The sequence below is a fragment of the Pantherophis guttatus genome, chromosome 1 (genome assembly GCF_059756535.1).
Source record: "Pantherophis guttatus breed Tessera chromosome 1, ASM5975653v1, whole genome shotgun sequence".
NCBI lineage: Eukaryota > Metazoa > Chordata > Lepidosauria > Squamata > Colubridae > Pantherophis > Pantherophis guttatus.
The window spans coordinates 312164181-312308359 of record NC_142063.1 but is presented as its reverse complement, the minus strand read 5'-3'; positions in this window follow the sequence as shown (position 1 = coordinate 312308359).

Below are 144179 nucleotides of genomic sequence, written 5' to 3'. Positions count from 1 at the left end.
TTCTCTTTCTCCCCCTATTATTGGCAAGAAGGAATGAATCTATTCCGGAGAATAATTGAAAAGGGACTGCTGTGGTAATTAAGGTTACAATCATACTTAACTGATAAAAAGATTGAGAAAGGTTGCTTTCTAACACTTTTTATTAACAGTGACATTAGAAAGTCACTGTTGGAATTTTCTGAGTAATGGAGCAATATGTCTGTTGCATATTTCTCTGTATGAGAGCCCTAATCAGGGTAAGTGCTTATATGCTGCGTTTCTGTGCACCTACTGTATGTAGAGGAAAGTGAGACAATATTGACAAAGGAATGCCAGAACCCTTAGCACAGGGGTGTCAAACTATTTCATTGAGGGTTGCATCGGGATTGTGTTTGACCTTGGGAGTGGGTGGCAGGGGTGAAATGTAAAATTTGTTACTACCGGTTCTGTGGGTGTGGCTTGGTGGGGGGGGTAATGTGACTGGGTGGGCATGGCCAACTTTTTTTTTTAATTTTAACTTTTCAAAGCATTTTTTCTGCAAATGCAAAAAAATGCTTTGAAAAGCCTCTGCTGATCAGGAACACAGCTGGGATTGTCAGAGCCTTTTCAAAGCATTTTTTTAAACCACCCCCTCCTCTGAAGAGGTTGCAGAAAAAAATGCTTTAAAAGTCTCTCTGATGATCAGGCAACTCAGCTGGGATCGTCAGAGAGACTTTTAAAGCATTTTTTTCTGCAACCTCTTGGGGGGGGGGGAAGACTCTGACGATCCCAGCTGTGTTGCCTGATTGTCAGAGCCTTTTCAAAGCATTTTTTAAACTACCTCTTCCCTGGAAGAGGTTGCAGAAAAAAATGCTTTGAAAAGCCTCTGAGATCCCAGCTGAGCCGTGCTATCATCAGAGGCTTTTTTTTTTATTTTTAAAAGCATTTTTTCAGCGGAAGAAGTTGTAGAAAAAATGCTTTTAAAAGTAAAAAAAAAAAAAAAGCCTCTGATGATCGTGCAGCTCAGCTAGGCATGGTGGTGTGTGTGTGTGTGTGCAGGGATTTTTGCTACCGGTTCTCCGAACCACCCGCCGCCATCGCTACCTGATCGGGCGATCCGGTCCGAACCGGGAGCATTTCACCCCTGGTGGGTGGGCTGGGCATCGCCAGGGTCGGCATGGCCAGCTCAACGTCACTCATGTTGTGGTGCCTGTGGTGGCCCAAGTGCTCTGTCAGCAAAAATAGGCTCCCGAGCTCTGTTTTGGCTGTGACAGCCTCCTGCAACCCTCTGCCAGCAAAAACGGAGTTCAGGAGAGCTGCCTGCAGCCCTCCTGAGCTCCATTTTTGCTGGCAGAGGCACCACGGGCCAGACCTTCACTGCTCCCAGGGCAGCTCCATGGGCCAGAGCTAAGTACCCTGCAGGCTGGATCTGGCCCCCGGGCCTTGAGTTTGATGCCCCTGCCTTAGCAGATAAAAGAAACATTCAGAGGTATCAATTTTCTTTATTATATTTATATATTTAGTCAAGATTAACTTTGAGCAGCATATAGTTTTAGAGGCTGTTTGTTTGTTTCTTTTAAAGGTTAAGCCTATTTCGAAGGTTTATATGTATGCCTTTCTTGCAGGAAACTATTTTGTTCATTTTCAGCAATGGTAGTTACCCAGACCATCTTGGGCTACAAAAAAAAGAAAAGAGATAAAAGAGGAAGTAGAGATTTGCCCATCTTTAAGTTATAAGATAGGTCTCTCCAGACAAAAATTTACCCATCCCTGCTGTAGGTGGAGGAGAGCAAAGGCAACAGAACTGAAAATTTGGCAATTACACCTTGAGAACTCTACTTCTAATTCTTTTGCCATTCTATAATATTTATGAACTGTGTCTTTTCACTGTGTCTTGGGATTCCTCTGGAATTTAACTTTTAATTTAATATTCCATTGCCTGGAGCATCCCTCCTCCTCCTCCTTTAAAAATACTTTTAGGATCTCTGTGGATTGACAGCATGTTTTTTAATCAACAGAAATAACTCAACTTAGTTCAATTTTCCACGTGTACATCCTTTGGAGTTTTGTTTCTTCAAAGCCTGGAAAAACTGGGTAAGAGAGGTGAGGTGGGGATAGTTTGTGCAATCTGGGGAGAATTTTAGCTAAGTAATACCCAATATTCAACTATTTAAAGGCTTGTTTAGAAAGTGATAGATATAAACATTTCAAAATAACTCATTAAGAGAGAACCTTGTTGCATTGTGCATCCACAATGCACTTTGAGAAAGCCGCTTTCTATTTAGCCACTTCCACAAAATGCAGATGGTTACTTAAGGTGGTGCTGGTGATGGGGGGGGGGGTGTATTTGCCGATGATCTGCAGAATGAGAACAAGGCTGTCGGCAGATGGCTTCCAGATATTATTCTGAAATATCTTATCCTGACAAATAACAACAGTATGTATAATTAGCACTCTGCAGATGGCATGCCGAATGATTCTCTTCCATCTTAACACACTTCTTTTCCTTACTGATAAAATAGGCTATTTTTAAAAGATAAGTTTTAAAATGCAGCCAGAAGCAATTCCAATAGGGAACAAGTCTACTTTATGCCTAGTTGCAATCCAGTTGAGGATTAAAAGATTTTGTGGGCTGGAGCTCATAATAGAGAAAGGATGAAATAGGAAATAGCACAAAGCAAATGGGAAGGGTAGGAGGAGAATACAAGAGAAACTAGTTAGAAGTTTACCAAAAGTTGGCCAGTAAAGAATATTTTCTGTCCTCTAACATTTTAAATTGATTTAAAATTTAACAATTTAACAATTTTAAATTGATTTTAAATTGAGTTGTTTTAATTTACGGCCAAAATATTTAATTATTTTAAACTGCTTTTAAATTTTGTATGTACTGTTTTTTACTTTGGCTGTTCACCGCCCTGAGTCCTATTTGGAGAAGGGTGGTATAGAAATAGGAACAAATAAATAAATAAATAAATAACATCAATTTGTAATGTGCATTATCCTTAGGATGAAACCCTTTAAATATGAACATACGTTTAATTATGAAAGTAAAGTCCTTAAGGAAACCTGTTCTAGTGTTACAATTTTTTCAGTGCCAAGTCAATACATTTTCATTTTCCTCTGCTTGATTCATAGTTTTATGGTGTATTTTACTGTTTGAATTTATTCTACTTTTATATTGCATAATCAGTTGTTGATGTTTTGCCCTTGTCCGTGTTTGAATTATGACCAATGTAGAAAGTATTAAAACACATGAATGGATAAATAAATATTGCCAGCATGTCTTGTATTGGCAGATTTCTCATCCTTGGATGTGTCAAATGCCCTTTTAAAACCATCTAGGCTGGAAGTAATTCCTTTTCTGCAGTTTGTGTTTCCAGATTTGGATCCCTTCCCCTCCTCCTTTTGGTTTTTTCTGTCCTCTGTCAATCATAATTGGAACGTTTTAGTCTTAATAGAGATAGAAAAAAATATTCTTGTGTCATTTCCCCCCCAAATACTGCCACAACAACACTTACCATGTTTTCCATTCCCCCTCAGATTTAATCCTCATATCCTTTTCGCATAGTGGTGGTATTTCTGAGCCCTATAATGTTCGCTTCCCAACTGCATTTTTCAATTATTCCGTAACCTCCTTGAGTTGAAGCAAAAGGAATTACATGCAATATAGCAAATATAACTTTCTGATTTGAGGAGGCACACAGAAGTTTGTTTACTCTTGAAGATTGTGAATGCAATTGTAAAAATATTCCAAAGAGTGCTTTGGAAAGAGTTTTAATACAAGCAAAGCATCCCCATGAAATGTTACTGCAGTTACATCATCTGGACATCTTGGTGAAGCTGTTTTGCAAGTTTTCCTTATCAGCTGTATGTGTGTGCATACACTCATCAATAAGCATACACTTCTGCTGGGATTGTTAGTGATGTGAAGCATCTGTGCATACACACAATGATACAGGCAACTGGGGAAAAACCAAAGTCACCATGCCAAACTTTTGAGAAAACTTGACAACTTCAAGAAAGGGTGCTTCATATGCACTACTATGTTCTGTGACATACCTCTTTGGATTGCATTACCAACTGGCACATGGTTTTTAAAAGGCTTATAATAGTCTATTTAAAAGTTGCTCGATTGTGAGATTGGCAGCATATAAATTTAATAATTAAACACCAGATCTAATCCCCTTTATCTAGGATCGCTGCATTTTATTCTAATAGAAAGTGAATTCAAGCAACTAATGATAAATATTAATAAAATAGATATCGTGTGCATAATGTATGCATGTCCAGTCCTTTTGGAGGATATGGTCATAGGAGTTAGGTACAGTGGCTGCTGGTTATCTTGAGGCTTGGCCAAGAAACACAGTTTCCTGACTCATGGATGTGGTCCATGAACACATACGGTACCTCAGGGACACCACCTTGTAAAAACAGCCTTTTCCAGGTCGAACAGTGTTTTATAATCCGTGATATCAGCAGGAGAGGCAAAATACTTTCCAGGAGAGGCAATTCTTTTCAGCTATTTATCATCAACTGAGTAAGTTTTGATAATAACTAATGTACATTGATGTGTGAGTTGAGCCTTGCCTTTTTAAAAATGCTTTGTATATTTCTATTTCCTATTTGGAAAAAAATATGAATCCCTTCTATACACACCAGATGGTGTGCAGCTTGTGAAGTTAAATTTATTTACATATACAAATTGTCAATTGCAGTAACTTTAGATATAAGGTTGTAGAAGAGAAAACCCAAAAGATTTAGGGATATTAATCTAAACTGTGCAAATAAAAAGATAAACACAATAAATGAGTTGAAGCTGATTGCATAATACTTTAACTACTGAATATGTTTTGATTTCTCATTTTGGATTCACATTCCTCAACAAAATACTTTTTTTACAGTGTTACTTTAAAAAACACACACATGCCTTTAAAATGAATCAGTTGAATCATGAATCATTCATGAATCAGAGTCCTTATCACCCTCTTGTATAGGGATCAAGAGGCTTCTACTTAAGCCCTCCATCTCAGCATGGTAGCAGTGATGTGGGCAAGATGAGGGGTGGGGAAGGCAACTAACACAATATTCTGCTCTGTTGTAATAGGACAGAGCATAGAACATAGAAAAATAAGGTTGGAAGAGAGCTTGGAGATCTTCCAGTCCAAACCCCTGCCCATGGCAGGAGATCCTATATCATTCTGGACAAATAGCTGTCCAGTCTATTCTTAAAAACTTCCAGTGATGGAGCACCCACAATTTCTGGAGGCAATCTATTCCACTGATTAATTTTTTTCACTGTCAGGAAATTTCTCCTTAGTTATGGGTTGGATCTCGCTTTAATGATTTCACCCATTACTTCGTGTCCTCCCTCCAGTTGCTGTGGAGAATAAGTTGATTTGCTCTTCTTTATGACAGCACCTCAAGTACTGGAAGACTGCTATAATATCATTCCTAGTCCTTTTATTTGTTAGAATAGATAATTTGTTCATCATATAGTTCAGCCTCCAGACCCCTTAACATCTTTTTTTTAAATATTATTTTTTATTATGCATTTTCCTTTATTATACATCATGTTTCCATTTTTGCAATGACAGTGTACTGTCTGTATCAGGGGTCCCCAATCTTTTGGACCTCAGGGACCACTAAATTCATAATTTTAAATCCCGGGGACCACTAATATGAGCTGCCTGATGACCGGCTGGGTGGGCATGGCTAGGTGGTCATGTGACTGGGTGGGGTGGCCAACTCAATGTCACTCACGTCGAGGGGTGCCTTGCGAGCCTGTACTCGCCCCTCCCCTCCCAACCACTCCTCCCCTGCCAGCCCGGGCTCCTTAGGGCCCCAACAGGAAGCAGTTGTTGGAACTAAGTAGCCACCATGAGAAAGAGTTGGCAAAACAGCTGGCTCAGTTCAAATTGGATCTGTCCGAGAAGGAGGCTCAGCAGAAGCACCTCACTGAGGACTATGACCATAGGCTTTCCAAGCAGAGGGAAGACCTGCAGGAGGTACCGGCACTTGGAGGTTCAGTGGGCTGAGATGGTCAGCCAGTTCCAGGCCATGATGCAGTCCCACTGGAACAAGGCCCGCCGGCTCTTCGCCACCAGCAGCACTTCCTCCAGCCTTCGCCCAAAGCCCCACACCAGGAGACTGAAGCAGACCCCAAGTCAGAATTTCTCTCCCCTCTCACCCACACGAAAAGACCCTGAAGGGAGTGATTCTCTGCAGCAACACAAATATTCATTGCACATATCCCCATTGTTTGAGGACCCCTGATTTAGTGCAATATAAAAAATGCAAATATTTTTTCTGTGGACCACCAACATTTTCTCATGGACCACCAGTGGTCCACGGACCACCAGTTGGTGACCACTGGTCTGTATCAAGTCTCTTTTAAGTATACATAGTATTATACATCCTGATTATAACCATTGTTCTCATAATTATACAATGTAGTCTCTTTTAAATATACATAATCTTATACATCTCCATTGTAACCGTTATCCTCATAGTTAAACCTTAACACTCTATACATTAACATCTTTGTTGCTCTTCTCTGCACTCTTTTTATATTACGATGATCAGAATTGGCTGCAGTATTCCAAGTATGGTTTCATGAATGCAGTATAAGCAGTACTGTCATTTAATGTGATCTTGAAATTATCCATCTGTTGATGCAACCTAGGGACTGCATTAGTTTTTTTGGCAGCTGTAGCACACTGCTGATTGATACTTCAGAGATGGTCTACCATCTAGATCTCTCAGTGTTGCAACTATTGAACCAGGTATCATTTATTCTATATTTGTGCATTTAGTTTTTCTTGCCTAAGTGTAGGATGTTACTTTTCTCACAACTTTGTTGGATAGGACCCAGTGTTCAAGAATCTTGAATTTATCTTCTAAGGTGTTAGCTATGCATCTTATGCTTGGTTTCATCTTAAAATTTTCTATCCCCTCCTCTAGATCATTTATGAAGATGTCAAAGAGTATTGGGACAGAATGTTGAGATACCCCACTGCATTCTCTCCATGTAGATATAGTTGCAATGTAGATGTAGAACCTCCAAGACAACTCCCATTAACATTGACAGGGTAAGCCACTAGATGTAGTTCCATTGAGGATTACCACTGAATGTGGTTGGTCAGCCAGTTGCGAATCCATCTATCTTACCAAGAAGTAGGCTGGAGTCTACTTTGTCAAATACCTTATTGAAATCTAAGTAAACTATGTCTAGTTTCCCTTATCCATTAATTTAGTCACTTTGATAAAGAAGGCCGAGAGCATTTTATTCTGCATTATTTATTTTCTACAGGGACATAGCCAAGAGTTTGGAGTAGTAGGTAGATAGCAGGAATCAGTCACACTGAATTCTGTCTATGTGCAATTATAGATTTTAGTAAAATAATAATTAATATTTCCTATGCACTTTGAGTCACAGACGGTTGTAGCACTTAGCCAAGCTTGACATCTGGGAAGAAAGCAATGTCAAACAGTTTTCATATTGTTGCCAAGTGTGCTGGTTAATTACCACAATAAAATTAAATAAGTAAATATTGTTGCCAAGAAACTTTAATGATATGTCCATGTCAATCATGTATTTGACAGATATTTCATTTATGAAGTATGTACATTAAAAGCACATTAAAGAAGTGTAACTTCAAATAGAAATAGGTATGTATCTGTATCTCTAGCTCTCTATCTGCTTTGATTGCTTCTGGGAATATATAGGTTTCTCTTTAGTTCCCCCTAAATTTTGGCTGGATTGACCAACATGCTAAACCTAGGACAAAAAAACCCCACAAGTACCTAACTGTGATTAAACAAATAAGTTTATTATAGCTGAACCTGATAATCTGGCTCATAGAATATGCTAAGATGATCTCTGGTTTCTCAAGCCAATTTTCTCCTCTGCTCACATTGCACAATAGCAATGGAGTTAGCAAACTTTGAAAGAATTGGTCTTCATTTTATGGCAAGAATGAATTTGGGCAGAAGCAATACTTAAATGAAGTTATCTGCAATTTGCTAATGGTGCCTCAGAAGTAAGAGCAAGTTTGAATATTTCTGCCAGCCATTTTTCCCCCTGCCTAAATAAGTGCAACGATAATATAACAAGAATTTTGTGACTTGAAACTTAGGAGGTAAGATAAACAAACAAGCAAACAAAAGTAGCTCTTTTTAATACAGATATAGATATATACACATTCCTTTAGATGGCCTGGAACATTACTGAAGCCCAGCTGAGGAGCTCATTAAATTTTATGGAGACTTACTCTAAAAGACTTTAAATTTAACAATTAAAAAGACACCAGGGAAGAAGGTAATGTTCCATTTTTGGGACATTAAACCTGTTGTTTATGTTTTACTTACTGGCTTCTCTGTGATTTCCACAATTATAGCCTAGGAATGAAAAGTTTCCTACCTTGCTGAGTGAGCAAATGATTTTTTAGTGGAAAAAAATCTTTTCTGAAGAATGGATAGCATAAAAAAAAAAAATCAAATGTAGTATCTCTCTGTGGTTAGAGACTGCTGTCCTCTCTGTAGTCTAATCTGATAGAACCAGAACAAAGAAGCAGTGCCAAGATTCCAGAGTAGTGTTTGTCACCCTTGACAGTTTGAAGATGTGTGGATTTCAATCCCCAGAATTTTCCAGCCAGCATGTTGCAGAGGAAAATATAGTTCAGCACCCTGGACAAGGTCTTGGAACACATTGTTCCAAATAAATAGAACTATAACAATTCCAGCTACTGTAGTGAGCCAATAGATGTAGAGCAGGGGTGTCAAACTCATGATGACATGTTGTCGTCATGTGATGTATTGCAACTTTTTCCCCCTTTGCTAAACCGGGGGGAGTGGGGGTGGGCGTGATGAGCACGTGACGCATCTGGCCTGCGGGCCACAAGTTTGACACCTTGATGTAGAGGATTGGGAAAGAGAACTGATGTTTGGAAAGGCTGAAATATTTCCAGTGTCAAGCAAGAAGTTAAAGAAGGTGCATCAAACCTTCAAATAAGTTTGGTGAACTTAACCCATCTCCTTTATCAAATAAAAAGAGCCTTGATAGTACAGTGGTCTATGCACCCTGTTATTAACACAGCTGTCTGCAATTTACTGCTGGTTCGAATCTCTCCAAGGCTCAAAGTTGACTCAGCCTTCCATCCTTTCTAAGGTAGGTGAAATGAGGACCCAGTTTGTGGGGGCAATAAGCTGACTTTGTATAAATATACAAAAGTATGAAGGCTATTGCTTAATGCATTGTAAGCCGCCCTGAGTCTCCGGAGAAGGGCGGCATATAAATCAATAATAATAATAATAATAATAATAATAATAATAATAATAATAATAATAATAATAATAAAAGAAACTCTGAAAATTACTCCATTTACTGGCATGATGTGACACTATTTCATCCCATTCCCTTCACCCCAAATTGTGGTCCTTTGGATGAAAATATTAACTATTTCTGCTTTAAAGAGATACTTTACCAGTTAGACACAATATCTGTGGTTTTTTCCCCCTGTTTCTCATGATGCATCCTGTTTGTTTTGGCAACTACTGCAGGTCCTGCATGAAATCCTAGAATGTGAAAATGCTCGTATCTCTGTTGCAAGTGGATTTCAGAGCTGCCATGGTTTTGATCCAGGTTTATGGTCCACTATGGTTTATGATTCAAAGACCCCTTGTTTGTGTTTTTGGTAGCCACACACATTTTCTATTGTGTGTGGCAGTATTTTTAATATTAAGCAAAAAACAAGAACCTGGGGGCATAACCTCAAACAGGGGGGAAGTTTAAAAGTTAATGTTAAAAAGTATTATTTCACAGAAGGAGTAGTGGAAGCTTGGAGCCAACTTCCAGTGGAAGTAGTGGATCAATCATCAGTAACTGAGTTTAAACATGCTTGGGATAAACACATGACCATCATCCAACAAAAAATATAAATAAATAAATACAAGTAATAATTAAAAATTAATAAAAACAATAATTAAAAAGAAAAAAACCCTCAAAGGGCAGACTTAATAGAGCACCAGGTCTTTTTCTGCCATCAGTTTTCTATGTTGTTATGTTTCATTGCTTCTAACCTCTGTATTCCTGATTCTCTGTGGACTATCTTTATATATCAGTGTTCAGGTTGCTGCTCAAAAGAGATATGACAACTACAAATATAATCAGTATTTAAGGTGGCCAGAGACATTTTGTTCCTGTGTAATTGGGGTAGGTCTATCTCTCCTGAAATATGGAGGCTGGGGCATTTAATGAATAAACACAGACTTGTCTAGCTAGCAAAACAATTTTCAGGGCCAGCTCTGTCTTAAAGGAAGATGAAGCAAACAGTCTAAAGTGCATCATAGGGAAAGACAATAGAGAAAGACTAGCATTTTCTTCATGAAAATTTTGTATTTATTTATTTATTTGTAAATATTGCCTTAGTTGACATAGGAATCACTTGGAATCTAATTTAGCTAACAAGCCATCTTTAGCTGGTACTTCTAGGAGCAAATGAATGTGTCTTCCTCGTTATTGTTGTAAGCACTTTCCAAATTCATATCTTTGTAAGTAAGATGGCAAAGAATTTTAAAATTTAAAAATCAGATCTGGAAGAAAAAAATATGGAAAGATTTGCCAATTTAATTAGATGACTCTGAGTGCTGGGTCCCACAACTCTGATTTTTAATCTCTGGATATTTAGCCCTGCTTGTGGCGATGAATTAAATTCTCATTTACTCTTTCATGGCATTCAGTATCTTTAATAGCTTCATGGCAGCCAAGTATAGTATATTACTGCTACTCTGGAAGTAATAAGTAACTCCAGTTAGTTTAGGTTAAAAAAAGAAAAGAAATGTGGATGAAAGCAAAATTCAAAGCAAAACTGCTCCTTTCTACTGACGCTACCATACCAAAATTTTTTAAAATAAAAATAAAAAAGCCAACTTTGGTAATGAGTAAAGGTGTATCTTTTCTAATTTATGTCTGCCTTGACTTTAACTTTCCTTCTGATCAGCTTAATGCTTTCTTTGCAAAATGCAGCAGAGATTCTAGCATCTCTTTCCTCTGTCTCCTGATTCACAGGCTTCTATTTGATGCTGTCTAGAGCAACTTTTTAGCTGATGGAGAAACATTACAGGGAAAAGGCAAAGGTAATAGAAGAGATAACTCCCCATCTCAGGTGGCAGGCTACTGTATAAAATGGAGTAATTCTCGTGGCAGGAAGGTGAACACATCAAACAATAATCCATGGCAGTATCACAGCTCTGCTTGATGTTTAAAGTCACCCCCACAGCGATGGCCTATTTTTTCCCCTCTACCAATCTAAAGTAGCAACCTGGGAAAATAAATGGTGGGACATTATTTTCACCCACCTCATCACAATTGATGATGACATTTTTGGAAGAAATGCCAGAAATCACATTGTTTTCCATGACCCTTGAATAGCTGGAAAGAAAAAGCTTTAAAGTAACTTAATATTTGGAGGTTGTAGGCCAGGAAAGTAGACCTCTTTCAGATTCTTTTGATTCAGCTTGGAAATGTTTAACAGGGAGATGTTTTACAGGGAGATGAGTAGTACAAGCTACACAAACTTTGTGGATTGTTGTGTGCACCTGAATTGCCAGAAGGCCTTTGAAAAGCTTCATAGAATTCTTAATTTGTTCAATGGTTGTTGGGCTGGTGGACTGGCTGGTTGGCTGGTTGTCTGTCTGTCTGTCTGTCTGTCTGTCTGTCTGTCTGTCTGTCTGTCTGAATCATACTGCTTCCTCCTATGACAGGTCTTTGAAAGTCAGTAGAATGAGAAAGACAGGCACAGAAAATATAGTAAGAGATATTGTCTTTTGCCATTGTCTCCTCTGAAACTATATAGCTGATTTCCCATAGAATGCTGCAAATTAAAAGACTCAGAAGTTTCAGTCTTCAGAAGGCTGGAAGTTTTAAATTATTCATAGAAAAGAACAAAATTAGACCAGCAAAAGTGGTAAAATCACCTCTTTTAATCAAGAGCCTACACCATAATCTGCCAAATAACCAGAATAATTGTTATTGTCATTGATTAGATTTTGAAGCTGCTGAAACATATAACACTTGCTGGTGTCTGGAAAATTATAAATATAAACATAAATTATCCATGCTATAATAGTAACAAATATAATAAAAATCCAACAGCGTAATTACAGCAATATACAGTAAATATTCCCATGGCATGGCATTTTGTCAACAAATTCAAAAGATCCTGTGTAATAGCACCACCTTAACTTATTGTCAGAAGACCAATATTTAATCTAGTTTACTAGGAAAGTTGTTCCTCAGTTCTGGGAATTCATCACAGAGAAATCTCAGTCAACTTTCATTTGCCTTCAGTCCCTCTGATTTCATGGTAATGGTGAGTTACAAGCATTTTTTTTCTTGAGATGTTACCATTGAGCAAATCAATTGTACTTGAAACAATTATGCTGAGCAGACTTTGGCATCAAATCCCATATAGATTTCTAGGTCAAAAACAGTACTTTTAAATTGCATCTGGTACCCTACTAACAGTCAATGCCGGGTTTGCAGCACATACTGTATGTAATCTGCTGAGGACATCTAGTTCTAATTAAATACAGGCTGCTACATTTTGAATGAGTTGCAGTTTGTGAATGGTCCTTAATGCAGTTCCACATTGCAGTCTTCCAATGAAGAGGTGACAATAGTATGATTTACTCTCACAATGTATTTCTGATTCAGTTGGACTGTAACTGAAACTGTCAAAAACAGATCATGCCAAACAAATCTTATTTCATTCTTTGACAAAATGACTAATAGCAATAGCTCTTAGATTTATATACTGCTTCATAGTGCTTTATAGCCCTCTTGATTTTTTTAACCTTAGAGGAAGAAACCATAGTTTTCATGAAGTCTCAAGGCATTGGTTCTCTCAGACTAGCATTATTCCCCATTGTCTTGCAGAATTAAGAATTAATAGTAACTCTGGAGGAGAAAGATTTATCATACAGAAAGGACATGATATGCACCTGATTAATCTCAGAATATTAAATATTAAATATCAAAATTGCTCCAAACCCAATTGTAGAAAACATGACTTCAGTAACAGAATTGTTAATGCCTGGAATGCACTACCAGACTCTGTGGTCTCATCCCAAAACCCCCAAAACTTTAACTTTAGACTGGCTACTATTGACCTCACCCCTTTCCTAAGAGGTCTGTAAGGAGCGTGCATAAGAGCACCAGTGTGCCTACCATCCCTGTCCTAATATTTCTGTTAATTGTATTCATTTTATATATTCAATTCATGCTTATACTTATATATATTATCTAATATGTACTTGACAAAATAAATAAAATAAATAAAAAATATTTCCCTGATCTTCACTGCTGATTACCAAAAGTCAAAATGGAAGATTCTAATATTTAATTTTCCTCTCACACAGTATCTAAATAGCAATAGTACTTAGATTTATATACTACTTCATAGTGCTTTACAACCCTCTCTACTCTAGTGAAAAGAAGGACTAGGGGAGATATGACAGCAGCATTCCAATATTTGAGGTGCTGCCACAGAGACGAGGGGACAAACTATTTTCCAAAGCACCAGAAGGTAAGACAAGAACCAATGGATGGAAACTAACCAGGGACAGAAGCAACCTAGAGCTAAGGAAAAATTTCCTAATGGTGAGAACAATCAATGAGTGGAATGGCTTGTCTTCAGAAGTTTGAGGGTCTCATCCCTGGAGGATTTAAAAAGAGACTGAATAGCCATTTGTTTGAAATGATATAGAGTCTCCTGCTCGTGCAGGGGGTTGGACTAGATGACAAATTCCCTTCCAACTCTGTTATTCTATTGTTCTACTGTTTTTAATGTTCTAACTGATATAGCAGCCAAAGCTAGCCAAAGTTCCTTTGGCCATTACCTCTACTTGTCCACTGGCAGTAGCTATAAGTTCAGGAAGACTCAAAGGTAAAGCCCTTCTCTCTCGGAGGCAGTGACATTCCCTAGAGAGAGAGCACTGAAGCTGCCAGAGAACCCTCATTCAAGACACATGTCAGCACTCCAAACTGAAACCTGACAACACATCAACTATGTCTTGCTTGGGTTCAATTTCATTCTATTTGTTCCCAGCAGGTGGGACTATTGCACAGGCATTGCTGCATGGTGGTGATGAGCATATCGATCATCAGCATTTCAACAGCATTTCAACCAGTTTTGAACTGATAAATAACTCCATTGTGGTTTCATGTAGATATTAAGGTGTGTTTCTCTCTCTGTGTGTGTAGGTGAACAACTGAAACTTTATGCATTCTACATCTAAGAAGATACCTTATATGGTCAATAATATGAAATATTGCCCAAACAACTAATACAATCAGAAAGGGTGCGTCAAATTCTGAGAAAAGTCATCAGTAGTGTGACCAAAATAATTTTATCCCATACTGAAGGCTAAATCTCAAAATAAAGGAGCCCAAATAATACACTTCTTCTAGAATGCTCTGAAGTTGACAACAGTCCCTAAAATGAAAGGTGAGAGATGGTACAGATCAATATTTGTTCAATACTACTGGATCAATACTAAGGAGGGTTTCTCCAATGTGGAAGTATACAATAGGTCTTATCTAGTGTATAGGAAATGTTCCCTCCTGCAATAAAATTTGATTACTCCCAAATGCATTTGACCACACCATTGACTGTCCTCTGCAAGATCTAGCTCAGGTGAAATGGTACATACTAGCAAGAATTCTATTCACTTGGAATTTAGAAACCAAATTGAATCCCAGTTAATATGACCAGATATTTCTCAGTTACTCCATAAGGACCTAGCTGATGAAGGCTCTATGAGCAATTTTTTTCAACAAAGTGCTGCATACAACATCCAGTTGGCAGCTGGAAGTGGGCTGGAATCTCCATAGCTAGCTTATTAGGAAAGAAAGGTAACACATCATTGCCACTGTTGATGATGGCCCCTGATAATCTGTTGGTGTATTAGAAAAGGAAAACTTGGTGAAAATATCATTTCATTTTTTTTGGTGCAGAATAGAGAATTCAAGAGATAATTTGTACTTAACTCTAGTTCCAAACTGAGACTTTGCATTTAATTTCTGGAGATGGCAGTCTATGAAATACACATCCTTTTAAAGACCCCTATATGCTTTTATGTATCTTAAGAAATATCCCCTCATGTTCTAGAAAGGCTGCATAACATACAACATTCCCAACTTTTAACATAAACCTTCATTAATGAATCATCCTCAGAGCCACTTCATGAATATTGTGCTTAGAATAATAACAAAGATTGCAGCCTTAAGCAGATTGACTACATAATAAATCCCTCTCGAATCAGAAGGACAGAGATTTGGAATCACCTTTCAGCATTCACCTTGAGGTGGGTTACACAGTGAGATGCATGGAAAAGGCCTTCATTTAATACTATTGGGTTTCAGAGCCTTACAGATTGTGGACTGCCACTTTTTTTGAATACAAATGAATAAATTTCAAATATAAGTGAAGAGTAGCTGGCAAAATCAGCTGACACTCCCCCCCCCTTTTTTTGGCAAAGGCTTTGAAAGTGGGAAAATGCAACAACTTTTGGAAGATCACAGGCATGCCTCATGCAGATTAATGTTCAAGGAACTGGCTGCTAGAGTGAAAAGTTCCAATTGTTCTTTGACCATCTTTTTTGCTTTGGGGGAATCCTCAATTCAAATTTTCTTTTAATCTTTTTGCCACCTGCTAAAATATTCTTTCCTGTGGGTTCAAACAACTAATTTCTTTCTGAGCATTTAAGAGATCTTACACAGCTGACAATACATGATAGAACAGACATCTTTTCACTTATGAAGCCTATGTCAGATATCTTAGATAGAGCTTTTTCAAATGTTGGCACCTAATTTAATTTTTATTGTGACTGTAGAAGAAAATACATGAGTTGTTAGATGAAGGATAAATTAAATGTAGTTTTTGTCCTAGCCTCACCTTTCTGGCATTGATCACAACTTGGAATATGGCTGTCAGTAAGCCATTTAAAACCCAAGTGCAACCACACGCTAAAAAAAAAACAAAAAGAAAGATTGCATCTCCATGCTTAGGATTTTAACAGATGTGGAAAAATTGTCATGTATAACAGAATGTATTTGCTGCCCATTTTGCCTCAGTATTACCATCTTGGGTTCTAGATGATTCCTCTGCTTCCAACAAGTTTTGAACAAGATTATGCAGATCTTAGCAAGAAAAACTTATCTGTTATTAGCATTAAACTTAGACAAGTGAATCTTGGATATGATTTATTGGGTCACCAACCAGGCTTGGCCACATCTCAGCATGAAACCACTCATTGGGTGGTTGTATGGGTAAAGAAATATGCCATCTTCTAAAGTGAAGGAGGAATTTTTGTGAGTGGAGTAGATAGTCCCTCCATTCTGATGGAAGTTATCCAGATTGTTAGCATTCCCCAACTCTGAGTAAAGATGCGGAAGCAAGCATTTTCCAAAGTTCTCTTTACTAGAATAGGTAAACTGGCACATCTGGGAAAACCCAAATCTGAAAGGTCCGAGTTCTCCCTCAGTAAATCAGAACCCCCAAAACCATCCCCTCACTCCTCAGTTGATCACATGCTCCAATCAACGTCCATCCCATTTCGACTCTGACTCACTCGACTCTCACTCACCATCTCTCACTCCTTCTCTAGATGCCGGATCGCCCTGACCTTGACTGACAGGAAGAATTCTATTATGTCTACAAACAACCCCTCTACTAAATCCCCCCTCCTACTTTCCCACACATGAGAAGGTGGCAGTATGGAAGCTTCTGGCCTAATATGGCTTCCAACGCTGACACAGATAGCAGGTTCATATATTAGAGACTACTGGAGTATGATTTGACAGCATGCAATATCTTGGTATCAAACTTGAATCAAGTAATGACTGCTGAAACGAGATAAACATCAGACTCAGCTATTCTCTGGGGATCTGTTGGTCATCTATGCAGTTCTTCATTTGTGAAAACTATGTTTTCAACACTCATTAATTCCTCATTGGCAAAGCTAGGGAATAACCTGTAAATATGTTAATAAAGCATTGTCAAACTAGAGTTGTACAGACAAAGTTCATAACCTTTTAGCAAAACTCTACTTCAAAACAAGAGCATAGGTCATCCATTAAATGGTAAATTTAGTTGAAAAATTATACTCTTTCATTTCTTAAAATTGTCCTAATGAATCACTCTGTATGTGCTCCTCTTTGGCCTCTGGGGAAAATAATAGGAATGTTCTTTAAGGGTTATATATGAACATGACTGAATGAATCCTTATGATATTATATCTCTGCTCCTACTCTTCTATAGCCAGCGAACATACCTATTTGAGTAAGCAATGTTTTCAGTCTTTCCAACCAAATCAAACAAATATGCAGCAGCAGACTACTGCAAAATGCAGATATTTGGTCTTCTTCCTCCTGTAAAAACTGTTTCCATCCAAGTCAAGAAATACACAATCAATTTAGAAAGGAAGGAAGGAACAATATATTTTCCTTACCATTTGGTTTTTTCATAATGGTCTAAATGTAGAGTCATGCTGGGAGTTGAGTACAGGGGGAAAACACACACACACACACACACACACACACACACACACACACACTCATTCATGCATGCATAAATATACACAAACAAACAAACAGGGATGTTTTAAAATAGTTTCAGTGTGTTCCCCATCACACTCAGGGGAAGAGGGAAGTAAGGAAAATAACAGTTTATGAAGTTTCTCTATGGTATTTCCACTCACCTCTAAAGGCTCATTAGATTGGGTCTATGTACCATATTTCCTTCCAAAAATTCTTTGCAGACATTCTTCATCCATGTAGAGTGTTGTTTAGCTTTAAAGATGGGACTAAATCTGTAACTTTTAGGTGATTCTCTTTGCATCTTGACCTATAAGCTAAAAATAAAACATACATTTCTCTCTTTTATGATGCTGATAGAGTTTCATGAAAGTCAAATACAAGTTTTATAATGTTTGTTTAATTTAAATCTAGGAGCTAGGGCAAATGATATCTTAGCTTTAGTCACAGTCTATAGTACATGGTAAGTTAGCTTGCACTTAAGAGTGATTAATGTTTCATACTACATAGGACAACTGGCAACACTGGGTAAAATACATTCACTAACCATCTTCAATTGTCAAATCATTTTTTATTTATTTACAGTATAATTTTACACATGTTACTATTTGTTTTTATATAACAATGCTCTAGAACGGATAAATAAAACTACTATTACATTAAAGTAAATTATATGTCATGCATGGAGACACTATGGCATTGTGTCAAGTGAAATGATGAACTATATTTAAAATTTTGCTGAGCTAATAACTAAATAGGTTTTCTCAAGATATATTGTAATAACTAGATTAGAGTAGCTGTTCAGATTTTTGAGGGCCAGAGATGTCTGCATGGAACATCAATAGCACCAAAATTATGGTCTCAGTTAGGCTATTTGAGTTTCACCCCTTTATAATCTGTATCACATGCATTGCAGGCTTGTAAAATGGGGTGGAACTTTGATTGCCCCAATTATGTTACCATTTTGACATTGCTGGTTCCCCCATGGATGCTTCTGCAGAGACATTAAAAAAGTCAAGAGGCCATCATGCTCCTTTTTATCTAAAGGTACATTAAAAAAGATGGGGCTTTGTTTGCATAAGCATGACTGCCATTTTGATACATAAAACCTATGGATACCCCTGGTTGTCACTGTTAATTGAAAATAAGTTCCCAGCAGGCATTGCAGGAAAAGTCAGTGAAATGATCCTTGAAATCCACTATGTACAAATAATATTGTGAAATGCACTCACTTACAGATTTACTCAGATTTATATACTGCTCCAATCCAACATGAACTTTGAGAAAATTTCTAGATCCTGTAGTTCAGGGGTGTCAAATTCATTTTAATTGAGGGCCGCATCAGGGTTGTGTTTGACCTCAGGGGCCAGGATGGGTGTGGTCAGGGTAGGCTTAGCCAGCTTGATGTCACTTGGGTCAGGGGCACCTGTGGTGAACCAAGTGCTCTGCCAGAGAAAAAGGTCTCCCAAGCTCCATTTTCATTTGCAACAGTGTCCTGCAACCCTCTGCCAATGAAAACAGAGCTCAAGAGGGCCACATGCAGCCCTTCTAAGCTCCATTTTAGCTAGCAAAGACCCCACAGGCCAGGGGTCGGTTCTACTTACCTTTACTACCGGTTCGCAACAGAATCTGCACATGTGCAGATCGTCCATTATGACATCTGGGCGGGTAGGCAGAGTCTCCCGCCGCTTTTACTATCGATTCGCAAGAACCGGACAGAACTGGGAGCAACCCACCACAGCCACAGGCCAGTCCTTTGCTGTTTCTAGGGTGGCCCGTGGGCCAGATCTAAGCACCCCACAGACTGGATCTGGTTAGTGAGCTTTGAGTTTGAAACCCCTGCCATAGCTGTAATCATTACCTTGTGAGATTAGGACAGCAGTCCAACCTCCAGTATGCAAAAGAGCATCTTCATCAATAGACATTCCAGGCAGATTTGAAGATAAAATTCCTTCTCTGTTCTTTGTTCCTGCTATTAGTTTTCAGAGCATTTCTACTTTGAGGATTCATCAAGGCATTATAGTTGTTAATAGAAGCAGATATACTGAACTGACTTATTCCATTTTAAAATACTTTAATCTAGCAATCATTTTTGTTTCCTTTTATTACTTGAGTACAAAAAACAAAGAGAAAGAAAAATAAACAAAGCAAAAACATAATAATGGAAAAATCCTCAAGGAAAAAAGCTACAAGCATATTCGACAGATATTCATGCACACATATTTTGTATAAAAAAATTACATAAGCATTTCATAAATAATGAATAGTAGCTGTATTCATTATAAACATCTATTGCTAATCTGTCAACAAGTGATTTGTTCCTAAACTGCTAATAACATTAACTCTGAAGACCACTGAATATGTTTTTTCCAAGACTGAAAAGCAAGTTTTTAGTCATAAATAGGAAACTGAGATTCTTTTATTTACAGATCACTTCATTTTACAATTTCATAGGACAATATATGAATAAAATAATTCCTGGGAAAAAAACCCCTTTCCTACTGTTTACACTCATTGTGACATTTTTATAAAGGGGAAAACAAGAAATGCTTGCACATTTCCTTATTTCTTTTTTCATAAAATTCCTTCCTTCCTTCCTTCCTTCCCCCTTGGAACACAACTCCTGGTGACTCACAATAAAACAAACCACAAAACTATTTAAAAAACAATAAAACAAAGATAAATAACTTGGTGCCTTAGCCATCCTCCTGGGGTGCTCCCAAAAACCATCTACAGTTTGGTTTGTTATATATTTTTCTATATCACTTTACTATAGGAAAAGAAGTGCTTATCAATGCCACATTCAAAAAGTGTGAACTGAATGAGTTACATCAATTACTTAAGCATATTATATGCATTTGATTAAAAGGAAATATGTATGGGGGGGAAAAAAGCAGCATTACTGCAAAGAGATGCATACACATACTTAACACATTTCCCCTCTTACATGTTCAACTGGCAATATCTCTTAAACTGGCACCAGTCACTCACAGTTCTTGGCAAATGTTGCTGAAGTCTCAGAAACATAAATGCAAATTTCTCCCATTTGCAATATTCATTTATAATATGAGTCAATCTTATTTTGCCATGAACTTTTTAATTAAAATCAGTCATATAATTAAATTGAAATGGATTTTGCATTGATTTTGCATCTGTTTATTGAACAGTCCTCAGACTATATGTCAAAAGCTGGTAATATGGCCACTCTTCTAACTAGATGACAAGAGCAAGTCTTTGACTGAAGTTCTTAATTGTAAACTGCTATTTGTAATTGTTAGTTTTTTAATGATATGTTTTTATTGTATGCTACCCAGAGTCATGTTCTGTGAGATGGGCAGCTACTGTATATAAATGTGATAAATAAAAAATAAATAAATCAGAGTTCTGAAGTCTTGGATGTTCACACAAAATCTGACTCCAAAACACGGAACTTTTTGGGAATTAAATTACAGACAAAGGGTCCTACTCAGATTAGGCCAGCAGAGGGAGACACAGTGTTAAAGCTTCCTCTCCCTCATTAGATTGTTTATGAGATTAAAATATGGCTACACTTTTTTTGTTTGTTTTTAAAAAGGTAGTTGGTCACAAGATCTTTGAAAGCTGGCCATTAGATCTTTCTGTGTTGGAAGTATAACCTATATTCATACATGTATCTGTGGTGCTGAAGAGGTAGAAGATCTCACTCATATATTATTTGATTGTTGTTTGTATAAGGGGGTGAGAGATAAGTACCTTGATCCACATATTAAACGTATGGCCCAGTAGGAGGCCCATATTAAAACAACATACCTCATGTATGGCCAGAATCTGAAAATTTAACTGAACTGAACTGAAAATTTATCTGAAACATTTAACACAGCACAATTTCTGACTTAAATGGTCCGACTGAGATAAGCATATGCGGGCCTGATTGGGGTAGATTGCAGGGGTGATACAGAAATATAATTTTATGTCATTTTATTCTATTTTACATGTTTATGTATTAAATTATTGTATTTTATCCTATAACTATTGCATTTTACTCTACTCTCATTTTAAATTGTTTGTTTAGAATTTTTTTGGTAATATGTGTTTGAACCTGTACGTTGATATGGCCTATAGGCTAATCTCTCTCTCTCTCCCTCTCCCTCTCCCTCTCCCTCCCTCCCTCCCCCCTCTCTCTCTGTCTCTCTCTCTCTCTGTCTCTCTCTCTGTCTCTCTCTCTCTCTCTCCCCTATCTATCATCTATATCTATCTATCTATCTATCTATCTATCTATCTATCTATCTATCTATCTATCTATCTATCTATCTATCTATCTATCTATCTATCTATCTATCTATCTATCATCTATCTATCTATCTATCTATCTATCTATCTATCTATCTATCTATCTATCTAATATTTCTAAAGTAACTGAGCTATCAGTGTCTTGGTCTTGGATCTTAGGATAATTCATTGAGAAAATAATTCCTGCAGTTCAAGGGTTCAGATAACCACCATGCATGGCTCAGGTAGGCCTTACTGATCTAGTGTCTGAGAACTGTTGGCGTGCAGTTCTTAGACTTTTGCCAAAATGTATGCTGACATAGAATTTTGATTGCTGCACTAGATCCAGCAGCTTTACAAAATGCAACAGCCTGATCATGGTGTAGGAAACATGCTTTTCTCTGAAAACATACAATTTAAAAATATTAGAAGCCAATCTTGCAATTCTTGGAATAAGAAGTGGGAGTGACCTTTTATCACATTCTTGCCAATGAGGTATATGTACTTTGTAAAATAATTATGACCCAAGCTAAAGGAAACTGCCTCAATACTCCCGACACTCTCATGTTACACCCCTCCTGCGGGACCTGCATTGGCTACCAGTTGCCCGGTGCGTTCCCACAGGGAGGGCCTCCTTGGGGTGCCGATGGCCAGACAATGTCGGCTGGCGACCCCTAGGGAGCGGGCCTTCTTTGTGGGTGCACCTACCCTGCGGAATCAGCTCCCCCTGGGGCTCCAGGTGGCCCCTGACCTTCGCTCTTTCCGCTGTGGCCTTAAAACTGGCTATTTCGCCTGGCCGGCTTGGACTGAAGGGGTTTTAGAGGGGATTTTAATGGTTTTATAGTTTTATAGTTTTATTGGGTATTTTTAAAAAGAAGGATTGGACTGTATGTGTTTTATTGTTGTGAGCCGCCCTGAGTCCTTTTGGAGATAGGGCGGCATATAAATCCAAAAAATAAATAAATAAATAAATAAATAAATAAATAAATAAATACATACATACATACATACATACATACATACATACATACATACATACATACATACTAACTTTCTTGCATCATCATCATCATCATTATCATCATCACCACCATCATTTTCCTCAGTAAAATGAAAAATCTATACCTCTACACTCAACCCCAACTTGCTTTGTATGCCCTGCCTATAAGATTAGGCTAAAAAGGAATTGCATTATTTGAAATCTGGCCTGCATATTGTAGAAACCAAGTTATAATCTGAAGACGTGTGAACTAAGACATTGAATTAAATCATAATATGGTTAGTTTGTTGGGGACTGGAACACCATATGAACACGCTAGTTATATTTTGCTAACCTGAGTTTTGAAATTTAGCATGTTCCATGTTAAACAGGGCTTGCTCCCGGGCATCTCTGTGCAGAATTCCAGTCATCTTGAATAGAAATTGCCTTGAAAAGAACTAAATTTTTAATATATGCCCTGCAGCATAGACAGAGCTGCTATCAGTTCTAAAGACTCTCCCTTTTATCCTCATTGCAACCTTGTGAAATGTGTGAAGTGAAGAACTACTACACACTGACACTACAGAGAACTTCATGGCTGAGTGGTCATTTGAACTCAGTTCCTTTGTTTTCGGAGCCTGGTTCCTTCAGGCCCCGACTCAACCCTTCCAAGACCGAGTGGCTGTGGCTTCCGGCATCCCGATATAGCCAGTTGGTGCCATCGCTGGCTATTGGGGGCGAATTACTGGCCCCCATGGAGAGGGCTCGCAACTTAGGCGTCCTCCTGGATGCACGGCTGTCTTTAGAAGAGCACATGACAGCCGTGGCCAGGAGGGCTTTTTATCAGGTTTGCCTGATACACCAGTTGCGCCCCTTTCTGGATCGGGACTCCCTACGCATGGTCACTCAAGCACTCGTCACTTCCTGCCTGGACTACTGCAATGCTCTCTACATGGGGCTCCCCTTGGGGTGCACCCGGAGGCTGCAGTTAGTCCAGAATGCGGCCGCGCGGGGGATTATGGGAGCAACGGGGCGCTCACATATGACTCCTCTCCTGCGCGAGCTGCACTGGCTTCCTGTGGTCTTCCGGGTGCGCTTCAAGGTGTTGGTGACCACCTTTAAAGCGCTCCATGGCTTAGGGCCGGGGTATCTGCGAGACCGCCTTCTGCCGCCAATAGCCTCCCACCAACCGGTTCGCTCGCACAGAGAGGGCCTCCTCAGGGTGCCGTCGGCCAAACAGTGCCGGCTGGCAACCCCCAGGGGGAGAGCCTTCTCTGTGGCAGCACCTGCCCCCTGGAATGATCTACACCCTGAGATACGCACGATATCAGACCTCCGGACTTTTCGTCGGGCCCTGAAAACATACCTATTCCATCTAGCCGGGCTGGCTTGATCCCATCCTCTCAGTTTTTAATTGAATTCGGTTTTAATTGGGTTGTTTTAAATCTTGGGCCGAAATTATTTAATTGTTTTTTAAACTGTTTTTAAATTTTATATGCAATGTTTTATCTCGGCTGTACACCGCCCTGAGTCCCGCAGGAGAAGGGCAGTATAGAAATTAAATAAATAAATAAATATTGGATGCTGACTTGGCCCCTCACTCTAACTTTATTGCTGATATTTTAAAAATAGGATGAAGGGTTAAAAAAACCCCAACAACTCTAGTGCCTGTGGGATTAGTCTGTATGCTTGCCTTAAGCTTTTTTTATTATTTTTTTTTAATAGCCGAGCTATATGCTTAATCTGAATTGAATGAGTGAACCATTTGCTTCCACTGCAGTAATCTTTTGGATCATTATCCCCTGGGCAAACTGGTAATGAAACAGGAGTGAGGGAAACCTGCTCTGTGCTTTCTTTTTTTGCACTGTGTAACCATCTGCATTCTTGCCAGGAACTGTCCATAGTTTGTTCAGTCGCTGTCTTATAATGCTTTTGTTGGAAAATAACAAGCTATTCTAGGATGAGCCCAAAGAGGAAATGAACCAAACAAATAGTTACAGTTATATTCTTTTCTTTGGGTAAAACTAGAAAAGATTTAAGGACAATCAATATTTCTGGCTTACAGTTTTAACAGTTTCTCCTGCTAGGAAAGGGCTTATTAACTTTAAATTCTGAAATACATTGAAGGGCCTTTATATTTGAGCCTTTCAGACAATGAAGGGCCACTGTGTGTGGCCTCCTGCTTTGACCCACGGATGGTGAACAATAGCAGTAAGATATCCTGAGCAATTCTGTGATGGTCATTTTAATTTCCTGTCATGCTCTCAACATAAAACTGTTTTGTGGCATTGTGAGTAATTGAAGTGATAGGACTTGGCCACTTTGATAATATTTCTTTTTACTGCTTTGTTTGTTTGTTTGACCAACCCTGTATAGCAAGGGTGTCAAACTGGTGGCCCGCAGGCCGGATGCGTCACATGTAGGCCATCCCCACCTCCTCTCCGCAAAGGCAAAAAAATCACGATACGTCATGATACATCACGTGACATGATCGAGTTTGAACACATGCTGTATGGCATTCTAGTCATAATCAATACTGAGTGGAAAAAGTTTCCCTTGAGTTGAGTTTGACTCCTGGTGACATTATGGACATGTAGTTTCTTGTAGACTTATGTAGATCTGGGATGCAAAAATCTGAGCAATATTAGTTGGGACCAGAGCTATAAAAGATTCCCTTTTTGTTGCTCTCTATCTGTCTCTATCTAGTTGCAAAAATCTGTCTGGATTTTTGCAACTAGATCTAGAATCCTTTTTCCTTGGCAACAATGTGGTAATAATCTGCCACTGTCCTCTTCTGGGAAGTTTTTTTTTTTTTAACAATGCAACAGAAGAAATTATATAGAGGGATTGTTTGTCAGTCAGCAGCATAACTCTTCAAATAAAGATTTGAAATGATGAGAGAAACTTCAAAAAGTAAAGATCAAGTATGAAAATGGGATAGATCTAGTTTGGAGCTCTGAGGAACAACATTTGGGGGAGGGGTAAAAATACAGTTGGGAGAGGCAAGTGTGCATTGGTGCAATATGCTGTCAACTCTTTCATTTTAAGCTCTCCTTCTTTCTCCCTCTTTGTCACATGACCGATAGCAGAGAAGAGTAGAGCGGAGCAGAGCAGAGGCAATCTGCTTTGCACTTTTCAGTGCATAAGAAATTTCAAATGTTTCTTTTAGCCACCACTATAGCCTTTCCTGATAAGGGCATTAGAAAGAATTCCAGAATTTATGCTCTGCTTGCTTTCCTTAACTTGCTCAAATTTAGTCTATAGCTTTGGGATTTTTTTTACAAGTACTAACCAGGCCTGACCCTGATTAGTCTTTTTGAGATAAACCAAGGTCATCTCAATATTATCTGCTTTATCTTGTTGTGATGGGACTGCTGGGGTAAATGGCAGTTTTGCACTGTGGTGGAATGTCAAAGTCCACCAACTGTCTGAGTATATTATGAACTTCTACTTTCCTGGCCTTTCTAAACTCTGGCTATTTTTAGTCAACTACTAGGAAATATCAGCCTTCAAGGAATAGTACTCCCTTTGCTACTGGGTCAGTTAGATTCAGTGATGGGTTGCCCCCAGTTCGGACCGGTTTGCAAGAACTGGTAGTAAAACCGACGGGAGGCTCTGCCCACCACCCCAGATGTCGTCATCAGTGATCTGTGCATGCACAGAAGCTTCTGTGCATGCGCAGAAGCAAGGCGCACACGCGAGTGAAACAAGGCGCGCATGTTGCAATATTTTCAGGATCAGACTCAATAAGATTAGCAAGAGTTAAAGATTTAACTATATATTCTTTTATTTACATTAGGCATTCTATATTCACTGAATATTCACAGATAGAAGCAAGGGAAAGGGTGTAGGTAGCTCCTTATATATACAATGGGTGGAGCTATATGTGGGAGTGGTGAATTATGAATACATTAAGAAGTGAAGAATAAGTTAACCCCTGATACCCTGTCTGTACACTATTTACACATTAGAGAATAAGGCATTTACATCTGACAAATCCCCCTCTAAATGCCGATTCGTTATACAACACCAGTTACACTCAGATTCAGGACAATACAAAACATACAACTTAGAGGTTAAATATTTATGCTGTTTAGAAGGTAAAGGCTTTGTCAATATATCAGCTAATTGTTCTGAAGTGTCGCAATGCACTGCTTTAATAAATCCATCCTGAGATAATTGTCTCACATGTTTAAATTTTATATCTATATGTCTGGACCTTTGTCCAATGGCATCAGATCTAGATATTTCAATGGCTGCTTTATTGTCTTCATGCATAACAAAGGGCAGATCAGGTTTTTTCCAGACATCTGAAATTAAATCATTAAACCATACAAGGTTATTTGCGGCTTTGGATAAACAAACATATTCCGCTTCTGTCGTTGAAGTAGCCACTAGTTCTTGTTTACCAGTGTACCAGTAAACTGGACAGTCATTTAAGAGAAATACATAACCAGATGTACTTTTTCTGCATGAGGTGTCTCCAGCCCAATCTGCATCTGCATAACACGTAAGCTTTGGTTCTTTAATATCATTAGGCTCTAACATTAAACAAAAATCTAGTGTACTTTTTAGATATCTTAAAATTCTTTTAACAGCTTCCCAGTGGTACATTGTTGGTTTGCTGACATGCCTAGATAATAAATTGAGTGGTAAAGCGATATCTGGTCTAGTCCAATTAGATATGTAAAGGAGTGAACCTATGATTGATCTATAGAATGTATTGTCCTTGAACTCGGGAGAAGATTCATCAGAATTTCTTAGAAAGTCAGTTTGCATAGGGGTATCACAAGGTTTGGCATTGTTTAAGTTGCATTTATTTAAAAGTTCTATGATCTTATCTCTCTGGGTAAGTTTGAATCCCCTTTTTGTCTTATTAATTTGGACACCAAGGTATTTGTTTACCTTGCCTAAAGATTTCAATGAGAAATGCTCATTTAGTTTAGTTACAAAAGTTTCTCTTCTTTCTTTATGTTTTCCTATGTATAAAATGTCATCCACATAAATCAATACAAATTCAATGTAATCATCACTCCTCTTGACAAAGAAACAATTATCAGCAGTGGTAGCGTTGAAGTCCATGGTCTTAAGTACTTTTACTAAACAATCATACCACCGTTTACCAGATTGTTTTAGCCCGTATAAACTCTTGTTTAACAACCAAGTCTCATTTCTGTTTGTGTATTGACTATGAGGTGCTCTCACGTATATTTCTTTATCTAATTTTGCGTGTAGATACGCAGTCTGTATGTCATATTGGAATACATCAAGATTGAGTGCTGATGCTACCACTAGAGCTGTTTTGACACTCTCTGTTCTTACAGTGGGGGAATACGTGTCAGTATAGTCCTCCGGATATTTCTGTGCATAACCCTGTGCAACTAATCTAGCTTTGTATAGAGTATTTCCTCCCTCTAAATTCTTAATTTTATATATCCATCTGGTACCAATAATTGTCTTATCTTTAGGTGCAGTTGCAGGTGTAAATACATTTAGTCCTTGTAAACTTTCCATCTCTTTCTTCATTGCTAATTCCCATTTTTCCTTTTCTTCGTGAGGAAGTTTTAACACTTCCTCGTATGTATTGGGTGTTGTTGGTTCACCATTCATGTGCATTACATAATCCTTGTATTTATTTGGCATTTGATTTCTGGTGTTTCTAATGATTTTTTCGGGTTTACTATCGTTATCATGCAAATATCTTGCTTCCTTTTTTGTTAGTGTGTCTGTCTTTATTTTGAGTTGGCTATTTGTCCAAGTTTTGGTTTTGTTTTTATATTTGTTGATATTTTGCTTTTCTATAGTCCCTTTCTCATGAGATTTTGTATCTTCATGTTTATTTGGGAATATCTCATTAAGATGTAATTTAGACCAGTTAGCTTGTTCATGGAACACAGCTGTTCTGGAGACTATAAATTTGTTGTTACTATCAATGAATCTGTATCCTTTAGTGCCAGTCTCATATCCCATAAATCTGAGTCTCCTGGACACATTTTCTCCCTTTCTTCTTAATTGTTTAGGTATGTGTACGTCTGCTGTGACTCCAAATATATGCATGTGTGCTAATTTTGGTTTTCTATTATACATCACTTCATATGGTGTCTTATTTACAATGCTGGACCATGTTCTATTTTGTGTGTAATTTGAATAATGTAAGGCTTCTGACCAGAATTGTTTGCTTAAGCCATCATCTTCCAATGTGCATCTAATCATGGTTTGTAATGTGGAATTTTTTCTCTCTGCAATCCCGTTTTGGAACGCAGAAAATGGACTAGATGTGTAATGTAACATTCCTTTGTCTTTTAACCATTGTGAGAATTCTTTAGACATGAATTCGCATCCTCTGTCTGTCATAATTTGTTTTATTTTGATGTTGTGTTGTGTTTCTATGCGTTTGTAAAATTCTTTAAATTTTTGAAATGTTTCATCTTTGTGTTTTAATGTATAAACAAATCCATAGCGGCTATAATCGTCCACTATTGTCAGGAAGTAACGTTTCCTATAAGTGATTGATGGAGTTAATGGACCAACTAAGTCCATGTGTACTAAATCAAAAATTTTGTTAGTTGATCTGGTAGATTTTCTTGGCCTGGGACTAGTTTTTAGTTTTGTAGATTTACATACTGAGCATTCCAGATAATTTTCACAATTTTTTATTTTAACACCTTCTGCGTGTTCAGTCATTTTTTGCACTACAGGAAAACTGGCATGTCCTAACTTCCTATGCAATATGTGAGCACACTCATCATGAATTGGTTTACCTATCTTTGGCTTCTTATCTTTGTGTGCATCTGTGTGATCATGAGATATTTTACATTCATCATTGTCACTGTTGCTAACATTCTCATCATCTATTTCAATACAATCTTCCATATTTGAATCAATGTTATGTAACCATTTTTCTTTTGTTATCAGATAAGGTAGTCCTCCTTTAGTCACCACAGTGCCTACATTTATTTTATTCTTTTCCAAAGTTGCCTTTCCTTTTGAAAAGACAATGTTAATGTCAGAATCTCTGCTTAGTTTTATGGCACTTAATATGTTATGAGGTATTTCAGGTATTAGTAATACCCCCTCTATTTTTCCTAGACCAGGCAAGGTTACATTTCCTCTACCTAATACTTGAACCTTTTCTTGGTTAGCTACCTTAATTACAAATTTATCTTCTGCAAATGAAGACAATATACTTTTGTTATTAGTGGTGTGATTAGTTGCTCCAGAATCAATAAGCCAATTATTGTTCTCACTTTGTTGTGTGTTAGTGTTGTCTTGTTTATTTAATCCATTCAGTGAACCAGACTTTCTATCCTTTGAATTGTCTCTGCCCCCTCTATTCTCTCTGTGATTTGGTGGGCTCCTATATCTATACCTTTCTATGGAAGGCTGTCTATAATCGTATTTGTTTCTGTATTCTGATCTATATCTTTCTTTTAAGAATTTTGGGCAATCTCTTCTATTGTGTTCCCTGGATCCACAATTATGACATTTAAATGTTCCACTATATTTTTCTTGGAAAGCTACTTTCCTATATGGTTTATGTTCTGTGTGATTGTTAGAACGATTCCTTCTAGAATTATCTTCTGTTATCAATTTGTTAGATAGACTTTCTATGGATAAATACCCTAGATTGATTGTGTCTAAATGTGACATAAAATTGTCCCATGATGGATCAAGTGAGTTGATAATAACACTTTTCATTGTTTGGTCTGAAATCACCTCCCCCCTCAAATGCAGTTCAGCTCTTATTTTGTTCAAAGATATTAAATGTTCACTTATGGAAACCCCTGGTTTTATCCTAGATGAAAAGAAGTCTTTAGATATCCTTGTGGTGGTAGCTACACTGTCACTGTGAAACAAATTAAACATGCATTGAATAATTTCTGAAACAGTCAAATTTGGCTTAATGCTGTGATACATTGCAGGAGACACACTAGATATTATTAAGAAAAAAGCTCTATGGTGTAAACAATCTATTTTTAGTGTCCAAGGTCTTTTTGGGGGACTAGTGATAAAAAACAGTAAGTTTTCCTTCATAAAGACAACCTGGAGCTGTTGATACCATTCTTGTAAATTAATGCCATCAACCCTTAGTTTTGGGAAGTCATTGGGTAAATTTCCGACATTATTGGGTCCATTACTTACAACCTGAGGTAGTCCGTGGTCTCGTAAATGCAGAAAATTGCAAAACGGCGTGGGGATGCTCGCTACGAGTCTGCATGATCTTCTCTCCAGTTCATGTCTTCCCGGATCGTCAGCGTAGTTTCGCGCATGCGCGTTGCTCATTTCTTCTTCGGCGTCGTCGTGGAAGGTTCTCCTCATTGCGGCTTGCTCGCTCTGCTCTTCTTCAGATGAGTCGGTCTCTGGTTCGACTTTGGGGGTTCTGACGACGGTGGCTGTTCTTCCTCTTCTATTGAGAGCGTTGGTGCTTGCTTCGGTCTGCGGCGTAGGGCGGTATCGGCAGGGCTCTCTGGGTTCTGGCGTCAGCGCTCTAGTAGTCAGGATGGGAGCGGGCAGGTCTTGAGGCATTGGCTTGCTCGCTCGCTTTTTTGGTATCTTTTTAGTAATTTTCAGTTTTGGCCCAAATGCAGCAAAGAGCGTTTTCATCGCTGATTTTATTTGGTGTTTTGTTGGATCTTCCTCACTTTCTGGTTCTGATTCTTCTGAGGTGTTTGAATCTTCCTTTTCGTTTTCGTTGTCTGATAACATTTTTCACGCCAGAAATTTTGAATTGAGCTTGCTGATTGGTTCTGCTTCGTTCATCTTGGAGGCCGGTTGAAACCAAGATGGCCGCCATTCAAATTTTCGCGCGGGATCATCGTTTTTCTTCTTTGTAATGATTTTCTCCGCAGTCATATCACTCACTATTTTTGGATCTTTAGGTTTTTCATTGGTGATGTTTTTCTCTCTCGCTGCTCCGCTGTTCTTCAGCATATCTTGGAGGTTCGCGATGAGGCTTTCATCATTCTTCTGGCTTTTTAATAGTTTTAATATCTCTGACCTGAGTTCGTTATTTTCTATTTCGATTTCCTCCTGGTCATCAATTATTTCTTCGTCTTCAGTGGTGTATTCTTCGGATTCTCTCGAAATTGCATTCGTGGATTCGTTGATTATTTCTTGTTCCGTTTCCATTTCTTTGCTGTAGGCCCTGGTGTTGGGCCTATCTTTCTTAGACATTTTAAAGTTTTTTATTGAGTCAATTAACCATCCTCTGCTACCAGTTTGTTGCAATATTTTCAGGATCAGACTCAATAAGATTAGCAAGAGTTAAAGATTTAACTATATATTCTTTTATTTACATTAGGCATTCTATATTCACTGAATATTCACAGATAGAAGCAAGGGAAAGGGTGTAGGTAGCTCCTTATATATACAATGGGTGGAGCTATATGTGGGAGTGGTGAATTATGAATACATTAAGAAGTGAAGAATAAGTTAACCCCTGATACCCTGTCTGTACACTATTTACACATTAGAGAATAAGGCATTTACATCTGACAGTGCATGCGATCCCATTGCGAACCGGTAGTAAAGGTAAGTAGAACCCACCCCTGGTTAGATTGCTTTTTGTCTAAGTCACTCTCCTTAGGGATTGACATTGGCTTCCATATGAATTTCCACCAGACAGAACCCCCATTAAAGAACTTTCTGTGTGGTTGTTTTCCAAAAGTAGGTTATCTAGTATTTCCTGCTTTTTGCCTACTCTAGTATACATTAATACAATTCCTGGTATACATCATTCCCATGGAAAGGTTTCTATGAGTCTAAAGAAATATTTGCATGAATATCTTCAGGTAGCTTCTCCAAACTAGGATCCTCTTAACACATTAGACTATAATTACCACCACCTTCTGTGTCATGAAGAATGGGAGTTGTAGCCCATAATGTTTGAAGGTTATCCATTTTGGTGATGATTGATATAAGAACTGGACTTAAGGATGCCCAGATGCTTCATTCCACATCTGTTGACTATTGTCCCTTTCCTTTGTCTAATGGACATTAGGAGATACAACAGATTATTTACACTGAGGAACCCTGTTTGTAGAAGGTGCTTTCAAAAACAGTAATTGTTTGATTGGGTTTGGCCATTTTATTCCACAGAGGTGCAGCCTTGCCAGAATTCCAGTGTGCAACTGCATTTAGAAGTGAAACTTGGCTGTAAGAAGCCAGGTTTGGCTAAATTGTGAAAGGGAGTATTGGAGAAAAAGTAACCATTCATTCTGTGTCTCTCACCTTCCCTCCCTTCTTTAAATAAATTTGTTGAAATGTGATAAATAACAGTAATAGTAGGTTTCAGTCTAAATGAGACCAAAAAAATATTTCATTTCCTGAGCAAATGGAGTATCTATTTCAGCTAACTTTGCTAGAAACCTGTGTGCTTCTTGCTCATTTCAATCTGTTTTTGAATTGTCTCAGCAGTTCAGGAGACATTCCTATTCCCAAGGGAAGGTCATTTTCTAAACTGTCATCTTTAAGCGTTCTTGTGATCACAGCCTGCTAGAGCTGAAAAGGAGTTTGACAATACGCAAATCTGCAATGATTTGACAGGTGGTGTCTTCTCTTGCAAATGGGGCACCTGAGCACAAATCCTTGTACATCATATCAATTATGAAGGACATCTGTGCATATTACTTATCACATTTTACTTTAAAATACATTGAATCAATGACAAGGAGTGGATAGGATCATACTTTCATCAACAGGCTTTCAAGATTCTGCTATAATATATTACTATAATAAAGCAACATTTCTGTAATCTCTGCATTGTCTCTTGAACTGGCTTGTCTTGAAGGGCTAATACCAGTCTTGAAAATCTCTCCAGGTTTCTCTCTGTCTCTCTAATTTTAACAAAATAAAGACAGTTATGACTTTTCTTCTTACACTTCTTTCAACTTTTGGATTATGGAATCACTTCTCCAAGCCTCTCCTTAATGGTTCATTCATATTAAGGTAATTTCTCCACCACTGGAGGACTTCAAGAAAAAATTGGACAGCCATTTGTCCAAGATGCTATAAGGTCTCCTGCCATGGGCAGAGTTTGGAGGAGTAGACCTCCAAGGTCCTTTCCAGCCCTATGATTCTATGATTCTAAATTCTTTTATAGCTTCTGAGAGACTAAGGAGGATCAAATTGGATGTATCAACTCCAACCTAGACCCACAAAAACCATTTATAAGTATGATCAATGTTACCTTGGTTCTATAACCAAGCTTAAATATACAGTTTCTTTCAGGGACCTCTGAGGTTAGCTTCAAGCTAACCACTATCAACAACCTTCCCTAAAAAGAGGAGTTTGAAGACAAAATAAAAATTGTGCCAATCTGCTGGATCCAGTGATGCCTTCATGAAGAGAGGGCACAGAGCTAGGGAAACTAGGCCTTCCCTCAAAGAAACATTGAATCTAAAACACAGGAGGCTGAACTCACAATCTGGAGGACCTTGTCCATTTCAACAGTCTCATCTGTTTCCAGACAAGTAAGCTAGATCATGCCTCAGTGAACTTCATAGAACTTGAACAGTTGGAGTCTGAGTGATTTTATCTGACAGTTGCCTAGAATAATTCTCATAACACCTCTGTAAATATTCACCCAGTTCCTCCTTACCCATGAGGGATTGGTCACTTTTAACATGACCTCTAGCTAAATCTCAATGGATGTGAAAACAGAAAGGCTTGAAATTCTGGGCTTGGACAACCTAGAACTACGCCACCTTCGGTCTGATCTAAGCACCGTACACAAAATTATCTACTACAACATCCTACCTGTCAATGACTACTTCAGCTTCAACCGCAATAATACAAGAGCAAACAATAGATATAAACTCAAGGTAAACAGCTCCAAACTTGATTGCAGAAAATATGACTTCAGCAACAGAGTGGTCAATGCCTGGAATGCACTACCTGACTCCGTGGTTTCTTCCCCCAAACCCCCAAAACTTTAACCTTAAACTGTCTACTGTTGACCTCACCTCATTCCTAAGAGGTCTGTAAGGGGCATGAATAAGAGCACCAGCGTGTCTACCGTCCCTGTCCTACTGTCCCCATTTATTTGTACCCATTTCCTGTGTTCATATCCATGTTTATACTTATATCTGTTATCTTGTACATGTTTGACCAAACAAACAAACAAACAGACAGACAGACAGACAGACAGACAGACAGACAGACAGATAGATATTTACAATTTTCTGTCCTTATCACCAGAAAGTAATAATTAAGACCCATGCTCACATGGGTTTACTCTTAGCTTTCCTCCAGTGGTACTCCAGGCATCTCTTATGTCTTTTCATCACCTGGAATTCCAGGTTAGGCAAAATGGAAAGAGCAAGAAAAATGGCTGCTGTGCAGCATGGTTAATCCTATGGCAGCTACAGGACAAAGATCAGTCATCCCTTCATCCCTCAGTTCAGCTCCTGCTCTCCCTTTTTGACATTTCTGAGCATCTGTGTCCTCTGGCACAGGATGTCCTGTGATCGCCTCCTTTCACAGCCAATTTGGAATGAACACCTAGCCACCATTGCTGTTGCTTCTACCTGGACAAAGAACAAGACTGCTGCAGACAGCACTTTGCTTAACCAACTCCTCAGTTGGTAGCTCAGGGCTAAACTGTGGAGTCCTTGGTATTTTATGAGCTTGGTTGAAGGCTTGCAAACATTTAGTTATCAGACCAGACATCTTCAGTGCTAGAAGAGAGTTTATATACTATGTATATAAACAAAGAGCAAACATTATTCCTTTTTACCATTGAAGATAGTCTGGTAACAACTGGTTAACTGGTTATGGGAGCAACGTGGAGCTCCCATGTAACACCTCTCCTGCGCGAGCTGCACTGGCTCCCGGTGGTCTTCCGGGTGCGCTTCAAGGTTCTGGTTACCACCTTTAAAGCGCTCCATGGCTTAGGACCTGGTTACTTACAGGACCGCCTACTACCATCAATAGCCTCCCACCGACCAGTACGCTCCCACAGAGAGGGGCTCCTCCAGGTGCCATTGGCTAAACAATGTCGGCTGTCGTCCCCTAGGGGGAGAGCCTTCTCTGTGGGGGCACCGACGATCTGGAATGAGCTCCCTCCAGAGATACAGAGGATTCCGGACCTGCGCACCTTCCGCCGCGAGCTGAAGACGCTGTTATTTCATCAAGCTGGCCTCGCCTAAATCTTCTCCCTTTTAAGTGTAAATTTTAAATTTTTACTGTATTTTAAAATATGGGTATTTTAAATTATGGGTATTAATTCAGCCAAATTTATTTAATTCATTTTATTCGATTTTAAATTTTGTATATCTATGTGTTTTATTTCATGGCTGTGCACCGCCCTGAGTCCTTCGGGAGTAGGGCGGTATAGAAATTCAATAAAACAAACAAACAATAAAACAAACTCAGAGAACACCAATTACTCCACAAAGGTAAATACGTTGGTGTGTCCCCCTCCCCTCCCCGAGATAACTATGTGAGTTGCTTAATCTACAACTGGGTTATTGCCTTGCATCATTTTTTCTATTGTATTGCAATTACAATAGTTTACCAAAGTGAGAGTCAGACAAATTAATTTTCTACAAAGGTAGCTATGATAGGGCTATATAGCAAGCAGAAAAAAAGAGAAAAATGAGGGTGACTGTTATTACTGTGTTTATAGTTGCCTGTCAGTATTGATCATTACCTACTCTCAATAGAAGTATGACTTCCATTTCCTTTACTCACCTTGGATTAAGGAATGTTCCCACAATGCATTTTTCTCTGCCAAAACAATCTAAATTACATAAGATTGTGTTCAAACCTTAAAATATATCTTTTCAACTGATAAAGGGGTTGTATAACAAAAGCATCAAATTGTGCAAAACGAATAGAATGGGATGTGCAAAATTCCACCTGAAAACATTTTAGCTAATAGCTAAAAGATGAATTACACAGGAGACTAAATTATGTATACAAATCCTTTTTTCAGGGTTATTGTGTCTGGAATTATTGATTGATTGATTGATTGATTTGTATCTCGCCTTTGTTATTTTTATAAATAACCCAAGGTGGCAAACATCTCCAACACAACATTCCTCCTCCTATTTTCCCCACAACAACAACCCTGTAAGGTGAGTTGGGTTGAGACAGAGTGATTGGCCCAAGGTCACCCAGCTGGCTAATTCATGGTGTCCTGCTTTCTACCTGCTTCCTTACTACTAGACCAAACTGACTCTTGTTTTTGCCTCTTTAGAAAGGAGGTGTCTAATGAGCCTGTCTATTGTTGTGAGGACATGGCATAGTAATGAAAAATGTAAAGAAATAGGACATAAATTTGAATTCTTAGCTTTGAATAAAATATGTGTTGTTCATGAGATTTTATGTAAGAAGATTATAGTTCCATATAAGAAAAAAAATTAATTTTTGTGAGCTATACAAATTAATAAGGAGACAAAATATAATTTCCAATTTATACTTTTGCTGAAGTCTCAAGAAATGTTGAGACTAAAGGTCTGTGGGATAACAAATATGTTTTTGTTAATTTGAATTTTTTTTGAGTAGTGTATATGTTCTGGATAAGAAAGAAAGAATAAAAAAAGAAGCAAAGGAAAGAAAGGTAGAGGTACAGATGGATAGATACATACAGAGATAGAGATTATATATATATATATATATATATATATATATATATATATATATATATATATATATATATATATATATATATATATATATATATATATATATGTAGGTCTTTGGTTATTCGGGTCTTCTCCCACGTAAAATTGGAAGTGTCTTGGCGACGTTTCGACGAAGTCTCATTCGTCATCTTCAGGCTGGTGTTCTCGGGTTCGTGCTTCCAGGAGCAATGTGAGATCGCAGCTGTCTCTTCCTTTTAACTGCTAGTGGGGGTGTGAGCTGATTGGGTGGGAACTTGGCTGTGTTCTGATTGGATGGAGGTGTGTTCTGATTGGTTAGGGGCTTGGCTGTGCTCTGATTGGATGGGGGGTTGGTTGTGCTCTGATTGGCTGGGGGTGTGTTCTGTTTGGGTGGGGGCTTGGTTGTGCTCAGCTTAGTCTGAGTTGCAGGGGGATTTGAGCTGGTGAGCTGCGTTGTTGTTGTTTGGCTTCGTGTTTGTGGCCGTGCGAGCTCTTCATGGTGGGTGTCAGTCTGCTTCATGTATGGATTGGAGGGGTTTAAAGTGGCTAATGATGCAGCTGCGGTCTGGCTTCTGGTCCTTGGTCGTGGCTCATTATCAGTGTGGGTTTGAGTCTGCTTTCTGCGTGGATGTGTGGTGGTGACATCCTGTGTGGCTCTCGTGAGTGTGGGTCTGGTGTCATTCGTTGTGTTAGGGACTCGTTTGTCAATAAGGGCAGGTTTCCAAATGGCTGGTAGGCGGGAGGTATCGTCTCATTTGTTCATGCTGTGTGGGCGTTTTTCTATCTCGATGGCTTCTCTGATTATTCTGTTGTTAAAGTGTTCGAAGCCAAGAACACCAGCCTGAAGATGATGAATGAGACTTCGTCGAAACGTCGCCAAGACACTTCCAATTTTACATGGGAGAAGACCCGAATAACCAAAGACCTACATACAAACACCCGCGAAAACCTGAGAAAAAACACACACACACACATATATATATATATATGTAGGTCTTTGGTTATTCGGGTCTTCTCCCACGTAAAATTGGAAGTGTCAAGACACTTCCAATTTTACGTGGGAGAAGACCCGAATAACCAAAGACCTACATACAAACACCCGTGAAAACCTGAGAAAACACCCACTTCTCAGATATTCCCCCTGTAAAGGTATAGTGGGTGTGGCTCACCGACGAAGCCTTATAAGGCAGAAATAGCTATCTGAGTCTCCCAGAGAGCAACACAGAGTTGCAGTTTGTCAACAGAAAAAAAGCCCTGAAGCTTGTGAATGAGATTTCACACAACCAGAGCTGCAAAACAACTTAGTTTACGTAGGTAAAACCTGGCTAGAAAGAATATGCACATAAAAGCCTACGAAAAAGAAAAAGACACATTATACCTTTACAGGGGGAATATCTGAGAAGTGGGTGTGGCTCACCGACGAAGCCTTATAAGGCAGAAATAGCTATCTGAGTCTCCCAGAGAGCAACACAGAGTTGCAGTTTGTCAACAGAAAAAAAGCCCTGAAGCTTGTGAATGAGATTTCACACAACCAGAGCTGCAAAACAACTTAGTTTACGTAGGTAAAACCTGGCTAGAAAGAATATGCACATAAAAGCCTACGAAAAAGAAAAAGACACATTATACCTTTACAGGGGGAATATCTGAGAAGTGGGTGTGGCTCACCGATGAAGCCTTATAAGGCAGAAATAGCTATCTGAGTCTCCCAGAGAGCAACACAGAGTTGCAGTTTGTCAACAGAAAAAAAGCCCTGAAGCTTGTGAATGAGATTTCACACAACCAGAGCTGCAAAACAACTTAGTTTACGTAGGTAAAACCTGGCTAGAAAGAATATGCACATAAAAGCCTACGAAAAAGAAAAAGACACATTATACCTTTACAGGGGGAATATCTGAGAAGTGGGTGTGGCTCACCGACGAAGCCTTATAAGGCAGAAATAGCTATCTGAGTCTCCCAGAGAGCAACACAGAGTTGCAGTTTGTCAACAGAAAAAAAGCCCTGAAGCTTGTGAATGAGATTTCACACAACCAGAGCTGATAGATATTTAGATTATAGAAAGAAGGGAAAGGTAGAAGGGAAAGGTTGAAGGGAAGTGGAGGATGAGGTGGGAATCTCTGCCACTTACTGACAAGAGAACATTCTAGGTTCAGTTTCTGTCATACTTTTTTAAAAAGGAATGAGATGAAAGACCTCAGACTAAAATCTGGAAGTCACCAGTAGATAAAGCAATCAACACCACTCTGTCAAAGTATTTGGACCATTTTTTAAAAAAGCAAATTTGGCGGCTGGGATAAGAAAAAAATACACAAAAAATGTGGAATGGTTAGTGGGAAAGATTTTTGTTTTTTGCCCATGAAAGCCTAGCAAGTTCTGTATGCTTTTCTTAAATAGTTTATATATTAATAAAGTGATGGGCATTATTGTTTGAGAATCTTCACCTCTTCAACTGTGGTAGAAGAAAGAACAATGAAATATTTTCCCCAAACATTGTGCTTCATTAATCCAATCTTCTCTGAAAAAAGATATATTTCTACCAGGCAATTCTGATGAACATGATGAAGAAGTAGAACTCAAGTGTAAATTTGAGAAAAATATAGCAAGGGATTACCTATTGCCCATGAGTGAATTCAAATCTTCAGAGATTTAGATTCAATTACCTATATGATCTTTTCTGAATTTGTGATTCTATTACTGTATCTTCACCAGAACTTTATACTAATGTTTTCTGCTGAACATTCCTACATTTATTGAAATCCTTTGCCTTGAATTCTAGACTAGTTTTTGACCATTTTCTTACCTATTGCCTTTCCTAAAAGAGTTAAGTGCTGGTTTCTGATGCCTTAACTAATGTATTTCTATCATGTGTCTGCAACATATTTCTGTGATGCATATTATTTACTAGCCACATATTATTTTGCAATCTATACACTATAGTGATGACACACCTCTGTAGACAGACCTGCCAGATTGTATAGATATGCTTGCAATCTATGTACCAAAGATCTTTCTGCAATGTATTCCCTTATCTGCACACTTTTCAACATTTCTTTCAGTCATGATAAAATATATATTGGAAAAATGTTCCATTCTGTGTATTTCAATAGTTCTCTGTCTGTTACCTCTGCAAACTCAATGTTAGAGTTTCTTTCCCACTATTTATATGGTTGCAGTTATTTTATTTCCAAATAAAGAATGATAATGTTTTCATACTAGCATCTTAATAACTCATAAGCATATTTATTGTTATAAATTATTACATGTTATATTATTTTTTATAATATAATTATAAATAAATATAAATATAATTATAATATATTATTTTATATAAACTGAATGCCTGGTCAAGACATGGAGGATTCTTGTTTTCAGATAATAATAGATCCATAAGCTTTTAACTCCATATGTGAAATGTTACACTGTTTGATAGAGTTGGCCTTTCTTTCCTAAACAATTTCTTTCCATTCCTCTAAACAAAAAAAATCATATCTGGATTACCATGAATTCATGTAGGCTGATTTTCGTATGAATTGAAAACTGATTTATTTTAAACACAACTGCTGTTTTAGACATACAGACTCATGAATAAAGACAGAATTAATTAATAAATATTCTGAAGTTATAGTTGAGTCTTTTGTCCTAGCAATAGGTAAGGAAGTGACCTTACCTATTGTATGTGGCACACTACTGGGAGTATGCATTTTTTAAAATTTGATTTATATGCCGCCCTTCTCTGGAGACTCAGGATGGCTTACAATGCATTAAGCATTTACTACTTAAAGAAAGACCTGGAAAGCTCTGCAAAAGAAGTCTAGTTCTGCAAAAGGGATTGGTCATTTTGTTCCAATGCAACCCTTCAGTGTGGATATGTATGTGTTCAGGCTGATGTCTTAATTTTTGTAAATACCTAAGTGATAACAGCATTTCTAAAATGTATATCAAAGTTTTATCATGGTTATGTCTTCTTTCACAGGGATGAAGGTACAAATGCTTTGGTCATACATTGACATTCACGTCTATTACTTATTATACAATATAATAAGAGAGAGGGAGAGAGAGGACATCAACATACTCTTTTTCATAATAAATATACATCTATAGTACCTTGAATACATACACCAATTAATAAAGGTAAAGGTTCCCCTCGCACATATGTGCTAGTCGTTCCCGACTCTAGGGGGCGGTGCTCATCTCCGTTTCAAAGCCGAAGAGCCAGTGCAGTTCGAAGATGTCTCCGTGGTCATGTGGCTGGCATGACTAAATGCCAAAGGCGCACAGAACACTGTTACCTTCCCACCAAAGGTGGTCCCTATTTTTCTACTTGCATTTTTTATGTGCTTTCGAACTGCTAGGTTGGCAGAAGCTGGGACAAGTAACAGGAGCTCACCCCATTACGCGGCACTAGGGATTCAAACTGCTGAAATGCTGACCTTTCGATCGTAAAGCTCAGGGTCTTAGCCATTGAGCCACCGCATCTCCTACATTAATTAATAAATCAGTATAAATTAACACACTATTATACACCTTCATTAATCTTATTATATAAGATTAATTATCACCACAAAGGTGTGCAATATTATATAAGTAAGCATAGGAGCTTTTCTATCATGCTTGGCTTATGTTAGGATTTTGCAGAAATGCAAGGATCAGCAAAATAGGACAGATGCTTGCTTAGCAATCAGTGTTCAAAATAGCTCTTTGTTAAACCACCATACTAAACACTTGCATAAAGTTACATAGAGTTCAAGTTAGCAAAATAAGCTCCGAATAACCCCCAAACAGGAATTAAATCTAGGTGTTACTGTATTTCAAAGATGGCTACACAGGGGCTTCACTGGAAACTAAGTGGTGGTATAATTGGATGTGAAAAAAGAGGTCTTGCATTCATTAACTTTTACTTTGCTTTTTCTTTAGACACTGTAGCAGAGCAGATAATTTTTATTTGGAATAGACATGATAAGATCACAGATAAGCTACAGATAGTTAATAAAGTATTAGGTATGACCTAAGCGTAGCTCATAAAATTATCTGCTACAGTGTCCTACCTGTCTATGACTACTTCAGCTTCAACCACAACAATACACGGTATGGTAAACCTCACCAAACTCAATTGCAGAAAATATGACTTCAGCAACAGAGTGGTCAATGCCTGGAATGTACTACCTGATTCTGTGGTTTCATCCCCAAATCCCCAAAATTTTAACCTAAGACTGGCTACTGTCCCTGTCCTAATGCTTCCTCTATTTGTATCTATTTTATGTATCCAATCCATGCTTATATTTATTACCTAATACGTTCTTGACAAAATAAATAAATAAATAAACTTAACAACTCTTTTAACATTCCTATTTTGAGTGCTGCACCGATTACCAGCTGAACTTCAGGTGCAATTCAATGTACTGGTTGTCATCTTTAAAATCTTACATACCTTGGGACTTGGCTGTATCATTGTCTCTGTATCACTGCTTACTCCCAATGGGTTCTGTCTATCCAATGAAATGACTTTTTGGGTCCCAGCTCTTAGGGAATATTAGGAGTGAGTAACCCTTTTCTCTGGAACAATATTTCTTCTGAGATTTGGATCTGAGGGAATTGTATTGATTGCTTCTGCAGTGGAAGTGTTGTTTGGGGGTTACTGATTGTTCCTCAGTGTCAGAAGTAATTGATTATATTTTATTGTTATACATTTTAATTCATTATTCAGTATGAAGGCTATTGCTTAATGCATTGTAAGCCGCCCTGAGTCTCCGGAGAAGGGTGGCATATAAATCAAATTAAAAAAAATATATTATTGAATTTAGGAATGAAAGTCATTGCAGAGTCAGCTGTGACTTACATGTACTGTTCCATGATCTGCACACTGAAAGAATAGAAAATAGATCTTGAAAAGAAGGTCAGCTGTGACATATTTGCAAGGATTTAAACAGTGTTCTCGTGCTTCTCCCAGTTCCTGCTCTCCCTTAGTCTTTAGAAAGCTTAAGATACCCAGTATTTTCAGTTTTTCTTCATTGGGCTTCGTTTCTACTTTCTTGATAATTCTTGTGAACCTATTTAGAGGATTTAAGAAGGATTTCAGGAACTGGACATAATACATGTAGTAGGATATAGCCTATGGAGAATAAAATGGAACTAACACCTTTAATGATTTGTAAATGATACTTCTGTTGAGGCAGCGGTTTCCATAGCCATATCACACTGCTGACTCACATTCAGTGGAATAATATCTGAACATTCCAAGAATTTCACATGGTTTCACATGCTTAAATTCTGAAGATTTCATATCTGTATTTAAATAGCACATCTTAAATATTAAAAAACCTTTCACCGGAATGGAGGAGATGTAAAATTTTCCTTGTATTAATTTATATGGTTTAACTTATCTAAGAAACCAAGTTAATAAGTTCTAAAATGTTTGCAGAATTTGTGGAAAACTAGATAATCTGGTTCATTTGGTTTCCCAGAAGAAAATGTGAAAGTAGAGTTTTGATTAGACAGATCATCTCTGAACAACAGCAAAAAAACCCACAAAACAAAACAAAACAAAACAAAACAAAACAAAACAGATCACATGCTGTAATTTAGGACTTGAACTAATGCAACATTTGCTATTAACTTAAAGTAATACTTTGCTGCATCTTTTGTACTATGCAAATTGTATTTTTAAAGAAGTTTGTTCTTTTATGCATTCTTTGATTGATTGCATCACATAAATGGGAGGGGGGAGGAGGTGCCATCCTAACTTATAATGTACTATTGATGAATCCATATAGTTCAATTTCAGCTTCCTGATAAATCTCTTTTTATAGCTTTTAATGTTGCTAGTGCTCCCCCCAACAATAATTTTAATATAGTTTAGACTTTATTTAGTATTTTTTCTTTAGTGCTGAATGTCTATGTATTAAATGCCTATAACAAGAGAGCTGGTTGCTTACTTCAAATCACTGTGCAAAATTTACTCACTTATGGCACCTTTGTTTTTCCACTTCCCTGATCTACAATTACCTTGGGAAATAATCATTCCGGATCTAATTTTCTGCTTAAAAAAATAAGCAATTCACAAATGTTCATTGATTTAGAACTCTTCCTTCTCTTTTACTTTATTTTTTCTTATTTTTTTATAGCTATGGTGGTGCAGTGGTAAGAATGCAATACTGCGAGCTAAGTCACTGCTCATTCCAGGAGTTTGATTCTCAATTTTGATTTATATACCGCTTCACAGTGCTTTACAGCTCTTTTTAAGCGGTTTGGAGAGTCATCATATTGTCCACAATAATCTGGGGCCTCATTTTACCCATCTTGGAAGGATGGAAGATTGAGTCAACCTTGAGCCACTCAGAATCGAACTCTTGGAGTGATCAGTGAGTTAGTCCTGCAATCCTGCATTCTAGCCACTGTGCCACAACAACTCTTAAAATGTACCAATATATGCAAATAGGCAGGGACCTATGGAAAGATTTGAAATAAACAGTACATTGCCATATTTGTTTGTTTTGTAATAAATGAAGAGTTTTATTAGAGTAGAATTATGTAAGAATGTCAGGGTTAGATATTAAACTGTGCTGATAGTTAAAAAGGATTACATATGTTTAATAAAATATGAATAACTCCATAATGCTTTCAACAGCTGATGATATTGATGATATTGAGATGAGATCCCTGCTCCAGCATGCAATGACAGCAAGACAATTCAGCCAGTGGCAGAGTAGGAAAGCCAATGTCAATGGTAAAAGGGTAAGAGGTCAAGTTCATCAGATGGGAAAATTGATAGAAATTACAGTTTATATTGTATAAGTGCCCTTTGCTAGTATTATATGAACGTTGATATAGAAAGTATTGTTATTAATAAACATTATCTGCAAAAATTATAATTAATATTTAACAACTGAGCATAATCATGTAAAAGTTATTTTCACTTTCTTATTTTCTATTTTCCATGCCTTTTTAAAAGTTACAGTAGCATTGTAAGTCACAAAATGTCACAAAGGGAATTCGTTTGCTTAAACTAAGTGAGGATTATTGATTCGGCCCCCCTCATCCAGTGAAATATACTCACTGCTTCTAGGTTTTTCTTGATTTTTTCTTCTCAGCAGCAACCCCAATTGTGTATTTTTTTTTCAGATGTTATGATTTGCAAGTAAATTACAGCAGGATATCCTTGCAATGTATATATAATTGATTATAATCCCTGCTATCCGAAACTTATTGCTAAAAAAGTTTCTGGCAGCACAAAATGAAAACCAGGCATATGTATCATGGTTCTTCATCTATGTACATGTAGGAAAATTGAATAGAGGTGTTCAAAATGCTAACTGGGAAAAGTTATGTTGTTATCATTATCCCTGAAGTTTTTCTCTTGGTTTTCCCCACTTGTGCCACCTTTGAAACATATTTTATATACCATGTTTTCCCAAAAATAAGACCTTGTCTTATATTTTTTTTAACCCTGAAATAAGCGCTTGGCCTTATTTTTGGGGAGGTCTTATTATTTTGGGGCCCATGGAGCAAGATGGGGCTCCTCTTGCCATCTGATTTCTAGCTCTGCGTTTAAATATTTTCAGGGAGGGCTTATTTTTGGGGGGAGGCGCATGCGCTCAAAAGCCCAATTGGGCTTATTATCAGGGGATGTCTTATTTTCAGGGAAACAGGGTATCAGAATGTATTGATTTATGGATGAATAAATAAATACATGAAATACTGCAAATATGCTTATTTATGGAATAAATAATTATATAACTAAAACTGATACAGTATCAAATTTCTTCCTGTCAAACAAAGAGAACTGGGTTTGTTCATAAGCTGCTTTTCAAATTACAGTTGGTCTTCAGCTGAACAACACACTTTTGGTCAAGTTAACAATCAAACATAGTCAAATATTTGCCCGATATTTTAAAATATTAATTTATGGTAAAAATCATATTGTTTGGAAAGTTTTAGAGAACGATATGTCTCAAGAATTTTCAAGAATTCTGCCATGCCCTTAAAACCTTCTTTTTCCAGCAAGCCGGGCTGGCCTAACACTTTTTAAAATGTTTTTAATTGTCTGTTATTGTTTTTAATCATGGGGCCAAATTTATATATATCTTTTTAATTGTATTTTAATGTTTGTAGTTTATGTTTTTACTTGGCTGTTCACCGCCCTGAGTCCTCAGGGAGAAGGGCGGTATACAAATTTAATAAATAAATAAATAAATAAATAAATAAATAAATAAATAAATAAATAAATAAATAAATAAATGAGAACTATACAGCTCTGATAGAAATGTTATCACTAGCAGGGCCAATGCAAGATATAGTTTAAATATAATGCAGTTAAAAGGCTATTCTTTATAGGAAGGTCATTCATCATTTCGGGGAAGAGAATATAGTTTTTCACTAGTCAATCAACATGAATGTTAATTGAATCAATTATTATCTAAGATGCTTACTGAATTCACTCCTTGTAAGTTGCTACATGAATTGTTCAGAAACTTCACACACTATTTTAATATTTTAGTAATATAACACAGTTCTCAGTGGTAATGGCAACATTCTTTCCCAGATTTAAATAGATATTAGTATACACATTTCAATATATATAGAGAAAAGTTTTTTAAAAATATAGATGAATGCAGAAATGGAATAGCATTCTTGGATTTATGGTAAATGCCTATAAAATGACATGGACTGAAAACAGCTTTGCTGATCCTACTGGTGGCCCAAATGTATCTCAATCATTTCAAAGTCCTACATAGAAGGCCTGCATACGAACTTCTTAGAATATAGACACTTGGATTTTCTTACTGTGTTCAGAGAATGCAATATCTTGCCTAGCCTATTTTAGTACATGCCACCTTATCACCCATGGCTTAATAAAAAACAGCTTTCTCTTACAGCCTGTGAATCTACTTCAGCATCCCACATCATGCAAGGCTGATCGCTATGCTTTTGTTATTCAGCTAGCTGCCTCGGCTGTCACATTGTGAAAACCCTTCAGTAACTGCTCGCATATATTGGAGTCACCCTGAGCCACTGAATAAGAAATTACCCACAAAATGCTGCAGAGATGCTAAAAGTATCCATATCAGTTCAAGGAAACAGCCACGAGTCTAAGCTATGAAACTATATGGGGAGGGGACAGGTTGGAAGAGATGTAATCAATTGATAGTAAAAAGAAAAGGAAACAAATAAATTATTATTTCCCAAATTGGATTTATTTACTGGTTAAGGGAAGAAGCATGAATATTCCTGGGAACCATTTTCAAAACCCCTCTTAATACCACTTTATGTATTTTTGCATCAGAGCCATGATGGTGCAGTGGTTAGAATGCAGTACTGCAGTCTAATTCTGCTGACTGCTGACTGCTGGCTGCCAGCAGATCAGCAGTTCGCTTCTCACCGGCTCAAGGTTGACTCAGCCTTCATCCTTTCGAGGTCAGTAAAATGAGGACCCAAATCATTGGGGGCAATATGCTGACTCTAAACTGCTTAGAGAAGGCTGTAAGCACAGTGAAGCGGTATATAAGTCTAAGTCCTATTGCTATATGAGAAGGAGGAATGACTACCTGTTACATTAATATGTCACATCAGTAACAAAGGTTAGGAGAAGTTAGATCATGTAAACTGGATATCTCTTTGTTTTGTAGAAAATATCTTGTGAATCTCCATCTTAAACACATGTTTCTTTTCCTTTCTTTTATATAAAATAGTTTTTTCAAGTTTACAGTTCATGGATTATGATAAAGCACACAAACCTATTCAATCTGCATATAGGAGCTAGTACTTTACAAATTTTAGTTGGTTTACAAAGTGGGTCATCAAACCAGGTTCTCTATATAGTATGCTATCTAACTTCCATCTAACTGTGATCTGAGCAAGCCAGAGTTACTTGTCTTTGAACAAGTAACTCTGGTTACTTGGAGGTGAAGTAAGTGGAATACTGCTGTTTATTGTACTCTAAGCATGAAGGCAATATCTCTGTACCACACATAGAAATGGGGAGGGGAGGGAGGTGGAGTGTGTGAGTCTGAAACTCCTTGAAGCACACCCTAAAATATTAAATTATGGTAGGATTAAATCTATATAAACATACATTCTGTGTCTTTTACTTGCATACATGCACTTATACATTCAATATATTTTATTTAATGCCATTGTTCCAGGCTATTGAACTACTATTTTAGGCAGAATAAAGAAAATTGTTTTCTTGTGTTGCAATTAAGAAAGGCTAAATTGGATTAAAAGGCTGAGATTTTGAAACTGAGTGAGGAAATCTTTGTAATTCTTTTACACTGGGTGGAAATCTCCCTCTCTACATTTGAGTACCCATTCATTAATTGCAAAAGTAGGGAAGGAACAACTATTTTAATAGTTGAGGTTGAATTTTGAATCTAGAAAGATGAAATCCTTTATTTATACATTTCACTAAGTAGTTTGACTATGGTTTGTTAATTAACACACAATTAGATGTATCTGCCCAAATAACCCATAAATCATGCTTTATGGATCATAGTGGCTGAGTTTACCAAACATTCAATGAGAAGTCAACCACGCTATGGCTCCTCTCCATCTTCCCTGTCAGGTCAGACCCATGGGTGGCAGACCACAAATGTTGTAGTAATGCCACCAATCAGTTTATTTCATGGTCAATTATTTTCTGGCATGTGGTTCTGAGGCACTACAGCTTGGTGACTGGAGAGGTGAAGGTGCAGCTGTAAAGCTGGTGATTCTTTCTGCTCCGGTGGTAGAATGGCCATAATGATGGCATGGCTTCGGGTTCAGGACAGGATTACTTGTGTGACTGCCTTCTCCAATTTTGGTTGTGTGTTAGCTGTGCCTGTTCCTGGATAGGAGGGCCTTGCTCATTGGAACTTATGCCCCTGTGACCTTTGCAATGAACTGAACTGGACTATTGCAATGAACTGAAAAGCATTCAGAAGCTTTGACTGATGGAGAATGTGGCAGCATGGGTACTAAGTGCTTCTGGGTATAATTAAAGGTTTTGGTTGACACCTTAAAAAACTAATTTACTTGAGGGATTGTCTCTAATGAAACATGTACATGAAATCAGAAAGTAGCCTGGACCATGTAGGGTTTTAAAGATCAAAATTAGCACCTTAAATTGTACCTGAAAGCAAACTGGCAGCCAATGCAACTCACAAAACAGAGATGTAATGTGTGCCATCCAAGCAGCAGACCAGTGGTGGGTTCCTCCCGGTTCCACAGGGTCCGCTGAGTCTTCGGAGAGGGGCGGCATATAAATTTAATTAATTAAATTAAATTCCTCCCGATTCCGCCAAGCCTGTAGCGGTGACGATATTCTGCCGGTTCTGCCCCCCCGCTCCCCCACCCTCCCACCCCCGTGTTATTCTTACCTTTTATTTGGCCCCACCCCCGATCTATTGCTGCCGCCTGAGTCCCAGCTGATCTGCTAGAAGGAAAAAATCTGTTTAAACTCTTGCCGCGTGGCTTCAAAGGGCCGCCCTACAGCTGATCAGTGTTAAAAGGCAGTGTGGTGGTAGACCGGTGCCTCCAAAAACAAATGAGTAGACAGATGCCTGCAAAAATAAATGGGTAGACCAGTGCCTCCAAAAAAAAAAAAAATGAGTAGACCAGTGCCTGCAAAAATAAATGGGTAGACCAGTGCCTCCCCCCAAAAAATGAGTACACTGGTACCTGCAAAAATAAATGGGTAGACCGGTGCCTCCAAAAACAAATGAGTAGACCGGTGCCTCCAAAAACAAATGAGTAGACTGGTACAGCTCTGCAAGCAGTTAAAAGCCTGGTAGACCAGTACCTCTGCTAAATCCTAAAGAATTGTCACATGACCATCAAGCCACACCCACAAAATAAGCTACGCCCACAGAACCGCTTGTAAAAAAATTTAGAACCCACCCCTGCAGCAGACATACTGTAACTGTCATATACCAAATTAGGCTAGTAATTTGGGTTTATGTTGCTTGGTCACTGTGTATTTTAACTTTTGTAATGTTTGCAATTGTTTTTATTTTATTTTAACTCTGTTCACCAGCTAGAGTCACTTGTTGAGATGGGCAGACATATTGATCAAATCAAATACTATCCATCACTTTCTTTCCTTCAGTGGTCATTCACAAACACCTTTTCAAAATAATAATTCTTCTTCTAACTTGCAGATTCGCTATAAGACTCCTATTCCACATTCTTTCAGCTGGCCTTTCCCACATAAGCTCTTCTTTAAGAGACTTTGACTCTATGATTTCAAGATAGTTTAACATAAACTAAGGTTAAAAATCATTTGCAAAAAAACAAAAAACAACCCTCCCCTTCACAGCATTTATGGACAGAAAAAAATCAAATAGATGATGTGTTAAAATTTCCCAAAGAAAGGAGAAAACCTTTAATAATTTCTCAAAGGAAGGATTCCTCTTTATCACCGGCAGTAGCCCAGTTAGTTAAAAGCAAAGCAAAACAGAAGTGTTTCTTCTTTATGTCTTCTCTTGGGATTTAATAGCACTATTGGAAGCCAGGGAAGTTGTAAACTGCTGGAGATAGAATTGGGCAATTAAAAAGAATAGTCATCATATTCATTCTGTTCCACCTTATAACAAGATGCAAGTAAACCTTACTCCTTATTATACAAAGTGTACTTTTTCTTTGGACTGAATAGTAAAGGAAAAAATTAACAGTAGAATTTCTGTGGTTAGATTACTGTTGTGGAAGAGAAAACTCCCAAGGTGACCCTAACACCATCTGTGCCTGATAGAGTAAGGCACTGAGAAATGTGAAATCTAGGGTGGAGTTGCTTTAGGGAAACTTTAGATCAGTGTTTCTCAAAGTTGGCAGCTTTAAGATGTGTGTCTAGGGAATTCTGGGAGTTGAAGTCCACATATCTTAATGATGCCAAGTTTGAGAAACAGTGCTTTAGATGCTCTGGAGGCTTCCACAGCTGTGCTTGCCAATTCAAGCAAGATTTAGCTTTGTGGACAAGACTATTCATGGGCATTTTTCTCTGCAATAAAATGCCTTTCCCTTCACTGCAAACCAAACACAGCAGAATCAAGAGAAGCAGTGTTTTTTGTCATTTAGTTGTGTTCAAAATTTCATGAACCCAAATTGTCTGTCTGGTGAAATCTTGCCCCTCTGGTCACAACAAAAATAATGTTCTAGGAAACCTTCTTTTCAAACCTTCTTCCAGAGCAATATTAGTTGAAATACACTGAGCACATCATGAATTTCAGTGAGCACTTTTTTTTCCAGTTTTGCCATGCCTCTAAGAGTTTCTTGGAAGCTCTGACCATCTAAGACCAGCAATCTCTGTGGTTTTCAGCATTGTACCCCAAAGCTTAGTGTTAAGATTTCTAGTTTGCAGTTTCATCAGTTGCCAAACGTTATTCAGTCTTGATATATGTCATTTGTTGGATATTCTTCTGGTGGCTTAATCTAAAATCTCTTCCAGAATTATGAATCTGGAAAGGTTGAAGAGGAAAAACATGATGAGATCAAATTCAATCTAGATATTAGTATGTATCTGTGAGTGTTATGTAATTATACATTCTTAAACTCACTTCCTTTGAAACTTAGAAAAATAATTGGAAAACCCCATGCAATGAAGGCTCTGTGGCACAAGATCGAGAACTTTTGAAATACATGAGGATGGTCCTTTCTGCATTTCTGAAACATTCCGTGTGCATAAGTTATTGTGTAATATTGATCTGTTTCTAGCACAGCATCCTTTTTTTTCTCCTGTATTTACCTGAATGAAGATGACTTTCAATTCCTTCATAATTTGACAACTCTGAAGGAAGAGAAATGTTTTGAAACTTGTCATGTTTTTCTTCCAGTGGCAGCTGCTGCCATATGAACTGGAGGCAGTTGTCCTCTGGGAAGCAAAACATTCAAGGTGGTTGTGATGGGGAGAAATAAACAGGGGATCTGACATCTCTGCTTTGTTTTCAGCTGCCAGGTCTTTTTTTTTTAATGTGCATTTTAAGGAAGCAATCCAGTATTGAATTTTTTTCTGCCAGTGCTAGTATAGGTTGGCCAAAGTTTTGGTTGTCCCAAAGAAATAACCAATGTTTTACTATGTACAGTGAGTATCAATATCAATATCAATATAAACATGTATTGCTCTTGGTCAAAAATTCAAATTCTTTGAAGCAATGATGTTATACATGTAGAAAAGTAGTACATAATAACAGTCTCAGAATTCATATGAATATTTTATTCCCCCCTCCTCTACTATATCTTAAATAAAGGCTCTTTTTATCTGTTAAAATACCAAACCTGAGCAAGAAGCAGTTTATCAATTTCCAGTTTATCAATTAATGTAGCATTGTAGCAAGTGACACTGCAATATATTTTCTGGAAAATTATCTCAGAACTGTTTCCCCCTTCATTCTTATTTGACTCTGGCACTGCTATTAAGGGGCTTAGGACAAAAAGGCCAGTTCTCTAATATCCTGTCTGTATAAATATTCTATCTAATACAATATTTATTTAAAAAAAAATACAGTATTTTATACATTTCAACTGTTCTGCTTGAATTTTTTTTCCTCCTCACATTTATGTTTGGTAGAATGTCAGTCCTTTGAGGTTGTTCATATCAGGGAACAGACTCCATAAGTTAGAACTAAACTTTATTGAGATAAGTCATATTAACACAATCTTGCAAGTGTGATTATGTTTTTCCACCCTTCCCGCTTATAATCCAAGAGTCAGGAAGGAGCTAATATGAGTCTCTTCCTAAAATGATCTCCTTTTTCAGGGTTCAAGAAATGTTTCTGGCCCCTTTGGCTTCCCAACAACTTCTGAATATTCCCCTCAAGACTATCTCCATGGCTCTCTGCACAGAATGAATTACAATATTTTGTTAATTTAATTTTAGGGTTATTGTTCCCTCTCCTATGTCCAAGATTAAATGTGTTTATTTAAATTAAAATGCAATAAAATCAAACCTGCTAGGCCCTTTGCTGACTTGTTTAAGCAGGTGGTATGAACACAAGCATTCTGTTTCATTCATAGCAGCTGCCAAAGCAGGTGGTATAGACAACCTGAGGGCTCAGTGCCATACTTAGCTTGAGTGCCCTTTCTTTGGACCCTGTAATTTTCTCCAATTATTTGTTAAAAAATATTAGGATCATTTTAGAAATGCTAAAATAGGGCACCACTATTTCCCAACCCCAACCAAATCTAAGCTATGTTCAATTTTGTGATGTAATTTCACTCGGCATACATCATTATCCTCTCTGCTAGGTCCCTCAGTATCTTAAATAGTGCTCAACATGACTCGCAACCAATGAAAAGACTGCTCACCTCAGTACCAAAGCAGGATTGTAATTGCAGACTGAAACTAAATATGACACAATCATACCTTATAATGCAATAAGGTAACTGGAAAAGGAACATGATTTTTGAATTAGGTGAAGTGAACCCAGTGGCTCCTGGAGACATGCCACTATGTGTCCAGATTTTGCTCAGAGCTTCAAGGAGATTGAAACTAGAGTGAAACACCATTTGCAATTCTGAATTGCTCATTGCTTGCCATGGAGCTGAAGCTCTCAATAACAAGAAGGCCTGTACTGATACATCCTTAACAACCCAGCAAATATATCTGGATTGGCAGATTGCATAATAAAGATTTCCCTCAACTGAATGCAATGTCATCCTAATTCTGATTCTAAAGCATCAAGTCTGCCTTGTATTGAACAAAGACAGCCTTTAGGTGGTATCCATAGCAACCACCTTTTGAAGAGCTAAGGATTGAGAACCAGTGTCCACCTGGTGACAGATCCTCATTCTACAGAAGACCAAGCAGGCAGGTGCGCTGTCACAAAGCAGCTCAGCCGGTTTCCCCTGCCAATCACTTTGACGTTCACATAATTACAAAGGAAATGGTTCTGCTGCTTCACAATGCAAATAGGAAACTATGGTATTCACACTGAATGCCAAAAGTCTAACCTTATATACATATTCTCTCAAAATGCTAGTTTTTCCAGCAGACAATCTCTCTCAACTTTCTATTTTGCTGATCTATATAGAGTTATCATGTTTTAGATACTAGATTCTAGTGGAGAGAAGCAAGCTTAATATAGAATTTCTATTAATGCATTAACCTCATCACTCAATTCCTACTCAGAATATATAGAATTGTCTAATTTTTGCTGCTAAGGCTTATTGATTTAATGAACAATGCTTGCAGATTCAAAGTTCTCATATTTAATCCTTTAAAAATATACTGCTTATCCCTAACCTTGATTTGCTGCCATAAGATTGTGTGACAATTTACTGTATGTTATAATCAGCCATTAGTACCCATATTCCAGTGTATTTGGTTGGTCTATATAATGCAGTTATATTCAGAATGGCATTATTATGAATGTTGATATTTAAAACTATATCTGGTTTAACGCCATTGTAATTTTCTTTAAATCAATGAATATAAATTTGGTGTCTCTCTATAGAATATTTCTTCAAATAAAGGTAAGAGAAATGCTTCAACAAGATTAGGAATAAAATAGTTCATTATGCAGCAGGTCATTATTTTAGGCCTAGTCCACTTTTTAATCATAGGAAAAAATTAAGGGCATACGCCCCGTTATCTAATTTTTCTGAAAAGTGTTAAGAAGCTGCAATTAAAAAGCCTCTTGCTGGCATAGAAATATTGACCAAATTCCCCATATGCACAGAATGTATACCTGTTTTTGCAAGTCTTGGAAAGAAAATTGTGGCATTAAAATTCATTGCAGAATTGTTAGGATTTGGAACTGGAGATTTTTGAAAAAGAGGTGAAACAGATGTTGCACATCAATTTATCTCATCTGATTATTGGAAAAACCTCAGTGGTGACATTGAGTGAGACCTGTTTTTACTCTAATCTGCCTTCACAATTACATCATATGATGTCAATATAAAGACAAATCAGAGAGATGGCTGATCTTGAATGCAGTTTATTACAGTTCTTATTCTGACAAGTTCAGGACAGGAAATAGTATATTGAACAAAGGAATCATGCAGTTAGATGTTTGAGAGATTCACTTTAGTTACATAATAACTAAATAGACGACCTCTTGGAATAATGTGGGGATTTGAAACATGGGATTTTGCAAATCTTAATATTGAATCCAATGTTTGTTTTAAAAATATAATATATTAAAATATATTTCTCAAACAAATAATGGTACTATTTTCAAAACTTATTTTGTTATTTTATAGGGAATAAAAACAAGACACAATGAGGAAACAAGATGCAGTGAATGCATATGAAAATGAAAAAAAAAGGGAATTAACAAAATAAAGTATGATTCATACTTTATTGAATGATTCATTCACTCAAAATGGTTGAGCCCCTCATGTTTCCATCCATAATGGACTTAACCCATTATGCATCAACCCAATCTCAACATCTTCTAATAGCAAATTAAAATTGAACCATTCTTAATTCTATCTAGGACCCTTAGAGCAGAATTTGTGGGGCCAAAATGGATTTAATAATAAAACATAGTGTGCACACTCCATTTTGATTAACTTAATTATCAGTAGGCATATGGTGGGATAGGTTGCTTATTGCAAGAGCTGCATATATGACTAAGAAGCTTATGTCAAAATGTGTTCTTCTACCATGTGCTTGGAATACAGAGAAATGAATTCCTATTGGTGCTAATGGATATTTTTCTTTATTGTGATATAGCCATAGCTGAGAAGCAATTAATAGCCTGATTTTGCTGATAAGGAAAGATATATCCCCCACAATACATGCTTATAAATATATTATGAATCTAATTCAGATAAATAACTGCATGCTATATATTTTCAAAATCTTTTTTCTCTTAGCTTTCAGCAGCTGCCCCATCTCAGCATCCTATTTTCTCTTAAGAGTTGTTAGCTTCTGAACAGAATGGAGGAAAGTCATATCATGAATCACTTGCTTTTTTCTTTCAATAAACAGTGCAATTTATTCACAGAGATAATACAATTCATGCTTTGGGTGCTGAAGATTCTAAATTTAGCTCTTGGCATCTTCCACTAAAAGGATCACAGCTATTAGTGATGTGATGTCAAACTTTGAAGTTTGTTGTCAATCAGCAGATAATGCTTGTTTTCAATAGTCCAAATGACTGATTATAAGTAGGAGTAAATCAGTTTTCCATCAGTCCTATTTTAATTTTTTTTGTTTGTTTTCTAAAATGAGGTTTACTATATTGTACTAGAGTCACAATATAGTTTTTGAAAATTTCAGTTGATTAATTTAATAGACCATGATTTGAAAGCCCCCTTGGATTTCTCTATCCTGAGCAGTTTGTGATTGGATACTTTAAAAATTGAAATGAAGTAAATGGATCAATAAAATCCATAAGTCAGCTAAATGGGATGACTCATCCTCCAGCAATCTCTTGCTTATAATTTACCAGCTATCTTCAAAAATATTTTCTAAGCTGCAGTAAGAAATGCTGGCATTTGTAAGCAGGACTTATAATTTCAATCTGTCCACTACAAAGAGAAAGTATTTCATTATTTAAATTGAATTACAGTTCCCCTCCTGCCTTCAGTGCTATGTTATTAGTTCTTCTTACACAGAAGTACAAGTCATAGGATTCCTGATAACATTTTTGAAAATGTCATTTCAGCCAAAGGGATAAAGACAGACCAACTTGAATATTCAAGCATTTTTCACATAGATTTGAGTCACTGAAATGACATTCTTGCAGCTCATCTACTTTATTAAGGGAAAGTAGTGTATGGATTGCAATTAGACACATATTTTAAAATTAAAAAAAAGAATAATGTTTTTAAGCCCTCAAGATCTGTACCAAAATAATGTCATGGGGAAGAATATAAAATCTGTACCACAATGTCTTAATAATGGATTTCATGGAAATTATAATAATTTAATGACTTTATTATCTTGCGTGTCAATATAAATGTCAATGAGAGAAGAGAAAGAAAATAAAATAGATTAGAAATATCTTGACTCTTTTTCCATTTAAAATATTATTATCTGAAATTCTATGAGGACTGGGTGGCTTAATTTAAATAATAATTTAGTGGTAAGGCTGAAATTATACATGTTGAGTATATATGTACACCTTGATATATCTTAATGGTTTTGAGGAAAGCTGTAGGTTAAAAAATATTGGACGGCCAGTATAATGATTTATGAAATAGAATGAAACTAATGAGAAATTTCCTGACAGTGAGAATAATTAACAGTTTGCCTTTAGAAGTTGTAGGTGCCCCATAGCTAGAAATTTTAAAGAAGAGATCAGAGCCATTTGTCTGAAATTGTATAGGGTCTCCCTGCTTGAGCAGGGGGTGGGACTAGACCCTCTAAGATCCCTTCAACTCTGTTAATCTGTGAATAAAATATTTTACTTCCTTTATTGGTAATATCCATGATGACTATCAAAAAAGAATAATAATTCATCAGGAAGAGTGCATTATGTCCTTTCTCATCTTTTTTTTTTTTTTTGTATTGGCCATTTCACACTGTATATTTGATATTTAAAATGTACTTAAAAGGAAAAGTGCACCTGTTAAGCATCAAATTTAACAGGTTTGCTATCTTTAGGGAACAACCCAGGTTTTTTTCCTCCGGAATAATATAAAATAAAATTGTCCTATCCCATTTTCTTTTAAAGTAATTACCTAGTATGTTATAGATTGGCTTAAGGGGCAATGAATAAATGTGTTATTTTTCTTCTGCGTTCTAGTGATGAATCACAGTCACACTGACAAATTTACACTATGGAATCTTCTGTGGTTAGAGAAGGCTAAGTATGCTATATATAAGCATTAAACCTGATCTAAAAAAAAAATTAGAGTGGTAACATTATTCCTGCATAGCATTTCAAATTGTAGATATGAATTTGGATTTCCCCTTTCTTAGAAAAAAGTTGTATCTAGGAAAATAAAATGGAAGGAAGAATGATATGGGATAAACCTTCTCACTGGATAATTATGGACATTTAAAATTTTTGTTTTGAAAAACTGGGAATATTCATGATGTGATCACCTCATCATGTGTGAATTATTTTTGGCATGATCTTCTTAATGATGACTCTGGTTTTGACCAACAATGGTTTTATAGGGTGTCAGCTTTGCTCTGAAGATCCTGGAAAATGAATGCATAACTTGTGAAATGCAAAGTTGGAACTTTACTACTGAACTGCAGTATCATTTTTTCCCACTACTTCTATTGCTAATTAATATTTGTGGTACAGCAAATAATGTAGCTTTTGACATAAACATCTGTCTCCTTGCATTTGCTGCAAACTAAAATTCTCATGCATAAATTTTATTGATTCAATGCACTTCCTGCAAAATTTCTTCTATTTCCCCAAATAGAAGTGAACATATTAAAAGTATCTTTTTCATATTTTATCTTATGCTTTATCATGTGTCACAAGAACTCATCATATATGTTTGGGAATTTCCAACCACTCATTAGTATAGCAGAATATGCATTTGGCAATATCATACATATTAAAGCAGTTGTATACCTAAGGAGTCATCATGGCTAGAGAAGAGCTGTTTCATTTGTTCATAAGAGATGTATGATAGTTCAAAGAGTAAATTTATGAATAATGGTTATTATATTAGTACTATAATAGTACCCCATTTTGAAGAAGCCGGTCCATAAAATTGAATTCAAGATTCCCTTCATCTATCTCTATTGTTAAATACACCTTTCTAACTCATGTTCACTTTGCTGTAAGTTTTCTAAATAATGTTATTGCAATTAACATATGATAGGAGTGGGCAGGAATGTGTAGTAAATTTTATACCCAAGCAATTCAAGTAGGAAACTTGGAGAAACTTATATTGCAAATCCTGGAGCATTTCTGTAAATCATATTGAGTTTCCTCTGCTATTTGCAAAGAAAGCAATAGAGGCCTATATAGACCAATTATATGATTCTTTTTTTTTTTTAAAAAATATGTTTTTTATTTTATTTTTGTATATACATCAACATCAATACATGAACACGATGGCATCTGGGTATCTTTCATTTTGATACAAATAACAATACTAATATCAATAATATTTGTTACATCAATTGAGCATACATACTCCTAGTATTAATACTCCTATTTGTATTAAGATATAAATCTTCATTATTTAATTATTCAATATTTCAATGTTTCATTCTAATGAAACATAATTCTAATAACATTGTTTAAGCATGCATAATAATACTATCTTTCAACTTCTAATCTTTCCATTTAATTTTTTAATTTATTCTATTTAATCTTACTAATCCTAGTATAATACACATATTGTATTAAAATCTAATTCCATTACTTCATCCTGACAACAATCACCATATTATTTAAACATACATATTAAATCCATCTTTCAACTTCTAATCTCCCATCTATTTATTACTTTTATAATATGTATATCTTTATTTCTACTTCTATTCTAACTTTTAATCAGGCCCCCATTATATTAAAGAAAGAAGAAAAAAAATCCCCAAGAAATAATATTTCTTTTCTATCCATCATCTCTTGCCCATTTTAATATTTCAATTCTTATTTGTTTTTTTTTTGGCATATCTCCCATACTCCTTTCTTGGATCTTTGTCTCTATCTACCTCTGCATTTTTACTGTTTAGTCTAAGGGTATCTCTTTTTCAATGGTATCTTCCCATTCCATTTTTAAATCTCTTAAGATACTTTTCTCCTGATTTGTTTCATTAATCATTATGATCTTTATTATCTTCTCTTCTTGTTTTGCTTGTTGATTTCTCTGTTTTGCCTTTTCCTCCATTGTTTCCGCTGCCTCCTCCCTCTCCTGGGTATCTTGGTCTTTATTCATTGTCTCTTGTAGAATATTTTCTATTTTCCCATCTATGCTTTGTATTAAATTGTTTATCTCCCTAAAGTTCTTTAGGGAGTCTTTAATGCTTTTGAACATCAACAATATTTCTTTTGAACTTCCACTCATTCCCCCCATATGGAGCATATCGCCTTATCTTAATAAGGTCCACTTTTACTCAATAGTTCAACAACCATATGTTGAGCCTGATGTTGCTCCTCAAAAAATGCTACAGTCACAGTTCTTTTATATTCCAGGGTTATTCAATCAGACATTCAGGTAGTCCAGGAAAATCTCCAAATATCTCCTTATGTCCCCTCTATAAGTTTAATAGCATTGAAAAATTGCTTTACTTAGGTATCTTCCTTGTTCTCACCATTGAACTTCCCATAGTCATATGGTAGATAAGTATAGAACAGTAAATATCACCACAGTTCTCCAGTTGTTTATTTTTCTAATCAAGAATTTTCCCAGGGTTGTAGAGTATGGTATATTTTCCTTCATCAGTAGATGGTAGTTTCAGCTTAGGCTTCAGCATTGTCTCAGTTCTAAAAGCTATTAAATCCAATTTAAATTCAGTTTATAAGAGCAAAGTCAATTATTAAAGTAGATAGATCCAGGATTATGAAATGCCTTTCCAAAATAATGCCTACTGAATTCAATTTTCTGTGCTTTGAAATTTTTAACTTTTCTTCTTTTAGTTCCTTTCTTTTGGGTCTGTAGTTTTTCTCTATGTGATTATTCGCCACTTTAACAAATAGTTAAGAGTCTCTTTCAGATTTTACCCCCCCCCTTTTTTTAAGGTTAAGTTTTGAGTAAAAAAGGAATAATCTCACCAAATTCCATTCACTGTTCATTTACACTGCTCCTGTGCTCTCTTTGTTGCCTCGGCTGTCCCAGCTTCACAGCAGCCATTTTTGGCTGCCTCTTCTCCTCGTCATGAAGGAGAGGGAAAGAAAATCCTGGAACAAGCAGGAGAGATTGTGACTCTCCGACCTGCAGGGCGCCCATCTTTTCTTCACCACCTGTCCAGGGTGGCTTTAGATCCTTTCGGAGCCTTCTAACATGGGGAACTCAGCGTGGGAGCGTGGAGACCCGCTCCTCATGTCCGATATTGTGTGACATCAGCTGGAAGTCCACCAATGATATGATTCTGATAGTGTCTTACATACCAATTGTTTAGACAAAGTTTGGGTAAGTGAATTGTTTGTAGAAGGACCTCTGTAAAAACCCTCCCCGGAGGCTGATTTATCTTTGCATGCTGATTCGGAAGATGATATGGAGGAGGAGGAAGCTGTCACGAGCTATGTGCCGGAGGGACCGTCTTCACTGGTGAGTCAGCAAGAACTGACAGTTGCTGACGTGCCTATGGACCTGTTGTGGCTCCGTTACCTGAGCCTGTGTCATCGGCAGGAGAGGACTCCGAGAGTGAAGGAGAGGAGTTGGCAAGGCCTCCCTCTCCAGGACCCTCCTCTCTGGCAATGCCTTTGGTGTCCGCCGAAGGGCAAGAGATAGGGCCAGGGCCAAGCATGTCCATGCAGCCACAGGTGGACAGTGATGAGGGTAATGAGTCTTGGCTGGATCCTCGGCAGCGTCGCAGAGATAAGCGCGCGCAACAGAAGAAAAGGTGTGCCAGAGATTAGGTTGAGTCACTGGACCACACCTCACAGGGTATAAAAGGAGGTGAGGTGGCCATTCAGACTCTGTGATGGACAAAACTAACTACTATCGAGTCACATTGCATCTTTGGAAACAACATTATCGGCCTTGGATTTATTTTACAAACTGGACAATTCTTGACTGTGGGTATTTTGTTTATTGAGTAAAGTTCTTGGCAAGCAGCTACTGGGTTGCTGCCAAGCATCTTATCGGAAGAATTGGTTGTCTGCCAGTTTATTTAACCCCCGGCTGTCTGTTTGTGTGCGTGTGTGGGATGGGGACAGAACAGGACCCCAGCCAAATTGAGGAGGAAACAGAGGCCAGTAACGATGAGGGGGAGCCCTTATTGGATGCAAGAGAGAGACCTAGGAGACATTGTAGAGAACAGCTATTGCCACATCCCAAGAGATGTGGTCAAGAGACATAGGGCCACACCCTACAAAGTATAAAAGGGGTGTGACTGGGCTGGAAAGGCGTGGTGAACAATTTGTTGGTGTTTTGGATGCAGTGGAGTTACAACTGTTAGTTTGGAGTTTTTGACAAGAGTCTGCATTCCTGCATTAGCCTGCTGGCTGTCTGCCAAGACCTTTGGAACATTGCCAAGTAACTATTGGACTGATATACGCTTTGGAAGAGAACTATTTATTAAATAGTCTCTCTAGCCTGCGTTTGTTACTGCCGGTCTATTTGAGCCTCTGCAAGGCCACTCATGGGAAGGGACAGAACAGTTTAATGATATTGATAATATTGGTGCTGTGAAAGGAGAAGCAGTGAACCCAGAAATTTTGGCTGCTCCATCACCACCAGATGAATCTGTATCTGTTTGTGAAATGCAAGTCTTAGGTCCAGTATTCTTCAACATCTTCATAAAAGATTAGATGAGTGGATAGAAGGGGAACTCATCAAATTGACAGACAGCACAAGCTGGAGGGACTAGCTAACAATTTAGAATGTAGGCTCAAGCTCCAGAAGGAGGACATATTGAAACAAACAGGCCACAAGAAGGATTCTTATTGTTGACTTAATGTTTAGGAAGAGATTAGATCTATTATCTGAATTTCTTTGAAATAATTTGCTATTTATTTTTCATGCATTCTGATCTATGGTTTTCTAAAGTCTGATACTATATATTAATTGAGTTGTTTTGCTTATCTCCTCCATCTTAAAGATAGATCAGGATGGAAGACAAAAATGAAAAATGAAAATGATCTGAAGTATGAATAAACTTCAGTAGGAATAATACCGTTTTAAACTCTTGCTAGTTATGGAGGTATATCTTATTCATCTCCTTGATTAAGCTTGCAAATAATCATGTGGTGTTTCCATGGATGCTGAAAATGATACAATAAACTCAATATTCACACCTGAATGTAGAACCTGAGGAACCTGGAAAACTAGATGCAAAATATGAAATTGCTTTTCATCATGAGGAGTTGTGAAACACTTTCAAGAAATAGTTGTGAGCAAAATATATTGCTTGTTCATTTTGTTATTCTCTCATTCTGTTTGCTTCTGTTTGATTTTTTTAAAAAGTTAATTTTCATTGCTTACATATAAATATTTCCTATACAATTAAATGCTTAATGTGGGATCAAAAAGATTAAGATCTTTCAAAACAGCTTCAGCTCTCTACTGAAAAAGACTCCCACTGTTTATAATGGAATTTGGATAAGGCTAAAAGGGAAAATACTTTTTTAAAATTTCTCTAAAAGTAATTACTGTATTTTTTGATGTATAAGACACATTTCCCACCCCCCAAAAGTGGGTGAAAATGTTGGTGAGTCTTTCCTTAAGAAGCTGGATAACATCAACAGTGCATACTATTTATACATGATTGTTTATAAGTTTATTGCTAGCGGATTATATATGGTAGTTTGTTTTCCAACCCTTAACTGTTCTTGTTTATCTAGTTCTGGTTCTTACTTTCTCAGGTGTTGGTTAATAGGCTTATGATGAAGAAGGAATAATTAAGGAAGAAGCCAAAACCCATTCAAAGGGCAATTGAGGAAGAAATAATGATCCAGTCAAGGCTAAATAGACAAGCTACCATAAAAACATCAAGCAAATGTTACTTCCCTTGCATTGATTATGTTACTTAGCCTGGTAGTGAATCATCTCTAAGAAGAAAAAGAAAACTCTGAGAATGCCAAGAACCAAACTATCCTATTAAAAGCTACCTAAATAGAATTGCTACTAGCTTCCAAGAGGATGGGCAGCAAAGGTTTATCTTCCAGGCTGGGATTTTACTTGGGTTTTAATAGTCCTTATTAATTATTGGCCTATTATTTGGCAAATTGTGTGGTTCTAACTTGCGGTTTGATTTCTGATTCCTGCCTCCTGTTTAAGAGCGGCATATAAATAACTCTGAATAACAAGATTCACAGAAGTAGTATGCTGTCTCTGAGATTATGGCAATTGCTTGGAGATATACTTCATTACTGTTAGATATCACGCCTCACCATTCGTGGGAAGTGAGGTGCAATCATACTTTATTCATTAGGTGTTGTGCCTTATGATTCTTGATGAATGTATCTTTTATTTTATGTACACTTAGAGCATATGCACCAAGACAAATTTCTTCTGTGTCCAATCACACTTGGCCAATAAAGAATCCTATCCTATCCTATCCTATCCTATCCTATCCTATCCTATCCTATCCTATCCTATTCACCATGTCACCATGTAACAGGTACTTCCTCACTTGATTATGCAAATTTATTTCTTCTATACGGGTGCAAATTAAGTTGAATACATTTTGTGAATATATAGTTAGCTGAAATATTCCACATATTTGCTTGCCTTGGCTTAACTGAGAAGTGTTATCACACCCCTTTTCTTGATAGAACGGTTTGTCTGATATTCACATGGGAATTTGGAGAATAAACAAAAAATCATTTTGCTATACTTAGGCCCACAAAGATTTGGAGGGCTTTCCTTCCTTTAAGGAAACCTGGAAACATGTACGCTCTTTATTCATGTCACCATTTAGTGGACAAGGCAGCGTTTTGATTGTTGCAGCTGTTGCTTTTTCAGTTGGCACTGAACCTCTCAGCTCCTTGGCAATCACTTTATGAATTAACTGTATTGTTAACATAGAAAAGACTGGAATCACAATTATTTCTGCAGCTGGTGTTTCATTAGAAATGGTATCCTTTTTCAATAAAATCTCAATAAGCATTTGAATGGTTATTTGAAAATGCCAATAAAAAGTATATATATATATCATTATTTTACCATTTTTCCTTTTCTTTAAAGGACTCTAATAGAACTAAAGACTTATATTAAGTCAACGTTTTGATTAACAGTGTGTCCAGAGTGAAAATGACTTATTCGAGAATATTATCAAAATGTGACCCATCGACCTAAGTTTGAATCCTGAAAGAAAGGTGGTGGAAAATATTATCCAGTCATGATACTGAAGGCATTGTATGTAAATTAGTATACATTCCGATGGTATATAAATGATAAACCAATATTCATTCCTTTGATTTTTTCTTATGCAGTTGTAGCTCTTTATATTTTTGCCTGTTGAAATATTGTTAATTTCTGTCCATTATTCCAGCTTGCCAAAAACCTCCTCAATCTTAATACCATTTTCTAAGATGTTTGCTATCCTCCTTTGTCATTTTTCAAATTTGATAACCACATTTTCTTATCATCTTTTCTCATCCAAGTCATTTTTAATTACACGAGACAGCACAGAATCTATAATGGACGTCCGTAGTATGCCATTCAACACTTCTCTGCAGCTTGATTTGAAAGCATTGATGTACATTGAAAATGATTGTTCAATTAAATCTATGTTTAACTAATGGTATTAAAATCTCCCCCACATTTTGTAACCTTCTATACAAATCTCAGCAGCTTTATCAACCACTTTGTTGAAATCAAGAAGTCCACCACATTCCTATGGTCAATTAAACTGATCATGCTATCAAAAAAAAAAAAAAAAATCAAGATTGATTTAACCATGTTTATTTTTTAATGAACTCGTTGTTTCCTGCCAAAAAAATGCTTTCTTTTCTAAGCACACCTCAACCAACTGTTTAATAAGTTGTTCCAGTGATTTGCCCAGTAACAATGTCAGTCCAATTGGTCTGCAGTTAAGATGTTTCCTTTTCCTTTTCCTTTCTTCTTCTCCAGCACCCATGTCCTTGTGTCCTCCATACTTTTTCAAAAATCACAGAAATGAATTCTAAGATGACATCTGTAAACTTCTTCAAGATTCTACATTGTACTTATTCTGAGTGTAGAGACTTAAACTCATTCATAATAGCTAGGCATTCTCTAGCTATATATTTTTTCTGCTTTAGCTTTCCAGTCCCTCCATTTGTAAGTTGTTTTGATTAGGTCTATTTAATAGCATATTCAGCACTTTTTTAATATACAGGGATGAGATACAAAGCATGATCGCAAGAAAGATCTTTGGACTACTAAGCACCAAGCAAAATTGCTTACATATGCACAACCTGAAAGTAAAAATCTTGAATGTCTGTGAGAGTAATTTTTCTCTCCTAATACATATGGAAAACACTGGATATAATAGAGATTTGCAAATCTGGAGAAAGTGCTGTATGATACCTGAAGGCTGAAAGAAAATGTAGCAATATCTGTGTTAATAGAAGATGGATAGAGAAATCCCTGTTGCAAAGTCTCTTCATCATTGACTTGTTCTACTTTTGTGGCTTCAGGTTCAGGTTCAAACCACAATGGAAACACACACTGAAATTAAAGGATAAGGAAAGCTCAAAGTATTTTAAGGTATGGGACAAGTGGTATGATTGGATTAAGCGAAAAGAAAGTGGATAAGGATATATGTAGTAAAGCATATAGATAATATTAATGAGTACTAAATTTTACTTTTCTTTAATACTGAATTTTAAATTGAGAACTGATAATTGAGAGTGTATTTCCATGCTTACTTTATATAAATACCAACAATGACTTCACTATCAGGAAAATGAATATGGGACTAGGTTAAGAAATATATAATGGGTAGATAAGAAGAATATATATAGATATGTAAAAGAATAGAAATGAAATGTCAAATATATGATATGATCTATGTATATGAATATCTTATTATGGTTTTAATTGTTTTTATAATTATTTGATAATTTAATAAAGTTTGTTTAAAAAAAAAGGAAACACAGTGAGTTATGTTTGAACATGATTTTCATATCCTTTGGTACAAGAAATGATGCTTGAAAATTTTGTTTTCTCTGAATTTATAATAGTACCTGATATTAATTTTCCAATTTAATATATGGAGGACTACAATTAACCTTGGTTTTCATACATTTGTAACTTTGTCATACAGTTTTCAGTTTAACAAAATAATTGAAATGCACACTGGTACATCACAGATGATACTGATCCAGATAGTATGAAATTTATCCTGTTAATAACTTATTGCTCTGGTCCACATTGTATGTGTTGCAAGAACCTTTATAACAAGAGAAAATGAAGATATATATCTGCATTGAATTATTGAATGGTTCTCATACACCTAGTTTGTCAATGCTCTAGATGAAACTAGTGAATGGAAAAGGCAAGTAAGTATATTTTGGTTAAACATTAGGAAAGGTTGCCTCCAAGAAAAAGAAAATGTTATCTAAATGTGGATCAGACTGCTTCAGAAAGTAGTGGGAATGGTTCTTGGAGCTATTAAAATAGGCAGACTGATTAAATAGATTGATCAATGTCTTCATTATGGTTCCTACTTTATCTAATGGGATTGGGTATGATAAAATTTTCACATCAAATATCTTTTGTTTTATTTTGTGTTGAACTTCTTATATGACTCTGGTGCCTTAGAATTCTGATGTTCTCTAAGGCACTTTCAGAAATCCTAGCCTGGATTTCATAGGACCTTAAATATACTTAAATATATATAAATAAATATATTTTATTTATTAAATTTATTTAAATGTTATAAATTTATTAAATAAATAAATTTTATACATTAAATATACATGCTCAAACCCCCACAGCTTCAACCTTAAACTGTCTACCGTGGACCTCACCCCATTCCTAAGAGGTCCGTAAAGGGGACGTGCATAAGTGCACCAGCGTGCCTACTATCCATGTTCTACTGTCTCCATTTATTTGTACGCATTTCCTATGTTCATGTTCATGTCCATATTTATACTTATACCTGTTATCTTGTACATGTTTGACAAACTAAATAAAATAAAATCAATCAATCCACAGCACAGTCCATTTCACTCTGAGCCATTGTGTGGCTCAAGGACAAAAAGGAACTTGTTAAATGTGGCCCCCTGCCACTTTGTAGGTGTGGCAATTCCGTTCATCACTTGTCCAAGAAGTGTTCAGGGTTTCCCCCCTTTCTTATATTCTAGAAATGTCTACTGGTCTACAACAGTGGCTGGGAGCATTGGATTGCTTGCAGTAAAATCCCCTCACTTTTCAGCCATTTTATTTCCTGAAAAGTAAGTTCCTTTTGTTCTTTTTCCAGCTGTGACTGTTCTCCAGCTCTATATTTTCAGTCTTTCCACTTGCTCCTTTCTCTTCTATTTCTGGATTTCTATCTCCATTCTTTTAAACTCTTTATTTGACCTGAATTTCCCTTTAAGTCAAGTGAGACAATCGATCCCATCACATTGGCTGCCCTGGCATTGGAGTCCATCTCAAAATCTGACCTGTTGTTCCCTGAAATATTTTCTTCTGGAGATTACTAATACTTTGCAAACATCTAGCTATCTTGTGGAACCTAAAAGTTTGTGTCTGAAGGACTTTCTCTGTCTCTGTTAAAAAAAAAATTAAGGGAAAAAAAAGGTGCTGGGGGTAATGCTGATCTCTCCATCCTGAATAGTCTTTCATATATATCAGGCACCATATCTTTGAATTTTCTTTTCTAACAGAAATACAATTTCTTATTGCCCTGGGCTGCCCTGATACCCATTTTATCTTACGATTGCCATCATGTACCGATAATGTAATTAATATCCTTTCCAGATGACTCCTGAGTTTACATATCCAAGTTCTATCTTTTGCCTTAGAGTTGTGATTTGGTAATTACTGCTGATGCTACCTAACAGGTGCTTTACCTGGCATCTTCCCAGCTAAATCTAATGTGTGAGAAAGATCATCTGCTACGTTAGTTTATTTAGGGGAGTGGAGTGAAAGATAGAGAATGGATTAAATTCTATAATACCATCTCTTATTCTGTAGACATGTCTGGCTAAGAAAAACAGTTGCTTCCTCCTCTTCCCTTTTTTTGGGGGATGCAAACCTTGCTTTAAGTAGTCACAAGAAAAGTATTCAATGGCATATTGGGCAAAAATATAGACTTGTTAAAATTACAGACCACAAAGTAAAAGCATGTCCTATTGAAAAATGTTAAGGGAAATATATGGTTCTGGGCAGACCATGAGATGATGTTGGTGTGCTTTTAATATAGAGGCCAGGTGGCTGGAAAGAAAAGATGGCACTCATAACCTTGTATACAAAATATAAATATCAGAGACAAAATATTAGACTTTAAACATAGAAAGACTAGATAAAAATTAATATTACTTATTGTTTCTAGCTAAACATTTTAAAATCTATTTTCCTAGAATAGATTTCCTCTGTGTCAGTTTATCCAGGACTTCTCCTCCAAATCACTGAAGAGTTTAGTTAAGTTTAAAACTTCTCTTCTCAGATTTAATTCTCAATTTTTTTCTCTTTATTTCAAAAAGAAAATCAGTTTTTGTCTCTTATAAAAATGGAGGGTTTCTAAAGTAACCCAGCAGTGTTTCTGATCTCCAACCATATCTAAATTAGCCTGAATGTGTATTGAAGCTGCTAGTTATCAGTGAATGTGAGGTGGGAATTTGCTTGCCCATTCATTAGTGTGAATAATAAACTATACCTCACTGTAATCCAAAAGGTAAGAACCTGAAATAATCACAAATACTTCCAATACAGTTATTTCTTACTCCTTTCCACAGGTCTTTTTATAGTCTTTTGGAATATGACACTATCATACCTGTTTTTCTTTCCCATAAACAGGGTGGGTGACTTAAAAATGGAAGAGAAATGGATTTACAATTTAGCAGTTATCAATCATATGTTTGAAAAGATCTTTGAATCTTCTTTTTTTTATAGATTGGGACTGTATTGTATCATCATCATCACCATCATCATTTCCAAGGCAGCTACTAATAAAGTATATTAAAATATTTTTGTTAATGAAAAATGCAGTACAAAAAAAATGACAGATTAAACTGAAAAGAGAATTAACATACAATATTAGAACCATATGTAAAAATTAAAATATTAAAGATAATATCAAAATTTTAGAAATCATTCCAAATGCTTTCTGAAAATTGGGTCATTGGGACCAAACTTAATTCCAAAGGGAATATATTCTATAAGCACTCCAGAACTCAGAATAATGTAATTGTTAGATGGATAGGTATATTATAATTATTGGAACTGTTCAAAGATTTATTGGAATAGCTGTAATTTAAAAAGAATGTAGGTACAAAGATAAATGGATGATACCATTCTGGAGAGAAATATTTGTGTATGGGTGAGAATGGTAAATAGGCTGACTGAAGGTTAGAGGAAGGGATACAGGAATGATTATCTGATCAGAGAACATAAAAATGAGGATACAGTGTTGAATATAAAATTATATGTGATCGCAAGGTGAACACTTAAAGCAGTTTTTCATTAAAAACAAAACAAAGCAAGACAAAGCAAAACATAACAAAACAAAACTCTCAAAATTAAAAACAGCCTGGTTGAAAAGAACATCAATGTGGTTCTTATTTCATTATTTTCAGGTATGCAATGCTCTACTGAAACATAATGATGTTTTAGATGGCAAAGGAAATGAAGTGTTTCATAGACAGCAAAGGAGTTGTAACATTTCACAATTACACAATGGGTTCTGTGAAGTTCTGACATGCATTCTTTTATGCAATTGTACTTTGGTACTAAATGCATTCTTTGTTCCAAGCACCGATTATCTTGCTAGGAGCTATTCAAAGAAAAAAAAAAAAAAAGAAAAAAAGAGGGGGGAGAGTAATCCAGTTCAATATGGGTTGGCTCTCAGAGTGGTTACTAATATAGATAGGAGGTTGTCAGTTATTTGCAGGCTTTTAGGGTTTCCATGAGAAGGTAGAACCCAAGGCATATCAGCTCAGTCCACCATTAGGAAGAATCAGGCAGGTATCCTAAAGGAATTAGAACAATACAGTCTCCCATATATTTCCCAAGAACATCTGCTGCTCACAAATGTAGTATAAGATACGGACCCATGGCCAGTATGATTCAATTGCTATCCTAGTCAGCTTTTGCATGTGGCAAGACAAAAGTGGGCATCTTTATCCTTCATTTCAAGCACTGAATGTCTTGTGTGACTCTGAAGAAGAAAGTATAATTTACATTTATTCACCCATCTGTCCATCTCTTCTTGTAATTTTTTTTTGAAATTTTACATATTATATAAAAATTATGGCATATTATGTGATCATTTTAACGTAATATGTAAAATTTCACATCATTATTTTATCATCTTCAATCTTCAAACACCATTTCTCAAAATCAGTATTTCTAAAACTGCAATCATATACTCCAGTGAGTAAGTGATGTGATTTTCACATTTGTCTTCAAACTTGGAGCTTTAGGACTTTTGGACTTCAACTCCCAGAATTCTCCAGCCAGCTGTGCTGGCTGGAGAATTCTGGGAGTTGAAGTCCACAAGTCTTAAAGCTGCCAAATTTGAAGACCTCTGGTCTCCCTGATAGAGAACCTATAGGTCTCTATACATATTGTTGGAATTTACAAAGACAGAATTTCCTTAAACATTGCTAATAGAAATACTGTATTTAATGAAAAAGAACATTAATCTTAAGAATTCGGGCTCATGGTGTATCTCACTGTATACCAAATGAATTTTCAATTGTAATAATGAAGGGAGGACCAGTTCCCCAGGCTGGAGACCATGAGTTCTAATCATGCCTTAGGTGTAAAGCCAGTCATCTGACCTTGGGTCAGATGCTCGCTTTTAGCCTTGGAAGAAGAAAGCAAGGGCAAGCCATTTTTGAATAGTGATGCCAGGAAATTATAGGGAACTAGTCCAGGATGTTGCCAGGAATCAACACTGACTCAAAGATATATTAATAAACATAATAATACACAACATGAAGCCTTAAGAACATATCCCAAAGGTGCTTTTTCAAGAGGCAACTGGACTTTCTGATTTGTTTATTTTTGAAGATGTTTCATTTCTCATCCAAGAAGCTTCTGGAGAGCTGAAGAAGCTTCTTGGATGAGAAGCAAACAATTGACTGATGACTGAGAATCTCCATAGACAACATATGCATATAAAGCCAGAATAGTGAGGGTTTCTTCCCGCCTTCTTTGAAAGAGGCGGTGGTGAAGCCCCCCCTCAAGAAGCCTTCCATGGACCTGGCTATATTAGCCTTCCCTGGACCCGTCCAGTCTCCAACCTTCGCTTTGTTGCGAAGGTTGTTGAGAGTGTGGTGGCGCGACAACTTCCCCAGTACCTGGATGAAACTGACTATCTAGACCCATTCCAGTCGGGCTTCAGGCCGGGGTACAGCACGGAAACGGCATTGTCGCATTGGTTGATGATCTCTGGAGGGCTTGGGACAGGGGTTGTTCCTCTGTCCTAGTCCTATTGACCTCTCAGCGGCTTTTGATACCATCGAACATGATATCAAGCTGCGATGATTGGAGGGGTTGGGAGTGGGGGGCACCGTGTTGCGGTGGTTCTCCTCCTGCCTCTCTGACCGTACGCAGTTTGTGTTGGCAGGGGGACAGAGGTCGACCTCGAGGCACCTTGTTGTGGGGTGCCACAAGGGTCGATCCTCTCGCCCCTTCTGTTCAACATTTATGTGAAGCCGCTGGGCGAGATCATCTGTGGTTTCAGGGTGAGATTCCATCAGTATGCTGACAACACTCAGCTGTACATCTCCATCCCGGACCATCCCAATGATGCCCTTGATGTGATGTCCCGGTGCCTGGAAGCTGTGCGGATCTGGATGGGGAGGAACAGGCTCAGACTCAACCCTTCCAAGACTGAGTGGCTGTGGTTCCCGGCATCCTGGTATAGTCAGCTGGTGCCATCGCTGACTATTGGGGGTGAGATCTTGGCCCCCTCAGAGAGGGCTTGCAACTTGGGTGTTCTCCTGGATGCATGGCTGTCTTTGGAAGAGCATATGACGGCCGTGGCCAGGGGAGCTTTTTATCAGGTTTACCTGATACGCCAGTTGCGTCCCTTTCTGGACCGGGATGCCCTGCGCATGGTCATTCATGCCCTCGTCATGTCCCATCTGGACTACTGCAGTGCTCTCTACATGGGGCTCCCCTTGAAGAGCACTCGGAGGTTCCAACTGGTCCAGAATGCGGCCGCGTGGGTGATTATGGGGGTGACTTGTCTCACCCACATGACACCTCTCCTGCGTGAGCTGTACTGGCTCCCAGTGGTCTTCCAGGTGCGATTCAAGGTGTTGGTTACCACCTTCAAAGTGCTCCATGGCTTAGGACCAGGGTATTTACCAGACCGCCTTCTGCCATCAACAGCCTCCCACTGGCCAACTTGCTCCCACAGAGAGGAGCTCCTCAGGGTGCCGTCGGCCAAACAATGTTGGCTGGTGACACCCAGGGGGAGAGCCTTCTCTGTGGGGGCACCAGCCCTCTGGAATGTGCTGCCCCTAGATGTACGTATGATTCCTGACCTGCGCACCTTTAGCTGCGCCCTGAAGACCCTTTTATTTCAACAAGCCGGGCTGGCCTAACATGAATATGAATTTTAAATGGGTGTATGTTAGTTTTAATTTGTGGGCCAAATTTTTGTACTTCCAATTTTAATGGTTTTTTAAATTTTGTAAATTATATGTGTTTTAGTATGGCTGTACACTACCCTGAGTCCTTTGGGAGAAGGGCGGTATAGAAATCTAATAAAAGTCAAAGTCAAAGTCAAATAGTGAAAATTATCCCCTCTCTGCAAAGAAGCTGAAGAATCAGTGGACCAGCTAGTTAGCTGCTGCAAGAAGATTGCACAGACAGACTAAAAACAATGGCATAACAAAGTAACAACAATGGTGCATTGGACTATCTTCAAGATATACTGGTTGCCTGCAAGAAAGAACTGGTGGGACAACAAAATAGACAAAGTAATAGAAAATGAAGACGCTAAAGTGCTCTGGGACTTTATTACTCAAACAAACAAGTATATACCACATATCCTTCTATCAGGTTCGCCTGATCCGCCAGTTGCGTCCCTTTTTGGATTGGGACTCGTTACGCACGGTCACTCATGCCCTCATCACTTCCCGCCTGGACTACTGTACATGGGGCTCCCCTTGAGGAGCACCCGGAGGCTCCAACTGGTCCAGAATGCAGCTGTGTGGGTGGTTACGGGAGCGACATGGCGCTCCCATGTGACTCCCCTCCTGCACGAGCTGCACTGGCTCCTGGTGGTCTTCCGGGTGTGCTTCAAGGTCTTGGTTACCACCTTTAGAGCACTCTATGGCTTAGGACCAGGGTACCTACGAGACCGCCTTCTGCCACCAATAGCCTCTCACCGACCAGTACGCTCCCGTAGAGAGGGTCTTCTCAGAGTGCCGTCGGTCAAACAATGTCGACTGACAGCCCCCAGGGGGAGAGCCTTCTCTGTGGGGGCACCTGCCATCTGGAACGAGCTCCCCCCGGAGATACGGAGGATTATTCCAGCAGGCTGGTCTGGCCTAACCTCCCTTTTTAATTGTTTTTAAATTGGTTTTATAATTGGGGTGTTTTAAATCTGGCCAAAGTATTTAATGTATTTTAAATGGTTTTTAACATTTGTATTATGTATATTTTACTTTCTGGCTGTTCACCGCCCTGAGTCCTTCGGGAGTAGGGTGGTATATAAATTTAATTATAAATAAATAAATAAATAAAACCCCAGACCTAACAATTATTGATAAGAAAGAAATGTCTGGTTAGTGGATATTGCAGTACCTGAAGATTGCAGAATAGAAGAGAAAGAACTGGAGAAAATCAAAAAGTACAAAAATTTGCAAACAGAAGTAGAACAACTGTGGCAAAAGAAGGCAAAGATAGTAGCAATAGTAATAGATAACATGGGTACAATCCCAAAACATCAGGAGTTCCATTTGAACATCATCAGCATTGAAAAAATTATCATCAGCTTACATCCTGAGATAATACCTTTAACACCATCAAATAACATCTGCCTCTGTAGGTCCCTGGGAAATCTTGGATAAAAATGCTAAATCCTGTTTAAATATCTGGCTAACTGTGCAACCAACCATGAAAATAATGAAAGAAGAATGGATTACTTGAATTTCATTCTGAAATTTTATAGATGCATAAACAATGTACATGCCTATTTTGTCTAGCTATAGTTGTTTTGTGAACTTATTGTACTTTGATTATCCTAATGACCATACATTTTAATGGTATGTCATAGGACATAGCTTCTTAAATACAATCCCATATTTCATATTGGGGAACCATAATTAAATAAAGCTTAAATAATAGGTTATCATGATTATAGAAAAATAATTGCATTTTTATTAATTGAAACAGTATCTTGGTGTATGTATGCATTATTGTAAGGCTTTAACATCTCAGTACATTATGGCTGCTTACTGACTGTAACAATTATTTATTGATCCTAACTAGGACTGAAAGGTGATAAAGTTACCTAACCTCCTATGACCATCTCTCTGGCAGAAAGAAAATAGCCTACAATTAATAGCATTTCTCTTTCCATTATCAGCTATTCCTGGAACCTAATTACAGTCACACAAACTGAGATGGGGAAAAAGCTAACTGTCACCTGACACTTCCAAATAAGATTAATGCACAATATTTATGAGGTAGCTGCAATAAATAAGAAAATAAGGTTTCCGGAACAAGGTACAGGCATTCTTTCCAAGTTGTAAAGTGGTCCAAGTACAGTAATAAATCTTTAGTTTGTTAATCATTTTGTAAGTGATAAGGTGAACCACAATTTGGCCATGGAAAGTTGAGGAATTGGAAAAAATTCAATTAGTTCCTCACCAAGAAGGCCATGCCACATACTACATTATCCTGTCGGGGAGATGTCAGCTAATCAGTTTCCATCAGCAACCTAATCCTGAATGCAGAGGATCTGGCAAGGGAGGGGGAAGCTCATGCTCTACATAAAGAAGGTCCTAAGTTCAATTCTTTCCTGTGATTTTTAGTCAAAAGTGTTTGACTGAAATCTTCTAGAAAACCCCAAAAGAGATGACTGGGAGCTACACAAATCTCACTTGTTCTAGGCTTTAAGGCTGGTGACATGAAAGAAACATTAGTAGCGGTTACGTTGATGTAACTTTAGGGCAGCAATGCACCTCCCTTCCCCAAATTCTTCCCTACAAATTCTGCAAACAAATATTTTGTAAACGTTTTATGAACGTTTTGAATGTTCAGCTACAAAGGAAACCCTATTGTGTCAAACTAAAAGTCTATTTCTTCTATATTTCTGTTCATTTAGCTGTCAAGAAGATGGTTTTGGAAAGCCTGTTATGAGATAGGCAGCATTGATTGATTTTAATATCCACATTTATATCTACTGATTTTTCAGGAATAATCAATATCTGCTTGCATGACAAGTCTTTGACAAATGACAAAATCCCAATATCTGACAACTAAATTGGAAAAATAATCATTATCCAATTTTGTGCTAACTTCTTTCTCATTTATTCAAACAATTTGGAAATGTACTTTTCAAATAACATGAAGAAAGTTGAAGTTAAATACCCACACTGAAATTCAAATGTTGGATTCCAATATTCGGTTTAGATAGTGTTATTGCCTTTTGCTGCCATTCCAACTTGGAATTCATCAGGTATGTTGAAGTACAACTACCACCATTTGCAGCCAGCAATGGAATCACCAGGCTGAGACTAACTCCGTATAGACATTTGAAGTTATGAGCGAGCAGAATGTCACCTATAAATAAACTCTAAATGAACATTGTCTGTGCATCCCTATCATATTTGTTCAATTAAAACCTTACTTTGCCTTACATTTTAGCTCCCATAATTTATTGTGTGTAAAATTTACCACAATAATACATGCGGATAAAATTTCTCTCATAAATTTGTAATTTTGTATTTGTTAGTATCATATATAATGAAAATGACTTTTCTCTACCACCCTGAAATACAAAAAAAACTATGCTTATTAGTTTCTTAGATCGAATCTGGCACTCATGAATGCTGGCACACAAGTATTAACTTGAGCTTGAATCTTGGGGACTAAAGGGTACAGTCATACAATTTCCATAACAACAGGATAAAAGTTGCTTACCATTGCCTTCTCTGAGGTGTTTTTTTGATTCCCAGTGGACTCCAATCCATGCATTAACTAGACTGTATCTTGTCCCCCCCTCCCCCCCAGTCTAGACAAGATTAGGAAGGTGCTGAAGCAAAAAAGAAACTTGTACTCTGGGAGTGGCCCAAAACATAGCTTGTTATATCTGAGTAACCCCAGAGGAGGCTATTGATGGATTCTTCATAGATAAATTTCATAGATAAATTTTGTTTCGGGGCTGGCAACAATGGACCCATGCATCTCCTTCCTATGATGTAGAAGAGACACTGGCAGAGCCAGGGAGGGAGAGTCAAGAGAGGAATCAGTTTAGACTCTACATAGTCACAAAAGAATGAAGTCCAATCCCCTTTGAATACCCTTGAACCTTATCCAGCTTGTTCTAAGTTCAAACTATTAGTTTGAAAAGATTCCTGTTCAGGCTTGAGCAATAAATCAGTCATTTTGAACCCTTGTATGTGCACCTGGTTTTTTGTGCCTGACAGAGAACCAGTTTTGGTCTAGTAATTTCAATTTCCTTATTTCTCAATGTGGATTTTTTAATACACAGGCATTGCACTTTATATGATCACAAATTCCTAAACTAGGGATAATGTTCAATTTGTCTATGGAGTGTCCATAGGGTAAAGCCATCATTTACATGCTACCTGCAGATCTTATTAGACAACATCTGGTAACATCTTGCTTAGATCATGTAAATTAGTGCACAGGTTGAAAATAAAGTGTAAGATATTTGTCCTCTTATCTTTTGGCATGTCTATGATTGTTGTCTCTTTAGAAGGCTAGTGGAAGATCTGTTTATCCCTGGAAAAAATAAAAAAAGTAGGCTTACAATTTTCATAACCTACCTCTTTTTTTCTTTTCTTTTTTTGAAACTTAAGTGTTGCTTGGTTGTTTGGCATACTACTAGAAAAACTACAATTGTTTCAAAAATGTAAAAGAAAACTAACTGGGATTGAGTGAATGGGACAATGCTATTATTTTCTGATTCACTTCCAGGCACAATTAAAATGTTAATAAGGACTGCCTATCTGGTTTCTCAGTGCCATTTTCATGAGGTGAGAAGCGAGAAAGTAATTAGAAATTTTCTCAAGCAGAAGAATATTGGGACTGAACCACATTTATTATTTACAGAATGGCAAAATATAAACACCTTTCCTCGATTTTTGTTTGTAAACTCTATGGCCTATGGTATTCTAAGTCAGTGTCTCTCAGTTTTGACAACTTTCAAATGTATGGATTTCAACTCTGGCTGAGGAATTGTGGGAGTTGAACTCCACACTCTTTAAAGATTTTGAAATAGAGTCATAACACTTTGGAAGACATTCTGCTAAAAACTCTGTCTTTTGATCTTCAAGAGTTGGACACCCCATTGAGTTTTCCAGTGGTTACGAATTTGAATTAAACCTAGTATTACAGTAAAAAGTCTAGGAATCAGATGTGATTTTTATCATCCCCCACAGCCACTATTTTCTATTTACATCCTGCCTTCTTTTTAGCAGATCAAAGTTGTATACATGATGTGGGTCCCATCATTTTATACCCCAACAAGCTTATGAAGTAAGGTGGTTTCAAGTGACAATCCAAATTTACCAAGTGAGCTCTATGATTGATTTGGGACTTGAATCTGGCCATGCATTCAGGTCTACCACAATATCCTTTTACTGCGCTAGTGCTTATTTCTATAGTTGGTGACTAGCAATATGGCCTTCCCTTTAGACAATGAGTTCACTTTAGGATACCTTCTCTGGGAAGCCAAATAAAACAATGTTTTTTTATTTAAAGTTTACTTTTTTAGATCTATTGTTTCAAGTTTGATTTTTTGCTTACATTGCATGCTGGTCTGCAGATTTTGTTTTTGTTTTGTACTTATGGCTATACTCCTAAAATTTTATTTTTTATTATAAGCCACTCAAGGCATCCTTGAATGGAGAAAAAACAGCTATTTGAATAAATGAATAAATGGCTCATGGTAATATATCTCAGGAATCACATGCTGTATATTCTATCTATATGAATATGTAATGAGGCATATTTCTTCTGTCCAAAACCACCTTGTGGGCAACAGGGGAGAGAATTTTTTAAAAGCCACTGTAAGTCAGTTTTGTCAGAAGAAATGTTCACCGTTAATGAATTTTTCTTGTGTGTGTTAACACACTATTTTGCAATTGAATCCAAGTGTTTTATCTCCCCAAGAAAGCACACACCATCATCTTCTAAACAGATAGCAGCTAATCTACCTGTGATCAATTTTTCTCATTCAGCCATATTTTTTTCTCCCTGATTTTCATGTTACCATAGCAACAGCTGACTTCATATGGCCTGACTTAACCACCAAGGAAATATGAGCTATCTTATATGCCACGATCAGGCGAGTTTTGCAAACATAATGAAACAGTTGTTCCCAACCTTTATGACCTTAGAAGGGACAAGGACTTAAGAGCCCATGGACATGGACTTTTCTAGAGTGTACTAAAAAAATAATCCTGAGCAACGAGCAAGGGGAAGGGCTGGTACCTGCTATATCAAGGGGTTCTCAGAATAAAAACTAGCTTTGGAAAAGCTGGCTGTTAAAGGAAAACAGAAAATAAATCATATTTTTTCTTCAATTGAACAAATAAGTGTTATTTCACTGAAAGTATCAGTATTTATAAAGAACTAATGCAGACTATTGTATTTATATAGTACATCGCACATCTAAAAATAGATCATCCTGATAGACATTTCATATTTGTTGTAGAGGAAAATTTTGGTTCTCAAAATGAAATACTCATGGCTTTACAGTGGGATTGGAGCAGGCCCATTTTTGCAATTGGGATTGACTTGGAAGAATCTGAGAGGCAGAATGGGGCTTGATGCTTCGCCAGCTGCTTAAGATAGACTTTCACCCCTCAAAATCCTAAAAACTTTTAAATCCTCTTGTACATTTTGGGACAGTTGCTTTCAACAGACTATCAATATCTGATCTGGTGCTTTAGCTGACAGAAAATTTACCTGACTGATTTAGAAGACAGTTTAAAAATAGGACATGAGTGTGATGACCAGCACACCAAGTGGCTTTAAAAAAAAAAACACTATTGTGATCTCTTTCACATTGTAGCTCTATTAAGGCTGTACAAGGCCAGGTGCCTTAAAAGAATAGCAGAGAGGTAGTATATTAGCTTTTTGCTCAAGGTCTGAAGAATTTCTTCTGAAAGAAGGATTAACTTTAAACAAATGGATCAAGTCTCTATAACACAAAAATAGTTCACTTAAGGATGGGATTACAATATTTATATCATCCACCCTTTGTATCACTTGTTGTATTTTTAATCCAATGTATCAATTCATATAATTTTCTCGAGTCTAGTCAAAATGAAATTCAACAGTGAAAAAAGTAAGGTTCTATATTTAGGGAAGAAAAACAAAATGCACAGGTACTGTATATGTGGTACCTTGCTCAATAGTAGTAACTGTGAGAGGGCTCTTGGAGTCCTAGTGGACAACCATTTAGATACAGTATGAGCCAGCAGTATGCAGCAGCTGCCAAAAAAGCCAACATAATTCTGGGCTGCATAAACAGAGGGATAGAATCAAGATCATGTGAAGTGTTAATACCACTTTATAATGCCTTGGTAAGGCCACACTTGGAATACTGCATTCAGTTTTGGTTGCCATGATGTAAAAAAGATGTGGAGACTCTAGAAAGAGTGCAGAAAAGAGCAACAAAGATAATTAGGCGACTGGAGGCTAAAACATATGAAGAACGGTTACAGGAACTTGGTATGTCTAGTCTGATGAAGAGAAGGACTAGGGGAGACATGATAGCAGTGTTCCAATATCTCAGGGGTTGCCACAAAGAAGAGACAGTCAAAGCACCTGAGGGTAGAACAAGAAGCAATGGGTGGAAACTAATCAAGGAGAGAAGCAATTTAGAACTAAGGGGAAATTTCCTGATAGTTAGAACAAATAATAAGTGGAACAACTTGCCTGCGGAAGTTGTGAATGCCCCAATACTGGGAATTTTTAAGAAGATGTTGGATAACCATTTGTCTGAAGTGGTGTAGGGTTTCCTGCCTGAGTAAGGGGTTGGACTAGAAGACCTCCAAGGTCCCTTCCAACTCTGTTATTCTATTCTATTCTATTCTAAAAGTGCTATTAGAATATCTTTCTTTCCCACTCTTGATGTGGACATTTTGGATTGTCTTGTAATACCTTTTGATACACAACTCCCTTGATATATTGTGTGCAAGATTTATTATTTGAGAACCATCTGGTAGAACATATTAATGATCTCTTTTTTATAAACAGATGCTGTTTTGTCTCATTAATTTTGTACAATCCAATGGCTCTGTCATACAAATCTATCACAAACCTTTCAAATAATACCATAGATTGCCAGATATGTACTGAGTCTTCTACTGATGTCAAAAATGAAACTGTGATTTTGGGAAATATGTTCCATGCATATTAGAGAAACCTCTTCTTTTTCTGTCAAAGAATAAGATTATATGACATACAAGGAATCCACAACTGTGTTTGAAAGTATGATATGACCAAACGAAGTCTTAAGGTAGATGTGATGGCATGCCAATTTAGAGAAAACATTAGACAGGAGGCTGGGATTTTTGCTTTCAAGTAACCCAAGTAACTACCGTTATTGCCATTTCTCGTGAAACACTGGTCTGGAACAATGTTTTGTCTTTTCATATAGATTGCTGTTTAGGAAGTTTGAATATTTATGGAGTATCCAAAATCATAAACATTTATGATTCGTCTAAATAGTGAGGTTGGTGCAGTGTGTGTGCGGGTAACCCTCAATTTATGAACACAATTGAGCATAGTTGAGAAACCCACGTGACTGCTTTGCTTAATGACTACAGACCTGGCACTCCTGATTGTGGTTGTTAAGTTGTTATGCATTTCAGTCACAAATGATTGGTTATGTGCCAGCAAGTCACTGTTGACTCCTAGTAACCACATAGATAGATTTTCTCAGTGACAAGGTCACAAATTACTTGACAAAATTTTGAAAAGGTAGATGCCCAAGTATACTCTAGTTTAGGTATAAATTCAAGAGGTACAGTTTACATTACTGGTAATACAATTAAAAAAGTAAGAATTTCTCCTTCATGATGTTGTAATTTGCATTTTAAATAATGTCCAGAAATATTTTTGTTGACATTTCTTTGAATTGATCTAGGACAGTGCCCAAAAGAGAACTAAACTATACACTTAGGAATAAGGGAAGTTATTGTGCATTTAAATTTGGACATTTTTTTCCAAGTAGCAGCCAGTATCACTTAACTCCCAAAAAACCACATGGTATCTAGTATCTCCCTTTCTTGTTGTTAATTATGGGAATTGTCTTTGGTCATAAAATGGCCTTATTTGACAAATGACATGATTTACTAATGTTACTTACTGTTACTTGTCCTCTGTTACTTGTCAAATCTTTTTATTAAACAGAATTATTCTACTGGCTATATTCCACCATAATCTGATTCATAGGTGTTGGATGAAAAAGCACATTTTTTAAAAAAAATATCTGTTTTCTGGCTAATTTTATTGAGTGGACTCCTGCACTAGTTAAATTATCTCTATTTGGAATGTGCATCTATAATTCATCCTTATAAAGGGTTAATGGTTTTCCCACTGAGCATCTTTCCAGCAAATTATTCATCCCTGTCCATTCTGCCAGAGATGAAGGAGAAATATCTTGCAAATTTTATATAGATTCACTTGAACTGAATTTTGATTTCCAGTACCTGGGAGATCTTCAGTAATGATTATTCTCATAAATCCATGCTGGATTTTACTGAACTATTAGGTTATGCAAATATCTTCTTTATTTCTTCTTTCCATATATTTCATAACATTGACACAAAGATAGCACATCCTCCCTCCTGCATAATTAAAGTAACTGAGAATGTGGCTATTCGAATGCATTTGCTTTTTACAAGCTCTAAAAATGAAGGGCAGTTGTTTTATTCAAGATCAGTTTGATAGCTCATCAAAACCATCACTAGCTACTGTGATCACAAGCAACCCAAGGAACTTAAGTAGTTATTTTTTTCCCCCTTTATTTCCTATATTACATAAAATGGCAAGGATTGAAATTCGAGCTTTTTATATGAAAAGGAACTACAATATATCCCTTTAACAATGTACAATTTAGTTTTGTATCTCTTTGAAGAAATACAGCAATTCCCATATTGTTTCTTTGCATGAGATTTCATTCAACATGGCCTGCTTATCCAGGAGGGATTCCGTGATGGAGGTGATAAAATACCAAATCTACCTGCACAGAATTCTAGAGACCTGCCCCTTCCCACAAGTTTTTGTTTTGTTTCAATGCTATCTTCAATCAATTTAAGATGTTTTCCATAGTGCTCCTTCAATCTTTCTGTTTAACAAGCTATTCTGTGGGGTAAGTTAACCAAAGAAAATAAACCAATGTCACTTAGTGAACTCCCATGGCTGTCAGTAATCTTGAATCTAGAATTCCATAATTCTAATTCATTATTTAGCTACTATTTCACCCAGCACTCTACGAGATACTACATATTTTAGTAATGTATTATAAATGGAAAGCTGCTCTTTGGTTGCCTATCTACAGTTTTCTATTACCTACTGGCTAAATGTCTATAAATGTGTTAATATGTTTCTAATTTTTAAAAAAGAAGACTAAGTAACTGATTAGGAAAGGAAATTAAAATAGAGCTGCAGTTTTCTTGGCAAGATTTCAGAAGTGGTTTGCCATTGTCTGCTTCCTGAGGCGGAGAGAAAGTAACTAGTCACCCAGCTGGCTTTGTGCCTAAGCAGGACTAGAACTCACTCTCCTGTTTTCTAGCCTGTTGCCTTAACCATAACACTAAATTGACTCTTCAGTCTTATGCATGGTAACTTTAACTACTCTAGCTGTGCAAGTCAAGTAGTTAAAGTGTTTTCCCTGCAGGAAAAAAGGAAAGGAGCCAAAATCTGTAACTGATCTCTGTAAGGGATTCATTAATATGAAGTAGTATCTATCTGATAGCATTACAAATGTAGCATAATTTTAAAAAAAATGTGTGTATTTGCTTTGGACCTTATCTGTGAGACACACAGATTCTGCTCTGCTCTCTTTCTCATGTCCTTTGCAGTACAGTCCATTTTAATGAATAGAACCATTTACGAAAATGAATAGGAATGAAGAAATTTTTTTCTGTTAACCAACGTGATCAAGTATCAGTCTTATTATTGATGTTGAGAAGATGACATTATAATGAGCATTAACCAGTGGTGGGTTGCTCCTGGTTCTCTCCAGTTCTTGCGAACCAGTAGTAAAAGCGGTGGGAGGCTCTGCCCATCTGTCCTGACGTAATATTTGGTGATCTGCGCATGTGCACAAGTGAAAGAAGCACGCACGCGCACTCCCATTGTGAACCAGTAGTAAGGGTAAGTAGAAACCACCCCTGGCGTTAACCATTAGATGGCATTCAACTTAGTTGTACCTACTGTAGATACAGTTCCTATTACTCTTCCACTTTTATTGGGGGCAGATTGTAATATTTATTCTTAGCTTCCTGTCTGTTGTAATTTTAAAAAAAATACTTTAAGTTACAGGAGGTTCCAACTTTGCAAGATCCACTCTCATTTGCCATTCCCAGCACTGTATATTTAAAGTGGTAGGTCTGGAAATAAAGAACTTCTGCTTTGGGTAAGCATAATCAGTTTCAAACTGGATTAGATCAGTAGTCAGATACAGTAGAAAGCAGCTTGTATCAGCTGTACCAGTATTAAGAAACATTGGACAACTTTTCAAATTGATTGGGTAAGAAAGTACTCAATGGGGTGTCATTGTCATGGCTCCATCAGAGCCTGGATCTGAGGAGGAGGAGGAGATGGAGCCAGGGCCAACGAGAAGATAGCACGGCCTCTCTAGCCCTGGAGGAACAACCAGAGGAGCAGGATGAGGCATTCCCGGGTCCCCCGGGCCTTGGAAGGATTGCCAGCAATGGAGAGTGGGTGCATGATGACCGAGCGAGGGCGGAGAAGAGGGAAAAAGTAGACAGTGGAGCAGAGGAGTGACAGAGCTTCAGAGAAGAACAATTGCCTCCCCCTCCTGACCCTCGAGCACGGAGAATGGAGAGAAGGCAGGATCAGTGCAAGGTGAACTGACAACTCAGGAGGAGGGCATCCTACCCCTCATCACAAGACTCACCTGGGGAATAAAATTTAAAGAGATGCCGTGGAGAGGGGCGCTTGTTGGGAACAAGTTTTGCCTTTTTTCAGCTACACTTGCAGTTGCCGATATCTTTTTTAAAAAAATTGTTTTTTATTTTTTTAAACATAAAACATAAAATACATCGTTTTAGAGCAAGGGTTTGGTCCAGCATAAAATGAGTACAATTATTCACATTCCCTCAATCAATTTTGTTCCAAATTTTATCCATTTACATCTTTAAAAAAAAAAGAAAAAAATCTTATTCTAAACATTTATCATTCTACTATTACACCCAAAATTCTAAACAATAAACACTGTTCTAAATCTTTATCATTTTAACAATCAATATTTCATATATATTCCTCAATGCTAAGACCCATTACCTCAAATCTATATTTTACTTCTCTTAAATGACATCTAATATCCATAATCTTGACAAAAAGTATTTTCCTCCTCTCTTAAAGTCATTTCATAAACAATCAACATTTCCTTCTATAGTTTGTTACTTCCACAATACTTTATTTTATTTATTTCAAGTTTATTCTCATATTTTATTAAATCTAATGTTTAACTGGTTCATAGTTTAAATATCTATTTCCCAGCTGTATTTTCCAATACTCCTATCTGTATTTATTTAAACTGGTTCACAGTTTAGCTACTATTCTCCGGTAAAATCTCTTCCACTTCCTCCTAAATTTATTTTTTAGCTGGTTCGCATCTTAATCAGCTGCTTTCCAGCAATGCTTTCCTCCACTCCTTATCTTAATTATTTTAGCTGGTTCACAGTATAATTTTAACTGCACACCAACCTTCTCCTTAACTCCTCCTAAATCTATTATAAAACTGGTTCACAACTCAAGTAGTTGCCTTCCAGCAATGCTTTCCTCCACTCCTACCCCTATTTTTAATTGGTTCACAACTTTATTTCAATTGATCCCTAAGTATAGTCACCTCCACTCCTACCTTTTTATTTTTGGCTAGTTCACAGTTTTGCTTTAACTGTTGACCAGTGTATGCTTTCCTCCACTCCTAACTCAATATTTTGGCTGGTTCACAGCTTTGCTTTAACTGTTTTCCAGCCCATGCTTTCCTCCACTCCTAACTCTTATTTTTATTTTTAACTGGTTCCCAGTTTACTTTAACTGTTCTCCAGTATGATGCTTTCCTCCACTCCTACCTTATTTGTAAAAACTGGGTCACAGCTTTGCTTTCACTGATCTCCAGAGTCATGCTTTCCTCCACTCCTAAATTCATTTATTGAACTAATTCATAACATTTATCTGTTATTCAGTTGTTTAGCTCCAAATTGTTTTGGAATATGTTACCAATATTGTTTTCCAATTTATTCTCCTCCATATCTCTTACCAATTTAAGATAAAAGTATATTTCAATAAATATCTCCTATTCTCTCTTAAGTTTTCTCCCATTCCATGCTTATTTCTTATTTTCAATAGGAAACATTTTGAAACACTTTAAGATCAACTTTTTATGGTTCTTAATTAACAATACCTTTGAAAGTAAATATTTTCTTCCAGATTATTAAATCTGTAAGTAGTGCTAAATTTTAAATTCAAAATTTAAAAAGGCATTAGAACATCCAAAAATCATGTTTTTCTTCAATCATTTATGCTCTTATTTCTTAATCAAATTGTTTATATATTTATATGAAAATAATAATAGAAAAAAGGAGAAATAGCAATAATAATAATAATTACAATAAAAGAAATACAAAAAAAATAAGGCAACACTAAAAAAGAGAAAAAGAAAAAAGGAAGAGAGTAGAAATATAACAAAAGAAGTAAAATGGATTAAAAAAGAAAATAGAGAGGGGAAAAGAAACGAAGAGAAGGATACTACAAGAAAGAAATAGAGAGAGAGCATAGAGAAGAAAAAGAAAGAAAACAAAAAAAGTATCTTCTAGCATTATTCAATCACCCAGAAACCGTTACATTCATTTAAATCAAAATATATTTTGTTGTCTTGTTACATAATATATTCCATTATTCCTTTCTCCAGTCTGTCCAAGTATGTATCTTTTCCATTTCAATGTCATCAAAGTTATAAATTCTACAAAGTTGATTCTGAAGCTATTCCATATATGGTATCATCATGTCCTTCTTCTATTGCCACACCCTTCTTATTGCCTTTTTATTGCCATGTTTAGTAGTTCAGCTTTCATTGTTCCATTTAATTTCTTCTTTCTAATCTTCAATAAATCCTCCAGTGAACAGATTATGTATCCTAAATCAAATTCTCTGAGTCTTTTCCTCAAAATAGTCAAGTTTACATAACAAGCAACAAAGTTTCTCTTTTCAAGTAACAAGCAGCCTGGAATTTACACTTTCCCTTTTCAGCTGGCAACCATTTTATCCGTCTCCGTTTGTATTTTCTCTGCTTTTGAAGGCATAATTATTTCCCTTCTCCTTCCTCTCTTCCAAACATAGTCCAATCTCATTTATCCACCAAAAAGTAAAGAAAAAAAATATCCAGATCTGTAGTCAAACATTTCCAAAAAGTCAGTAATTTATGTTATCCACCAACAGGTCTTTTGTCTTTGTGCCCCAATAGTTCTCAGCCGCTGTTAAGGCTGGGGAAGACTAATTGCAATTCAGCGTTTGTGGGCAGTTCCTGCCAGGGTTGATGTCCACTCACCCGGCATACAAACTCCCAGCTCTGCTCTCCGCTCTCCGCTTCTCCACCTCTCCTCCTGCGCATTCTTGTATCCCAGTTGCCGCAGTCTCAGGGCAGCCGCCATGGCCACCGTTCTACCGCTGCCGGCACAGAGGGCAAGCCTCCAGCCCCGAGGAATCTGCCCATTCCTCTCATCTGTCCAAGGGTCCCTCTCTATCCCCCTGTCCCTACAGGACAGAGTAGGTCCAAAGACCTACCGGCTGGGGCTTAGCAGACGGGGTTTTGTGGGGCTCCGAAGAGCCTGCTAATTCCCCGTCTGTATCCCCACGGCGCCAACCGGAAGTCTTTTTTTTTAATTTGTCAAGCATATATAAGATAACAGATAAAAGTATAAACATAATTTGAATACATGAAAGGGATACGAGTAAAAAAGAACATTAAGACACGGATGGAAGGCACGCTGGTGCACTTATTCATGCCCCTTACAGACCTCTTAGGAATGAGGTGAGGTCAACAGTAGACAGTTTAAGGTTAAAGTTTTAGGGGTTTAGGAAAGAAACCACAGGGTCAGGTAGTGCATTCCAGGCATTGACCATTCTGTTACTGAAGTCGTATTTTCTGCAATCAAGTTTGGAGTGGTTTATCTTGAGTTTGTATCTATTATTTTGCCACTTTGCATAGCCTTGTTTTGCCTGAGTTCGATTTGCCTTGCTTTGCCTTGCCTGGTCATGGACTCACAGCAGCCAGGAACTAGTGGAGGTGCATGTGTGTTTTTGGAACAGTGCTCTTGGACTTACAGTGAACTGTGGGAACTTTGGGGGGAAAAGTTGGAGCAATAAAAGGGAGTTAAGCCTTTGTGCCCAGCCCCAGATCATCACAGTCATATTTTGTTTCATTCTTTGTAAATGCGTGGTGACTGATAACAGTCTATGCCACTACTACTTTCTTGTGTGATGCTAACTTTATCATTCATTGATAATTTCCATTAACAGAAACAAATTAGTTGGTAATGGTTCTGCTAGTACATTTCTTAATGTTTTCCTCCCCACTTCACACATTCCTATATATTTCAGTTCAAAACAATTCATGTAAGTCCTCTCCATCTATAATTCTAAATGAGTAATTATGCTAAGAAATATCGAGATTCCTGAGTTTTCCATCAAAAGTTATATCAATATTTTTGCAAGTTACATTGTATTATTGTTATATCAACATATTATTAAGACCTCCAAGCAGTGGTGGGATTCTACCGGTTTGGACTGGTTTGGGTGAACCGTTTGCTCCGACTTTCAGCTGCGAGCGAACCGGTTCTCTCTTTCTTTGAAGTGGCCCCACCTGCCCGCCTGTGTGTTATACTTACCTATATTTCTGCTTCCGAAGCCCAGCTGATCGGGGTGGCAGAGTGGATTGCCGCACCTCAGCTGTTTCCCTTGCTCTCAGCAATTCAGAAGTTCAATTTTCTGCAAAGTATGCACGTGCATGCAGAGCGTGTCTGGCATGTACACAATTGAAGAGAGAGCACATGCATGAAATGTGTGCTCAACGAACTGGTTGTTAAACTGGTATGATCCCACCACTGCCTCCAAGATCCCTTCCAACTCTCCTATTTTGTTATTGTTGGCTAAGATCCCTCACAGAAATAAGTGACTTTCAAACAGGCATTTATTATAAGAATACTTTGTAATAATTTTAGCCTCATTTGTCAGCAAGCATACATTTACAAGCTGCAGTACTAAAAAGAGTGGAATATTATCGTTCCCTGATCTCAATGTCTGGTATTTCCATTGATGTGATTCTCAAGGCTGAGAAGGAAGAAAACGTGTTGCCTCAACTTTGGAAATATAAAATTGGTTAGATAATAAACACAATAAAAATTGGCCAAGATGGACCAAAGGTTTGATTAGGTACATGTATGGAATATCTATTTATGTATGTATACCGCTTCTATTGGGGCGATGTTGTCATTATTAATGCATATTTCCACCTATTCCAGTTCTTCTTTTGCAGGCAACGACTGCAACATTGATCTAAATTGCTTTCCATTATTTGTTTCATGGAAAATTCCTCCAAATAAAATTTCAGGTAATTGGCTTGCAACAGTAGACTGCTGCTGGTATTTTGGATTTAATAAAGCCATTTTTGTAAGGGGGAAAAATTCTCACAAAACATATCAAAGATGACAGGCTGGCTATGGGAAATCTATGTCCTCAGCTACTTAAAAGCTTGTCAGAAACACTGACACATTAATTTAAATTTATTGTGCAAACAAAAATGTCTGATTTTTGCAGGGCAGAGGGAACATATGGCACAGCAGTTAGCACATGAATTTTTATATCATATTGACTGCTTGTGGGGTTCCTTCGCAAATCACCATTATGCAGATACAGTTTTGCCTCATTGCTTAACCATGGATAACATTTAAAGTACTCATGTCAATAACTCAAATTCTGCTCATGCTTTTTCCTTGCTATGTACCAGTTTTATGGGTTTTCTTGTTTATAAGAAATTAATAGATATAGTTGTCTCTCAAATTATAACACAGTTCAGGAACTGTTACAAATGGAGATTGTGATTCAGCAACAACCTTGGTTTACTTCAACTTTCTATGTTTATCTAGACAAAGATAGGAGGCAATTATACAGCCAATGCAATGAAATGTCCCACCAATTTTTCTAGGTACTTACTCCTCCTTCATATACCATAGAATATGAAGTTGCAAACAGTAGTACAAATCTAGTTCCTTCTCTTCATCTCTTGTTTCTCCACAGTCTATCTTCCAGTGTGCATGGGATAGAACTTTTCTTCCTGCTCACTGATCTAGCTATGATAGCAACATGCAACCAAAGTACAGATATAAGAAAAAAAAATCCTTGTAGTATTGGGGAAAAAAGGAGAAAAATATAGAGACAGTACTGAAAATCATTGCATTCCTTTTGTTTGAAGTGGATATAATAGGATTCTTGTTACTACTCATCTGGTCATAGCTCAGAGATCGAGAGACTGATTGGATTATATTGTTTGCAAAGATATGTTTCCTCATTGTTTTATCACTATTGTTTGTAAAGAAGGTTTATGGGGGTTGAGTTGAATGTAGAACCATGGCAATCAGTCTTTTCTTCAGTACCATACACAATACCTACATCTTTACCTTGGCAGTCACATGCACAGTACAAATATCTGCATATATGCCGGTGGTGGTATTCTATCGGTTCGCACTGGTTCGGGTGAACCATTAGCTTTGATTTTCAGCTGTGAGTGAACTGGTTCACTTTGATTTTGAAGTGAGCCACCTGCCTGCCCCTGCATTATACTTACCTATATTTCCGTTTTCCAAAGCCCAGCTAATCAGCTGTTTTCCTTGCCAGCAGCAGTGAAGAAGGTGAGTTTTCTGCAAACTGTGCATGTGCGCGTAGTGCACGTCTGGCGCATGCGTTCAGCGAACCGGTTATTAAACTGGTAGGATCCCACCACTGATGCAGCCTTCATGAATACAGCAATAGGCAGAAAGATGTCCAGGGGAGTCAGAACTCTACATAACTGGAGATTCAGAGGATACATGTATGCTTCCTTGAAGATAAAAAAGATGTTAAGAAAGATGAAAGAGTGCAGAGAAGAGCAACCAAGATGATTAGGGGACTGGAGGCTATAACATATGATGAATGCTTACAGGAACTGAGCATGGCTAGTCTAGTGAAGAGAAGGACCGGGGGAGATATGATAGCAGTGTTCCAATATTTTCCAAAGCACCTGAAGGCCAGACAAGGAATAATGGATGGAAACTGACCAAGGAGAGATTCAACCTAGAAATGAGGAAGAACTTTCAACATTGAAAGTCAACCAATGGAACAGCTTGCCTTCGGAAGTTGTGGGAGTGTCATCACTTGAGACTTTCAAAAAAAGATTGGACTGCCATTTGCCAGAAATAGTATAGGGTTTCCTGCTTGAGTGGGGGGGGGGGTTGGACTAGATGACCTATAAGGTCCCTTCTGTTAAATATCCATGACATAACTTAAGATGCCAAAGCCCTGCTCTTGCTTTTTTTTCAGTAATCGTTCATACTGTATGGAAGATATTTCTGGTTAGGGTCTCTATATTTTTATAATCTACATATTTATATCCCAATCTTTATATTAAAACTAAACAGGAATGACTCAGAATCAGAAAAGCAGATGTGCCTTCAACAGTGCTAATTTCTAATTCTATCCCCCTCCTCTGATTTTAAAAAAGGAAGATTTCCACAGCATATCTACTCAGTTAAAATGTTCTATCCACGAAGAAAGTGTTTGTACTCTGGGGCATCCTTTGTAGAATTGTTCTTGTGTTTGAATAGTCCCAGTGAGAAACGAAATCTGCCTTCTGCCTGCTGAGCTCTGTCAGGTAAATAGCAGTACAAATTCATACACTCATATTTCTTACTAATATCTATTCTGACAGTCATCTTAGCCCCATGGTCTATCCATTTAGATTACTAGATGCAGAACCAAGCTCCCCAAGGATTGTGTAAATCATCAGAGTTAGCTAGGTTTTAGTCAGCCCTGTTAAAAGGAAAGAAAACTTTCAATAGCCTTGACTGAAAGACTTATTCATCTGACTCTTTGCTACACTAACTACTGATAATTAAAAGTCTGTGGCTAGGTTCAGCCCTATCAGAGCAGTTATTGTTTGGTGTATCTGAATAAGAACCAAAGACCACTCGTAAATAATGCTAAAATCAATACTATTGAAAATTGGTACTCAGATACTGTATGCATATACTGGATAGTCAATCCATAACTATAGATTAAACCCTGGCATGAAATTACATAGGCAACAGATTTTAAGAGTAAAAGTAACATGTTGGCTGGCTTCAAAGAGCAGTGGTTATTTTTGTAAATAGCAACATGAAAATGGTGTACTTTTTTATTTTAGAACAGACTTTTCCCCACATAGATGATCATTATACATAATAGAATAATTTATTTTAAGGAAGACAAACATGCCTATTTACAAGGTATTTTTAAAAATGTATAAAGGATCACACAGTCTCATCTACTGGTCCAAGATTAAAGAACTTTTAAGAGCTATTATTTATCACTCATTCTGCCAGAAACAAGACAAGACAAGCTTATTCTGTTATGAGTGGTGCAGATAGGTGGCACTTGTACCAATGTGCATTCAGTACATATTTGGACCAGTGGTGGGTTCCTCCCGGTTCCGCCCGGTTTTGCTGAGCTGGTAGTGGTGACGATATGATGTCACCGAACTGATTCCACCCCCTCACCCCCGCATTTTTCTTACCTTTATTTGGCCCCACCCCCAATCTATTGCTGCCTCCTGAGTCCCAACTGATCGGCTAGAAGGAAAAAACCTGTTTAAACTCTTGCCAGGGGGCTTCAAAGGGCCGCCCTACAGCTGATCAGTGTTAAAAGGCAGTGTGGTGGTAGACCGCTGCCTCCAAAAACAAATGAGTAAACCGGTGCCTGCAAAAATAAATGGGTAGACCGGTGCCTCCAAAAACAAATGAGTAGACCAGTACAGCTCTGCAAGCAGTTAAAAGCCTGGTAGAGCAGTACCTGGTAGATCAGTGCCTGGTAGACCAGTACCTTCACCATATGGGCTGAATCCGTAGGGGGATTCTAAATATTTCATAATTTTAGTTTGATTTTAATTAATTTTAAATTGATTTTAACTGTTTATGTAATTCTCTGTCGTTTTTGTAAGCCGCCCTGAGTCCTACTGGAGAAGGGCGGCATATAAATTACATAAATAAATAAATAAATAAAAACATAAATAAATAAATAAATAAAAACATAAAGAATTGTCACATGACCATCAAGCCATGCCCACAAAATAAGCCACGCTCACAGAACTGGTAGTAAAATTTTTTAGAACCCACCCCTGATTTGGACCTATTAACTTGGCAAGGCCACTTTGTCCATGGTGGCAAGTTTTTGGGAAGTGGAAGCAGACATTGTGACTGGAGGAGCAGGATCCAGATAAATCAAGCCCAATTATCTTAATTCTGTTATATCTCCAAATCTTGACAAAACAAAGCTGCCAAGACATAGCTCAGCGTGGTGTCATGCAAGCATCTTCTCAGCCCTTTTATTGCATGGTGAGTACATTTCAAAAGTGAATAAGGCTAGATTTCTGGAACTGTGAAAGAAAGGCGAGGCAATAGCAAAGTGCAGCCCTTTTCCTATTAGCCCATTTTTTTCCTTTTTATGTAATAAGTGCTTGAAGGCTACAAAGAAGTAGCTGAATCTGATTTCTAATGCCTTTTCTTTTTTGGAACATTCTATCAGCGTAGCCTAACCTTAAACCCTTGATCATAAACTTAGACAGCCATGGCCAGTGAGTTTTCTTTATCTATTCATATATGATGGAATGCCTTTGGCAGGCATAACATCACCTGGTAAGACATTTTCTTAAAACGTGATTGAATTGATTAGTTAGGAGGAAAAATACATATTCTGTAAATCATCCCTAAGATACTAGCCTCACTATAGGAAAAGTAGTAGCCAAAATAACCTGGACAACATCCATAGCTGCTCTTGATGAGTTTGAGGAGTCCATGCTAAAAGGATATGGGATTCCCCCCACCCTATGTTTATGCTCTTCTATTAAATGTTGCCATGCCTGGTTTTATTGTCTTGTCTGTGAATGGTTTCCTCTTTATATTATGCTTTACACTTAAACTTTAGCTATGGTTTGCTTAATAAGCTCTTTCAGCTTTCCCCTCATGTGTATTTATTTATTGCTTTTGAATCCACTAGCTTTCCCCTCATGCGTATGAATTTATTGCTTTTGAATCCACAAGCTTCCATCTACATTTCAAGTGTGGCAAAATGCAGGCAAGCATTAAAGAAGTTGCACCTGTCAAAATTATTTGCTGCTATTGGTTTTTTTTCCCTTCTTCTGAGCTTCCCCTTATCTTCATCTCTCACTCATTGTCTCTTTGTTTTTACTCTAAGTTTCCCATTTGGCATATTTTAAGAACCTTGCTTATAAAGAAACATTCTCTTACTTCTAGATGAGTTAGTTTTCAATTCTTGTAACAGCAGAGAGCAAGCCTCTATTGAGATTTCAGCTGAATGTACAGAAGTCTTCAAGCAGGGTGGAGCATCAGACTACGCATTGCAGTCTCATTGTTTTCTCTTTCCAAACTCAATGAATTCAGCTGGAGGTCTAAAGGGAGCATTAATTTACATCAGTTTGAATACAAGTCTTTACAGTCTAGGGCACAAATAAAACATGCTTCTAGTTCACAAGAGATCAAGCACAAGTGTAGCTCTCTTTAAGAGCTCAGATGAATGTGGGGCATTTTGGAAGAGACAGGAATGGGACCTATATGCACATACTTCAATTTGAGCCCTATAGCTAAATGCCTGAAATCTAGAAAGATCAAGGGAGGCTGGTTAGTTTAAATCATCTGAAGTGTTCTAAGTTGGGGAAAAGAGCTCTGACATAATGCTTAGATTGATTAAGCCTGTTGCCTTTCTACTTTTATATCACTAACATTCAAACCAACTTTCATGGTATTTTATTATATTTCCCCCCTAGAGCCTCATGGGAAGGAGGGCAAAAAGATATAGTTAATAAAATAAGAAATTAGTGACATTGGCTATGGATTGTCAATTTAGTGATTTTTTTGGGGTGGGGGAGCTCATACTATTTCTCAGTGTATTCAGGGAAGAAAATGTACTTAAATGCTGTCATTTAAGGAACATTTTTTTTTTTACTTTAGTTGTGAAGAGACGTTTACTAAGCATTTGGAGGAAAAGCTCTTTCAGATATCCAACTATCATCCAGTTGAGTCTTTTAAAAAGTTACATTTTGTTTTCAATTAAAAAAAAACTTGAAAACACCTCCTTTTTCTTGATCAGCTGCATAATATGGACATCCTTAACCTGTTTAGTTATGGAAATGAAATATTTCAAACCTTCTATGGGCCACAATATCTTCTCTTCAGGAACACTTTCAATAGTTCAAATCATTTGCAGGGCCATCTGTCACTTGGCTCAGTTAAATCTGTTTGATATGGCAGGTACTGGCAGTAGCTGAGGTAGCTCCTCTGTTTTTCATGGGATCTTTGGCATCTTCTCTCTTGGAGGACAAAGGTAGCGATGCCACATCACCTGTCCTCTGGGCCCCCCGAATGTGTTTACATTGCCATTGTTGAAACAGGATACATAAGCTAATAAATTTGTTTTGAATCACGGAATGGCAAGCAATCGGGTTTTGCTTTACTTCCCACTGACTGATGCCTTGGGTAAGCCTATTCTTCTGCTCTAAATCTAAATTCTTCTGATCTGAACTAAAAGACAGTTAAAAACCAAAGCAAAGGATTAATGTGCAATATTAGAAGCATGTAGTCATTGATATACTCGCAATCCACTTCTGATCATATAAGTTGTCATCTGAGAATTGCTGGCAACAAAAATGTCTTTAAGAGCTTTTACAAAGCACAGAAGAGAAGTCGTCTTGAGTTCTCTTGTAAAAGAGTTATCACCGGCTAATGACCCTAGATGTAATATATTGCTTTTTATTTAGCTATAGTAGTTGACTATAGGAGTTAACTACATTGTAAGAGCCAGGAGTGGTTAAAGCATAAGTATTTTATGCCTTACTTAAAATACTTAAGGCATAAGCATTTTAATTGTAATATATATGTAAATTGTATGCTGCCCAGAGACATTGACTAAGTGTCTCTGTCACATTTTCTATGTGGCTATAGAAAATGAATGAATGAATGAATGAATGAATATATGAATACATCTGAGCCAGCAAGTTTTTTGTAAATCATCAGTCACACAACCTACATTGTATTTGAAACAAATAATGGATGAAAGCAATGAACAAATGAAAATAATTGAGACAGAAACCACCTTCTACTGAACTATTAAATATTCTCTTTTCAGTTGCTTCTTTAGTAATAGCATGTGTTATCAACACACACCTGATGTGTTAAAGTCACATTAAAAACAAATACAAAACCAACTTGAAATCTAAATAGCATAATCAGATACACACTTCACTTAACTGAATTGCACTGATTGCTAAACAGAACCAGCCTTATTGATTTCAAGATCTGTTGTATTTGTATTTCTAAGCTTATAACAGATGGGCCTGTATAGCATGCATAATAATCAGGCATTGATTCAGTTAAAAATAGGAAGTGCATAATAATATTCCCTCCCCTTAGTTATATTATGTTTAATGTTATTTAATGTCATTTTTAATGTTAACAATTTAATGTTATTAAAAGTGAAGCAGCCGTATACTTGTTTCATTGTACCAAACCAAACAGAATCTCCGTCCATTATGTCATGACTCTTCAGCAACTCTTTTGTTATTGTGATAATTTCTGCCACAGTATTATACAATATTTTCATAGTATCATCCAGCCATTATTGAAATGAAATAAAACCTGTCTGTATTATTGCTACTTTCACACAACAATGTTGTGATGACTGTAGACCATGCAATAAATTACTTGTGAGAAAATGATCCATGCACCATTTCTTACATGTTTCTGGTTAGCCTCATACAGCTAAACAACTTACTTAGGAGTCCATAGCCAAAAGTCACATTGTGCATGGCAGAATGAGGTGTGCCTGAGTGAATCAATATGAAAAAAGAGCCTGGAACATTAATAAAACATGCAATCTAATAATACATTAATACCTGTTTAACTGTGGGTAGCATTCTAATGGGGGTGTCCACTAAGCTCAATGCCAAATAAGATTAGGGAAGATGATCAAAACACAAAGCCCCTAATAGGAACTTGGCGGGGGTGGGTGGGTCATTTTAACTTCAAGGGCTACATGCAAATTGAAGGGCATTGGCAGAGATCACACCTATGTACAGCCATCCTGATCTACTCAGACAAGGACATGCATATTGACACACACACAAAGAAAAGTTGTTCGGCTGTGGCGGAGAGGTTCAAAGCTCTATCCTTTTCATGGAGAAGTTCAAAGTTCCACCCTTTTCTCTCCTATTATGGAGAGATCGTCTTTCTGTATAAATAAGCTGAAAATGTTTGATAGTTCATTTCCAGCAAGCTTATCCAATCTCTTTCAGAGCATTGCAGTTGTGCATAAAGTGGAGAAGGCTAATATCTCTTGTACTAACCTGGAATCCAGCCCCTAGCCATGTGCTAAGATGGGGAAATGGTGCTGTATTTTCCTAACAAGAGAAGTTCATACATTCATGGTGGTTTCTTTGAAAAAGAAACGATATGGCTGTTCATTAGCATGTTTCGCCTGAAAATATTTCCCCCCTAAGAGAACAATTCTTTTTTTTTTGTTTATTTTTTCCCTTCCTTTGGTGTGAAAGGTGAGATAAATGTACCTCCCACTTAGCAACAGTTTCTATTTTCTCCTTGACAGCTTGCAGCTTCTCATTTTTTATTCACAGCATGTTTTCTGGTGTCATTACTTCTCAGTTTCTGTCTTCTGCTAACACCAGGAATCCTCCAGAGATGCGTCATTTCCATCACTGGCAGGTCGATATTCATTTGCTTGCTTCAAGGTTTTGCAGCTCTGTTCCATAAGCATCACGGAGGGTCTGATTGTTGTAGCAATTAAAAAGGGCATCTCAGGCCCAAGCTGATGACTGATGGACTTTTCGGGTCCCAGAGAGACTAAAGTCCAAATGGCAGTTTACTTAACTGATGATCAGCTGCATTAAGACCCGGTAGGCTGTTTTCAATGGTCTGTAGATGTGATCAATATGAATTCACAAACTGTGAAATCATAATGCATAAGGAGATTTCCTTGCACTGATCTGAAATCATGGAATAAGTGAATTAGTTGAAAATAATATCAGGGAAGAACTATTAACTGCAATTTTAATAAGAAATAGATAAACAAATCAAAGGGTGAACAGGGCAAAATACATGCAACTTTCATTTTAGAAGCTTTTCCTTTCTTGTCAAATCTCCTTTCTATTCATAATGACTGTATAAAAAATCTGAAATTTTGGATTGGAATGACAATAAACTGTTTGCAGCTAGAATTTGCTTAATTATATTTTGTTATGTTACCAAGTCTTATAGCTAACACAAGAATTTGGAAATTATTTTTATACTGGTTGAATAATTTGGTACAAGTATATAATGAGAGATGAATTAGGATGATTAAGACTGATTTTTCTCAATTTTGATGTGAACAAAATGGATCTGAACTATTACATAGATCTGAACCCTAACTCTTTAAAACATATTGGGAAACTCATACTTTCTAAGAAAATGTGCTTAAAATCAATTTAAAGGGAACTTTTCCCCAAATGTATTGATTCTCTCTCTCTCTCCCTCCCCCCCTCCCTCCCCCCTCTCTCCTTTTGTTTCTCTCTCTCTCTCTCTCTCTCTCTCTCTCTCTCTCTCTCTCTCTCTCTCTCTCTCTCTCTCTCTCTCTTCCATTATGAAAATGGAATAAACTTAACTTGTGACTCAGCACATGCAAAATGCACAGAGTCTGGAAATAGATAGATTTGTCTAATCCAAGTGCTGGGGTCTGATCTGAAGAGATTTCCTTGGGGAAGCAGAAGCAAATGATTCATATTGACCAATACTATTTAGAGCTGCTCTGAAATGTTTTCCAGCCATTTACCAACCATTTCACAAGGGTGAGAATTTCAGACAAGGTAATTCATCAGTTTCTGGGAAATGCAGCAACAACCACTGGAGGGAGATGGTCTGGATAGGAGGAAAACATGTTGTGGGTTTCAATTTCCTTATTTATTTGTTGTAAGGATAGTAGAAACTTTCCATTGCTTAATTCTTTATTGTATTTAAAAATGGATGGATGTTGTTAGTCTAACCAGCTATCTTATACATATATACAGTACCATAACTGCCTACACACACCATAATTCCCTGAAGATTCTTAAAGAATGAAGCAATTCTAGAGCAATTCCAAAACAAAAATAGATTATAATTACCCAGATAATTACCCAGCCTCCCATTGATAATTCATAAATTATATGTAAAGCATCTCTAGCTAACTGAGTGGATGAATCAAGAAAGAATCTTAGCTGTAGGACAAGCTGACTTTTCACCAGACTTTTAATATTAGATCGATGTACCACCTTGAACCAACTGATTGCAAAATATGCTCATCTACCAAGATGAGCTTTCTATGCCACTTTTATAGATCTGAAGGTGACATTTAATTCAATTTCTTGAGACAGATTATAACAAGGATTGGCTGCCTCCTTCATTGATTTGATGTCTTCTCCAACTAATAATGATGCTGCATGAAAATACCACAATGCAGGGCAGCTGTATGAAAAATTGTAGAAAGCTATGGAGAAGACCTTGAGGTAAATATAAGAAGCCATTACATAAACAAAAACAGCAGAAGCTTTCCTTAAGCTCTGGGAAAGGAGATAATATTAGGAAGAGACCTAGGCTGGTTCTTCCCTGATTCATTGGGGCATTAGAGGAAGGGGAAAAAGACTTTCAAAACTATGTTAATATAGCTTACTTCAATAAAGCTTAATTCTAGTTTTCCTGTAGAGTTAGTTTCTTGATTAGATCTGCCATGTAGGGCTGATAACTGAATTGTCTATTCAGGCCTTCAGATGAGTAAAATAGGGATGTATGTTTCCTAGTATTTAATTCCTGTATTAAATTTTCCTATTATTTAATTTCTATATTACTGATATTATACAGGCTTATGTTAAACCGAAATTCCATCCTCTGTTGTGGCCCGTCAGTGGCCTGTGCAGCTTGTAGCTGATTCCAACAGCGAGGAGGCTAGTGTGGTGCTGCGCCAGCAGCCTGTGCAGCTGGCATTCGAGTCAGACAATGAGGAGGCTGGAAAAGATGTGGTGTCAGAGACGGGGATTCAGCCAGGGCCTTCAGAACCTCCAGAAGCTCCCTTTAGTGAAGAGAACAAAGAGGAGGAGCCTCTTCTTGATGCACGGTGCGCAGAGCTGCCAAAAGGCAGGAATGGCTCCTCAGGAGGAGGTCTCCTCAAGAGTAAGGTTTGTAAGGTGGCTAATTGGCCACTCCCTTAGCCTATTTAAGGAGAAACGCTGACTGAAGCAATTTGCAGGGAACAACTTAGTTTATACCTTTGTGTCTTGTCTTGCTTATTTTATCAGCTTCTTGCAAATTGCTTCTGGGCATTCTGCCAACCATAGTAAGCTTTCAGTTACTATTCTTTGAATTCTTGGCGGCTGTTAATGCAGTTAATTAAAGCCGTTGTTGTAAAAGACTGGTTTATTTATTAAACTAAGGTTTGAACAGACATTTTGTGTGCTGCGTTCTTTGGGATCCGTAGCTGGGGCAGAACATACTCAATTTCCATGTTATTATATATGTTAATGCATCCCTTCTCTCTGCATCCCCAGTGGAGTCTGCAACAAAACTTCTATTTCCTAGCAAGATTATTATCAAAATACTGGAAATTAACCACACACAAAAAATGTTGGCTGCATTTATTAAGCAGCATACTAAGCTCCATAAAATTTGGATTGCCAACAATATCCAAACTGAACAAACTGCCCTTTATTAAATACCTGGAAATTTCAACCCTCAAACTTTACACTTGATGCATTGAATTTTCTAACAGAATATACAAGCTGTGTGCCTATAGCAATTACATTCCCAAAAGCTGAAGTCTTTTGCTATAGGCTCTGTGTGTAGAGAAATCCAAGAGCTAGAAGCAATTCAATACAAATTTCTGAGATTGCTACTTCTAGTTCTTTGCTCTATTGCAAATGCACTAACTCTGTAGTGCATGAGACTGTTGAGCTCTATCTGAGGCTCTACTGGTTAAAGTACTGTTCAAGCAAATTTATAGGGGTAAGATCCTAGTCCAACTTGTACTGAGATCAATATCATTTTCCATGGGGAGAAGCAAGTTAGATCTTATCTGTTCATTATGGGTTTTCTCCTCCCATCCTATGTATCTAGTCTGGGTTTAAGGAAATTCATGCTGGAATCCTGATCCTTCAGCTAAATCTATTCTCATTTCAGAGAAGACTAAGCTCAGCTGGAGCTGAACAGTTCAGTATTTTTATGCTATCTATTCCCCTTTTGCCATTTTCACTGAGCAGATGATATACTGTTTATATATATATAAAACATATCTGAAAAATACTGTTTTCTGTCCTCAGCATCCTTTTGTTAACTTGTTAAATTCTCTGCTTTAGTGTATAGACATAATCTTTACAAAATCAAACTATTGGAACTCTTCTGTGGTATCTTGCCTCTCTTACCCCCTGTTCTATGTATCCCTCCAGAATGTCAGATTTTTATTAACTTTTCAGTGCAGGCAGATTGGCTTATTTTCCACTTTTCTTTGTTTTAATTGTTTACAATTGTGCTTTTGATATTTCCTGGCTGCCTTTGATACTTTCACAGAGAATGAAAGATGGCCTGCTTTTCCTGTTATGGAATTCTAATTATCATGGTTGTGAGTTATGAATCTCTCTTTCTTGAATAAGGTATGTATTGGATTACATTCAGTTTTAATATTGAGGATTCCAGCATTACAAGATAGCTTTTCCTTAGCTTAGCTACCAAGCTTTCCCTAATGTTTCTCTAATGTCTCTTCCAACATATGCCAGGGTAATTAAAACCGTTATCAGTGCTATTTCATGCCTCTTTGAAAGATCTGCAGTTTGGTTTTGGAAAATATTTCTCACATTCTCTCTTTGGTTGGGTGGTTAGTAGTAAACACATGTAATGATGCTGCTGCTGTTATTACTTTTTCCACTATGAGCGAATGGGTGATTAGTTATCACTTCTTTCTGCTACATATATTCCAAATCCATATAGCCCTCTATCCCTTCTTTCATATAGTTGATTTATCTTCTCATATACATCTACACTGAAATAAATTCTATTGCATTCAGTAAGATTTAGTCCTTGCTTAGTATATTTATTATTTATTTATTCAATCTGTTTAATAAGCAGAGTTCTCTGTGCAGATAAGATTGTAATCCTGAATCTTAAGACTGATGATGTCGTAAGGGTTAAGAAAACAAAACAAAACAAAACAAAACCTTCCCCATGTACCATTGCTCCAATCAACTTCAGAGCATCATGTGACTTCATCAAAATAAAAAGAAAACATTTAGCTCGGGCTGAAACTATGATAGAGTTCAGCAGGAATTGAATTTTAATTAATCATTCCTCTGAGTTTTCTCCAGTTCTTTTATCATGCTCTTGATAGTGATGAATGTACAACCGAGATTATAGTTTAAAGACTGATATTCTGTCTCAATGGATAAAGGAGATAGCAAAATACCAGTAAAAATGTAGAAACCACAGTTGGCTTGGAGAAATGTTTAATATAGTTGTGGAAGCTTCAAAATAATTGAAAAGTGTCTTGGACCTTGAACAAACACAAGCACGCTGGTGTACCAAGGGACATATTTTTGGTATACTGTACAGCCCCCGCTTACATTGGAATCCCAGTCAATTCATTGAGAGGAAGAGATCAGTTATGTTGTGATGGTGGTGTGTGTGTTTATGTGTGTTTATGTACAATGGAGAATAGATCTGCAACTCATTCTTGCTTTTATCTGAATCTGCTCTTATGGAATTCTAGCTCCTCATCTTTCCTTGTAATTACTGTTAGATTCTAAAACTGCAGTCAATGCTTTATAAATAATTGGTTCACCAAGGATACTTGTAACTAATTTGAACTAGGTCAAATAACTATTGACAACTTTGTAATTAGCTAGCCTTTGTCTACACAGGTAGTAAAATGAGCTAGTTGTCGGTTATGTTCAAATTTTGAACAACTTAGATTTTCACTGAATGTAAAAAAAATGGTTTTTATAAAAAATACTTTGCATATTATTTTTTAATCAGCAAGAATTGTAGACTCATTTTTGTATTCCCACTTAACAGTATACAGGGCAGAGGTGGGTTTCAGCAGGTTCTGACCAGTTCTGGAGAACTAGTAGCAGAAATTTTGAGTAGTTCAAAGAACTGGTCCTCTGACTGGCCCTGCCCCCATCTATTCTCTGCCTCCCGAGTCCCAGCTGATTGGGAGGAAATGAGGATTTTGCAGTAACCTTCCCCTGGAGTGGGGAGGGAATAGAGATTTTACAGTGCCACACCCACCAAGCCACACCACGTCCAACAAGCCACACCTACAGAACCAGTAGTAAAAATTTTTGAAACCCACCACTGATGCAGGGTGGTTTCCCTGTAAAGAAATGAGGTTCCTAGGCCTTATGGTTAGGCTAGTAGAACACAGGATTCCAAGAATTTACACCAACAACTCTGATCTTTGGGCTGTGTTCATACTACAGAGTGGGCTACTTGCTCTATATTTTACAAAAAAAATATATAGTGCGATTCTGCTTTACTTAATCATAATGTAACAATTATAAATATATTTGTAATTCTTGAAGTACATTATTATGGTCATATATCTCCTGTGGTTTTTAAAAAAGGAATAATTTGAATTAAAAATAAGTGATGTTTTGCCTTTACTAAACCATACATATGTAATGCAATATTAAACATTATATATAATCATATACCTAACTTCAGATTGCTATTACATTGCTACATTATTATTACTTAGGTAAGAATAAAAATGCCTAGCTTGATTCCTCTAATGACTGGATTATTACCACACTATATGAAAAAGGAGAGAATGAGTTGCTATGAATATTATGCTTCAATTTTTATATTGTCTTTATATTTTTCATCAAGTAATAAGTAATAAGTCCATACTTTATTGCTAGCATCAACAAATAATTCTACAATTTTTACTGGGCTCATATACAGTAGTAAATTCATTAAAAGTTTTTTGTATACCACTAATGAATCTTTCTCCTATTAATTAATCTTTAACCTGTATTCTAAAACCTTGTTTATAATTTATTAAACCATTTTTGATGTCCAGGAATCAGATTTTTTCCCCAAAATTTACATCTCTGTCCATTAAAATGAAACTTTAATTATGTATTTAGCCTCAAGTTGCTTATTTAAATTTTCTACCTTTGTTTTCTGAGTCATTAATTTCATTCCAGCATTCTCTGTTGGATATACAAATATTCCAGTTTTAATGGGTGTGTTTTAGCACCCTTCCCTATGAAGAGAAAATTTAAGTTTTTTTGATGAATTCATCCTGGTGTTCTGCTCTCCTAATTGCTTTAGTGTTATGACCCCAGAGTGTAATTACCCAAGATTCTTTGTAGAGTTGCTTAGCATCTCTTCATTTTAATACAGAATTTTAATATATTTACTTCTAATTTCTTATCAATTATTTTAGTTTTTAGCTTAACAGTTTATAACAACATATTTCACCTTGCTTGGAAGGAAATAGGCATTTGTTTTATTTGTTTGTTTGTTTGTTTGGTTGGTTGGTTGATTGATTGATTGATTGATTTGCTACCTATCTTGCCTGAAAATAGATGAGTCATCACAAACAAGATGGCTGGCCATCTAAGTTACATATGGGGTTCAGCATAAGAAGCAACTATTTTGCAGGTAGGAGCGGAATGGGGACATAGTTACTATGGCATAAATATTTTGGAGACCTGTGCCAAGAAACAACTAGAAAAAAAATGGAAGTCTGCAAGGAAAAGTCTGCAACCAATACAATGGTTGTGACGCAACTATGTAGTTGCTTAGTTGTCTATGAGGAGGATAATGGAGGGGGGGGGAGATCATTGATCCAGTTTATATATGTGCATCAGATATTATGATGCAGCTGATGCAAATTATGCATTTCTTTGCTTGATGCTATCATTATGCATGTGCTATTTTTTTTGATGCAATTGTGGCTCATAGTAGAGACAGGTTGTAGACAGAAGGTAAGTATAAAGAAAACAGAGAAAGCAGAATAGCTAAAAACAGAAGTCAGAGAAAGACACAGGTTGTCCGAAAGTTATAATTAAAAAAAAAAAATTAACTAGAGATTCTTTTCTATGTGCAACATTATTTTTATGAGTGTAGTTTGACTTTTCTTTTTTGCTGCTTACAGTCATTCATAGCTTCCTTATAATTTCAGCAGATTGGGAATTAGGGATGAAGAACAGTGTTGAACATGAAATCATATTCATTAAATGTGGTGATGGTGAAAACAATAGGTAGATCACCAAGTGTATCACCCTAACTTCACAGAATACTCTCCATCCAGAGGTGGTTTTCACATAATTTTACCACCGGTTCACCACGCCCCGAAAATGTAAGCGTGCTATTCCTTCCGCACATGCGTTTTGTTCATGCACGTATTGCATGCATGTGTGCGGCTTAAAAAACATGACCAAATAGGATGGCATATCACCGGGGTGGGTGGGTGGGGTGGGCCCATTCATAGGTCATCACTACCAGTTCACCAGAACCAGTCTGAACCGCTGAATACCACCGCCGTCTCCATCCTACAGCATATTACAAGACCTAAATTAACCAGACAAGTCATGGACATTCTAAAGTTCAAATATGCCAAAGGCAAGCACACATTTCAATACAGCAGTGATGCATGAATAAAAACTGTGGAGAAATTCCTAGTGGCTGTTAACCACAGAGGAGAAAGAATACATGTAACCATATTGCATTAGTAGATTCTTTAGACTATAATTGAATTTTGGTTGGATCAGGGCCACATTGCAAATGAAAGTCATGAAATCTCTGTATGGATTGTAACTTAATGTTATAGACATACCACACTGAAAGCTGGGAAGCAATGAAATCAGGAGTGAAATCCAACAGGCTCTGGAGAACCAGTAGTGGACATTTTGAGCAGTTCAGAGAACCAGCTAATACCACCTCTGGCTGGCCCCAGAGTGGGATGGGAATGGGGATTTTGCAATCTCCTTTCCGCAGGAGTGAGGAGGGAATGGGGATTTTGCAGTAGCCTTCCCCTGGAGAGGGCTGGGAATGGAGATTTTGCAGTATCCTTCCCCTGGAGTGGGTGGGAATGGAAATTTTGCAGTATCCTTCCCTTGCCGCACCCACCAAGCCATGCCCACCAAGCCACACCACGCCCACCAAGCCATGCCCATAGAACCGATAGTAAAAAAAAAACTGATTTCACCACTGAATGAGATATGTGATTTTCAAAGGTCTGGAGAAATTTTGGACATGTTACCAATGTACAATCGGAAAATAAGGCCACATTAATCTCATTAAATGTAAATGGACTAAATTTACCCAGCAAAAGAAAGATGTGTTTAAAACAAGCTTTAACAAAACATAAAACTGAGATTGTTTGTTACAAGTATATACAAGACAAAAGCAGATAATTCACTGTAACAGGAGAAAAATAGAACAACAGCAATATTCAGCAGTGGAAAACACAAAGACAAATGGAATAACATTTTTTCTCAGACAGTTTCTTGGAAGGTATTAAAATAATTAAAAGATAAAAAGAGAGAATTTTAATTCTGATATTAAGAAAATAAGGTAAAAGTTTAACATTGACATCCAGGTATGCTGCAAATAAGAAGGAACAATTTTCTGAAAGTTTTTTCCTCTAAATGCTAATAGAAATCAAATATGAGGAAATAATAATTGTTGGAAATATGAATGGAGTGCTAGAACTGAATACAAACAAAACATTTCAAGGGGGAAAAAAGGAGGAAAACTTTTGAGAAAATCTTTTCAATGTATGGATACATTGGTTTGATATATACTTGGAGACTTAAAAAAATCCAAAAATAAGACACTACATGTTCTTCTCTTGCTGAGACATCAAATGCACTCAATAACTAATATGTGTTGTGTTTCCAAGGCTCTCACACCTTCCATTGTGGAAGTAAAGATCATAATACATATGCTGATTATAATCCAATTACATATGCAGATCATAATGCTTTTTAATATCCTGGTTCCCAGGAGAAACTCTTGTTTCTCCAACGAGACATATTACAAAAATGTAAACACGGACTAAAATATTTTTGTTAAATAAACACAATTCTAGGGTTGTCAATCATATGAAAGACATGCAAAGTTTCTTATAAGATTTGCAGAGAACCAAAGAAAAGGAATACAATAGGCAAAAATTACAAATGGAAGAAAAAAAATAAAGAAATTAGAATACATTCCAAAACTAATCCAAAATGACAGGTACTGAGAAAGCTAAATAGACACAAACAACAATTAGACTTAATGGAAGTGGTAGAACTAGAGAAGAAGATAAAATATGTCAAACAAAATCACTCTGAGAATGCAAACAAACCTAGAAAACTTTTGACATATCAAATTAGAAAAGAGAAAGAAAGGATGATAACAGTGATTGAAAAATTGTTGTATGCAAGAATAAATATTAGAGAAAAAGTTGCGGTTTTTAAAAAAGAATTGTACTCTAAGCATAAAATTGACAAAGAAGGTTTGAAAACATACAATAACTATTTAAAAAATTCATTGACGATTATAGATAAATATTAAGCAGATTTAGCCCAATTCAGGAAATTAAAGAAGCGATAAAGAAAATCAAAATTGGAAAAGCACCAGGCCCTGATGTGCTAATGGCTCAATATAATAAAAATTATAGGAAGGACTACTGAAGATACTGAATAAAATCCAAGTGACAAAAATGTTACCAAATGCATAGAAAGAAGCGATATATCTTTGATGTACAAAAAAAGTGATCTGAAGAATCCTCAATCATAAAAAACCAATATCTTTATTGAATGTTGATTACAAGATATTCATGACTGTATTAGCTGAATATATGAGTATGTGCATTCCCATAATTATATGCATTCATCAACATTAAGAAAAAGGAGTCAGCCATAATTTTTCTAGATATGGAAAAAGGGTTTGACAATTTGAAATGGCTGTTTTGTAGAGTCTTAAAATGCATCAAAACCTGGAATGGAAGACATATATCAATGGGCAAAAAGCAAAGATCAAGTGAATTGAACATACTCTATAAGCTTTTTAATACATAAAGATCCAGGCAAGGGCGAATTTTTATAATCACTGTTTATAATCATTCTGGAAGTCTTGGTGGATAAGATCTGAAAAGACAAACTGTCAGGTGTGAAAGACCAGGACCATACCTAAAGTTCCAGTTAAACGGTTTGTTACTACTCATGTCAATGTACAAGAATTTATTCAAGTAATGATTAGCACTATTTTTGTGCTAAATAAAAGTCAATGGAATTCAAGAAGGGTTGGACTTAATTTGTTTGTGGCTATGTAGAGACTCTAGGCTGATTCCTCTTTTGATTCCGCCTTCCGCCGCGCGCTTAAAAAGTTTTTATTCCATCAAGCTGGCCTGGCCTAAATCTTCTCCTTTTTAAAATTTTAAAATTTAAATTTTAAATACTAATTTTAATTTGTTTAATTATGGGATATTTTTAAAATTGAGCCAAATTGTTTAATCTGTTTTAATTTATTTTAAATTTTGTATTCTTGTGTTTTATCCTTTGGCTGTTCACCGTCCTGAGTCCTTCGGGAGAAGGGCGGTATAGAAATCTAATAAAATAAATAAATAAAATAAATAAATTCCACCCCCAGGATCTAACATTCATTCTCCTATACAATAAATAAATGGAATCAAAATTGAAAAAGAAGAATACAAAATGAAATGGTATGCACGTGACAATTATACAGTCACAGCTGATGAAAATAATTAAAGATTTTGGCTGCTTTTCTGGAAACAAAGATAATAACAACAACAAAACAAAAACATCAAAGAATAACAAGAGTACTTACCCTATGAAGAAGACTTTATCAACGAAACAAACATACAAACATACTGGTTGTGAGACAACAAAAGATCCAATATCTAAATATTTAGGACTTTATTTGAAAGATGTTACAAAGAAATATTTCAAAATAATTATTATAAATTATGGAAAGAAATATAACAAGATCTCAAAAAATGAAAACCTTTTTTGCCCGGGAATTTCTGAGGTAATAAAATTAAATATACTACCTAGAGTGAATTTTTCATTTCAAATGACCCAAATTCAAATTTGAATTAAAAGTTTAACAGATTTATATGGAGCAGAGAAAAAAGAAGAATAAGATTCACACTTTTGCATGACTCAAAGGTAGAGGAGGACTTTCCCCCCCCTAATCTCAGACTATATTATCAAGCTGGTTATCTATCATGGATAACAGAATGGATAAAATCTCTGAACAGCAGCACATCAATTATAGAAGAAGCTAGTTTAGCCAGACTGACTTTTTGGTATTTAAGGTATATAGAAACAAACAAACAAACAAAATATGAAGGTAAGTTTGCTTGACTATAAAACAAAGTCTGGAACTAGCTAAGAATAAGTACAGTGATTTCCCCATTAGCATAATCATCAAATGTTTTTTTTTCCCCAAGAATAATTATGGTATGAAAGGTTTAATTATATATGCTGATATGGTACATTCAGATTCAGAAACCAAATTAAATACACAACAGGAATAGCTCAATGGACGCTTGAATTTATACTTAAAATTGCTGGAAGAATATAAAGCTATCTTAAGAAAGAAGGAATCAAAATCATCTAGTGAGATGCATATATATGCATATACATGGGGCTCCCCTTGAGGAGCACCCGGAGGCTCCAACTGGTCCAGAACGCAGCATAGTGACGGGAGCAGCATGGCGCTCCCATGTAACACCGCTCCTGCGCGAGCTGCACTGGCTCCCAGTGGTCTTCCGGGTGCGCTTCAAGGTGTTGGTTATCACCTTTAAAGTGCTCCATGGCATAGGGCCTAGCTATCTTCGAAGCCGCCTGCTGCCACCGACAACCTCCCATCGACCCGTGCGCTCCCACAGAGAGAGCCTCCTCGGGGTGCCATCAGCCAAACAGTGCAGGCTGGTGACCCCCAGGGGGAGGGCCTTCTCTGTGGGGGCACCTACCCTCTGGAATCAATTGCCTCCAGAGATAAGGAGAATCCAAGACCTCAGTGCCTTCCGCCGTGCCCTTAAAACCTTCCTTTTCCAGCAAGCCGGGCTGGCCTAATTTTTAAAGTGTTTTTAAGTGTTTTGTTTATTGTTTTTAATTAATGGGGCCAAATTTATATATATATATATTAACTGTATTTTAATATTTGTACTTGATGTTTTTACTTCGCTGTTCACCGCCCTGAGTCCTCAGGGAGAAGGGCGGTATACAAATTCAAAATAAAATAAAAATAAAATAAATATATAAATTGTTATTGAAATATGACATGGAGGCAAACAAATTAAAAACTGCATGCAAAACTTCAAAGAAGTATTTACTGTGGAACAATGGAAAGAGTTATGAAAAAAATCAAGAAAATTCACTCTCAACATACAGTTTGAAGGAAAATGGTGCAAAATGTTTTATTGAAGGGATATAATATCATAAATGATTACCAAATTTGAGAGATCCTGGAAATGCCATAATAAATAAGAAACATTTTATTATATGAGGTGGTCATGCAAAAATAATAAAATAAATAATAAAATAAAATGTAAATTGAAGTGAAGTAAAATAAAGTATTGGAGGGAAATACACCTAAATATTTTTTTAAAAATTGTAAGAACAAATTTGAATTGAAACCACAAATATTTTATTAGGAATAACTCCAGAGAGTATAAATGAAAAATATAGCTATCTATTAAGATATATGCTGACAGCAGCAATAACTAATTTGGCACAACATGGAAAAGTAAAATATTGTGGACAATATAAGAATAGTAGACTAAAATCACAGAAAACACAGTGATGGCAAAACTGATTGAATATATTCATAACTGACGTTTAAGTAATTCAAGCATCACACAACAGGGCAAGTTTAGACATTTGTTATATGGTTGCTAAGGAAAAGAATTAAGACACCAGGAAAAAAAAAACAGAGGAAGCAATTCAATAAGCAACCATTTCAAATATTCAGAAAAAGTGCACAGTTACTGATTGGAAATTGGAAACAATGAAAGGGAAGGAGAACATATGCTAAAGTTTCCTCTTATAATGCTTTGATGTTTTATTGCTTACTTTCCTTTTAGTATTTCACTATTTTTTAATCTATATTTTCTATCAACAACTTGAAGAATGCATGCTGACCAGTGGTGGGTTTCTCCCGGTTCCGCCCGGTTCCGCCGAGCCGGTAGCAGTGACTGAACCGGTTCTGCCCCCCCCCACCCCTATCATATTGTCACCGCTACCAGCTCGGCGGAACTGGGAAGAACCATGAGGAACCCACCACTGGCAAGTGCCCACTTTCCCCCCCCAGATCAACAAAGTATTTTATCTATTACAGGGGTGTCAAACTGGTGGCCCACGGGCCGGTGCAAGGCCACACCCACCCCAGCTCCAGGGAAAAACATTGCAAAACATCACGCTGCGAGTTTGACACCTGTGATTTAGTGGTTGACAGGAATTGACTGACCAGTCTGTACCTGAGCCAGACTGGCTTTTGGATCTAGAACTCACAGGCTCTTGGTTTTAAGATCACAGTGTTTAAAATATTCCTTCCTTTCTTCACTGCAGTTTTATCTAAAACCATTAATCCAAATAATTTCTAATTTCATTCATTCTACTGGAAGCTCTTTCTTTAGCCCTCTACTTCTATTTTAAACCATTTTAAAAATATTTGATTGTTTAACATTTCTTGCTTTATAGCTATGCCCATCTTTTTTCTCTCATCCTTTATAATAATTTTCTCATATGCACTTTTTCTCATCCACATCCTCTTTTGCGTTATTGTTCTCATACTCCCTTTTAATGCAAAACACACTTCTGTGGGACTTTTAAATTAATTTTACTCTGTGTAAAGCAGCTTTCATAATGTCTTTTCTTCTATCCACTTCCCATTCTTTCTGTTGAAAGCCTGAATTTCCTTCTAATGCTTTTTTTATATAGGACTTACTCTGCTTTCACAATAGTTCCTCTTCTTCCATATTCTTTTCCCCCCACAACATTCAGTCTTGACACTACCAAAAACTAATGTGTCCTTTATATGTATCATATCATCCCTTTATTCTTCAGCAATACAACTTTTTTGCCATAAACAATCATATCAATGATGCTTTTAGATTTTTATTGATTCTTTTTGCCTATCTACATTTAGATGTATGCTTAAATCACAAATTCAGAACAACACTTCTTTTTTTAAAAAAGCAGATATTCACCAATCACTATTCTCATTCTTTCCTAAGTCTCTGAACAACCAATATTGTTGTTGGTACTCTTTTATCTCATTCTCATTTATTCATGTCACTTAGAATATTTTTCCCCTGGATCACATTCATTTTAAATGTTGCACAATTTTCTGCTAAACTTATTGTTTCTTCCATTATTAGCATTCACTGGAGTGTAACATGCAATTTATAGATTCCTACTCTTCTATGCATCCACAATAATTTAAAAAACACCAGTTCATACAATTTGACATACATTTTAGCCCTTTCATTCATAATTAAATCTAGACTGCCATTTTATTGTTTATTCCTTTGACAATCCCCATTGCAATCTGCCATATGCTACAGTCATTACCAGATTTGCCTATAGATATATAACATTTTAAATGTGGCAGTGATTAATAGGATAATTGCGACCCAACCCAACCTTGGTATGCATCCTGAAAAAGATTGATTAACATTATTGTGCCAAGGTTTCATATACTGCAGCTGTGATAATAGAAACGTTAGCATTTGAGGACTCATCCCAATTCTTATTTCTATAATTTTAAAAGAAATCCCTGGCACAGGCATATTTTTCCTGTTTGTTTTTTTTTTTGTTTGCTTTACATTCTGAAGCTTTCCTTTCCTGAAAGGAAATTGATAATTCAGCATGTTTTCCAATTTATAGCATCAGGTAAGTAAATGCAAGTACATGTCTTTTTCAGATTGAATTCAATTGTCCAAACACAATGCTTAGACATCTCCTAATGGACATCTGCCAGAAAATGGACATTGTCTGATGAGCGACTTGCTGAGAATAGAGTTTTCACATTAGCAATACAATCCCCTTTCTTCTGTCTCTTGTCAATCATTTTTATTTTTCATTTTCTCCGTAGAAATGAAGAATTAATGTTCTGTTTTGAAAAATGCAACCCTATTGTTAAAAGAAAACTATTTAAAAATCGAATGTAGTGTTTTGTATATGTGTGTGTGTATATATAGCATGCATGCATATTGCTAACATTAATGCTGACATTTATATTATCACAGCTGCAGTGTATGGGAGCTTATTGCAATAATATCAATAAACACATATATTAGGTTCATATTTGTATATACACCTATAACACACAAAACATTATTGCAAATATTAGCTTTTAATTCTGTAATGTTGAATAGCAGTTTAATTGCTTGCATTCTAATATTAAAAGAGTTTCCTTATATTATTCTATTGCAGCTATTAGTCTGCATATCACTAATTGCCAAAGAAGTAATATTTATTTTGGCAAGCTATTGCTTTCAGGATAGGCCACTAAAAGAGGAAGCAAATTGCTGAGTGCCATAAAATATTTAAACATAATCATTTATCAAAATCAAGATGTCAACGAAATTAAGGCACTTTTATTTACTTAGATAGATGATAGATAGATAGATAGATAGATAGATAGATAGATAGATAGATAGATAGATACCAGACAGATAGATATTTTCCAGCATATAAGATGACTGGGCGTATAAGACGACCCCCTACTTTTCCTGTTAAAATATAGGGTTTGGGCTATACTCGCCGTATAAGACTACCCCTCTTCCAATGCACACCAAATAAAAATTAAAAAACATCAGATTTGATTTCAATATGGTAATTTTAATTCAAATGCTTATGACATACAGGTACTTAGCAGGAAAACTGTCACTTATAAACATAAGGCTGTTTGTCATCAAACATGTAAACATAAAACAGTGCAATTGGATTAAACTTTTTCTAATTCACTCTAAAGCTGAAAAGAAGGATAAGACAATAAACCCATGGGAGCTGCCATGCTGTTTGTTTTCTTAACAGAACCGGTACAGATACCTACGAGCCAGGCTGCCCATCTGTCAAGGTAACGGGCCACGTGTAGCGGCAAGAGGACTATTTCGTACCAGGTTTTTTTCCTGTCACCCTGTCCTGTCACCCATGTCCTGTCACCCATGCAGCCTTGACAAGATCGGCACAGCTTTCCCTCAATGTTGTCGGCACTCCCGTAGCGGCATCGGTCAGCGCCGGCAACTCAGATTCGGGAAGCTGTGCCGATCTCGTCAAGGCTGCATGCCGCTCAATGCAGACCCCCAGTGATGGCGAGCCCCAGATGTCTGGGGAAGTCGGAGCGTCGGTAATATCCACCTGGATGCCTGGGATGGTGGGGGAAGCTCTGCGCAGCAACCAGCTGGGTCCAGCATTGAGCGGCATGTAGCCTTGACGAGATCGGCACAGCTTCCCCTCAATGTTGTTGGCGCTCCCATAGCGTCATCAGTCAGCACCGGCAACTCAGATTCGGGTTAGAAATCTCTAGCAATGACTAGAGATGGTAGTAGCCGCTCTTACCGCTTCCGTCAGTCTGTCAAACCAACCCGGGTAGGCTTATACCCGGCGGATAAGATGACCCCTGACTTCTGAGAAGATTTTCCTGTGTTAAAAAGTCGTCTTATACGCCGGAAAATACGGTAGATAGATAGATAAAGAGAGAGAGAAAGAATTGTTGGAGGGACCTTGGAGGTCCATGCCCAGGGACTTCCAGCCAGGATTTGTACTTTAGTCTGCTACATCAAAGGTCAATAGTCTAACCACTATACTATCTAGCAGTTCAGTGATGTTCTAATGAGTCTGCCTTTATATAGCTTTTCTGATATCAGCTGTTTTTATTTAAAGCAGATACACGAAACTCTAGATTGTGGTTATGTATCTTTACATAATCAGTGTGAGAGAATTGGACTACAAAGTTGGTACCAGCAGTACAATTGCAATACTGTATCATACACCTTTGATAACCAGTGATGAATTGTGTAAGGAAAGATTTGAAGGGGAGAAGACTATAATTAGAGAGGATTATTCTATGGCTTAGAACCTTGCCTCAGCTCTATCTCTATATCCATTCTTTATTTTAAGCAGTCTTGAATTTTGTTTATCATGGTGCTTGATGGGCATTCCATCTTTAATTGCTTCCTTGTATAGTTGAGGCTTAGTACATTTACAATTGTAATAAAAAGAGCTGTAGAGATTCAAATCAAAGAGGAAGAAATACATTTAACATACATAGTCCCTCACAAACTTTACTTGTGAAATAGGAAGTGGAAGCAATTTTATTTACTATTGGGTAATTTAGGGATAAGATTTTAGGGCACTTCAGTTCTTCCCTGTTGCTCTGTACAAACATGGCCAATTTGAGGACCAAATGTTATCCCCTGGAGACTCAGAATGAAATGTTGAACCTTGCCCACTTTCTAAAAGAAAAGATGCTACAAGAGGAGTAATGTTAGAATTACTAGAACTGGTTTGCAAAAGTTCAGATGACCACTCTATGTTATTATCTGGCTTTTGCAGGCTAAGCCTGGTAGTTCTCACAAATATCCTCTGAGAATCAACTGAATTTCCTATCCATATCTAGAAACTTTAATAATCTGACAGAAGAAAAAAAAGCACTATATTAATCAAAATGTCTTGGGCTTTATGCTTTCCATATTTTTATGCTGCAAATGAGGAAACATTTTGACTTCTAGAAAGATACGTTTCCAGGCCTTGATCCCAGGAGTAGATACAGATATTTAATTTCTGCTAAATGACATGGAAATATTCTTACAATTTTGGCAATCCAGTAACTCAAAATGGTCAGTTCCAAACTTTCTCAAATTAGCTATTTACTTCTCTGAGAAGATATATGGGAAAGAAAAAGAATAGATTTAATTTTTTTTTTTAAAAATCTCTTTTACTTAAGCCAAAGAAGTAAATCAACAGCTGTGATTCCAGTATTTTAAAAAAAAAAATTCTATATGGATCTGTGAATAATTATCAGTTTTTGTTGGATTAATGTTCCAAATTGGCATGGCATGATAGCAGTGTAGAGATTTGGATCACTCATATGCACAGACTGAGATTTATGTTGCATGCATGATGGAATTTATTTAGTTTTTGGCCATTAGGAATTTATGAGGCATGGATGATGTGAGTTCAGAGCTTAGCTTTCTTAGACCATCCGTACCAGTTTAAGGAGGTTTGGCATCACTTACAAAAGATTACTATGTTCAAAAACTCTTAAAATCCCCCCCCCACCCATGCTGATTGATATAAACTTGGACTTGTAATATTGTTTGTTTAGCTATATAATATGTAAACAAAAAGTACATATTACATATACACAGTGTATAAATTGTTTCAACTCCTATCCTGAAAACAATGCTATAGAGCACTGTACACCAAAACAACTAGACACAAGAACAGTTTTTTCCCCAAATGCCATCACTCTGCTAAACAAATAATTCCCTCAACACTGTCAAACTATTCACTAAGTCTGCATTACTATTATTATTAGTCTTCTCATTGTTCCTATCACCCATTTCCTCCCACTTATGACTGCATGACTCTAACTTTGTTGCTTGTATCCTTACAATTTATATTGATTGTTTTCTAGTATGATTTGTTTGCTTATTTGTACCCTATGACTATCATTAAGTGTTGTACCTTATGATTCTTGACGAATGAACCTTGACTGTATATGTACACTGAGAGCATATGGACCAAAGACAAATTCCTTGTGTGTCCAATCACACTTGGCCAATAAAGAATTCAATTCAATTCAATTCAATTCAATTCAATTCAATTCAATTCAATTCAATTCAATTCAATTCAATTCAATTCAATTCAATTCTATCCTATCCTATCCTATCCTATCCTATCCTATCCTATCCTATCCTATCCGGAGTTTAGTATACAGTAAAGTCAATGTTGAGAGTGGAGGTAATGAAAAAGTAGGGAGTCTTCTTCAAATTCATCAGATTCATAGTCAGTTAAAGTTACCTGCATGATCGGAAGCTTTCTTTAAAATGACAAAGCTAGTATTGTGCCATTGCCACATTGCCATTTATATGTGCATGTAATATTATGATGCACATTCAAAAGAGATGGTGCTTCATCATGGCAATGCAGTGCTACTTACATCATTCATTCATTCCACCTCCCCATGGATACCACTATGTGAATCCTTTTTCCCAAAAGAAAAGGAAGCTATCAAAAGGTGGTGGTGGTTATAAAATTGCTCACCATACCTGTAGAGAGTAAAAAGGACTTTGATGAGGATACTTTAAAAAGGATACCAAAGCCTGAAAAAGGGCAATATTACTAGAAAAATGTGGGTTAGGTAGCATCACCATCAAATGGATTTGTAACTGGCAGATTACCCTATTCTCCAAAGCACCTGAAAACAGGATAAGAAGGAATGAATGGAAAGTAATCAAGGAGAGATCCAACCTAGAAATAAGAAGAAATTTCCTGACAGGGGGAACAATTAATAAGTGGAATGGCTTGCCTGCAGCAATTGTGGGTGCTCCATCAGGAGAGGTTTTTAAGAAGAGATTGGACAGCCACATCTCTGAAATGGTATGGGATCTCCTGCTTGAGCAAGGGGTTGAACTAAAAGACCTCCAAGTTCCCTTCCAACTCTGTTATTCTGTATTCTGATGGGGGATGATTATGAACATATCTCAGACAGACACACCCTTAGCTCACATGAATATAAAAGAGCTGGAGGGGAAATCACAAAGTTGGAAGATTATATTACTAAATAAAAGTAGCTTATAGTCTTCTATAAAGTTTCATGATCTGGTTTACTTTGTATGGCTGATAATACCTAATCCTTTAATTTTGATCTTCATTTAGTAGAACAGGCAGATACTGTATAGTATAGAATGCAAGAGGTGGGTAGGCAGTCCTAATTAGCTAGGAGGGATGTTTGCCTGATGAAAGGTGATTATCAAATAAAATCCAGACTACTAGAGAATGAGAGATGTAGAATCATGGCTACTCTTGAACTCTTGGCAATCAACCAGATTAAAGAGATACAGTGGTGAAATCCATTTTTTTTACTACCGGTTCTGTGGGCGTGGCTTGGTGGGCGTGGCTTGGTGGGTGTGGCAGGGGAAGGATACTGCAAAATCTCCATTCCCACCCCACTCCAGGGGAAGGATACTGCAAAATCCCCATTCCCTCCCCATTCCTGGAGGAAGGATATTGCAAAATCTCCATTCCCACCCCACTCTGGGCCAGCCAGAGGTGGTATTTGCCGATTCTCTGAACTGCTCAAAATGTCCACTACCGGTTCTCCATAACCTGTCAGAACCTGCTGGATTTCACCCCTGAAGAGATACCTAACTGAAGTGTTTTGAGACAGTATACAGAGTAACTCACATTCCTTCTGTTAAGCCTGTTAAGGCAAGAATAAGCATCAAGAAGACCGAGGAGTGAAATTGATGCTCACAGTTGAAGATAAACCATCTTTTTTTTTTTAACTGGTTTTATCTGATGATCAGAACCTGTGCAAATAGGTTGCTAGCTTGGAGATAGTGTCTTGATTTCCATTCTAGATGTTCAGAATATATATGTGGCTAGAACTAGCTCAGAAGTTCAATTAATGAAACAAATACAACCATAATTAACTACAGATATAATTTTATAGCTAACCCTTTCTAGGCTAAAACACATTTACAAAAAGAATCTGATGTTATTTTCAATATTTTTCAGAATATGTAACTGATCTGTTAGGCACATTATTATTAAGGGTGAATCTAGAAGGGGGGAAGAAGATCTATATGAATATTTATCTCAGTTTGACTTTCTCTGTGAACTGTGTAACAGGTTTTGTATTGTTGAGTGAAAGCTTCATAAATTCCAGTGTAAAACCCGAAATTCCATTCTAAATAGCTTTAGTATCAAACATGGTTTATTTCACTAAATATGCATTTAAATATAATAAAGCAATTATTAATTATTTTAATTATATTTTTAATAAATTAGTCTGGTCATAATTTATAAATTGAAGAAATCTCTTCATTGTTTATTATATTCTACTCTCCACATTTTCCACTTTGTTCCATTCTCCACTCTTTCCAAACTATCACTAAGCAATATTGTTTGTTTCTTTCTTTGTTTTTATTTCTGTTTGTTCCCCTTATTTTATATTATAATAAACTATGATATTTTTTTTAAAAAATAATATTGTTGCAGGTTGATTTTTCTCTTCATCTGTTCACTCTTACAGGATTAGATGGAAATGCTCCCATTAAATTTAGATTGGGGAGACTTTTTGTAGGGGCAACAACAAAACTTTATCCTTTCCTAATACTGGTTTAAACAACTTTTGTTTGCTCTTTCTCATTTCACTAACACGCAATTCCAACAGACAGGACTTTGGATCAAATTCTATGAAGCAATTCTTTGAAGCATGTTTCACTCAACACCAAGAGAATAAGCTCACTGCCCGTGGAAATCTGAAGCTGAAAGCATTGCTGTGTATTATCATAATGGGTTTTGTAGCTTTTGATCTCACACATTCGGCACAATGACTACTTGGCTTTTCAAACTCATTGAACACACCTAACTGAAATGAAAGACTAGTGCAGTAAGTGTTACACTATAAAACTAATGAAGAACATATCCTTGAGGTAAGATACTTCAAATGAACTGATATATAAACAATTGTAGGCAAAGAAAATGGGACATCTAATCATGAGATAGATAATTCTTGACTGACAGAAGACAAGAAGAACCCAGAAGTTTGATTGGTGTTTTATTAGACTCTAGTAAAAGGATTGACTAGATCAATGATGGCGAACCTTTTTGGCACCGACTGCTGAAAGTGGAACATGTGCGCCGGAGTGCCACAAACCCAAAGACTAGCTGGCCAGTGTGCATGCGTGCCAGCCAGCTGGTCTTCAGGTTTCCTGTGTTCCGGCATGCAGGAAGACCAGCTGTGCACCAGAAAGCAGGTGGCGACTGTGCACATGCCCACAGAGAGGGCTCTGCGTGACACCTCTGGCATGTGTGCCATAGGTTCGCCATCACGGGAATAGACATTCACTGGGCAGGGGAATCCTTATTTGTTTAAATAGGAATATTGGAAATAATTTCCAGATATTTGCATATATTAATTTACTTTCTAAAACAGCAAGGACCAGAGATTGAAGCAACACTTCTCAGTTGTTATTATTCTGAGCAAATGTTCCTTATAAACCAATTCCAATGCAGCAAATAATCATCTAGTACTCTGTACTTGTACTCTGACTGAAAAGAAAGGAAGCAACTTCCAAACGTATGCAGGAAAAAGGATACTTGCTAGGAATGTATTTATCTATTTGAATGTGAGAATCAAGTTTTGAACTTGATATGATTTGATCTGTATTTATGGCTTGATGGCAACAAGATTAAATTTGAATTTATGGGATACTTGTTTCAATGAATAAAAGTTGCAATAGTCAGTTATAATGGGGAAGCATCAAGCCCATGGAGAGACTTTATTTTGTTTTGCTTTGTCCTTTTGCAGAACGAGATAAACATTACAAATGTTGCTGTATTAGGAATTTTAATATAGCGGTGGTTTTAATGATATTGCTATTGTTTTGCTGTTTGTTGCCCACAGTGACTATGTGAGATGAGCAGCTATATAGAGTAAAAAAAAAAAATTAAAAAGTTGAAAAAAAAGTAATACCTTCACCTCCATAAGTTTAGTTTAAGTAGAGATACTTTAATCAATGAAACAGGAAAACAGTCTTTGAAATGAGGCCTTTTGTTACCTGTTCTCAACATAATCATCGTTTGCTACATACTTGGGCCAATAATGGGCTAGCTTTTAAGGCAGTCAGAAAATAAATCCATATTTTATCTTTTTATATGGATTCTGATATCCCTGTCTATCTCTTCATTTAAATAAATCAGATATTCATGAAGGTATTTCTTCAATTTTGGGAAAAGGTGGAAACCTACCCTGGAACTAGATGATGAATGGAGTAAGATGGTAGATTCAACTTTGCAATTATTTCTTGTGATTTCTGTGGTGTGATGCCTAGAGTTGTGTTGCAACAAAATTTCCCTTCTTGTGCTCCTGAATCATTGTTTAATCATTGTTTCAAATTTTGAGAATTGCAATGTCAATGAATTGATCTTAATCCAGGGTTCAAAGAAATGCATATGAATAACACCATCTGCACCCCAAAACCCTATAACTATGAATCTTCCTGACAAAGTCTGATTTGTCAGGAAATATTTTTTTTTGACAAGTGAAGTTTTGTGATAATATTCCATGGGCTGACATTTATTTTTCAATCATAATGACAAGGACATATTTCATTGGCTGTTAGGATGCTGTGAAGAAATTCCTCACCTTCCTTCTTGGCAGTGACAACAATTGCTGGCAAATTTCTGCTCTTGAAATTTTAATCTCTGCCAACAGTGTGTAACAGAACTTACATCGCACAAACTGTTTGACACTGAAGAACTTAATAATGTGACCCCCACATTCCTGTGAAATACAAAGTTGAGAGCAATGTCTCTTTGAGTGATTTGCTGATTGTCAGCCTTTCTCATGTGAAATTCATTGGTTGTCATCACGGGCCATCCATTTCATTCTTAATCACATAAAGAAGCTCTTCCTGATTCACCATTGTTACATTTTTTTGGCCCAGTGATGCACAGTTTTCATGTCACCACTATAAGCAATGCGAATTTGTTAGTGAATTTCAATTGACGGAACTCCTTTGACAGTCAAAAATTCAAGCATGGTGCATTGCTGAAAGTAAACTATTATATTTTTTGCACTATAAGACACACTCCCCCCCCCTAAAAAAAGTGGATGGAAATATCTGTGCATCTTATAGAGTGAATACTGCAGCAGGGGGGAAGGGGGTTGGTGTTTGCTGCCACCCCCTTTCATCGTCACTGCTGCCTCTCACTGCTGCCACTGTTCACTGCCACTGGGGAACGCTGGAGCCTTCGCTGCTGAGCAGCTGATCGGCATCCCGGAATATCGCCGATCAGTTGTTCTAAATAGCAGGGATCATCGCTGCCACTGCTGATCACCACCACTGCCATTTTTCATCACTGCTGATCGCCATCATTGCCATTTGCCACCACCACCATTCACGAGCACTGCCATTTGCCGCCACTGCCAATTGCCACCAATTGTTGCTGCCAATCACCGCTGATTTGGCAGCAGCAGCGAATGGTGGTGGTGGAGGCAATCCCTGCCACCTAGAACAGCTGATCGGCAGGATTCTGGGAGGCCGATCCAACCACCAATCAGCTACTCAGCAGCAAAGGCTCCAGTGTTCCCTGGCAATGGCAGCAGCTCAGCTCAGTTGACCGGTGATGGACGCAATGGAGTGAAGCCCTGATGAGCCACATGCTGGGGCTGCGATAATGTGCTAAAGCTGACCAGGCTGTTTGCTGTTTGCTGCAAGGACACTAGCCAGATGAATACCGGATGGATGCTGGGAGGCAGAGGCAGATTTTTTTTTCTTGTTTTCTTCCTCTAAAGCTAATGTGCATCTTATGGTCCGGTGTGTCTTATAGTCCGAAAAATATGGTACTTGCTGCAGCCTAATCCTAGTAATGCAACCTTTTCTCAAACAATTTGCTTGCAACAAAAATGAGAGAATATATGCTAAAGTAGATGTCAAAGCTTCTTGCATATCAGTACTGTCATCTTTTGGCAATTTAGAACATTGAAAGCATTATTTTTCATTCATTACTGGAGGTCATCATGGATTCTGAAAGACTGCTACAAAATTGTTTATAGATATCATTCACACTAACAGAAATATTGCAGTGCAGTTCAGCTGCACTGAATTGTCTCCAAGGTTTTTATTACATTAACACTGGACCACTTTCACATGTTAATCCCCATTTTCTCTGCTTGAAAACTGCCCTTTGAAATAAGAGTCTTTTTTCAAATTACAGCTAGCTGAGATGAAATAACAATAGTGGATACATTTCTTTATGCTCTATATATTTTAATAAGTTTCTGACTATGAAAAGAAATTAAACTCCACAACCAAACAACACCTTTTACTTCTTCTGTTCCCCCCTCCGCAATATGTTTAATTTCCCAATAGCAAAGTATTGCCAATATAGAATTTATATTATATCTGTGAAGTAGTTTTTTTTCCAACAAAATAATTCATCTCTTTAAAAAGTTAAAAACGAGTTACTATGTCTCGCATAAATGTATGCAGTTAATAATCTCAAAAATTGTTAATGCTATTATGTTAGCATTACCAGCAAAATCTAATCAGTCATACTCTGTAGTTAATTGATATAGTGACAGTTACCTGTAAATGTAAAAACACATTTATGCAAATTCACACATAAATACATGCAAATGTATGCCTTGACTGCTACTTCTGATTTTAATGTCATTTTTTTGTACTATGGATTATGTTTTTATTTGCTCACTACCTAAAGTGCCTTGTTAGATAGGCAACTCTATAAAGTTTTTAAATGTAAATGGATAATTTTTACATGTGATTAAAACTATTCCTATCCACCTACTTAATTCTTTCTGAATTCTTTCTTCTTTCAGCTGTATTCACTCTATTTTGGAAAAGACTGCCAAGAGCAATTAAAACACAATGAAACAAAAAAACAAAAATACAGGATAGATGTCCTAAATACCTTCTAGGCAGAAAAACAAGATATAAACATTATAAACAAGCAAGTAAGCATACATATCCAAGGCCAAACTCATCTGATTAGTCTAATTTGAAATTATATAATTCAAGTTCTATTAAGACATTCACTTCAGGTGAAGGCCAGAGTGTGATAGGGAGTATCATGTACTGTGTTAGCCCTACATAGTGAATAGTGATAAAATCTTACCTGGAGAAAGTCACACATTGATTGGTTTCATACAATATGCTAAGTGAAAGCCAAAAATTAGGGTTTATATCAGTGGTGAAATCTGAACCGGTTTACTACCGGTTTGTGGCTGCGCATGTGCAGTGCGCACCACACACCAAATGTGAGATGTGCGCGTGCAGTGCATGCCAAAAGGAGGCATGCAGTAAGTAGAACAGCACACAAGGGGGGGGGGTGATCAGCTGTGGCGCACAATATTTTTTTTGCTTTTAAAAGCATTTTTTCTACAACCTCTTCAGGCGAAGAGGTTGTAAAAAAATGCTTTAAAAAGCCTCTGACAATCAGGCAACTCTGCTGGGATCATCAGAACCTTTTAAAAGCATTTTTTAAAGCAACATCTTCAGCCAAAGAGGTTGTAGAAAAAATGCTTTTAAAAGTTAAAAAAAAAAGCCTCTGATGATCGTGCGGCTCAGCTAGGCATGGGGGGGGGCAGGGATTTTTGCTACCAGTTCTCTGAACCACCCACCACCATTGCTACCGGATCAGCAATCCTGTCCAAACTGGGAGCATTTCACCCCTGGTTTATAAGTTACATGAATCCAACATTTGCGATTTGAAAATTTTTGTTTATGCCTTAGTGTGTTATGAGAACTCAGCCAGTTTTGATTCATTTAATAAACATCTGTTTAGCCATAGTATTTAATAGTGCCTGGAATCTGAATGGAATTTAGCTTACTTGCTTATATTGGGTCTTTTGTCACCCTGACGGTTTACCTGCCAGATGCTGGAAACTAGTTGCAGATTTCATGTGAAATCTACAACAGGGCAGACAAAGTGGGCATGGGACATAGTCCCAAATTATTAAACTTTGAGAGTTATTAAGAGGAAAAACCAATTCCTATCCTTTCTCAGCTAGAGTTGGAGGAGTTAGGGACAAGGAGACATGCCACTTTGGGGATGTTTCCATAGGGTATTTTTTGAAACAGAAAGAAATAGTTAATGAGGGATAGTTGTGGCAGATCAGTTTGCCGATATTACTTCACTTCATAAATGTTTGCAGAGCTTCTGCTAATGCAGATTTTATTTTTGTTATAAATAAGCTCCAACCATAGACTATCCAATTGCTTGTGATTTTATGACTATAATTAAAACAAAACAAAAGAGAAATGAAACATTACTTTGTCACTGACTTTTGTTTCAAATTTTATCCATGGCAAGGAAGTAATAAATATAGATAAATAAAATAGCTAGATTATCTCCTCTCCTAATAGCCAAACACAGTTTGTTGATAACTCTATGGCCCAGTTAACATGCCTAAAAAAAATATCTTTGCTATGTCTATGAAATTCTATATTACACTGGTTGTTTTTGAGTATCAATGAGCTGAATGGGAAGAAATTATGCTGTCTTATTTCTTGTATTAATGACCCCATTCTGAGTAGCTTTTTACTACTCTTTCTCCTCTGATAGCAATACTATTATCTCGACATTCACATGCTGCCACTTCTCTGTTTGAAACTTCATCTGTGCAGCATCATTGCTGCATAGGGGTTGAAACTTAATCTAAGCAAGCACCATTCCCACATGGGCTTCCTTCTGCTTGACTAAGCAGCTTTGCTTGCTGCCAGTAGTTCAGTTTGTGAGTGTAGAGGGCCAAGCTTATCCTTTAGCCATATCTGGAGGCAAACAAGAATCAAATCAGGAAAGGGCTGAATGGCCATCAATTTGTCAAGGGGGCAAAATTTTGAAATATACCCAGAAGCTTCCCCTTCACTCACTCATTCACACAGAGAAAGCAAAGAAAAATATAAAAAAGGAAAGAAATAATCTATTAAGAATAAACAGTGTTTTTCATGTAATTTTCCTTTGCCCAAGAAAATTCATCTTTGATTATTATTAATGGTGGGACTTCAGGCAGAACACCGAGGCTTCTACCATCCATCACCAAAGTGTTGCCATAAGGGAGAATGGAAAGCAGAGGTTTTATTGGCAGGCAACAACTAGTATGGGCACAAGTTTTATATCAGGGATCTGTGATGGGCACTTCTAGCTATGTTAAATGTTAATGTTAAAAGCTGTCATACTAACTTAGAAATCTCTGAATGCTCTACTAAGAGCTCTGTAGCTCTTTCCCTAATAGCCTCCAGGAAATTGTTCCTCAAACTGTGGTTATATATTCTCAGCATTTTGGGGGGATTTTGGACATTACTGTGCAGTAAAAATATATCTTGAAAAACACTGCTCCAAAGCTTTCGTATTTAAGCGCTTCACTTTGAAAATTTTTGTAAGATCACTGAAATTTCATGAGTTTTGGCACTCTTACAAGATTTCAATCATATTTTCCTAAAGATTATTTTTGGAATCTGCACACACCATCTAAGCATGTCACACATGTTATGCTGCTGGCAGTTGCGTCATAAACCAATGGATTAGACACATAGCAAGTACTGGTTGTCATACATTTTATGCCAACTCTTTAAAAAGGATCCAAAGGGATAAACATTATTTAGTCCCTTACATGAGAGATAATCAATAGTCTCATAAACATTTTATGCATAACCTTTTTCAGTGGGTTATAATTTAGTGAACAGATAGGGAAAGCTAATGAAGGTTTTGAAGGGGAGTTCACCAGGTCAGTTTGTTTTGTTCAATTTTTGTTGAGATCAGTGGCTATAGAAATTAAACAAACATACAAACTCTGGGAACAAGAGCTAGGATGGAGTTGGGCAGCGTCCAAATTGAGTAAAATAAATAAGAATCACTTGAATTTCTGGAAACATCTTTATTGCTAATAGGGTAATGTAACAAAATATTGAAATCGTCAGCTGAACTACTATAATTAATGATGAAGTTACTGTCTTACACCCCCCCCCAGCCCTCTCTCCCTGATTGCATTTCAGGAACCTTTTCTGTAATGATATTGCTTCCTTCTGTGATTTGACTTCCTCTTCTGCGCTTCTATGGTTTAACATATCGCTTCCTCTTCAGACTCAACTTTCTTTTATCATCATGGATTGCATGGAGAGTGATGATTTCCAGTCCCAGGCTGCGAAGATGCATGACAGGTGCATGACATCACAATTTCAATTATAAATTGAAAATAAATAAATAAATTTTTTTTTATTACATGCTGTTAAGTCAATGTCAGTTCTTAGGAACAACACTGATAGATCGTCTCTAGAATGATCTGTCCCTAAATTGACCCTTCAGCTCTTTCAATGCTGAAATCAAATCCATCTACCTTCCTGTTGGCTGACCTCTTTTCCTTCCTTCTATCTCTCCCAATGTGGTCTTTTTAAGAGAGCTGAATTTTCACATAACATGTTCAAATGATGAAAATTTTAGTTTAGTTTTGATAATTTGGCTATTAGATTGTAATTAACAAGCTGTAAAACTTATTCAGCCACAGAGAAGTGAGCTGAGGCTGATTCACAGTTGGTAGAGTATAAGCAGCCTTTGAAAAGGACCTGAAGGCTAGAGAGTGCTTGTTGTCAAAGAGGTCAAATGTGGACTGACACCAGTAAACAAATCATCAGACAATGATTTCAGATGAGAGACAAGGGAGAAGGTGAAGCAAATCCAGGGTCTAAGACATGGCAAAGCAATGTAGATACATGACACCACTGAAAGTTGTCCTCAGTGTTTTTTTTCCCATGGAGAGAATGCAATAAATAAGCCAAACTGACCTCCCACTCAGTGCAAGCTGAGACATATCACGTAGGAACTGCAGAGTCTGTTTCCTAATAGCTCTTCCATTGTTTTTAGCTGGTTCCCTCAAATTTATTACTCCCTCTCTGCCTCTGAATCTTCACTTAAGCACCTCTGCTTAGGACAAAGACTAAACTCTGAGTCTGAGAGACTATTAACGAGTGTGGATGAGGGATTCTAAGAATTTGCTGTCTTTGACTCCAGTACTGCTCCATAGGATTGTCATTATCACTCTTTGGCTCCACTTTTTTTCCAGTCCTTTTGTTCCGAGGACATGTTCTTTCATAACACCTGGTAATTTGTGCCTTGAGTGAGACTCTGATTTGTTCTATGATCCATTTATTTTTTTTCATGGAATTATCAGGGGTTTTCTCCAATACTAATGTTCAAAAATGTCAATGTTCTTTTATGCTGCTTCTACAAAGTTGGCTTCCATAGAGTATAATAGGGAAAACTACGGGCTGTACAATTCTGAATTTTGTGGGTTTACACATATCATAACATCTGAATCAGTGGTGGGTTGCCCCCGGTTCGCACCGGTTCTATAGAACCAGTAGTAAAACTGGCAGGAGGCTCCGCCCACTGACCCTGATGTCATCAAAATGCACAGAAGAGCATGCGCACAGCCCCATTGCGAACCAGTAGTAAAGGTAAGTAGAACCCACCCCTGGTCTGAATATCTTATTTTGTTTATCAAATTTATATAGCTTCTCATCACACATAATGATTGGGTAATGTATATAATAAGACAAGGAACATAAAAACCATTAAAAACCACAATATAAATTAAAATAAAAACAAAGTAAAATGTATTTTTTCCAAGGATTTCATTATTTTTTTTTTTTTACCAAGGACCAATTTTCAGCATATTTTTGACTGCTGGTTCCTTTACTATTGGTAGTTGATCCTAAAAGGCAGAAACTATCTACACATCAGTGCCTTCATTGTCACTTCTAAAGCTGGTTGTAATATCTGTTGTCATTAGTTTGGTCTTTATAATCATAGTCCAATGTTTTATCACTATGTTCCTTGCCTTTCCCTATTTGAGCTTGCAGCTCATTTATTTTTTCATATCAGAGTAATTTTATCACTGTAATACAGGTTATTGACGTTCTTTCAACAATTTTGAAACCGTACTCATCCTCTTCCAATCCAGTCTCTCTCAATATATGTTCAGCACATTGGTTAAATAAATAAGTAGAGACTTTATGGTAAGTGATATGATCTTCTGACTCAAAATGTCCATTCCACTTCATTTCAATTCACTGATGCCCAAGATGCCAAAGTGTGATCAATTCATTTCATATTTCTCTGTGCTAAGTTTTCCTATATTCATGCTCTTAACTTTTCATTTTTCCATTGTAATTCTACCTTTGCAGTTTCAGATTTCCTTTTCTCTGTGGAAAATCATCAGCAACTACACATCCTAGAGGCCTTAACAGAGCTACATCTACATCAGTAATACTTTTATTGAGTGCCGTCAGACTGGAGAGACCCATCACTGTTGGCACTATATTAGCAATCATTTTATCTTGTATGGTTTTCTTGGTAAAACACATGAGCAATTTATCACTGCCTTTTCCTATGCAGTATGAAATGAGATATTTTCTGTTATCACTAAAATGATCACCTGCCTCCAGCATTTTAAAATCACTGCTGCCTAATATAGTTGCCTGCTTCCTATAACTGGGCAACTGGAATGACCTTTACACCTTGTATACCCTTGTTGGGAAAATATGCTGTTGGTATACAGTCCTGGCATACTTCACTTATCTCTCCTAGGAATACCTCACACCACAATGAGAGGTAGCATTGCAAGACTTGGGAGAGGGGGAAATGCAGTTTAGGGTATATCAATAAATGCATTATTTAAAACTATAGTAAGTAATTATTCCTCTAGATTTGATAACCCTTTGCACCCTGTGTTCAATATTTGGTATCATATTTTTTAAAAAAAAGATTCAGAGAAGCTTGGAGGAAATGCAGAGAAGAGCAACAAGGATGATTAATGTGTATAAACTAAACTTTACAAGAAGAAAGTGAGGGAATAAGGAATGTTCAGTCTTGAATGAAATAAGGCAACTAAAGAGGAATATGATTCAAGTATCAAAACAATGTTGGAATTCAGGAAGGCAAATTCTGAGCTATAAATATTCTCTTCTAAAGATAAATTCTGGTTTTAATGTTAGAAAGGTATTCTAATAGTAAGGGCAATTTGGCATGGAACAAATTGCCAAGGAAACTAATAAACTCTTCTTTGCTAGATAAGCTAAACATCAGTCCTGGTGGCCATATTTTTCTTTGGATCTTCAGGGCTGCCACACTTAGTGCTGTGGGAAAGTGGGAGGGGAGGCTGCATGGAGGTGGTAAAATTATTTAGCCATAACAACATTCTTTTCTCTGAGAGTCAAGGATGATCAGCCTGCACCTGGAGAGGTGTGACTGGGAGGCATCTCCAGTTGGGACAGTGGATTGATTGGACCATGTGATGGACTTGTGGGTGCAGGGGAAGGGACTTCGACTTTCCTTTGGGTGGAGAAAACCTGGGAGCTTTCAGGTTCAGGTTTTCCCAGATATGCCAATATGACATCTCTAATAAAATAGATCTTTGAAGAGTCTTACTTGGTTGGGGGTGTTACTTGAAACCCTGACACTGAAGCAGAGTCTGAATTATTCTTTCCAAGGCTGTATAGGTTATTTTTCTTGCAATAGTCTAACATAACTGTCTCTGTTATCCTTAGCTCACATCTTGAGAGAATACCTGAGCTAGAATTATATGGCCTGCTATCCTGAATCTTTTTTTTTTTGCAAGACCTGTCAAAACTTTCAGTTGCAGACAAATTCCCCTCATCTCCTTGCTGCTTTTCCCTTATCCCATGTTCTACATTTATGTTTTGTGAAAGAAATATAGGACTGAGGCGTGAACATGAGTAAATGTAGTTGGCATGAAGAACTGCAGGAGTAAACAGGTGTGAGATGCAAGAAAAGAATTTTCTTTTCTTAATTTGCATAACAAATGTAGTGCTTGGAAGACAAGGTATATATAATATTTTACTCTGATAAAAGAAGTAAAATAATTGTATAGGATAATTGTTGTGTAAGAAGAATTCTACAATCTGCATTAATACCACATCATTTTTGACCAGATGAGGCTTTCAGAATTGTATGTGAGCTTCCCAGACCTTTAGATCATTACGTTAGGCAAGATGATAAGCAATAGAGAAAGGATTATGGGAGGGGGGAATAATTGGTATTTAATCTTAAACTGGCAGAGGAAAAGCTGGCATAGATTGCAGGCATTCAAATTAGTTGCTATGATGACGTTGGATGGTTTTCAGAGTTTCTGGAATGAACAAACACTGGCTTATTTCCAGGGTCTGAAGATACTGTATATAATTTTGTGATAATATGAAACTGAGCCATCCCTACCCTATCAAAGAAATTCAATTGGTTCCTTGTTAGGCAGAAAGCAGCAACAGGTTGATACTAGATAATGTTTACACTGATATAACTGGAAATAATTTTAGATAATGTACAGGTAAAAATAAATTAATAGAAGCCAAATCAGATAGGTTGGAAAAGTAATTTCAGGAGAAATAATGGTAATAAATAAAATATACAAACTTTCTCAAGCTAATTGGTAGAAAAGAAGGCAGAATTGTAAAGCTGATAATACTTAAGCTGTTGCTGTAGAAAGATAGTTGCTATGCATGATGATGATGATGATAATGGCAATGATGATAATGCAGAGTAGTGTGCTAAAAATAATCAGTATCCCCAAAACTAATCTAATTGTGCTACTTGGCAGCTGGGACTCATTGTCACTATAACACAAGAGCTGCAGTGACAAAGAGAAACCTCAGGCTAATTTACTAAGCAAAATCTGTCAATTTGAATGAGCTTTTTTGTTTAAAAATTGGATAATAACAATCTTAGTTTCTAATGGTTTAAATTATGCATCAGCAAAAAGAACTGGATGCTTCCTTTTTTAGTTAGCATTTAATTGCTATCTCCATTGCTGATGGCAGGATGTGCCAACATTTGTGATAGATATAGAAAAGGCTTCAAGATTCTTCTGTGTGACAGTCTGGAAAATTATAGTTGCTTATATTATTGAGAATAACATCTGGTTTCAGGTCTTTCTTTCCATGTCTTTTTTGACAATGAGAAATATCAAATAGATTTCATCCGATAATAAATTTTCTAAGGAGACAGTAGTTACTGACTCATTAATCTCAAATGCTTTTTAAAAAATGTATTTAAAGGAAAAAAAAGTTTCATGTACAAAGGTCTAAATGAAGGAAAAAAGTAAGAACTGAGATATGTTGTTTTAATATAGGGGAATCTGGATATTAGGCTAGAATAGAGGAAAGTAGAAGAAGGATTGAGTTTTGGTTAGACCCAGTATTAGCAATGAGGAGGGTAGAAAACTGGATGGAAAAGCAGTAGATTGTGGAGAGGTGTAGTGGCTAGTGAGACTCAGGCAGATTCTCAGAATTCCTCACTTCTTAGAGGAATTGAGGAAAGAGAATCAGCAAATCTTGTCGACCAGAAAATCTATCAAAGGAGGTATGTTGTCTTCCAGGAACAAAGATCAAAGATATGACCAAGAGGTTTATCAAAATATTCAAGCCCTCAGGCTACTATTGCTTTATCCTCTTTTATGTAGAGGTCGATGATACAACAAAAGAGACTGAAAACAATATCAACAGCCTATGAGAAGCTAGGCATGAAAGCCAAAGAGTTAGGAACACAGGTGGTGTTTTCAACTGCATTTCCAATGAAAGGTCAACATCCAATGAAGAAATGGAGGATTTTAGAAGTAAATCACTAGTTTAAAGGAAAGAGGGATACATACAGTGGTGGGATTAGGCCAGTTTGCACTGGTTCAGTCAAACCGGTAACTAACTTTTTGTGCAGTTCAGTGAACTGGCTGAAAATAAAGTGCAAGACAGGTTTTTTTTCTTCTTCTCTCTCCCTTCAGTTAATAGCTCTGGGCAGACAGCCAAGAACCATTTAACAGGTGAATAATTAGTTGCGATAACAAAATCACAGGAATGCAGCCGGCACATGCCTTCAATAAACAATAGAAATTGACAAGATTAGGACAGGGAAACACCCAGGAAACTCATCAATGACCCATCTAGGGATGGGATTAACCTCTTCCCTTCAGGAAGAAGGACAAGATTACAAACATTTTCATTATAAAGGGTATTAAGTAACACTTCTGTGATCAGCTGATACTCCCTGGAGTTCCCCAAGACCTTTTATAGCTACGTCAATGTTGGCTACTTCTTGTTTCTTCCTGGGGGAAAAAGATACAGGATGGGACAATGATGCAGCTTGATCATAGAAGCCTTGAATTTAATGCATGTGTGGTCCAGCCAGCTATACTGCTTCTGCTGTGAAGCACCCAATTTAGAACATAGAGAACATGGAATAATATAGTTGGAAGGGATCTCAGAGGTCTTCTAGTCCAACTCCCTGCTCAAGCAGGAGACCCTATATTATTTCAAACAAATAGTTGTCCCATCTCTTTTTGAAAACCTCTAGTAATGGAGCACCCACAACTTCTGAAAGCAAACAATCCATTGATTGGTCTCACCTTTAGGAAATTTCTCCTTAGTCCTAGGTTGCTTCTCTCTTTGGTTAGTTCCCATCCATTGTTTCTTTTTTTTTTTTGATTTATCAGACTTTTATTTTTTATTTTTTTTAATTAAATAAATTTTTATTTGTTTAAAAGTACAAACAAAACAGAACTAGTGACAACAAAACATACAGAACAAAACATGTAAACAAAGATTTCAAATATACATTTTGTCAAATATATATTGTCAAATAAACAACAGTAATGTATGTTCTTATTTGTGTTTTGATTCTTCCCTGTTTGATCTTACTCATATATCTATCTTTATGATTCATTGTTAATTTATGTTAGTGATTTATGTTCCTGTTTCTGTAACTCCAATTACTCCCTATTCTTTTTTCCTTTTTCTATTTTTCAACCAGGTATACCACTTTTCCCATACTAGATAATAATCATGTTCCTCTTTATCTTGTAATTCTTTTGTAAACCTGTCCATTTCTGCACATTCCATAATCTTATTAATTACTCTATCTTCTGTCGGTGTGTCTTTCCATCCAAAGTTTCCATCCATTGTTTCTTGTCGTGCCTTTTGATGTTTTGGAAAATAGATTGACCCCCTCATTTTTGTAGGAGCCCCTTAAATATTGGAACAGTGCTATTTTATTGTGCTATTTTATTGTGAGTTGTGAGTGCTATTTTATTGTGAGTTGGGGAGATGTTTGGCAAAACTGATTAAACGGAAAAAAGGGCATGGTTGAATTTGCTTTTTAAATCCTCTCAAGACTTCTCTAGATAAAAAGTGAAAGATCATTAAAAATATCACCAGTATTATAGAGCTGGGGCAATTTTTGAGCTCGTTTCAAATTGACAGTGCAAAAACAACAACAATAACAACAATGCTACTAATAATAAAGTCTCTTACAATGTGTAAGAAACAAGAAAAAAGTCAAAGAAATGATTGATTTACTAATGAGGGAGGATGGCAAGGAGATGACAGGTAGCAGAGTGAAAGCAGAACTGCTTAATTGTTTCATTGTATCTGTCTTAACATAAAAGAAAAAAATAGTCCAACCTATTAAAAATCATCCTAGGAGACCAAACCAGGAATGCAAGACAAAATAGGAAAGAAAATGGTAAGAAGACACCTATCTACTCTAGACAAGTTCAAAACACCAGGACCAGATGGATTGCATCTCAGGATTACATCCCTAAATCCATGAAGAAGCTGACAGATGTGATCTTGAAACCACTGAACACAATCTGTTAGATCTCCTGGAACATTGGCAAATTACCAGAAGACTGGAAAAGAGCTGATGTCACTCCAATCTTTAAAAAGGGGGGAAAACATGATTCCAGAAAATTACAGACCAACTAGCCTATAATATAAATACTCAGGAAAATCCTGGAAAAAGATAATCAAGCAATGTATTTGTGAGCACCTAGAAATGAGCAAGCTGATTACTGGAAGCCACATGGTTTTGTAAAAATAAATCATACAGACAAACTTTGTTGCCTTCTTTGACAAAATAACTAAATCAATGGATCAGGGAACTGTTGTGGATATAGTGCACTTAGATTTCATTAAGGCATTTCATAAAATAGACCACAGCCTACTTTTTGGTAAGATAAAACAATGGGGGATAGATAGTACCACCACCAGATGGACTTGCAATTGGCTGACCAAACACCTACAGCATGTAATTCTCAATGGAAAGAAGCATTCAGTGGGGTACCTCAAGGTTAAATTTGAATTCATCAAATTTGCAGTTGACACTAAGCTGGGAGGAATACCTAACACTTTGGAAAATAGACTCAGGATCCAAAAAGATCTTGACAGAATGGAACACTGGGACCTACCCAAGAAAATACAATTCAGTGGTGAGAAAAGTAAAGTCCTATACTTAGGCAAGAAAAAACAAAAGCACAGACGTGGAATAGGTGATATCAGGCTGAACACTAATCTAGGTATGCTCATGGACCACCACTCAAATATGAGCCAGCAGTGTGCTGCAGCTGCCAAAAAAGCCACTGCAGTACTAGGCTGCATCAACAGAGGTAACGAGAAATTATAGTACTTCTCTACACCGTGCTGTGGGACCGCACTTGAAATACAGTGTCTATTTCTGGTCACCATGATACAAAAAAGATGTTAAGACCTTGGAAAGTGTGTAGAGAAGAGCAACAAAGATGATAAAGGGTCTTGAGGCTAAATTGTATGACAAATGGTTGAAGGAACTAGATATGTCTAGCCTACTGAAGATAAGGATTAGGGGAACATAATAACTATATTTCAGTACTTGAGGGGCTGTCATGAAGAAGAGGGAATTGTCTTATTCTCTAAAACACCAGAGGGCAGGACAAGAAGTAATGGATGGAAGCTTGTTGAAGAGAGATTCAACCTAGAAGTAAGGAGAAATTTTCTGACAGTGAGAACAATTAATCAATGGAATAACTTATCTCACTGGAGGTTTTCAAAAATAGACTGGGTGACCATTTGACTGGGATGGTATAAGTCTACTGCCGTGAGCTGGGAATTGGGCTAGAAAATCTACAAGGTTCCTTACAGTCCTATGATTCTGAGTCTAATTATATTACATTCTTTTGATTTCTTTTTTAATACTGTATACAACATTTATTTTTAGTTCTAAGGTTTCTTTTAAATGTTGAAGTAACCTTTTTCATGATACTAATCTGATAAAAAAGCTCTCACTTTTAAAGGTAACTTTATATGTGGATGACGTGGGTCCCATATTTATGCCATAATTTTGCTGTATGAATGAATGTAATTTATCAAACCATTTTCTAGTAGCTGGAAATTCAGTTTGTTTTGAAATCTTGGTATAATTGTCACTAGAGCAGATCATAGTAAGAATAAATGCATTTCATTACTTTTATTTATTTTCTCCCTGAACTGTTTCTCTTTTTTATGCTCTACTCCTTATCAAACTAGTAGTGGGAGGGTTAAGTCATATTCTCAGATTGTCAACAAAATCCCCCACCCCACCCAAGATAAATTGTCCAAACACTTTTGAGAATACCATTTTATAATTACACCTCAGATTCATCTGCAACAAAAACTTAGATTTGTTTCTTTATAACAAGTGGTCTTAGGGCATTGTAACATTTTACAATAAAGGCCATGAACCCATATGATAAAAGTACATTGTGATTTATTGTCCTTTGATCTATTTCTCTGTAAAGCTACAGAGAGAACATAAAACTTCATTTGGGTTAAGCCCTTATGGTTGTTGGGAACAAGCTAATTGAAGAATGATCCTCTGGAGACCCTAACTAGGAGATATACCTTATTTAGTAACCCATGGTTGGCACCTGCAAAAAAGTTGAGAAGGTCCTTACTTGACATTACTTGGATGATACAAAGCTGATGCAAGTGTCAAGTGCCAAGTTTAATTCTTCACATGTTTAAAGTAACTAACGCTTTGGAATATCTTCAAGTAATTTGCAAAAGAAGTCAAGTGATAGGTTATTCAGCACATTTTAGTTCAGATCATTAAAAAAATAGAATGGAGGGTATAAAAAGAAAGACACATTATTTAACTGGCTGTGATAATAGACTACATAGCCTCTTCATTTGCTGCACGTCTTTTAGTTCATTTCAAATTTATACATTACATTCTCTTTCATTACACTATAATCTTAGAGGAACTTTAAATGTGGATCATTTATCCATGTAATTGCAAGTTTTAATAGGGTAGAAACCTATATATTATTGTTGCTTTTGAAATTGCTAATATATTATTATTATTATAAACATTAAATTCTGTAATATTAATAAGTGTTAGCATTAAGAAAATGCTTAAGAAAGAAAGCATTGTGGTGCTGGTTCTCTTTAGATAAGGGTTAGCTATCCAGCACTATTGATTTAAAAAAGCTGCCACTTTATGCTGAGAAAAGAGATGACTATATTAAAGAGTTGCAGACAGGTGATATGAACTTCCATGGGTGTAGCACCTTTGTGGAAATGAACTGGAAAGACTACGTGCTTCTATCCACTTCAGTATTTTGGATCAATTAATTTATGTCTTTAGATTGACACGTTCTTGAAATAGTAATTTTAATTTTTATAGCTACTGTGTGATTTTCACTGCAAAATTAATCCAGAAAAGTTTGTTATCAGTTCCTGATTTATGGTCTCAATAAGATTATTTATAACATTGAAACTTCAGCTTGTTTGCTATACCTTCTAGTATCTTAAGTACTAGCTCAGAATTTTAGGACCTCTTCAAGTAAGATATCTGCAGATGGCTCACCCCTCTGAATGGATTTTTGCTCTGCCCCCCCCCCAATGCCCAGTTGAGCCACGCGATCATCAGAGGCTTTTTTTTTTTAATTTTAAAACATTTTTTCTAAAACCTCAACAAAGAGGTTGTAGAAAAGAAAAAAAAGTGATCTGACGATCAGGCAACTCAGCTGGGATGGTCAGAGCTTTTTAAAAGCATTTTTTCTACAACCTCTTCGGCTGAAGAGGTTGTAGAAAAAATGCTTTTAAAAGTTAAAAAAAAAAAAGTTGGCCACGTCCACCCAGTCACATTACCCCCCACCAAGCCATGCCCACAGAACTGGTAGTAACAAATTTAACATTTCACCACTGCTCCATTGGTGTATTTTTTCCCATTGTACCTAATCCATTGAAACATCCAGAGAGAGGTGAGAGAAAATAATTTGCAAGTGAATGCTTCTACTATTGTCAATGCATTTTCAGGAAAGAAAGATGTATAAACAGTAATTGCAAGATGAATGCATGGCCTTGGATTATTTTTATTACTCCTGCTGTTTAAGGTCTAAACTAATTCCACTTTTACCTGTTAATTTTTTATTTTTTTCACACCTTTATTTTAACATTCATTTTAACCTTTTAATTCTTCAATAAACCATCTTCCCTACGTACAGTATACAGTATTCATTAACTCTACTCCACAAATTCAGACCATCTTTATTCAGATCGACTGTATCTTTCCCCTTTCACTTATCTACTGGATGACAGAGTAGAACTTTGCCTTGGAGAAATGTATTGGAAGTCTATCTCCAATAGATATCCTAAAGTAATAGTCACCTAGTTGTCCATTCTATCGTTTTTAGGAAGGTCTTTATGCTGTACCCCCAGAGACTCCTAGCTTCTGAATCAACTACCCTATTCTGTGCTGGTAGAAAACAACATAACATGTTGTTGCTATGTGATGAGATTATAAAGCTTGATATTGTGTTACTGCATCACTTAGTGATGGCAATCCTGGCAGTTCCTGCTGCTATCGTAACTACAGGAAATCCAGATAAGGAGTGCAGAGGGTTCGGGGGTGTCACAAATGAGCATTGGAAAATGTGGGTGGGCCAGCAAGGGCAACGGATAGGAGCTGGCATGTACAAGCAGGCTGGCTAAGGCAGTGTGCAGATGCTTGGAAGCACGGGCAGGCAGGCAATGCTAGAGAGCATGAGGTCCCTGAGATCTGGTACTTTGTAGTGGACTCCTCAGGAGAAAAATGTGGTGGGAGCAATTTACAGAAGCAACTTTTAACCTTCCCTGCAGGCTTTTCCATTGACTTTGCCTATGGGAAGCTGGCAGAGAAGATTGCAAATGGCAATCATGTGACCATGGTTCACTGTAATGGCATAATTGTGAGCTGGATGTCCAACTTTGCAGAGACATAACGTCTCCTAATTCATAAGTTTGAACAGTTGTTGAGTGAATGGTCATAAGAAGAGGACTACTTGTAAATCATATGAATCTGAACACTGCCATGAAACAATGGTGCTTTGAACAATTGCGACGTAGAAATTTCTATTCACCACACTCCTGGAAAATTTCTCAGGTAAATATGAATTCAACTCTACCACTTTGATCAGAAGAGGCATTGCACATATTTGTGGGAGACTGAGATTGTAGTGTATTCTATTTACTTAAATATAACCCTCATATCTAATATTCTAGCCAGAGGGATGGAGCAATTTCTCATTTTGGAGAGAGCTTTCTGAAGTAAAGGCATAAAGAAAGTGCCATATAATGGGATTTTTTTTTCAAGAATAATACGAACAGGTGTGTTATTGGTTTTGGTCCTCAAGAATGTACACTACAGGAGGCTTTACACAGATGTACATTATTGGAAAATGACAGCTTCCTGGAGAAAAATACAGTAGCCATTATTTTCAAATATAGTACATTTTTGTCTCAGATAGGATCTGGGATATAATTCAGACTCTTTTCATATAATTGAATATGGTACAGTTATAACACTCTCATTGGCTTTGTGAAATTGTGAAAGTTCCAGAGAGAACTTAATTTTCTCCTAGACTCCTTTCATCTTTATACCTAAGGCTACTTGCTAGCATATATGTTCTAGTCTGCTGAAATAAGATTAGCCATCACAACATCCAGATCTGCAGTGTTGGGTTATTAAGCCAAGGTATCCTTTTTTCTGAGGAACACGGTAGCTCAGTGGCTAAGACGCTGAGCTTGTCGATCGAAAGGTCGGCAGTTCGGTGGTTCAAATCCCTAGTGCTGCGTAACGGGGTGAGCTCCCGTTACTTGTCCCAGCTTCAAACAGCCTAGCAGTTTGAAAGCACGTAAAAAATGCAAGTAGAAAAATAGGGACCACCTTTGATGGGAAGGTAACAGCGTTCTGTGTGCCTTCGGTGTTTAGTCATGCCGGCCACATGACCACGGAGACGTTTTCGGACAGCACTGGCTCTTTGGTTTTGAAACGGAGATGAGCACCACCCCCTAGAGTCAGGAACGACTAGCACATATGTGCGAGGGGAACCTTTGCCTTTGCCTTTATCCTTTTTTTCTGACTTCTTTATCTGATTATAATTAGCTGGAAATATTAAGCCCAGCAGCTTGCCTATTAGGGAAGAAAAGAGATAGCTACCAATAATAAAATGGGTTATCATTGCAATTTATCTAATCCTAAAATCTCTTTTCTTGGTTGTTAATAAATAGGTACTAACTAGAATAAGCTATCTAGTAGCTGCAGCCAAACAATGGTGCAAACTGGGAAACATGAGGTGCCAAGTGTTAAAGACATTGTTAGCTACATGACATTGCCTACCATTTTCAGCAAAATATGGATTTAGAGCCAAAAGTAAATGAATTTAATGTTAGCAATTTCCAAAAAGTATAGGAACAGTAAAAAAAAAAAATGGTTAGGAATAGTAATTTAAAAGGTGGCATATATGAGAAATAGGAATGCAGCAAATAATAGGCACAGGCAACCTGTGGCCTTCCAGATGGTGCTGAACAACAAGTCCCAGCATCCCTCATTACTGGATGTGCTTCCTAAAGATGCTGGAATTGTAGTTTAGCCACATTAGAAACACCACAGGCTGCCTACTGCAATTTTAGGTGAGTGTCACAAACAAAAAAACAGCATGTTTCTCAATTATTATTGTGGTTCCAAAAAGAAAAAAAAAAAACATAATGCAGTCACATTATAAAATGCATTCTTAATATCTGAGGTTCACTTTTTGATTTTAATCTCTGCAGACAATTTTTCTTGGCATTACAAACATAAGTTCTATTTTGTAGGTTCATTAAAATTGAACTAAAGAATTGAGGGGAGTAATTTTATTTTTAAAGGCTTATAAAATTAGGAGAGTTCTGGCTCCCTCCATATTTCATGACATATTTTGTGTTCTTATTTCACAGCTATACCTGATTGGTAAGGATTCACAAATACATCAGGGTGAACAGCCAAAAGTCTTTAGACACATACTGTACAGTCTCTTCTTTTTTATGCAGATATACCACCCTCCCTTTCCCTTAACAGAATAGGCTGCTTTATTCCAATAAGCCTAAATCACCTTCTTTCTTATTTTGAAAATTCAACATTACCTATACCAGCAAGGTAGTTAAAGTTGAAGAGTAACATAGCAGCCATATCTTTTCAAAACTAGATTGAAAAAGACTAGAAGAAAGTGAGAACATGGCTTCAGTAGGAAAGCAAAATAGACTGCACTGTAATTTTACATGGAAAAAAAGATCAGCTAAAACTCATTACTAAATGATGCAGAAGAGAGATTGAAAGTCTTGTGATCAGAACACATACTCCCAGTTTCTCAATTCCATCTGTGATAATCCCAAAAACTATTATGAGTTGAACTAAAGAAAACTAAATTGGAGACACCATGGAAGTCTTGGCCTGGTGTCTGAAAGATGCAAAGGCCTGGTTGGGATGAAACAGGATGAGATTGAATTCCTAACAAGACTAAATTGTGGTTTGTCAAGGATCTATCTGGCTTTCTGTGAGCTTCAGTTTTAAGTTTGGATAGGGCAACACTGTCCCTGAAGGAGCAAGTTGGGACTGCTCTTGGACTTTCTGCTCTTGGACTTCTGCTGGATTTTCAAGTGGAGGCTGTAACCCGGGGAATTTTTACTTAGCTTTGGCTGATATACAAATTATGACTCTCTCTGGTTTAAGACACTCTGATGAAAGTGAATCACCATTAAAAGATCATTGTTGAAAATTTCCTTTGAAGGCCACCCAGAAACTACAACCGTAGAATAAATACATCAGTCAAAATGCTAGCAGAAAACAGCTGTTATTACCATATAGCATAGTAAATTGAAGCTGCAATACTTTGGCCAGCTAATGAGAAGAGAGGACTCTTCTCATCAGAACACCCCTGATGTTGGGAAAGATTGAAGGCAAAAGGAGAATGAGACAGCAGAGGATGAGATAATTAGTGTCATTAAGGTGCAATGAATATGAATTTGAGCAAACCCTGGGAGAGAGTGGAGGACAGGAAAGCCTTGCATGCTATAGGATGCACAGAGTCAGACATGACTAGAATGCAAATTGGTCTTGGTTTATGTTTCAGATTAATTATAATTATAATTATATAATTATTATAATTAAGAAGTTGAACATACTATCATATGTTTTCCAGATTTAAGAATCTTACCAAACACAATTGATTTCACTAGTATGTACACATCTATACATTTTCAGCTTATATACTGTTATGTCCTTATAAGGACATCCACCCGGATTGGCTGCCAGCCATCGGGCGGGAAAGTTTGAATCACTGTCAGGGGCGGTGCGACTGCCGGAGCGAATATAAGGAGAGCTCCGGCAGCGCGCAGCCAGTCTTGCTACTGTTTCTTGTTCTAAATAAAGTTATTAATGTAACGAGCTGGTCGCGTCTTCCATTCCTGCGCCGATCTAACATATACATGTAAAAAGGTCTATAGAATATTGCAAATATTCTTTTTCCCTCTGCAATGGCCAAGTACTGAAATATAGTAAAACCTTCCTGACGCTTTCAGTAAGTGAAAAGTAAATGTTGTTATATAGGGTCTCATTTCAAAATATAAGTCTAGGGAGCGGCATGGAGTACATTAAATGGAGTAGCCTGTAAAATACAGAATATAAGGATTTATTGGTTATTGTTATGGAGAATATTTGAAGCCACCAGCCAACTTAAATAGCTAATATAAAAAAAATGAACAGGCTGTTGGTTTATAGTAAATAAAACAAAAAATATAATAGACCTATATGTAATTGAAAATGGAGGCACTTTATCAGTACAGTACATGGTAGCAAGCTCATTTAAATGTATGAAATAAGATAATAAAAGTAAGACAAACAAGAAGACTGCTTACCCAAGACTGCATGGGACAAATGCAAGAAGAGGATTCATCAAATTCCCTAACCAGACATCCTTCTGGATCATTGGGTTTTTAACTTTTAGAATTTCTATAAGACTGATGTACCATATGGGACCCTTGAATGTTAGATACCACTAACAACAACAAAAGAGAAGAAAGCAGTGGATTTTATGCTATAACTGTAAAGTTTCAAGAGGCATTTGGCTTTGCAACTAGAATGTTGTGAAAGATGGATCTCATTCACCTAAAATGTTTAATTTGGAAATGGAATTAACCTATTTTCTGGGTTTGCCAGTGCACTTAATTATAAGCTAATCAAACTGGCTGGGTTTGTATACCTACTAAGCTACAAAACTTCTAACAAACGTAGCACTAACCAATCAGTGTTTACTTGACCTGATTAAGCAAGTGCGAACATAACCTACATAAATCTTCCTGGCAATCACTGCAGTCCAATTTGTGTCCAAAGATTTGTGATATACAAATCATTCTTACAGCAGTATTAATTTTTTTTAAAGAATATATGATTTACCCTAGACTGTTTCATATTCGAAATGCACAGCATGTACTAGAGACCTGAGTGTCAGGCCTGTCTGTTCTACTCCTCCTCCCCTTCCTGTTTACAGTC